General features: G+C 39.4%; 2 protein-coding genes across 5 annotated transcripts; one reads left to right on the top strand and one right to left on the bottom strand.

The window, feature by feature from the left end:
* Nucleotides 1-42,685: 42,685 nt before the first annotated feature.
* GREB1L (GREB1 like retinoic acid receptor coactivator) lies at nt 42,686-107,841 on the top strand (the record flags this gene model as incomplete). Of its 4 annotated transcripts, none has more annotated exons than XM_082014852.1 (32): nt 42,686-42,842; nt 43,056-43,253; nt 53,707-53,883; nt 56,553-56,729; nt 58,711-58,833; nt 62,281-62,415; nt 64,323-64,460; nt 64,792-64,911; nt 66,646-66,783; nt 68,549-68,734; nt 73,315-73,641; nt 74,492-74,620; nt 75,272-75,406; nt 78,505-78,702; nt 80,541-80,721; nt 82,077-82,269; nt 83,883-84,016; nt 86,171-86,510; nt 90,637-90,752; nt 91,121-91,365; nt 92,436-92,998; nt 93,461-93,563; nt 96,860-97,015; nt 97,220-97,359; nt 99,045-99,206; nt 99,540-99,744; nt 100,449-100,614; nt 101,565-101,792; nt 103,245-103,386; nt 104,513-104,713; nt 105,928-106,066; nt 107,678-107,841. In XM_082014852.1, 32 exons carry the CDS (start codon nt 42,686-42,688, stop codon nt 107,839-107,841), a joined length of 5,916 nt encoding a protein of 1,971 aa, XP_081870978.1. The 4 variants fall into 4 exon arrangements, with proteins under 4 accessions (XP_081870978.1, XP_081870977.1, XP_081870976.1 ...); XM_082014851.1 differs by having other exon boundaries at nt 42,686-42,854; XM_082014850.1 differs by having other exon boundaries at nt 42,686-42,854; nt 58,696-58,833.
* A 4,364-nt stretch (nt 107,842-112,205) lies between these two features.
* On the bottom strand, nt 112,206-143,357 carry ESCO1 (establishment of sister chromatid cohesion N-acetyltransferase 1; the record flags this gene model as incomplete). Its single annotated transcript, XM_082014660.1, has 10 exons — nt 112,206-112,353; nt 114,861-115,048; nt 115,965-116,108; nt 118,565-118,654; nt 126,494-126,625; nt 136,872-136,986; nt 139,118-139,181; nt 140,464-140,575; nt 141,215-142,583; nt 143,161-143,357. 10 exons carry the CDS (start codon nt 143,355-143,357, stop codon nt 112,206-112,208), a joined length of 2,559 nt encoding a protein of 852 aa, XP_081870786.1.
* Nucleotides 143,358-144,179: the final 822 nt, after the last annotated feature.

The following is a 144,179-nucleotide window of genomic DNA, read 5'->3' as shown; positions in this document are numbered from 1 at the left end:
AGTTTGTAATTAGTGTGGGATGGGCTCATCTGTGGGTGGCACGTAAGGTGATACCAGATATCACTGAGGGGAAAATTCATATCTAGGTATCTAGGCTGTCGTATTTTCACCGCCACTAGCACAGTCAGTGGACCAGAGTCTTGGCTGGTAGATGCAGCTGTGGCTCCAGTTTAGCCATGATGGAGCGAGTGTAGGATTTTAAATATGGATTTCCATGGGACTTTGGCTCCAACAAGTCAAGTGACTTGCACTGTCTTCTGTAAAGTGGAAACTGAGGAAGAACTGAGCTCCAAGATGTGTATAACTAAATACTGATTTACAGTTTTTGAGCTATGGTGAATTCTGTTGAAATATTCAGTGTTAATTTGTGGTGAGTGTATGGACGGGGAGGAAGTGGGAACAGAAGTGACTCAACATTCCTTTAGACTGTCCTAATGCATGTACACAGGTAGGAGGATTTTCTCAGTGGTTTGCACACTAGACCTTGGGTCACTGGAGGTGCATAATCATTTCATTTGATTTAATTTGGTTTTCCATACCTTAAACTTAATTACTGTCATTGGGTGTTTGTTTGCCCGTTTTCTTTAATGTTGAGTGTCGTGGTTTAGCCCCAGCCGGCAACTAAGCACCACGTAGCCGCTCACTCACTCCCCCTCCCGCAGTGGGACGGGGGAGAGAATTAGAAAAAAAACCTCATGGGTTGAGATAAAAACAGTTTAATAGGACAGAAAGAGAGAAAGAAACAACAATGATAACAACAATAATAATACCAACAAAGGAATGTACAAGAACAAGTGATGCCCAATACAGTGATTGCTCACCACCCGGTGATTGATAGCGCATCCCCGAGCAGTGATTTCCGCCCCCCGGCCAACTCCAGTTTATGTACTGGGCATGACGTCATATGGTATGGAATATCTCTTTGGCCAGCCTGGGTCAGCTGTCCTGGCTGTGTCCCCTGCCAGCTCCCCGTGCACCCCCAGCCTCCTTGCTGGCAGGCCAGCACGAGAAGCTGGACTGTCCTTGACTAGTTAGCAACAACCCAAAACATCAGCACGTTATCAACAGTTTCTCATCCTAAATCCAAACCATAGTCTCACACTAGCTTCTGTGAAGAAAACCAGCTCCATCCTGGCTGAAACCAGGACATTGAGACACATGAGGTGCTTTCCTACAATTTGTTTTAGAAGACAAGATTATGTTTTGGTGTATGGACTTTAAAGTCTTGTGGGTTTACATTTTTAAAGTAATCTCATCCTAATATCTTGCTGGTATGTCAAATTGAATCTGAGACTCTGTTAAATACAGTAAAATTATTTGATGGAACATTTGAAAATAAAACCTTTTCTTCTGTTTTCTCCTGCCTTTACCTGACCTCACTCCCAGCACCCTAGGAGTATTTTGGTATAAAACGTAATTCTTCTTTCAGAACTGGTATTTAGTCATATCCTTATATATGATGCTGGTAAGTTGTGAAGGGGCACATAAAAAATTCCAATTTTTATTTATCTTTGTTCTACCTAGTGCGTTCATCGTCCCCATTTTTGGTGGAGAGAGCACAGCGTTGCATAGGATGGGATGGGGAAGGGAAACAGGGTTAAGGGAAAATGCAGTGCTTGACTTCATAAAATTTGCTTTTTCATTTTAAAGCTTGGATTTTTATTTCATATTTTTTACAACACAGGAATTGGATTCTTTTTTACTTTTTTTTTTTTTTTTTGAGTGTTCCACTATTTCCTAGACTGTAGAAAAGTGCTCTTTATTAGGAACCAGTCATAGGCAATGATAGCAAATTTTTTGGGCCTATGCCCACACTGCAGTATAATAAGGTTCTATCAACTGTGAAATTTACTAAAATATTCAACGTTACGTAAGAGAACTGCCAATCCACGGATTTCTTAAGTATAAAGACATGTAGTTGGTGGGGCTGTTACTTGTTGGCTCTCCCCTTTTGTTTACTAATAACTCTGATTCTCTTGAAAATTTTCTTCCTTCCCCACCCAACAACTGCTTTATAGCTGACAAAAATAAGCCATTTCCTAACCTTATCCTCTACCTACAGAGGTCATAAAAATTGCTAATGAAAACGCTGTTGCCTTCTGTTGTGTGATTCTAATAGGAAACGGATCACTGCAATTTATGGGGTACTTACCCTTTTCGGTACATGATGAATGGCTCACTTCAAATGATGTTTCCTCATTGATTTCCTACTATTTATCACCAGAAACGACAGAGCAGGAAGAACAGCATTTAAACATGAAGTTGATTTTGAAGATGACATCTTTTCACTACAGTGTGAATTCATGGCAATATGGCGTTTGCTGTAGTAGAGGAGAAAAAGACATGAAGTCAGTTCTATAAATTGCTCTTCAGATTAGGTATCCCTAAACCTGCTTTTTGTTACACTCTATTAGCGTACTTGCCTGGTCTTTGGTAGGGAGAGTGAGAGGCTTACTCTGTCTAGAGGTTTTCATCACACGGCCTGTGTGTTGCCATGTTCTTGAAACAAGTACCTGTGGTAGTTATATGTCATTAGTCACTTTTGTCTATGTTGTCAAGCTCTTTGGGATATTTACATTTCATTCACAGAAAAATCTACGTGCAAGTAAATTCTGTATGATATTTAGCAAGTGACTCTGAAATAACTGTATTTATGTAGTGTTGTTTTATTTTGCTATGTGACAGTACATGAAGAATTAGAAGAATCCCTCTTAACCTGCTCAGTTTCACTCTGGTTGGGCTGGATTGAGTAAAAATGGAAACCGTGCCTTTAGTTTCTGCAGCATCCATACAGTCTTTTTCTCTGTGTGTTGCTATGTGAGTCACTGGGCAAGACCACATATAAGCAAGGTAGAGGAGGGGCAGATACAATCCTTCAAAATATAGTTGTTTTTAAATTGACTAGAGTAGAAAATTGAGACATTCCCTTGCCAAGTAGGATAGCTTGTTTCAATTTCAAATGATATTGCAGTTTTGCTGCTTCTAAGACTGGCTTAAATTTCATTGACTTGACAGTTTTTGAATACTTCCAAAAGTTATAACTCTACAGTAAATAAAACTTTCATCTTCTCTAAATGTTAGTGTTAAAAATTGTTTGCTTTCTTCATTTTCATGGAGTCCGATATTAGGTAACTTGCTAGCAAAAATGGTTAGAAAAAAGCATAGAGTTTTAAAAGTCACTTTGATAGCTACAACTGCAATTAGGTTTACTTTTAAATGGATATAAACTGATTTAAAAAAATGCACTCTATGAAACCATTGAGGTGAAATGTACCTATTCCAGAGAACTTGTAATAATTTTAAGTTTCGCTGTGTAGCAGTGCAGCTGTCAATCGTTTTCTTGCATTATTTATCTGCTTCTTGAGATTTGTGACTATAACTTTGCTATTTTCTCTTATTGTTATGTGCTTCCATATTTTTAGTTTCAAACCATGATGCAGACAATGCAAGTGAAGAATAGAATCTGCAGACTTTCAAGTCTGTGCAGTTTCCATTTCTTTCTCTTTTTCTGAAAACCATATTGTGTAAATCTGAACAACCTATATTGTTATATGTAACAATATATATAGGTAGCATATATTTCCAGCATATAGATACTGGAAAAAATATTTCATATTGTCTACTTCCATTGATAAGCATTGTAGAATTGGTCTTCAAATATCTCTAGTATAAATGTGCTGGATGTCGAATTAAAAAAGCAAATACTGTCATGCGTCGCTGCTCATTTGTTCTGAAATGATCTTCATATAAAGCACAAATTCTTTCTAAAGGAGAAAGCACTTTTCTGTAAAACCATCACTTCCAACTGTCCTTTACAAAATCAGTATTATCAAGTGTTCCATATTTAACTTCGCCTGCTTTCCCCCATCCCACTGCAGTTACTTTCAAAGGAAGGACTCTAACATTTGTGTGAGACACCTCACATAAAATAACAACAATAAAAATAGTTACTAGACTTGCAGAATACTAGATTATATGTTTAATTCACGTACTGGGGTAAAAGCCCTATAAAGGGTTGCCTCAATTCCCATAGTGTTCAAGTGGAGCCACCATGGTTAGTGACTAGTCTATGATCCCTTTGGAAAGGGATGTGTTAATTGGGTGGACACTGAGTAGTGGGTAATTGTGTGGACAATAGTTGCAGCTATAGATCTGTGTAATATTTGAACTCAACAGAAAACTGAAAACATATCTTTGAAACCCAAAAATATTATCTGACTTGTTAGAAGGCAGGGAATAAACTATATATTTTTACCTTGGGTATGTGTAAGGATATGGGTGGAGAACGGGAAGGAAAAAATATATTTGGTTTTCTCTGCTGTACTTAATCTCCATGAAAAACAACCATAATTCATTTCAACATATCTGCTTTTCTTTGTAACTTAGTGTTTGGTGTACATGCTTGAGCGGCAGAGAACAAAATGTACTTTTTGAAGATAAGAAATGTTCTAAATGTACATGATGAGAAGAGCATGCATTGAACAAGCACAAATCATTGACACCTCTTTAAATTTCAGATGTTGAATTCAAGTGATTAAAATTGGGCCAAAGTAATAATATAAAAATACACAGAACCTTTTTTTCTAAATTCAGCTTTTAGAATTTATGTTCTTATTGTGCATCAAAGAGCTGTTGATGGCAAGTATCTAGGTGACTGGCCCTAATTGAGTTTAATAGTATTTTGTGATGAGCTGTTCACAGCCTTTGCTCTTCTAAACCAGCTTTGTCTCTGACACTGATAGAAACATCTGTATTTACAGTCTTGGCTTTTGCTCTTGCTGGTGGCATGGCTTGCATTGAAGGTCTCAGGCCTAGAGATCCTAACATTCTGGTGCAACTAAAGAAGAGCATCTGAATCCTGATAGTCACAGAGCTGTGACGGCCACATTTGTAAGTTCAGCAGAACATCGGTTTTGAATAGTGCGTGTTGCTGGAAGATCTTCCATTGGTCAGGAATTTCAGAGCAAGTGCAATTGCAATAAAACTTTGACTGAATTTTAATAAAGTTAAAATTGCTACATAAGTGTTCAAACCTATTTCACTTATATCTTTACTTCTTTATTATCTGCCTCACATTGTTAATATGTGAATGCAAGAACTGGTTACAGAAGATCTGATGCAGGTTCATGAAGTATTTTAGCGATGCTACCCTATTCTTTCATTACCTTTGCAGTAACATTTGACAGAGCTTCATGGAACTGTAAACCTCAATGAAAAATAGCTACCTGAATTATTAAAATTATGTATGATTAATAGAGTAGTGGAAAAGTTCTTATGGGAGCTTTCCATATGATGGATCTTTATTCAAATAATTTATACTAATCACCTTAAATTATAAATCAGTGGTTTGCAGAGAACTTTAAGAAACATTTGTATTGTTTTGTTGTTTGTCCTTTAGAGGATAGATGAGAGAGACTTGTAATTGAGAGGAATCGTGTTTTCATCACCAGTAACTTTACTAGTGGGGTTTTTTGGTTGGTGTGTTTTGGGGTTTTTTAGGGAGAGAAATTAAATGGGTGATTTAACATGGCAGTGTTATTTGTAAATACCATTATACTTTACTACTGGTCATAGCTGAAAGTCTTATGTTACTGTAGTCTAAAAAGCGTTGGTTTTTTTCATTGGAGCTGAACATTTGAACAGAGGTTTCTGTTGTAATTGGGAATTGCTTATTGCTTTTGAGTTCCAAAAAGGCAAATTTCATTTAATCCATGCTGGCTGTGTACCCCAGAGAAGAGCACTCCACTCGGCTTCCTTCTGCAGTGTTCCTCACTACCTAGTTCTGTTAAATACTAAATAAAAGTATTACATGTACTGGGTTTTTATCTGTTTATCTGCCTTTTGTGTTTTCTTTCTTTGTTGTTTTCTGCTGTATCTGAACCAAGTGTTAGTTGTCTGGAAATCTAGAAGTTACTAATGTTTTTTTTGTGGAAAAATCAAAACTTCTGACATCTAAATGAGTTGTCAAAGAAAGAAAAGTTGTACAACCAGTCATGAAACTTCACTCTCAACAGTCACATTCACAACAATCACTGTCACTCATCTCCAGGACAGAAATACATGCTGTTCCCAAAAATGCAAACTAACAAGTATTTGCATGTTTAGCACTCAGAGACATGACTTATTTCTGTGCATCAGAACTGTAATCATACACTCTCTAAAATTCTCTGCTTGGATAAAGTTTGTTCATCAGTGTAGCAATGGAAAGTTACTTCCTTTGCACTAAAAATGGAAACAGTTTAGAGTCCTACAAACAGTGGAGTGGTGAAAACCCACTCGGGTCAGCGTAGAGAAGATACCAGTCAAAATACTCCTTTTCAGTACTCTAAAAGTTATGCAACTTTGGGCTGGAGCTTCTCTGCTGGAGTCAGCTTTCCCTTTAATGCTCTTCCAGAGACTGACGTACCACTACATTAAGGGCCATCTATAGCTCCTGGTGTAAATAGGACTGTGCATCCATCTGCTACTCAGACATCAGGAGGGGAAGCAGCGCTTGATCTGGTTAAAACTTGTCATGGTGCTGTAAATGATGACTTACTCAACCTTAAGCAAGCCAGAAAGTACAATGAGTTTGTTAGTAAAGAGGGAAGCAAATTTTCTGTCTGTAGGTTTTTTCCTTCACTGGAATTACTTGATTGCCTGACTGCCCTTTGGTTTCCTCTTGCGTGCTTTAATATATGAAGAATATACCTCACTGCATTATATGGAGGTACTCTGGCCCTGACCAGCTTGCTCTGCAGACAGTTGTACAGCTGTTGGGGTGCCGTTCTGCTGGAGCCCCTTACTTTGGCTGGTCTAAGAGGTAATGGGGCACTGCCGCAGTACGTTACTGCTGTTTTGCTGGGCTGTGCCTTGTAAACATCTCCAGCTGGTAGCAGCTGTCATTCATTCATGACTGTTATGGGGTATAGGCACACCTCTATGCCATACCTAAACGCTTCTGCTGATTAAAAATGGTTGTGTCGTACCTTGGATGAGCTTGTACTGAGGAAGCCTGACTGCTACTGAGCCAGTGTAGACTGGGATCACTGGCATTAGCCATCTTAGTTTCTAGCAGAAGGATCAGAGTAGCACATAATATTCTAGATACTGTGGAATACTTCTCTATCGGTCCCAGAGATGAACTATTCCACATACATCCCTAGCATGGCCCTGAAATTACTCTCATATCAAATATCATGGCATTTGTTTACAAGCCAAATGGGCCTCATCCTTCCAAAGAGATTCCCCATTTCTAGTGAAGAACACCTTGCACCCAAACTCTGCTAGCTGATGACTAAGTGCCCAAGAGGTACTTAGCATGGAGAGGAAAATGTTTTGTACTTGCTATTGTGACAGTTATTGCCAGCAAAAAAGCATCCGCAGTTCTGTGCTCCATGAATTTGCTCTAAATTAATGTGCATATACTAACAACCTTCTGCTTAATATATACAGGGGTAAACCATCAGTAACAAATGTACTGCCTTCTTTTAAGGTAGCAGTTTACTGTAAGGAATTTCATGTCCCGATCCATCCTACCATCAAACAGAAAAAGCACGAACATAGTATTTCTTAATATGTCTCTTGTGCAGTGCAAAGGTACCCAAGCTTGGCTGTTTAAAGAAAGGTTAAACTTTGAAAGACACTGACCCAAGACAGCAAGAAGCTCCATGTGAGCTACCCAGTCCGCTGCTCAGAACGCACTGCCTGTGGAGCTGCCCGCAGCTGCAGATGGGCTCTTTCTGGTTCTCAAGCTGCTTCCAGATATCTTTGCCTTGCATGTGCTGGGAAGATACAGCCTAGTTTGGGCTGTACGTCAGCTGCGTGCTATGTTAACAAAAGAAACAGTTTTAATGGCGCATCTTATCTTCACACCAGCTGCTGCAGGTCCCGATGTTCTCCCATTCTACCACTGGCAGGGAACTACTCCTTTGCTTTCAGGCACGTAATGCAAAATTCAGCAGATACTGAAATTGTCATGTTTGTTGTTAAACTTCGCCTCTGACAGACCTCTAGCTTGCTTTTGGCCTTTGCAAATAGGAAGGGGAATACAGAGCTGTCGGATGAACAGTGCTAGCGGTTCTTGCATAGTTGAAGGCTATTGAAAATAGTTCTTTGCAGTCCTCCAGTGATCTTTAGTGCACTTGTCCAGTTCCTGTGGTCCAGTAATACTCTATATTGTGACAGTAAATGCTTGATAAATTCTTCCCACTGACTTGACAGCAGAGAGAGGGAATGCTCAGCTGACGAGTAGAGAGCTTTCATGGACAGAAAGCTCTGTGACCTTCACTACTCAGCAGAACTCACTTTTGGCTGGCCTGGGCTTTTGCAGGGTTACTACTTACCATTTATTGGTCTACTTTTTTTTTTTCCTTTTCCCTAGTTTTGCCTTTGACACTCCCAGTCTTAAGAAAATGTCATGCCAACAGTGTGGGACTGCAGTCCAGAAACAAAGAGCCATTATTTCTGGTGGCAAACAAGGTGGCCTTGGGTATGAAGGAAGGCAGCTTTTTTGATATCCCATACTGGGGGAAAGGGGAAGAAAGAAGGAGGCAGTCTTGCATTTATCTTCACATCCCTTAAACCAAGATCTGCGTTAGGGATGCTTGATATTGGGATTAGAAAATAACCTCAACATTTGCACCCTGAGGTCCCCATATTCCTTCTGTTTCCCATATCCTTGTGTTCAAGAGCTCTTTGTTCATGCTTACCTTTCCTCCAGACTCTGATTGACCAGCCTTGCTGTTCTGGGTCCTGTCAACCTGATCTAGTCCCTCACAACTTAAAAAATCCCCCTTCCTCTTCAGTGCCATGCAGTAGAAATCCCCTCACTTTTCCCACCTAGATGCCCCTTTTGCCTCCCAACTGGCAGCCTCTCTGCTTTTAGCTACAGGTCTTCACGCTTGGATGATCCATTCACCTGTGCCAGTGTTCCCCATCTCTGCCCCATCCTTCCCGTTGGCCTGTTTCCCTGTTGGCTCCTGCAGCCCATCCCCTTGGCTGGCTTGGGAAACTGCATGAAGAAAAGTAGGAAACTGCAGGTGGCTGTCTTGACATCTGTAAGCATAAAATGCCAGTAAAGGGACAGGGAGATCTTTCTCCAGATTGTGGCCTACCATCTTCTTTGGAGAAAGAAAATGCGGTTTTTTTACTCTCGCTCTGACAGAAGCAATATTTAGCTTACAGACTGCTCCAACCTGGTTGATATCCCTTGAAATTTCATGCAATTTGTGGAAAGAACACTGTGTTCACTTTTTGAATGGCTAATTTTACTGAATTGATTTTATACGTCACAGAGATAAATACTGCTAGATGCTCTGGTGTAACTGAACGAAAGAAGACTGCTTGGAAAGCTCGTCCAGGCCAGATAGCATGGACAGTTATTTTTATGGAGGGGTAAGTCCTGGACAAAACAGTCAAGGTCAGAATGGTGTAGCTAAACCCAGGGGTTATTGAGCTCCTCTGACTTGGATGAGGCTGCCTTTCTTGGCAACCTCACTAAGAGAAAGCACAGACTCTTGTACGCTTTTGCTTTGGTTGTTACATTGGTGAGATACAGGTCTGTACAGATTGTGGCTTTGATTTATATTTGAAATAGGTCACCAAGAACTAAGTCAGACTTGCCCTGGCTGGGAGCAGTTCCCAGAGTGCCATGCCCTGGTCCTCTCTGACCTGGACTGGTTTCCTTCATGACCAGCAAAAGAATTAGACCTTTAAAAGGAGTGACTAGCACAATTTCCACCTTTTCTGTGAGTGCAGAAGAGATTTAAATGGACATATAATCAAAGTCAGGTTGGACAAGGCTCTGAACAACCTGATCTAGTTGAAGATGTCCCTGCTTATTGCAGGAGGGTTGGACTAGATGGCCTTTAAAGGTCCCTTCCAACCCAAACTATTCTACGATTCTATGGTAATTATGCCCAAATCTTTTTCTTACCTTTTTTTTGGCAGGTGAGGAAGATGAGTGGAGAGGAGCTACAAGATATATAAGTATATTTAATGTGTATATCATAAAAATATGTATCTATATATAAGAAAACAGCATTTTGCATATTAAGTGCCTGTTTTTGAAAAGTGTGCAGAAACATCTTCTTTACATCAGGATATCTGTGCTAGGTTACACCAAATCAGTATCCTCAAAGATATGTTACTAGGGTGGAATTCGGTTTGGTTTGTAGTACATAGTATCCTCTTTTTAGAAGGCATTTTATAATGTTTTCCCCTTAAAAACTGAAATTTCTTATAATCTTAACAAGTAAATATGTTAGAACTTGGGGAGGTAAGGGAAGAGGAGGAAATTTCAACTGCATTATAAGAAAAATGATTTTATTTTGATTAATTAGGAATGCCTAGCAGGCCCGTGATTGGGAGAAGGAAAGGAGACCTGGGTGTATGATCCAGCTCACAAGGGAGAATAAAAATGGAAGCAACCATAATTCAATTCAGAAAGCACAGTACGTGCAAAACTTCTTCCTTTAAAATTTCTACTCTTGCAGCATGCAGTAATGCTGACTCCATCTCTACAATTTGTCTGGATTTTAAATCAGATCAGTGTAATTAGCTAACTTTACTTATTAGCTTGAGCTGACTCTAGTGATACAATGGTTGAATTCGTTGCCATTATATTTGTTTAACTGCTGTAAAGTAAGTTTCTAACAATAGGTTCCTACACTTAAATAGCACTGTTGGGCAGTGGTGCCCTATCAGTCAGTCAGACCTTTCCCTCCTGCTGTCTGCTCTGATAGACAGTTCTGCTGATGTGGGGACTCTGGAAGAAGAGATCAGGAAGAAGGGATGATAGATAAAGAGCATCTCCTGTCTTGAGAGGAAATCAGAAAAAACCTTTCTTTGACTATCAACAAGCTGCTTTGTCAAGGTGTCAGAAGATTAATTAGCCTCATGCGAGAGGCGAGAGCAACTGTTTTCCCCCCTGGTTTTGGTGTAATAGGGTGGCATTCTTCTGAACTATGGCAGAGAATTGCAAAGAAAGAGGCTTAAGAGATTTCATTCCCTAACACAGCTGTCCCATAAGTGTTTGTAAAGCTCTTAGGCATACATCCATGATACTGTGAGGTTCTGCCAGTAATTGATTAATCAAAGAATTTGTTTCAAGTGCAGTATGGGCTTGATCCCACAAAACGTTTGGTGCCAACTGCTGCTGAAGTCTGTCAGCGTTGTGGGTTTCTAGAGTATATAAAGATCAAGCTTTCAATGAAAAGAAATACCTTTCCATGGAAAGGTATGGAAAACCTTTCCATAGCATAACCATGAACATGAAAACATGTAACTGTGCATTAGTTTTTGAAGTTTATAAATCAGTAAAGGGGAAAATCTCCAGCAAGTTTGTGGAGTATTTTTTTTTAATTGGAGCTGAGCAACTCTACTTAATATTTTGTTTTATCCGTTGTCCTTTTGTATGTTTTCTGAATAAACTGAGTATGAAGCATAATAAAAAATGAATGATCTTACATTTTGACTTAATCTTTTTGGGAATAAATAAAATGAGCTAACTTGAATTCTGAACAGAATAGGTTTAACTCAAAAAGAAACATGTTTAAAATCTGAGACTAAAACAAAAACACTTCTTAAGATGTGAGGCTGTTTTGACTATGTTATTTGAGATATTAAGTGAGTCTCTTCAAAAGCTCTTTACATTTTGCACAAACCATGTCAGCTAAAGGACTCCTTCCATCTGGCCTGATCTGTGACTTAGTCCTGTAAAGGAAAGGGAAAAAAGAGAACATTTTTTGTAATCTGTTGATTTGATACATTTTGGGTTTTTTTTTCTTGAAAGGGTGAAATCTTGAATTTATAAAAGGGAATTGGAGACTTAATCAGATCACTTTTTTTAGTTTGGTTTCTTTGGAGTAGTTTTTCGGGTTTTAATGTTTGCAACGCTAAACTGTGATGTAAACTATGGTGTTGGGTTGGGGGGAGGGGGTGCTTCTGGTGCCTTCCTTCAAATTAATGTCACTTTAAGATTTGTTGAACTCCAATGCACAATAGTTGAAATCATAACAAAACCAAACATTTTAAACATGGATGTGCCTGACCTTGAAATGCTGCTGATAAAAGCTAATGCTGTTAAATTGCATGCCAAATTAACCCTCATTTCCAAATGCTTTGTGTGTGTGTTTCCTGTAGGATAGGCTTTGATCCTACCAGGCAACACTTCTTTGACTATCAGTTATTTTTTAATGAAGGAAAATCAATGAACAAGTTTTGATGTCTGATTTCAGAGGTAATGAAATGTTTTCTTTTGCCACTGTGCTTTGTCTACTGTATCGAATGCTTGCCATAAGACAGTGTTTTAGCGTAGAGGTAATACTGATTTTCAGCTTGAAACTTTTTTTCACATGTGTAAACCTTGTCAAGGATGACAAGTTCATGTGAGAAAGTCACAGGAAACTTGGACTGGACAAGGAATAACTTTCTGAAGCAGTTGTTTTTTTCTGAAGTCTCAGTGAGGCTTAGCATCAGTAAAGATGGGTCTGAATCTGAATCAAGAGAAAAAAATGTTACTTGCCTCACAAATAATTTTTTCTTGAAGCATCCAATTTCATATCATTTTAGCAGTTGTCCATTTTGGAGCACACTCGGTACTGTTTCCCTTTGTTTTAAATACAGAATTTATGCTGCAGGAGCATCTGCCCGTGCAATCTATGTTGGTTTTGGTTTTTCCATTTGCATCTTTTGAAAAGTATGGATTTTGTATGGGATTCAGCAGGACATAATCGTGTGCCTTTCTGGACCGGCGGGCCCAGATAACTCATCTGGTGGCATAAACGCCCACTGAAAGCAGACAACAGGCATGTGCGGGACGTGCGCGAAGACAGATACTGGCTTTTCCTTCTTGTCTGCTGAGGACCTTGAGTGTTTTAATTTTAAACTGAAAGTGCGTCTTTTCATCCTCTGACAAATGAACCACCGTCTGCATAAATTCATTTGAAGGGAACGTTATCTTCCTGTGTGAACTTCGGTGGGAAGTGCTTGCAGGCCATAAAGGGAATCATCAGTCTCCCTGGGCTGGAGCTGAAATCTCGGCCTGTCTCCCTGACATCTCCTCTGGGATGTTTAGCTCCCAGTCCTCCCTCCCGCGTTCCGTCTCGGCCGCTGTGCCTGGGCCACCTCTGTCACCCTGACTCGTCCCTGCGCCCGCCCGGGCCAGGGCTGCGTCTCGCAGCTCCTGCCTGCGTAACGTCCCTGACCTGGCGGTTTTGCTCCTTCATTTGGAGAGGGAAAAATCACTGTCCAGGCTTCCTCCTCCCATCTTTGCTACGTCAAGACCGTGTTTGCAGGCCTGGACAAACAGCCTCGTACCTGGTCTGTGTGAAAATTGTTTTCTGAGCCTGTCACCTTGATTGTGTTACCTTTCTTCTTGCATTCCTCTGCCAGAGTTTTCTTGTCTTTATAGCATCAGACCTAAGCTCTTTATCTTCTCTTTCAAGGCCCTCAAATCCCTGGGGGTTTTTCCTCTCCATTATCTGCCCCTTGTCTCTCCTTGTTATTGAGATGTCATCCCCAGGACCCATTCAGCCCGCGGTGCCTAATGGGGCAGACGCAGCCGACCTCGATCTAGGGCCAGGCCAGTGCTGGTGAGCCCCGCTGGGTCCCAGCTCACTCACACGGTCTCACTCCTGGGGTGCTTCTCCATCTGCCCAGGCTCCAGGAGTGGGAGCACGACTGTACGGAGCTGGCCCAGCCGGCTGCTGCGCCGGGGTGGGATGAGCCTTCCCCGAGCAAGAGGTGGCTGGTGGCTCTGCAGGCACCAGCTCTGCTCTGGGTGGTCTTTTCTTCACCCTGGCTCAGGCCTGGCCTTGCCGCTTTCAGAGCGAGCTGCTTAAATGTCTGTGCTGTGTGGTCCCGCTCTCCGGAGTTGGATTTTTCTGTTGTTCAGTGTATTCCAGCGCCTGGTCCTCTGGGTATGGGGGCTGACTGTATTCCCTTGTACGCTGTGCTGTCTTGTGTGGATGCTTTGCAAAGGAGCCAGTCTGTAAGAATGGGTACCATCTTTTCTAGTGTGCATATTGCCAGCGCCAAGGTAATACGAAACATTTTTAAAAGTATATTGTGCTTTACATACATACTTTGGTACAGGTCCAACAGGCATTGGACCGTTTTGGAGCCTCAGTGGAGTGGGGAGGTGTGTAGAGTTGGGAGTGAGTGAGTTCAGAGTGACATGCCTCTGGATTTGCTAAAGGCTTGGTTTTGTTTTGTCGCGTGCTTGTAAGGTTTTTAAAGCAGCATCCTCTTTCCACTCTAAATACGAGAATTGATGTTACTTCAGCACAGTAAACTTTGACGCGCAGTCGTTTCTTTATGCAAGCCCACATCGCTCTCGGCCTTCTTTGAAGGACCCTGGGTTTGCCTCCAGGCAAATCCAGAGGCAAGGCTTCCAGCTTGTGCCTAAGGTGGGGATTGGCAGTGGCGTGAGTGGAAGCGAGGGGAGGCCTTTCCCGCTGGAGGAGCAGCAGATGTGGCTCGTGGGCAAGCAGGTTGCTCAGGGCAGCGCTGAAGGGCTGGTTGGAAGGGGCGTCTGGAGTTCTAGTCCAGCTCCTGCTCTTAACAGGACTGCTGCCAGCATTTGGTTTACAATTCGTGTTAGAGGAGGAAGAAAAAGGTGAGAGGGTATAACCAAAGACACTGTTGTATTATAACTGACAGAACCTTAGGAAATGCTAATAGCTAGAAGAAAAGATGAAAGGTTTGTCGTTGCCACTTTTTAGCTGCATTTCTCTGAGAATTTAAGAGAAAATGAATTCTACTAAAGTGACCTTTTTTCACCTTTTACTCGCTCTTGAAAAGCCTGTGCTCCCTGAGCCATCCACACAAACACCCAAATGATGAAAAATCCAAGTGCACATGCTCCAAGGGATAGCTAAGCATCACTAAAAAAAAATTCTCATCACTGTTATGTTAGAGGGCAGTAGTTCCTAAGGAAAAGTGATTTTTTTCCATTTTAATAACTTCAAAATGCTCTCAATCTATCCAGAAGGAAAATGCGCGATAACTCCTAAATAACTAGAAGCTTTTTGAAGACAGGAATATCTTTGTTGCTCTCCTTTTGCATACATTTTCCTGTGACAGTAAGGATTTTGTTGAAACGTAATATTTAGAAAGAGATGAAGTATCTGATCTTGCTAAGTACTGTACTTTTCTGTAGAAATACAGGGTAACTGGAGATGCTGGTTTTTCATTTTAAAATTGGGTGTACGACAGATAGAATGCGAGCTTCAAAAGAGGCTGTTCTGGAAAGGAAGTGAACTTGAGAAAAATGGGCAACTTAACAGGAATTTTTTTTAGCCTTCCTTTTAGCACAAAGTGTTCTTGTTACACTTGCTGACCCAGTTGTTTCACTGTTATTTCAGAGCATACTTATTTTCTCTTTGATTTTTTTTTTCTTTCTATATTCTTGGAGAAGGAATAATGTGCAACATTTGTCTGATACCTCACATTAGAACAAATAGTCACATCTCTGCCTTCCTAAATGAGACTATTTCCATGTAATACTAGTTCTTATGTTTTTTTAAAAAAGGAGAACCAGTATTTTTCTGTTTTGGTAGATTGATGGCTGTGAATGGGACCGTGCAATAAAATCAGCATTTCAGCACTGTCCCTGTTGGGGTGTTTGTATTTATGGGGGAGGAATCCCTGATTGCCAGGTTGTTTTCTGTGCAAACATTGGGAGAATGCTGGGACCAACAAGGTTGAGTTGACCTTATGTGCTGGCCTGTTCCCTGCTGCTGACTGTCATGTTTCAAAGGTTAAACTAACTGTGGATGAAATGTAATCAGTAGTGCACTGGATCCTTTCCAGATCACACTGGAGGAGTGCAATAACCAGCATTGTTAGCTTTGGGAGAGCAACAGACAGAGGTCATTACCTGTGTGCATCCGAGCATGAGGAACCAACTGCCTTTTCTGCTACCTCCCACGTATGTTTATTTAAATCTTATCTGGAATTGTTATCCTGCCGGCCCCTGCTTTTTTTTTTTTTAAAAAAAGTCTGTTTATTCTTCATACACTGTAATTTTCATCTTTCTGTTGACTCCTCAGAGTTTCCGTGAGATCTCAAATGCTGTCATTAAACAGGATCTGGATCTATACTTGGGGAAGCAGGAAAGGCTGGAAGAAAGAATTGCTGCATTTTTAGATGACAGCCAAAAATAGGCCAGAGTAAAGCAGATAGTACTCTGAAGACAGAGGCGTACTGCACCAGCAGAGGAAAGATGATCTTGGTAAAGTTTCCTTCCTTCACTAGCGGGTAGCTCGGAAAAGAGCTGGTACAGTAGGAAGCTGGCGAAGGACGGAGAGCAAGTGTTGGAGGGCGAGGTGGAACAGAAGCACCAAAGCGAAGATAGCATCTCTGAGAATTGATTCCCTGTTTCTTCCTATACTCAAACACTCATTTCCCCAACTCCATCTCTCATTTGTGCAGTCTTTTAGTCCTCTGCATTCACATCTGCAGCAGGAGTCTGTTCCCAGCATCAGATAAAAAGGCTTTCTGGAAGGCACCAGAAGCTTGTAGCATATGGTGGGGAAGTACTGCTTATTGTCATGTTAGGGATTTCAAGGGTGACAGGCGGTAAAGCCAGTATTTTTTCTGCCTATTTAGCTTTTACACAACCTGTCCTCTGAAGCTGCCTGTACAATAACAATAGATTTAAGTGGGGAAAAAAAATTGTCATCCTTATGAATTCCATGGAAAAGTTCCTACTGCATCAAAGCATGTTCTTTTCTTTATAGATCAGTGTACGGGTATGGCCTTGAAAACCAATACATTTAGCAGCAATGGAGACTCTTCCCTGGGACTTCCATTTCAGAGCAAGTCAGATTTAATAGACCTGTAGAGAGGATTAGATTATTTTAATATATGTCTTTGTATAAATTCCTAATTGTTATGTTATAATTAACAGCTGGGAATATGAATGCCTTTTCCAGGATCTCTCTGTATGGGTTTCTCAGTTTATGCATTCTGTGGTAGTTTCTAAAGAAGCCCTGACAAGAACAGAGGTCTATATCGGTTTATAGGAAGGTCAGTTCTGTCCTGAGGAGCTCAGTGTAAGTTGGTTATGATGTCGGGAGAAGACAATGCTGTTATCCTCCTTAACCCACCTTCACCAGACTCTCTCAGGATCGTTATCACAAGCAGAGAGAGCTTCTTATCAGTGTTTCCATCTGTTGCCCCCCTCCTGTACTTCAAGAGTAGAGTGATCTTTTCCTTATTCCTGAGTCTTCATGAGATCTCTCTACTTCAGTGTGTGTGAGAGAGAACAAGGTGTTCTCTTCCTCTTTACTTTTTGTATGAAATTCTTATTTTTGAAAGGCCTTTTCTTTCCTTGGCCAATTTTTTTTTCTTTGCCTCCATGCCAGAGCACTGGATATGTGTAAGAACTGAGTAAAAGCACTAGCAACTGTCTTATCATGGTGAAACCTGAGCAGTATTCTTTCCCAGTCCTGTGTCTTTCACCTGGCACTTTGTCTATGCTAGATTTCTTTTTAATTGTTCAAAGAGCACCTTGGTTTCTCCACCAGCCTTAAGGTAAAATGCTTCAATATCCACTTTCATGAATGCTCCTGGACTTCTAGCATGCCAAGCAGTGTCTGGATTAGGCATAATTTCTGTATGAATGGTTTCTACTCTACTGGGATAACTATTTTATGGGTATCTGTGGCCCGAAATTTTGCTCAAGTATATCACTTCAGCTCGGGCATTGTGGAAGTCTTTATTTGGAGGGCTTTTCAACAAAAGCAGTTTTAATGTGAGAGAGGGTGTAGACCCAAACTGCAGTCAGGATGTAGGTCAGCATGAGCAGTGAAGACGTCCTGATCTGTTTGTGGTTTTCCTATTGGGTCTATAATGAGCCCATCAATTTTGCAGTGTATGTGGGGGTCTTCATTCCCAGGACCTTCTGCCAGCTCTGCTGAGTGACTTTAGGAACAAGAAACCAGTTTCCTGAACACCTCCCAGGTGTTCAGTCAGCAGCCCAGAACTGGGTCCATGGCAATCCCAGCTGAGAGAAGACTTGTGTGTCAAGTGCTTGCCCCTATGTAAAAATAACTAGAATTCCTCAAAGAGATAAAGACTTTTAACATTAGCATTTTTAGGAAGGTCTGGACACACTGTATGTTTCTGCACAAGCAACAGCAGTTAAGCAGCAAGTCTTGACAGAGTTTCTGTTTTGCTGGAATATCTTAGTGCTGAGGGGCCCAGTGCAACACAACTTGAAATAGCATTGCATGGAAAAGACCTTTGTGACTGAAATATGGGGTCTGCTTGGATTAAGTATTTGAAAATTTTTTTAACATTCTGAACCGATCAGCTTGCCCGTTTGTTTAGAGTGCTCTGACATTTTTATTAGAAAGATGCTGTGGAAAATCGCTAATGGTAATCTACTGTCCATGACTACTAAGCAAAGATCATGTTGTTTTCTTGCTGCAGTATAAAGGCCAACTGCATTGAAGTGGATCATTTTATGTGATTACTAGCTGCATCTGTCTTCGTATTCAGACTGACTTATGGCTATAAATACAAACACTTAAGTGTTTCTCTGAATGGTGATAGACTGAATCTCTGAACTTCAATTTATTTTTCCTTCTCCTCAGTATAAGGGTTCATGGTGAGCCTGATGTACAACAGCATCTCGTGCTTCCACTCTGTGTAGATTTACGTAACACGTATGTGTACACATTATAGCCACAAGTCCTTTTTCTTTTTAGAATCTGCTTCCTTCTTGACTGTGTTATTCCTTATACCTTTCACTGCATTTTCCTTCTGTGAATTTATGAAGGCATGTTTATGCCTGAGTGCTACTTTGGATAATAAGGTATCTTTAAAGAGCAATAATAGAAGAGGGGCTTCTACTCTGTCTGTCTTCTGTTCCATCCACCTTCTTTGTCTCCCAGGTCATGTACACAGGAAAAATACTAGGAGCAGCATGGATACCATGGTGATATTCCAGAGCAGAATGGTTTGGAACCAGGGGAAAACCACACGTGCACAATATCTCCTCTATACTGTTGGACTGCTTTTACTCATGGGTTTGTTCTGATATCAGTATGTTGGTACCGATATCCTCAGGGGATGTCCATATTGTATAACCAGATGTCTGCATTATGTCTTTCCCCTTTCAGATATGTTTAATGGCTTTGTATTTTGGCAAAATCACCAGGTGGCAGAAGGTGTTTGCAGAACATTTTATGGCAAGCCTTTCACTGAGCCTTGATAGGAGGATTTCCACAGCAATGCATACCATATATTTGTATCTGGACACAGCCATAGGTTGTCCTTTTATGCTGTCCCTCCTAGGCTCTGCTGAGCTGTTTTGCTGGGTATATTTTCTCTGCACTTGTTGCTGAGAAGAATCAGTTAGCTGTGGATGCATACACTTGTAAAATCCCATCCCTACTGAAGCTAATAGGTTTAATTGCTCTATGTGTGCAAAACCCATGTAAGAAATGTTGTTGGGTTAAAGAAAAGCCTGTTTCCTCACAGTGTGTCAGGATTCTGTATCTTGCGCTAGCAATGGGAGATGCAGAGAGCACAGCTAGCAATCTGAAATGGTCTCTGTGCCACAGCATTCCTTAGAAATTTCTTCTAGCTCATGGATAGGTCATAGTAGGGCAATTTACTGTCTTGTGAAGAAAGAAAAAGACCTGTTTTGGCTTTGAGTATATAGAAGTCTTCATTGTTAAAACAAAATTGTGGCAGATTTTCCAGTTTTAGCCCGGAAAGTTTTGACTTCTCTCTCTCTAGTGTCTACATATTCTTATGGACTTCTGTGTCTCAAATTTGCAGTTGGGTCCTCATGATTAAAGTAGGCCTAGACTTGTTTCAGGATAAAAATCCTTTCTTAAGCTTCTGGTAAGGTATAGAATATGACTCTTTCCTTTCCTGTGTTGAGAATGACCGAGTGAGACAAGCATGGGAGGAGATGGAGACTGGGGAGAGAAGGCAACCTTCTCATGTAATTACATGAGAGTATTTGCGGCATGTGCGTTCTCTGCAGGAGGCTTTGAAAAACAGATAAAACTAATGAATCTTCTGTTCGTCAAGCCTAGCAATACATGTTAAGTCTTCTGACTGAAATCTGTACAACAGATTCAAAAATCATTACTAGGCCTTTAAAATGTCACAGATTCAAAGGCAAAGAGGCCACTTTGCTTCTTTAAATTATATTGTGTTCAGGGATGCATTATTTCAGGAGCTTGTCCAAGTCGCCTCACTGTCACAGCTTCATTGCTTCAAATGTCACTTCAAGTAGGAGCAGTTTTTATAACTACATAGTAAACTCAAGATGGCTTAATGGAAATGATTTCTTCATGTGTCAAAATGACCCCTTTGTTTCTCATTTTACTCTTTTGTTGCCTGCAGCTAATCTGCTTTTTGGGTTATCGGATCCAAGCATCTTACAATGCTGACTCTAGCAGTGGCATTCAGCTGGAATGCTGCCTTTTGTTTACTGGTTTCACCAGGCCTCCAGTGCTTTCTTTGGTCATCTGGTGGCTCCACTAATGTGATTTGCACTCCCAGGCTCTGCAGGTAGTCATGGGCTTTTATAAGGGAATTAGAGGAAGGCCTGCCACCCTGGTTGCTAATGAATCCACACGGTATTTCTTGTTTGTGTTTCCAGCTTTTTTTTTTTTTTTTTTAAAAAAAAGCAGACCACAGTCTGTTTGGGATTTTATGGAATTTTTCTCTGCTCTTCTTGGACTTCAGTTCTTAAAGTCGCTTTACCTAGCTCTGGTGACATTCATTTTGCTTTAAATAGAAGTACCAATTCCTATTGATCAGAACGTGCATTTGGGTTTTTCTCAGGATTTGTAAATAAACACAGAAAAATAGATGGCTACACAAATACTCAAACTTTCTTTACAATAAATAACATACAAAAGATGTTCCTGGTGCTACTGGATGTAGTAAGGAGAGACAAACATCCACCTTGCCAAAATTCTTTCTATTAAAATAGCAAATGTTGGCATAGGTAGGGAAGTCAAAGTGTTCTGCTAATGAGACTGCAGCTGGAATCGTAAAATTTTGCAAGCACACCAGAAGTAGATGCAAGTTTAGAAACACCCTCAGCACAGCCTTATAATTTTGAGCCAGTGAAGGACATAGTCAAGTAAATACTCTATTACAATTTTTGCAAAAGCACACAGATCTGTAGTTATACTGGAGATTTTTTTTTCTATATGAAAAGAGTATACTCAAAAGAGTATATATGCTCAAAACATCTTGCACTCTTTTTCTAAAATAGAGGAGAGTTTCAGACTCTGAGCAGTTGAGTAGAATGTCAGATGCTGAGTAAGATGCCATTCCTTCTTATATCCAAACCTCTTACTTAAGTATCCTTGTGGATTCGAGTGGGGATTAATAGAGTGATTAGGGGTTTTTTTCAGATTAGCCCTGCAGTTTTGTTAGGACCGGTATTTGGCTTGCACAAAAACAAGCACAACGTCAATGTTTTTAAAGCTTGCCACTAGTCTAATTAAGGCTGGACCTACCATGGCAGGATCTGTGTATTTTTATCTTTTCATAAAATATTTTTCATCCATTTCTGTTGGTTTAGAATGGAAGATACCAGATCTGTGATAAAAGCAAAATCTGAAAAGGACTTTGGAAATAAACGGGCCCTTTCTATGCAAAATAGATAATATTGCATCTATTCTTATTGTTATTTACCTTGAGAGCAAGTCTGTCTGTTTATCCAAGTCGAAGAATTTAGACTAATAAGAGTTGTGTCACTGATACATGGTTTATAGGGTTGGGTCTTAAGAATAGAAGAAAGCTTCAGAAAAACTGAAGTACATAGGCATGTTTCAGTGCCCTCGCTTTGTGCCGTTCTGTGATGTTGATGCTGTAGGATTTATCTGTAATGTTTGGAGGAGGTGTATGTTTCATCTATATATGCGTGTGTTTATATTTTTAACACATTAACTGAATATCGGAGCATTAATTTCTGTTCAAAGAATGTCAGTAAAGTTGTTGGGTTGGTGTTTCTACTTCAGAAAAAATCATGTAGAAACTCAGGTGCAGGGTTTTTAATAGTGGACATATAAAGCAAGAGTATATCAATTGAATTTTACTAGGCTGACAGCAGCACTGAAGGTCCTTGTGACCCAGAAGTTTGTGACCCATGAAATCTCCATTTTTCCTTCTATTGGTAATGTATCTTGAAGTATAGAGGACTGAAAAATGCATCCTGCAGATATTGCTAAAAATGTGTTTGATACTAGTAAATATAAGGGATAGGCTTAAATTATATTCTTAAATGAATGTTCCCTCAGCTCAAATTCCCTAAGGCAACAGCTGATACTTACAGGTATGAATAAGATCTACTATATTTTTCTTTAAAATACTGATTTCAGATGCTTGGCCATTTTGATGATTCAGCTTCATCAGCTTGGATACCAGTGAGCAGAAAACAAAACTTTGCTTTATAAATGGTACTTGTATCTGATTGAAGGAGGTAAATGATGGTAAGGAATTGGGCAGAGTTATTTATAAAACTGGTAAATATCCAAGGTTCCTGAAAACGAGCCTGTAACCCACACACCCCACAGCAGGCAGATTTTACAGCTCTGTCCAGAGCCCAGAAGGAAGATAAATCACGGCCACCCCCCTCTCATTTTTGAAATGGTTCAACCCTGGGGTTTAGCTGAAGGACTTAAGGAGTTTTTGAAGTGCAAATAGACTGGTGAAGGGTAAAGCTTTTCAGAGTTTCATTTAGATGGATTTTTTTTTTTTTTTTCTATGTGGATTTCTGGCACCAGCTGAGATCTGGAAGGCCACAGGATTTTTTTGTTTTTGATCAATCAAGCAAGCAGAACTTGCCATGGGGGTGTACATTCTCTGCATACATATTGATCCTATTGTGTTTAAAAGTAGTTAATTTAATCGGGGCTTTTTCAAACCTTCCCCGGTAAGACTTGCATTAATGGAGCTGTCATTTCAAGGTCATGTTTCAGTGTCAGTAACTTAATGGTCATGACAGAAGTTACCTGTAAGTTTAATATCAGTATTTCAGTTATTCCATGTTAAAATTGCATTGAATGAGAACTAATTTCACATGTATGCTTGTACAAACGTTTAGTTTCAATTGAAGAATGTTGCTTTCATTAAATGAGAGATTTTCAAAGCAGTCTGGTATTAGTGACACATAACACCAAGAGTTGTTTCACTACTCCCTGCTGTTTGGATCAGTACCCTTGGCCTGCTCTGTTGCATAGGGACTTTGACTCCAACAACCTATTTTACACCTTGTCTTTTCTAGCAACTCTAGCAGAGTTTTTATTCAGGACTCTTTCTGGTAGTTTTGACCTTTTACCTCACACTTTGTCTTGTTTAAAAGCAGCAACATGCAGAAGATGGATTGCATATTAACTATAAACACTTCTCTCTACTGTGATAAATATTTGGAGATACAACATTTAAGGACTGTCTGTATGATAAGATGTCCATTTGAGTGCAGAGTATAGATTTTTATAAGGCAGGATACAGTTTACTACTTTTTGGTCCGTATCTGATGCCAAGATCTTCAAGTATTTCAGATGAAAGCATTATATATTTTCAAGATTTTTCCTCTGAGTGTTAATTGCAGACTTTGTTGTTTGCGTCTTTGATTTGATTGGTTTACAAGGAGCTTCAGAAAGTTATCCTGGACATGGTGACACTCAAGGTACAATAGAATCGGTGGCGAAAATTTGATTTAGATACCATGGCAAAATGTGCCTGTAAATCTCCCAAACTCTGTTTTCTTATTGCTTTTCTTCCTCGTAGTTGTGGCATGCCTTGAGCCCTGCTGCTTGCTGAGGACTGGGGTTCCAGAGCTATCTGGACTGAGCAGGCTGGGATGTGAGGTGCAAAGCCGAGTCTTGCATACAACTCTCTCAATCATGTACCAATAATTATCTTATGTAGAGTTTCCTACATGTAAGTGTTTTGCACAACTGGATGGGGTTTTATCAGAGATTTCAGTGCCAGATCACTCGGTGTCTCAGAATAGGAGAGGAACTCTAAGAGTGGTGTGGGGTCCAGACTTGGGATCCTCTTTAGGAAGGACCGAACTTGACTGGTTGTTAGTTTAATTTCCATATATTGGATGTCCAAAATGGTACTGCATGGCATCCTATGGGAAAATAATGTATATTAAAAAATGGTGTGTTTATACTTTACTTCTGTATTTACAATCTGGTGGTTTAATGTTGGCCATGTTATGAGAGCGCAATAGAAAGATTCCTGATCAGGATAAGGACCTAAAATTGTAACTCATCACAAATTAATAATTATGGCTAAATACAATTAATAAATATGGCTAAGGAAGTGCATATTGTGAATTTTCCCTGACTTTACATTGAACAGAAGACGCTTGGTTAATAGGCCCTCTATCTTGGTCTTTGTTTTACAACTCCAGCTTTTATGTTCATTAAACTTACATGCTGTCAATCTCATGTACTGTAATGATGGTTATTTCCTGCCGTGTTTGAAAACTGAACATGAGATGCTGTTTAAAGCTTTGCTGAGAGAGAAGGGAATTCTTTGCATCTCACTGTGGAGAAGGGATTCCCAGCATTTGTGGCATCACTTTTGCGAGAATGTCACTGAGAGATGCTAATATGACCTTTCCTTTGTTAAGTAAGAGATTTCTAGCACCACCCAGGACTCCCCTTTCTTCAACAAGTCCCATTCCACCAACTGGATAGAGAATTTTGGGCATATTTCAAGTCAGCAGTTTTTGCTTCAGTCGTCTTAGTGTAGATCTTCGTTTAGAAACAGACATACTTCTGTAGATGGGTATGTGGGTGTTGGCTGGAAAATCCATCATTCTAATTTAATTTTTTTTCTAAATGGTATGTGCTCCAATGTCAAAACACTGGGGGGCTGTTAGTTGCAAATTACAGATTTATCAAGTAGCCACGACATTGAAGTAATCTTTCTTCGGTTACAGTATGCATTCATCAAGGGCACAGGCTTGCACGATGATTCTGAATTCCTGTAGAATTTCACTGAGCAACAGCTGGTCTGTAGGATGTGTAGATTTTAACAAGGTAATGTTTGTGTTTTGGCGAAGGACTTCTGTGACATGCTGCTGAAACTGTACCAAAGTGCCTTCTTCCTCCATTCAAGTCTGCAGGGATCCTGAGACAGTTTTTGTGTGAAATTTCTCCACTCTCTCTGTGCCTCTTGATTTTTATCACACATAAATTCTACAAAATTCTCCTATGGGGTGTTAGGAAAAAACCAGAAAATAAAAACGTCATTGCCACCAGTAACTACAGCTGCAACAGAAAGAATACTCTTTTTGGCCTTTAATTGTGTCAGATTCCTTTTCTCTGCAATTGTTTTTCTTTTTTTTTTTTTTCTTCACTTGAGTGAGGTTTATGGTGCTGTGTCCGTCAGGATAACCCTGTCTTAGGGTTGAAGTTGTATTTCTCCCTGAGTTCCTAGAGGTGATGTTATCTTTTGTTCACTCAGCAGTATGGTCATTCCTAAGAGCATCTGTCACTTTAGGCATTGTAAGATGGATGAGTCTCAAGTGAACTGATGGTTGAAGCAAATGGTGAAAAAAAGAAAAGACAAGGGGGCTGGGGGTCTTCAGAGGGGACAGACAACAAGGAAGCACTGTTAGAAATCAAAAGTAAGCCAGGCAGTAGTGGAAGAAAGAGCCAAGATGGATCACATGTTAGCAGATCCCACAGGTCTTGGAAACGAAGATCAGTGGTTAATGAATTCTGAAGAGATCTTCTGCGTCTTGACAAAAGTGCTGCCAATTTGTTTCCTACTTCATTTGCAAATAAGGAGGGATCAGAAGGAGATGATCTGAACATCAGATGAAGAAATTGTATTTTTGTCACATTGTGTTGTAAGGTTAGGACAAATTAATCACGGTAATGATCAGAAAAAGCATAACTGATATTTTGTGTGTCATAAATATTGTGTGAGAATCTGTCAATACAGAGAGGACACGTAACGATATAAAACAAAAACAGCACATGGGCAGTTTACCTTTTGGAAAAAAACAGTAAACGTAAAATTCGTATTTCAGAAGATACTTAATGTTTTTAAAAGAGGGAAGATTCACTACAGTGTCTCTGATTTAGGAGGACTGAGACACTTTAACAGAAACAAAATGATGTAAAAAACCCACACCCTAAACTCCAAGAAAACTCCCGCCAAGCCACTGACAAGCGAATCCATACCCGCCCCGCTCCCCCGAAGCTGAGCAAAGGCCTGTGTTTGCAAAAGCAGCCGGCTAAGGACAAAAGGCACTTACAGCCCCTGTGTGTGTCAAGGTTTGGGAAGGGTCCAGGAGGATCTCGGCTTGAAAAATTATTTTGTCACACTATTGGCATTGGTCCATAAGGGGAAGCACTGGTTGAAAGGCGAAGAAATTAAGATGATTAGAAGCTTTAAAGCTTCACAAATGGTAGAGTATCTCTCTTCTCAATGGATGTAAATAATAGATGAAAGACCGAGAGTGACAACAAAGGATCAGGGCGTTTAAGAGAATGTGTGCAGCCTGAATAGAGGTCCGTGGCCTAGGGCCAAAGGTCTTAGCTTTGAGTGTAATTAGAAGAAAATACAAAAATGTCATTACTAGCAGGTGAAATGTTCAGCACGTGTCCGAAAAATAGCAATTTCAGAGCCAGGAGCTGTTGGAATTGGATTACTGACATTCTGCAATCATTGAGGTCTCTGCAGAGCCCTTACAGTTTGTTCGTGAGCTGCGTGTTAACCTTCTTGGCCATCTGTGATGGATTCACTGTCAGCATGGCGGGGATGCACAGCACAGGGTAGCATCGGTGGTCCCTGGCAATAGAGTTGTTTAATGTCTTTCCTAAGAACACAACAATCCTACCCAAAACTTTTCCTGAGTGAGAAGTGGAGGTTATCGCTGCTGTCTTAGGCTGATTTTTTAAAATGGGAGGAGGGAGAGGAAGCTAAAAGCTGTATTTCTTTTAATTAAAAAAACTGGGTTTTGAATTCTAGGCGTACAGCTGAAAGAGTCGCGTTCTTTCTGGTTTTGACAGCAGGCCCAAGGCTGTGGTCCCAGCTTTAAGTCTAAAATCCTATTTGTGAGCAACAGGGAAAATTCCTTTAAATCTTTTGGCAAAATATTATCCATTTCTGTTGAGAAACCGAACCAGCTTGTGTGCCTAAGAAAGTCTTGTTGAAGTCCAGTCAATGATAACTTAACTTAAAACTTTTTGTGATGTTAATTACTGTTCTGTACAGCCCTAGGTATTTTAGGTGTTACTTTTCTGCCTGCTGCTTGCTACACCATTGCTGCCATTCTTTGGGGTATTTCAGGTGTATTCTCTATTATAAACTGCATTTTCTATAACAAATGTTTTCACTTAAATACCTTTATGGGATGTCAGATAGGAGAGCAACCAACTAATTCTGACTTCATTTTGAACACTGATCTCCAGTTCAGCATAGATAACCACTCAGCCATTTAGTTTGTTTCTTTTTAAACCAATAGTAAAATAATTACTTCTACACTGTCATCCTTTTTTTATGTTCCTGTGACAGTTAGTTTTCTCACATTGATGTGCTAAGTTCCTAATACTTCATACAGTGACTTCAGTGCCAAAAATGTGCAGATTCTGTGACAAACTTGTACTTCTGGTAGAATGCAGAGAAGCAGCCATGCAACTTCAACCAAGTAAACCTATAAACAAAAAGATGCTCTTGTAAGTGGTCAGCCTTCTCTTCCCCACCCAGTTCAGTTTTCACCCTAGACCAAGTTTAGATAGGCAGATTTTGTTGGCTTGTTATAACTATGTGCTGGCATGAGCCATTCTAATTTTTTTCTTCCTACTTCTTTTTCAGGTGTTCGGGAGTTTTAAACAACCTCGCAGCAAGGCTTCACAAACTGTTAGCTGCATCCTTTAATCATGACTGCATTTCAAATAGGTTAAAAGGACTCTGAGAAGGTACTGTGCTTGCCTTTCCTAACAGACAATATATGGTATGTTTGTGTTCAGCATCTGTGCTTTCATTTCCATTGACTACATTTAGCGTGGACTCTAAATAACGATTTTATTTTTGCTTCGAGCGTGTACAGCATCTAAGTTCTTAAAAAAATCTTGAAATCCAGTTCATACAGTTAAACAGCCTTCGCCAAAGAGGGTTGATTTGTGCTTCCGTTTTTTTTCTTATATATCCACAATGAGGTCAACTTCATTATTTAATGAGAGTTCTTTTGAAGCTGTAACAATTTTCTTCTGCTGTTTTACTTAGAAGCACTGCAAATACCTAAGCAACTAGCTAAATAGATGTTTTATGCACTTGGAGGGTGGATGTTTGTTTGTTTGTCCTCTCAAAGGGTTTAAAACAAATGGGAAGAAGAATGCAGATCTTTGTAATGATCGGGATAGATTTGTGCTTCCAACTGAGTTTCTCACACGTCTTTTTTTTCTGACTTCTTAAAGGGGGGAGGCTTGTCTCAGTATACAATATTGGGCTCGCATACTTTCTTGTTGCATTTAAATAGCCAGTGTACCCAGAAGGCTGAAGATCTATTCCTGCTTTATGACCTGTTGTATCCCTGGGGCAAGGGCAGCTCTGAGCAGAGCAAGGGGGTCATGGCCACAGCCCGGTTTCTGAGCGGTGCTTGTGGGTTCCCAAAACCTCTCTGCAGGAACGTTTTGCTCGGCAACATCTGGAACATGGTAGAAGTCTGGAAGAGGGGGGAACCTCTAGGATTTTGCTTCACCAGGTGCTAGGAGGAAGCAACATTAGCCTTTTTGATGGGGGGGAGGCAGATTCCGTGGCCCTGAAGTTAGGCTAAACAATTGCGGAGGTCAAAGGACAGCTGAGTGCGGTCAATGAGACACCCTGGGGTGTATTTTGTTACTTAGTAAAAGGAGCAGCATCCTAAAACCCTAAAGGATTCTCTTGAAAATCTGTGTTGTGAAAAGGTTTTATGAGTCTGATGGCAAAAAGTGCTGATTTAGCTAAGGAATGCTTGCTTTTGTCTAAATGAAAGGCTAATCCTTACCAAATGTTGGCAGCTATTATAGTGCAGTCAATAGAGGTCTGAAAGGACAGTTAGAGTAGAAGTGTACTTCGGGATCCCAAATGTTTATCATTTTAATGGTTCTGTAACTGAAAAGATTTCTGAACTTTCACCTTTGATCCTAAAATTTATACCATGAGCAAAATATTTGAAAAAGTAAAAAAGTTAAAACCTTCACTTACAAATTAAAAGACCCTGTTCCTTAGGGAGCTGTGCCTGCCTGGTTCCTCTATATCCCCTGACAAATTCACTTTAGATTATCAGGATACTCCCTAGTTTAAACTATAATTTATTTTAATCTGCTAACACATTAACTGGAAAAAAATGTGGGGGTTTTTTTCCGGTCTTGAGCAGTTTTTGCTGTTCTTGTTTCAATGCTTACAAAAAAATTTAAAGAATAGTTTTGAGTAATTAATTCCTATGACTTTAGCATTATCGTTCTTTAAAGCGGCAGCTTATTAGCACTTAACATTTGTCATAGAAACAGATAAGAAATCAATGTCAGAGCCAAGACCTTGTAAATAACCCGAAAGGAAATGTAATAATGGCTGTCTTCACCAGAGAGGTGGTGGGGGAAGGACCGGGCATGTGGCAGAAAAGGTTCAGTGCTTTTTGTTTTCTTTGGGTGGGGGGGTTGCTGCAAGACACAACCCGGGGCCTCTGACTTTTTGGCCCTACTGTCTTACACAAACACTCATTGTCGAATTAGGAAGAAAAAGATACTCAGGAGCCAGTGGTGGTGGCATTTTTATAGTGACTAACCTGGTGTTTCATCGTGATCTTTAAAAGAACACCATAAGAAGAGTGAAAAAGAATAAACTGCGTAATATTCAAGGAGAAAAAATGACCAAAGAAGTTAGGTAATTTTTTTTTTTTTTAAAGAATGCTTGCAAAATATAACTCTCCAAAGAGCTTAATGTTTAAACTCTAGAAGTACTCTACACAGATGCTTAGCATTGATTTATGTCAAGGTTAAGGCACCTTTAAACAAATAAAGTTGGGAATGGATAAACCTACTAAAATACAAATCGCCTATTAAACACAGAAGATGTTTGTATAGCATTCAGGTTGCTACAAAACTGACACGTCTTGAAATTCTCTTGATAACCCCTTCTAAACTCATCAGGAAATGATACCATGTGTGTTTGAGGGGTACACAAGGGAGAGGCCAGATAGGATAGAGATGGAAGGTCAGGCCTTAACTTTGACTTTCTAGGCTTCGGCTTCATGCTTTTGCAATAAGGCAGTAACAAATGAAGAAAGGATTGAGGTGATTTATTTATCGATGAGATTGGAGTGGCTTTTGCTGTAGGAACTCAATGAGATATCCAAGTCTGTTTTCAGCTTTACCCTATAAACACTGGATATCACATTTTACACATATATCTATATGGAATTAAAGGCTATATGAAATAAAATGCTTAATAAAACTGCTTAGAGAAATACATATTTGAGCTGTAATGCTCAATTTTGTTTATAAACCTAGAATTTAATTACTCAAAGTATGTAAAATGGAATTATATGAAGTATAAAGACTTTTTTTTCTCATCTACTGGATGAAATTGTTCTGTATCTATAAAGTATTTATCAGTTGTTTTTTTCAAGTGGATTTTAGTCCACAGTTAGAATTTTATACATAGTATTTATGTTCTTCATTGGCAACAGTCACAGAAAAATAGTATGAGCACTGGTTTCTTGAGTATTTACTGGAAGTTTTATATGCATGTCTTCAAGAATGCATAGAACCTGTGAATTTTCTGTGTTATTGACTCACTAATAGCAGCTTTGGGAATCAAGATTGCCTCTGCTAGCAAGTTTATGTTGCTGGTGAATTACGTCCAGCCTGTAAACATCATTAAGACTGTTCCTTTTGGGAGAAAAACAGGTAGAGAAGCACATCTAATGTCTTTAACAAGTAATGTATTTTATGATAGTTTTTTCTTATTCCAAGACATAAAGACCCCATATATAATTTATCATAGTGAGTGATGAGTTGCATCACAGAACAAATGTAAACATGAGAAATAGAAAATTGTTTTCTTCTATTAAGTATTAATAGTATGTCATTTTGAATTTTTGCATTTCTGTCTTAAGTAAAGATAAAGGTTTTTCATTGCCAGACCTAAATGGCATTATAAAAATGGACATTGATCTCACAAATACCTATTTGGATTCCTAAGTATCTAAAAAAGGTAGCTTGAATGTCAAAGCTTTTCTTTTTAGCTATATGCCTGGTTGTGATGTTAATGTTTTGTTCTGTTGATTGTCCGTTTGCTGTAAATTTCATCTTAACTGAAATCTGGGATGTTGCAGAAGGCCCAGTACTGATGTGCATCTTTGATCTCAAACAGGGGTTGCTTCTGGTAATTTCAGAGATTCTGGACACAGCTTTGTTTATTTTACAGAAGAATTTGTGGTATTCTGGGGAGGGGAGAAACTAGAGTCAGCTTTGACACGTGACAAACACATGTTGCGTAAAAGGAAAAGGAAGAACTCTACAACGCACTCCGCGCTTTGAAGTTCATTTCCACTAAAATTCAGTACAAGAAATTTATTGCTTTTTAAATAGAAATTCTACGAGCTATTTAGACACTGTTTCCCAGCAGTAGAGAAGTTGCAAAAAATGTCCACATGATATTAAGCTTGACATTATTTGTGGGTTTAAGCTGATTGTTACGGGTTTGACCTGTGCAGGGTTTTCTTGTCTGTTCAGTGCATTGCTTTTTGCAAAGAAATGGCCATGAAAGCCGCTGGCTTTTCTGGGGTTTTTTGTGTCTCTGCATCACAGGCTAAAAGTGACTGTAGAAGAATGACATTAGATATGTCTCTCGATCTAGAGACTGCATGGGAGCTTCAGATAAGAAAATATTTGTTTATTCCTTTCTAAAACATATTCTGAGTTCAGATGAGCAGAAATGTGATCATTTTGACCTGTCTGAGAATGATATTTTCAGAAGAGTTGCACAGGAATGTGGTCTGAGTAGACTTTATAAACATTTTGACATAACCTCTCTGCAAAAGAAGAGGGACTTGTTTCCACCTTTGGTGGCCTCTTTTTAGGGATGATGGTTTCCAAGCCTCGTAAAAACAAGGAGGAGCACTCTTTTCCAGACTTGCCTTTTTTTCAGGCAGGGCTCCAGGGAGGAAAACAGTAATTTTTTGGAGGAGTTGAGAAACCAACAACCCAGCTAACCTTCTTCTATCCAAATCTGTTACTGAAGGCAAATTTGATTACTTAAGACTTTCTACATTACTCCTTTATTTAATTTTACTTTTTAATCTAGAAATCGGTGTTAGGGATTTGTTTAATAATCTTCCTGGAGAGGGAAAGGAACAAAACTTGATGGTGCTTTTGGCAGGTTTATGTACTCTACAGATGAAGGAGATGTGGGAAACGCTGCATGTGAGGCTCTTGGTTGCAGGATGTTCTCCTTTGTATGGTGTCTCAGACATGCTCTGGCTGCAGAGATTGTCCCTTTTTCAAGGTGGTAACCCTGAAATGACTTTCAGGTTGCCTATTTGAAGAAGTGCCAAGCTACATCTCCAAGTCTGCCAGCTTCAGGGGAGGAAAAAGGATTGCTAACAGCAAAAGAAAGGTTGAAGTCCTACTCCAGTGTTTCATTTTTAGTCTGTTATGTCTGTCACAAACTAGAACATGCACCAGATAAGATGAATACTGTGGAAAAAGAAAATGCTGAGAGGATGTTCTTGAGTAATTGGGTCATCTCTGTTTCGAAAGTTTTAAGAGCCAATGTAATCTGTATTACCATTATGCCTATCACTCAGAAAGATTTTTTGTTTTAGTAGTGTCAGTTAGTATGTGGTGTTAGAATTAAGAAGCCAGGTGTCCAAGAAGGCCAACAGCATCCTGGCCTGTATCAACAATAGTGTGGCCAGCAGGAGTAGGGAAGTGTCTGTACCTCTGTACTCGGCACTGGTGAGGCCGCACCTCAAATACTGTGTTCAGTTTTGGGCCCCTCACTACAAGAAAGATGCTGAGGTGCTGGAGCGTGTCCAGAGAAGGGCAATGAAGCTGGTGAGGGATCTGGAGAACAAGTCTTACGAGGAGCAGCTGAGGGAACTGGGGTTGTTCAGTCTGGAGAAGAGGAGGCTGAGGGGAGACCTTATTGGTCTCTACAGCTACGTGAAATGGGGTTGTGGTGAGGTGGGTGTTGGTCTCTTCTCCCAAGTAACTAGCGATAGGACGAGAGGAAATGGCCTCAAGTTGCGCCAGGGGAGGTTTAGACTAGATATTAGGAAAAATTTCTTTCCTGAGAGAGTGGTCAAGCATTGGAACAGGCTGCCCAGGGAGGTGGTGGAGTCACCATCACTGGAAGTGTTCAAAAAAATAGTGGACGTGGCACCTGGGGACATGGTTTAGTGGGCATGATGGTGTTGGGTTGTTGGTTGGACTTAATGATCTTCAAGGTCTTTTCCAACCTTAATGATTCTGTGATTCTTTTGAAACACCGGCAACTGTTCCTTACACTTTCTCAGGATAGAAGCAACCCCTCAGGGAAAAAATACTTAATTCATAAAAGTAAGTAATTAGTGATAGTTGTCAGCATTAAAATTGTTGACAAATATGGACTTGTGCTTTGTATTTAGAAAGATGTAACAAGACTGTTCACTGAGCTTCCCAGTGTGGAAATTAAAGTAGTCCGCATATAATTTTTTTTAAAATGGTCTAATATCATACAGTGTTCCATTGAAATAAGCATTAAATCTCCATTAAAAACACAGGTTTAAATTAATTAACTGATGCATCTGAGAAGCTGGTTTACATTCTAGATTATTGTAAACTGCATAAATACATTTTATGTCTCCAATAGTTCTGAATACTTTGTTTTAATTAGTAATTACTAAATATAGTTTTTAGCTAATAACTTACAATAAGATCTGTGTATTAGTAGTAGAATATGTATTGTCAGTGAATGACTGTACACTTAATGTATATGAAAAGTATATAAAAATAACAAAGTTTCAATAAAAATCTGTTAGGTTTGGGAACAAGTACCAATTTTGAACACATGATTTGGGGAAGAAATTTGGGCTCAGAAAAATGTTTCAGTAAGCAGCAAAATGCTACATGCAGTTACAGTTATTTAAATAGTTATTACATTAGTTACTTAGATACTACATTAGTTTTCTCTGCTGTTTTATTAGCAATGGTAGCTGAAAGGATTCAAACATGTATCCAGCCTGATTGTGCTAACATGCTAAGTTGTTAGGAGAATAAATCATAATTCATGTCTGCAACTAGTTGCAAAATCAAAATTACACAGCAAAAATATGCATTGATCCTAGAGCTGGGATAAAGCACGATTACTGATTTGGTTGTATTGCACGGGCATTAATAATGTAGTTAATAGCCCTATTGATTTAGGGGAGAGAACATAAATGGAGAAAGCTATGTATGAGCATGCTTGTTTTAAGGAAGCAGGCTGAGATTTTTGAAAGTGCTCCTTACTGATTTATTCGTGTTGCCTCTGCAATGAGTATGTGAGCACATACTCCTTTTAAAATAATGAAGTCTTTTAACATTACTAAAACTTCAAAATTAAAAGCTAGGTTTGGTCTTTTTTCACCTGAAGGTTTTTCTGTTGAAAGAAAAGAGAAAATGTACCTCTTCTGTTGAAGGTGCATAGTAATGTTCTGTTCCCTATGTACATTGTGAAAGAGCCCAGCAGCACAAAAAGATTAGCTCCATCTTCTACAAATTAATTTAAAAACAGAAAACCTTCACAGTAACCTATCTGCTAATTACATCATTTAAAAGGGCTCTAAACACCTTGCAGTCAGAATAGGTTAAATCAACATAATTAACTCCCCAAAGCTTCTATATCATGAAGGATATAGGCTTGTTCATGTAAGGTTCATACTCTACTATATAATCGTCTCATTCTTGGTTATATGCTACTGAGCATTTCTTTTTTTATTACTGGCAACTGAATTTTTATTAACTCTTCTATTCTTTTATAGCCTTTATGGTCAAATTTGTTGTTATCTGTCTTCTTGTCATTGTTCACAACCCTGTATCAAACACTAGGGGATGCAATGGGAGAAGACTAAAAAGGAGAGAGAGATATATATTTAATATTATAAACACCAAATATGATTTATTTATGGTTTCTAGTTAAATTCTTTTCTCCACAGTAGGAAGGCAGAGGAGGAATAATAAGGAAAATAGTATAATTGCAAAAGCTTGGGGTGAGGGGAGGGTTGTGGGAACAGTTGGGGGGGGTGAATGAGAGTGTAAAAGAGACAGTAAAAATGTATGTATGCATGCAAGTGGTGTCAGAACGTATAGTGCCTATTTGTATGTGAGCATTTGCGTGCATAAGACAGTCTTCATACATGAAAGCTAGCCATGCAGTTACAACAGATGTCAAAAGATGTTCCTTGATTCCAAGTACCCTGCCAAAGGGTATCAGCTACTGTTTGCTCCATTAGTGTTCAAGTCTCTTTATAGTACTTTTTCATGTAGCTTTTCATATTCAGGTAGGCATGTATTGCCTTAAATGCTTCGAGGATAGCATCATTTAGTCACAGAAACTAGTCCTCCATAATTTTTGCATATTGTGTAGTCACTGTAGGTGAGTTCACACAAATTAAGTAGCGAGGTCAGATGTTTTCTTTCATCTGCTTGTTGCATCTGTTTACTGAGGAAATGGCATCAAATTAAATTTGGCACATGCTTAAACCTTAAATCATCTCCGTCTTCACTAGAGCGATGTGTTGAGCATCCCCAGTGCACCAACTGCACCAGTTTTCCTCTCGCTGCGCTGCAGGGGTTCAGCCTACCTGGAATGCGACATTTCTTTCCTGAATGGGACCCATAACCTGGAGAAAAGTAAAGCCAGCACAAGGGCTGTACAGTTCTCATCACAAAGCTGCACATGCAGAAATCTTGTGAAATGACTCACAGCTCCACATTAGGGATAAGAACTGATTGTTACAGGTTTATGTAGTTTGATTTTAACTACACAGACTTAACTCTGAAACAGTCAGGCTTATAAAAGATTACATTTAAAGATTCTGGGTGAGTTTTATCAGAACATTTGAAAAATGGAGAAAAATATGAGGTTAGGCAATAAACACATGTGCTGAACTTATAACTTAAAATTACTGAACTACAATTTTTTAAATCTTGACTTGAGCTTAACTCGCACTGACTTCTGTAACTTTGCACCTTGCAGTATATTCTATGTTCGATTGCAGTTGTAAACTTCCCTTTATGTGTACAGCTCAGTAAATAATACTGTTAAAAAGAACTAAAGAGACATTTCAAATTTTAAGTAAAAGAGATTACATTGAGTTTCACTTCCTATTTCTTGGTGGTTTTCCTTTTCCGGCCTCAGTGTTGCATCACTGCTGTTTCATACCGTGAAGCTGAAAACTCCCAAGTCACTGAGTTTTTAAAAAAGCAATTCAAACTTAATTTTTGCAGTATTTGGGGGTAATTTGGAGTTGACAGCTTCATGCCTTTAAGTTCAACTTACTAACACCATCCTGAATTCAAGTTTGAATTTTACCTCTAGTATGTTTATTGTTTTGTGAGATGTGCCTGAAGACTATGGGGATAGCCTTGGGGCGGAAAGGATGGAGCAGTAAGGGCACAGCAGCCTCCATATTAGCACCGCTTGTGATTTGCATTCTGTCTCATGTTGTGGGGGAACAGCTGCCCTATTCCACCTAATCCTACATGTAGCTCTGTTGCGTAACCATTCGCCTGTCTCTGTCCAAGGAATTGTCCAAATCCCAGGTAATCTGATGTACTGTTCCAAGTACAGATACTATTAATTGGGCAATAAAAGGAAGAACAAGGTGTTCTTGATCTTTCCCATTCCTCTGACGTGGTAATGGCAACATCAGACTGAAAGACTAGATTCTAAACGGTATTGGATGCTATCAGTATTTTCTTCAAAATAAAATGAAAGGAAACTCCACTGTAAACAGAGTTGATACAAACTAATCATTCATTTTTCCTGGAAGACTTTGTGAACAAATTATTTGTCTATCACTTGCTACATAAGACTGTAAACTTTTACAATTAAGTTTTAATATCCCTAACCAAGACAAAAGCAGGGTGAGAATCTCAGGATCTTGAAAGGACTGGGAAGGGGAAAAAATGGATCTTACAAAGGTTATGAGACAAGGGGTCTCTTAATGAGACTGCTCTGCCTTGCACTCTTGTACTGACTCACACCTAAGTCTTTCTCCACTGAACACTACAGTTAATGCTGGGTATATGCTTTTGACTTTGAAGTCTGCACTTTTAATTAGCGTATATATTTGTTATTGTTGTTATTAACTGTAAGCCTTTCTGCTATATGCGTGTTCATGATACATTCTAATGATGGGAAAAAAATACTACACCCAGAACATAAGTAAGAATGATGTAAATAATAGAAAATGCTAGCTGTACCTGAAATAATCAGTTCCCAAACAATCCTACAGCATAAACAGATGCCTGGTCTCTCCTTGACTAAGATAACCCTCTGAGATACAGAAGCTGTGCTGGGCCTGGCAGTGCCTTTGTGAAGGAACTTGCTTTCTTTTCCTTTGAAGGGAAACTTTCCTGCGGGGTTAGGCCAGATCAGAAACCAGATTATGTGTTTTGGAGAACACAATTACATCATTAGGTTAAACACAAAGTAAGGACTTGATAGAGTTGACTTAATGGAGGGTGTTTGCATCAGATTCATCATTCGCTATCAGGTAATTGTGAAATTGCTTTAAGCCATAACAACAACACTCACCCCCTCCCTCATCCTCCAGTTCAGTTCCTCTCCTTTAAAGTCTCTGGGGTCATGACCCACCTGGAGGCCAAATATGTGGTATCTGGTGTACTGAATGATCTGATTATATTTTTACTAGCAGAGCCTTCAACTCAATGTGCAGTTCTACTCCAAAGGACAATTGGGTAACAATCCACTTTCCAGACGTAACTTTTTTTGGTATGTGAAGGACCACAGTCACCTATTTTTCTGACTAAAAGTGGGGAGTATTTACTGTACTTACACACTGCAAGTCTTCTGGAGCTATAAGGAAGCTGGGCTGTGGTTCTTCTTGAACATCCAGTGTCATGTTTCTGTGCAGATCTTTTGAAACCTGGTTGACTGCACAGGACGAGATTATTTGATTGAATTGACAAGACTTTCTTGTGAGTTCAGCTTCTGGGGTTGAAAGAGTCATCAGAATTTCCCTGGGTCCTTCACTGCATAGTTAAGCAATACGGTGCTAAAATGAATCATCTTCGAAATTTTGCTTTATATTACTTCCATTTCTATCTGCCTTGATGGAAGCTCACAGCAGTTGTAGTTTTCTTTTCCATAATGAATGCCCATATTTAGTTTTTTATTTAAAACTATACCATTAATACTTCTTCACTTGTGGTCCAGTTAGTGGAATTTCATGATGGCCTTCTTCACGTTTGTTTGTAAGGACCCAGACTGAGATGCGAGAGCTGCCTTCCAGCTCTGTTTTTAAGGCAGCTCTCAAACTCCAGCAAATCTCACAGTTAATCCTCCAGTTCAGTGATAGGCCACTGCAGAGAAGACTTCAAGCAGGCTTAGGAAATCTGCTTTGAAGAAGCATAGCAGCAGTGGAGATGTGTTGTGTAGAAATCATGATGCCTTAGTATCTGGATCTTTGCAGAGAAGGACCCCAAGAGTGATAGAGCCTGGAGGTGCAGGTGATCTGAATGTTAGGAAATTATCTTCTTTTTTTTGCTGCAGATCTAATTTTGAAATTATTCAATATTAATTGTGTCTTTTAGTCTCTCTATAGTGAGTTTAAGGGACGTAAAATAAAAATTGCCAGAGTATAGTGGCAAAGTTGGTGAGGTAAAGAGGGGACACCTGGAGAGTGTCAAACTCATCCTTCTTCCATGGCAGGGTGGGGGTGAGGAGAACATATAGCAGCAAATCTTGCTATACATATATACTCTGCATAATGCACATATTAACATCCTGCCAAAACAGGAGCTCAAAATAGAAGTAGGCAACTTATGAATTACACAAGTACCCAGTGCTGCAGGTTGGAGTACTGTATTACAGCTATGCAAATTACTCATCGCTGGGAATCCAAGCAGTTCTGTGCTGAGCTAGCCGCAATTAGTGTGCATGTAGATGCAGAAAGAATTATTTACCCCCAAATCAAACCTCCTGCCCATTAGAAACCTGTCAGTGTACCCAGGTGGGCTCTGGCATAGTTCGGTGCAGTGTGGCTGGATACAGGACAGTGAGGGTGAACACTGATGTATCACACTGATGTGTCGGTGTTGGCAGGAGAAAAACAGGCGTGTGAGATCAGGGAAGAGCTCCTCAGTCACATCCAGCTCCGTTTTCTTTCAGACACTGTGCCAGGTAGTCTCAACAGCACTCATCCTGGGACCAGCTTCCCCACATCCCTGCGAGCCCTCTGGCGTGACATCAGATTTGCAGAATTTTAGGAAAAGCTTGTCTTAATTTCACTCTAGAAAGTGAAGGGTTTTATTTATTTTGTTTTATTTGGTTTGTTTTATTTTTACCAAATGGCCCTACATAGGAACGTAGGATAGACTTATTATTTGGATAACTTTTTTTAATAACGAGCATTAATTTAGTTACATGAAATCATTGGGTTTGGTCACATTTAAATGCAGATATACATGATACTTGTCTTAATAACAGAAATGGTTTTTTCCTCTTTTTCCTTCCCTTCAAATTTCCGCCAATTTATTTTTCCCCCAGACTCTTCGCTGCGTCCTCAAGCCCTCTCCGCACACACAGGCGCGTTTAAAGCGCGTTACGCTCCTGCCGCTGCTCTGGTGCGCTTGCTGCGAGCTGCCTCCCGTTTACACTGGGAGGAGGAAAACGAAGCGCTTCCTAATTGCACCAGGCGTAGAGGGGTGGATTCAAAAGCAGAAACACTAAGGCATTCATACCTTACATTGGTGCCCCTGACTTTTGGGTGGGCTGTATCAGGACGGCACAACACAAACCAGCCAGCGGCTTGCTGTCTGAGGGTCTTGCCAGCTCCCCTCCCCTGCGGAGGGAAAGCCTCCTGCTCCCCCCGCCCTCCCCCCCCCCCCCTTGAACTCCAAATGAGGCCCAGCTGCCCTAATGGCCTGGGGCGGTGTTAGGAAATCAGCTGCCCGGTGCTGGCGCTGGTCTCCGGGGCTCCCAGCTTCCCCTGCCGCAGCCCAGCAGGACCCCCGGCCTCTCTGCCCTCTGGTACCTCCGCCTGCCCCATCTTGCACAAACACATCCCTGACAGGCCTTCCTCCTGCTCCGCTTCCATGCTGCAGAGACCAGTGCTCACACAAGCTGCGGTTCCTAAAGCTTTCCTTTACTTGGAGTTTCCAATTACAATCTTGTTTTCCCTTGGCAAGCTAGAAATGTCCTCCAGTGGTATTAACCAACCTTCTCGGGTAAATCCACGACAATCGCCATCCACAAACAAGTGTCCTTGCATAGATTCCACGGAGGCAAATTAAGTAGGTTTGGATCGCCACCATTTTTGCTGGCCACATACAGTATTTTATTACTAGTTTCCCGTCCCAGTTGGCATAGATTGTATACAAACATATAGATTGTAGGAAGCGTGGAGGGTGAGCAGGCTTCAGGCAGGTGATGTGCTGTGGGAATTGTAAATGTTCTGATTCTTAAAGATTTATTCATTTTTATTAAGGTATTTTAACTAAAGTCTTTCCATTTGAATACATTCCTGAAAACCCACCTTAAGCACAATGTACCTGACATAAAATTCCACAGCACAGAAATAAATTTTTATGGTATGCAATTTAATGATATAATAGTTTGCCATGATTTCACTGCCATTTATGGCTTATTTCAGTAAACCCAGGATTTAAGTCACCTAGCTTTTCAAAGGCACCTGACAGGATTTAGTGTACTACAACCTTAATCATGCTTCAGTGTAACTTTTTCCCTAACTCACTTTGTAGCTGTTGTACGCTCCCTGCCATTCCAAATGTAATGAAAACTTACGGAATGAAAAAGAAAATCTGCTTGTCTTAAAACATTTTCTTGCTAAAATACCTGAATGTGTCACATTAAGAAATTGTGTTTATATTGTTTCCGGTTGAGGCAGGAAAACGTTGCCCCAAAATTTATTAAAAGCAGGTCTGAGTCAGAGATGTGGAATTCTTTGCCCAAAGCTGTATAAAGTCTCTAACTGAACAGGGAACTGAGCCTCTCTCCCAGGTTGGAGGTGAGTAATTAAATAAGCTTCATGCCTATGTATTCCAATAGTGTAATAATAATTAGCTCTTAGATATTTGTCTATACCAGCAGATCTCAAATGCTGCTGTAAGTGGCTGTCATCATTATTGCTCTTTTACAGGTGGCCCTGAGGACCTTGAGCAACCCAGTGATAAAGCAGGAGTGGAATTGTATGTTTCCTAAATGCCAACTTATCTTCTTGGCCAAGGTCTCTTCCTGGTCATAGGGCTAGGTGACATCTGGTGAAGGGAAGTACAAAGATAACATTATAAGGTTTTGTACTTTTCTATCAATTTAACTGGGGAAGAGTTATCTCTGTTGAAATAAAATTCTTTGAAAATGCAGTCTTGTATTAAGAATATTGGAAAATGTTAGATTGCTGTTTCTTTGGAACCAATGTCATATGGTATAACAATCCAGCAAAGTAGAAAATTTCACTTTCCAGTGAGTATCCCTCAGCTCATTGTAAAACTTCCATGGCCATCCTGCTACTAAATGTTTACATTTGAGAGTCTGTATCCTAATGGGGGGGCACAAATATAACAGGGTGTGGGCTGTATAATGTCACCCAAGGAGAAGTAATGGTCTGTTTGCACTTGAATATTTCATGAAGTTCATAAATTCATAGTTGTTTTGAACATAAATGTTAATTGTCAAAGCAGATATTTAAATGATTGTTATCACTATACTGGTGTAAAGCATAGTTTAAAATAAAAACATTTCACAGCATTTGCTGTGTAAGGTTTGGATGTTACTTATTTTTTTCTTTTTTTTTTTTTTACTTACATCTGTTGTAAGAGTATGATTAGACAATTTGAATTATGTGGATCAGACTACATGTAAATCATAGTGTTACATTGAAAATAAGAGGTGAAGACCCTGAAAAGATAGAGAACTGACCTTCTGCATAATTTCAGTTAATATTAATAAGAGATTAAAAAAAAAATCAAAATTGTTGGAAACAAAATTATTGGATGTCTGTATGTATTATTTCTCTGCAAATGATGGCATACAGACAAGTAAAATTATGTTAATACAGTTAGACACTGAAGCCAAACTTGACGTTTTTAATTTTCTGTGTTACATACTCTTCTGCAGTCCACTCTGAAAACCCGCAAAAATACAGTAATAATGATTTTATCCACCCTTCATTAAATTCTAGACCAGGCAGGTTCTTGAGGCTGTTGAGAGGCCATGTATGCATAATACACAAAGCAATGTGTTGGAAATGTGCTAAAAGCTGTTACTGAAACAAGAGGACACAGTCTACCAGATTGAGAGAGAAATGTGAACATGTAGTACTAGTTAGAGGTGTTATTTTCATAGCATACTTTCTTACTAACTTTATATCACGGTCATGGTGGTCGTTAGTAAGACCTCACTCTTCATTTGTAAATGGTCTGCATGTGCGTTTTCCCACCCCCTTATCAGATGTTTTCTTTGTGTTTTTTAGATCATGGGGAATTCATATGCAGGGCAACTAAAATCTGCCCGTTTTGAAGAAGCTCTTCATAACTCTATAGAAGCTTCTCTGAGATGTAGCAGCGTTGTCCCACGGCCAATCTTCTCACAGCTGTACCTGGATCCTGACCAGCCTCCTTTCTTGCCGGAAGGTAACCATGAAAGTATGGCACATTTCAATTGTTGTTTTTCTGTGTGAGAAAAGGGTGGGATATGTTTCATTAAAAAAACAAAAAGCTACACAGCAGTTCATTGTGTGACTCTTGGGCCTAATTAAGGAGAAAGAATGGCATGCTGGTTATTTTAAAAGTTGCTAAATAGAAATACTGATGAAAAGTGTATTTTATTTTTTTATTCTTGCTCAGATGTGAAGCCAAAGGTAGAAGAGTTGGATAAAGAGTTAGTACATCGCTATTCACAAAATGGAAACCTGGACTTTTCTACCAACCAAACTGTTAATGAAATGGAAGATGAAGAAGAGGATGAAGACATGTCAGATTCAAGCAGTCCACCAATCCCGTATTCACAAAAACCTGCCCCGGAAGGGTCTTGCACTACTGATGGTTGGTGTCCATTCTCTTACATGTGTGATCATTACAACTAAGTATCAGTATAATGCATAGTCTCTACAGTTAGAAACTCTTGAGCTAGGAAGTCTGGAAATGCAGTTTATAGTCAAAGCCTTAAATCTGAGAAAATATGGAATAAGAAAACTTGTTTCAGGACATAAAATGTAATGCATTATTTGAAAGCAGAGTCTAAGTCTTGCTGTGACACTTTATTAGTTTCTTAAAGCCCCGGTTATCTTTGGTCATAATTGGTTTACTGTCCTCAAAGAAGTTGCTTAAGTCAGCGTCAGTATGGCTGGTTCTCAGTGTATCCCTAAATTATTCTTAGAAACATTGGCAAAGCTGGATTTAGTTGCTTCCATGGGCAGAAGGAAGAATTCGGAGAGAGAAAATGGAGAAGAGACTTGGTGTTCCTTCTGCTGCCAAGAGGATAAGAGGGATGGTAGTGGAAGCTTGTCTATTTTTTTCTTTGCCAACTGCCTGCTGGCCATTGCTAGTTTACCCTGAGCTGTCCTGGCTGTTTCAGATAAGCAAAGTTTTTGACAGTACTGTTTTTGTTTGGTTTTTAAATGTGTTAAAGAAAGGGTCGGATCATTATGAATATAACTATTAGACCAAGCAAACTTGATGTAACTGGCTTATCTGATCTCATAATTGTGCTATTCTGAAGACTTAACTTCATTAAAGAAGGAAGATCTATTCATATTTATTAGACATGCTTCTCTTAAAAACAACTGCCACCCCCCTCAAAGCCTTGGAAACAAACAACCCTTCCTACCAGGTCCAAAACGCATTCTTGACATTTTATTCAGTATCTTCCTGAATTATGGGCTTCCTTGTGCAGAGGTCATAAAAAGTTGTAATTTGTAGAATGGTTTTGTACCTTGTTATAGTGTATAGTTATTTGCGGTGGTAGAAGTAAATACTACTGACTGGTAATCCTTTGATATTTTGGAGGGATAATTGGTGGCAAATGTTGATGTTTTTGCCTTTACCCCTTCTGAACACAGCTCATATAAGCACGTTTACTCTCCATAGCAATGTACCTCCTGTTCTTTGTAATACAAAGAATAGAAAGGCTGACTGCTATGGGAAGATGGGGAATATTCTTGGGAGAATTTGTTATTCACACAGAATTGTGGTTGCTCTCCTTTGGAGGCTTGTAAATTGGTAGGAACAGAGAAGGAGAAAGTATAAAGCAATGTATTCCTAGGAAGGTATTCTAAATTGAGGACAAGTATCAGTAAAGGCTGTAAAATCTCCTGTGGAGAGCAGGAACAGTTCTGATCACTTTTGTTAAAGAAATGTAAAATAAACTGTGTGGGATGCAGAGGAGAACCAAGAGGATAGTAAGAGGAAGGAGTTCTATCTGAGGTAGGCTCTTTGCCTACCAGGAGGAAAGCTGAGATGGCATATGCTTACACCTTGTAAATCACAGAATCATGGAATCATTAAGGTTGGAAAAGACCTTTAAGACCATCAAGTCCAACCAACAACCCAACACCATCATGCCCACTAAACCATATCCTGAAGTGCCATGTCTACACGTTTTTTGAACACTTCCAGTGATGGTGACTCCACCACCTCCCTGGGCAGCCTGTTCCAATGCTTGACCACTCTCTCAGGAAAGAAATTTTTCCTAATATCTAGTCTAAACCTCCCCTGGCGCAACTTGAGGCCATTTCCTCTCGTCCTATCACTAGTTACTTGAGAGGAGAGACCAACACCCACCTCGCCACAACCCCCTTTCAGGTAGTTGTACAGAGCCATGAGGTTTCCCCTCAGCCTGCTCTTCTCCAGACTAAACAACCCCAGTTCCCTCAGCCGCTCCTCATAAGACTTGTGCTCCAGACCCCTCACCACCTTTGTTGCCCTTCTCTGGACACGCTTGAGCACATCAACGTCTTTCTTGTAGTGAGGAGCCCAAAACTGAACACAGTATTTGAGGTGCGGCCTCACCAGTGCCGAGTACAGAGGTACAGACACTTCCCTACTCCTGCTGGCCAGACTATTGCTGATACAGGCCAGGATGCTGTTGGCCTTCTTGGCCACCTGGGCACATTGCTGGCTCATATTCAGCCGGCTGTCAACCAGCACCCCCAGGTCCTTTTCCACCGGGCAGCTCTCCAGCCACTCTTCGCCAAGCCTGTAGCGTTGCATGGGGTTGTTGTGACCAAAGTGCAGGACCCTGCACTTGGCCTTATTAAACCTCATACAGTTGTCCTCGGCCCATTGATCCAGCTTGTCCAGATCCCTCTGCAGAGCCTTTCTGCCTTCGAGCAGATCAACACTCCCACCCAACTTGGTGTCATCTGCAAACTTACTGAGGGAGCACTTGATCCCCATCGATAAAGATACTGTACAAGACCGGCCTCAGAACCGAGCCCTGGGGAGCACCGTGTGTGACCGGCTGCCAGCCGGATTTAACGCCGTTCACCACAACTCTCTGGGCTCGGCCATCCAGCCAGTTCCTCACCCAGCGAAGAGTAAACCTGTCTAAGCCACGAGCCGCCAGTTTCTCCAGGAGAATGCTGTGGGAGACGCTGTCAAAGGCTTTACTAAAGTCCAGGTAGACAACATCCGCAGTCTTTCCCTCATCCACTAGGCGGGTCACCTGGTCATAGAAGGAGATCAGGTTGGTCAAGCAGGACCTGCCTTTCATTAACCTGTGCTGGCTGGGCCTGATCCCTTGGTTGTCCTGCACATGCCGTGTGAGCACTCTCAAGCTGAACCTTTCCATAATCTTCTCCAGTACCGAGGTCATGCTGACAGGCCTGTACTTCCCAGGATCCTCCTTCTGGCCCTTCTCGTAGATGAGTGTCACATTGGCAAGCCTTCAGTCATCTGGGACCTCCTCTGTTAATCAGGACTGCTGATACATGATGGAGAGTGGCTTGGCAAGCTCCTCCGCCAGCTCTCTCAGTACTCTCGGGTGGATCCCATCAGGCCCCATAGACTTGTGGGTGTCCAGCTGACATAGCAGGTCCTTAACTGTTTCCTGCTGGATTATGAGGAGTTTATTGTGCTCTCCATCCCTGTCTTCCAGCTCAGGGGACTGAATACCCTGAGGATACCTGGTCTGGCTATTAAAGACTGAGGCAAAGAAGTCATTAAGTACCTCAGCCTTTTCCCCATCCTTGGTGACAGTGTTCCCCCCCATATCCAGTAAGGGATGGAGATTCTCCTTGGCTTTCTCTTTGTTGTTGATATATTTGTAAAAGCATTTTTTGTTATCCTTTACAACTGTGGCCAGATTGAGTTCTAGCTGGGCTTTTGCCTTTCTAATTTTGTGGAAAATATATCAAGGATAAAACACTAAGGAGGGAGAAGAGCCAGTCATGCCAACAGGGCCCTGTGGAAGTCTAATGGGTGCATAAAATGGTTGTGAATGCATTCAGGTTAAAGGTTTAGGATTCTTAAATTACTGGTGACACAGTTCTGGACCAGCCTGCCAGTAGCAGGAGTAGGGCTCAAAACCTTATCTGGCTCCGAGGCCACCATTCATTCAGTTGCGAAAGAGCTCTTTCCATGACATCGAGATCTTTCTCAGTCTCACTCACACGTTCTGGTGGTCCCTGGTTGCACTTGCACATCCAGGCAGAAATGTTAGTTGTGAGTTTCCAGTTAAATGTCCATGTCTTTGCTTGAGAGGTGACCTTTCATCCACGTGCACGCTGCTCCATGTTAGCCAGTGCCTTTGCCGCCCCTGCTCAGTATTGCTTCGTAAGGCTGCCGTGCCCGACGTGGCACTGACGGGAGGTGCTCAGCTGTCGAGCGCTCACTGCAGTACAGACCTCTGTGTGTGGCTGCATGCTGCATGTCACAGGGTTATGCCTAGTTACGCTATAGTTGAATAATACATGTAATTATATGCTCGTATATGTACATAATATTATGCTTTTTAGTATGTCCTGGAAAAAGATGACCTTCCAGGGGCAGTTCTGTGTTTTGATTTTATCTAGAAGTCTTCTATGATCAGAGGACCCTAGAAGAAAGTTTCCTATGTTGCAGCCACAGAATTTTAGGATTGTTCATTAGTTTTTGTCAAGTTTACCATTCTGAATTTACAAAATCTGTCTCACTCTTCAATGTTGTTCTCAAGGAGCTAATTTGAGAGAGCAGCGGGTTTGTATCTGGAAAAGGAAAGGAAAACACATTTTTTAAAATACTGCTAATGATCTGTTAGGACAGTTTTATGTAAGTGTTTAAAACACCCAGGTTCCCAAACATGCATGCTGCAGACCGTATCTTAGTAAGATATTAATCTGATAGCTCATCTTTCATCTCATGAATATGCCCTTCCAGACATGTAAGATAGGATTTCTGCTATTGTTTACATTCTTTATCTTAGTTATTTAATTACAAAGATAAATAACATTAGGAAAATCTTAAATAATACCGATAAACTAATTGAAGTCACTGTAAGTGTTTGGATGCTTTAAACTAAGCATGTATTTAACTGCTTGTTGAAGAGCAAAATATTGGTACTAGAACCTGCAGTTCATAGCTCCGCTTGCTGTAAAACCCATCTCCCACCTTTTGGCACAGATGGGGTGAAACCTTTTCCCCTTTTAAGGTATTTATGCTGCTTGCTTTTCCTGAATTCAGGATTTATGCTATAGCCATCATACTATTTTCTGTGGTGACTTGTTCTTTTATTCAAATGGATGAGTTGTCAGTCATGTGGGTGCAGAAAGTAGATCTTAATGCCTTTATTCATCAGTTAAAAAAATAAGTGCCTCACAAGTGACAGTTTGTTGGATGTTCCTTCTTAGCTGGCCATTATATTAGATCCCTTAACTCTTTTGCTAGCCCATTGGAAAGAGCAAATGCATTTGCCATTGACCCTTACTAGTATTCATAAAAGTAAAGACTTTGCTCCCCCAGTGGTATTTGGGGGATTCAGTTATTTTCAAGGGCTTTTTTTTCTGCTCAGCACAAACTTTTGTAACTAACTTACCCATTACACGAAAATAAGGTCTTTATGTTCATACAGGTACCTGAAATATGCAGGAAAATTATACAAGAAACTGTTCTGAACCACTTGTTTGCTGTAGCTTTAAAAGACGCTATTTCTAATTTGTGGAATAGCATTTTATGCAAGCTGTGGGAAACACAATAGTAGCACCTTTCTTTTGTTAGTAAATCCTCAATTTACCTGATGCTTAAAGAAGGGCCAAGGCAGTTTCAGAAGCAATTAGGTAAGCAGGTACTTAACACCTGATCAGTTACTGTGAAGTTACAATAGCAAGTGACAGTGACCAGTAATTCATATGTAATTCTTGGAAGCTAATTCCTTATGCAAATACCCCATTTATTGCAGTACCACAAGGGGCTGGTACCTCATGTTGAAACTGCTTCTTTTTACTGGTGGGGAAAGGGAAAATATATACAAATTTCATTTTTAAGACGATTCCGGCACTTCTAGGTGCTGACTGTTGTGGGGATACATTTTCATTTTCAGGAAGATGGGACTGGGTTAATTTAAATGAAGTGATGTTGAAGAATGCAAGTGTGCTTCTCAGAAACAAAAACAAATGACTTTTCTTTCAAAGAAATGCAGATAATGTCTGTAAAAGCTATTCATTATTCTTTTTTGTGACTACTCTTGGTATTTGCAAATCTCTAATCGGAATATAAATGCCCGTTCTTTATTTAAAACAAACCTGAGATCCTGTGGGAAGATGGCTTTTCAATGGAACAGCTTAGCTGTGTGGTTTTACTTTTTATAATTACACATTGATAAACAATTTCATAAAGAGAAACCGGTTTGTTTTAGTGGCTCATGGGTTTTCTCCTCTTCACGCGTAGATGTCCAGAAAAGGTGCGCAGGTAAATGTGACACTGAAGTGCCATTTTTTATTCTTGAGAGTTGTAAGTGTTAGTGCTGCTTGACATAGATATTTAGGTGCAAACTCAATTATAAATAAATAGCTAAGATATAAATGGATTTTGCATGTTCTAAATCTTGAACATGGACAGCCCAAGTTCTGCTTGTATAGAGACATCATGTTGTGCCTTTCCTAATGTGGAAATGGTTACCTCTCACAGATAATTAAATATTTATGCAAAATCATGCAAAACAAAGTTTGGGGTCTCTGTGTTGCTTGCTAGTTAGAAAAATGCAATTTTATATATATAAATATAGCAGAGAAAAGGGTTAATCCCTCCTTCCTCTCCCTACAGTCAGTTACTTGCTTCTAAATTAATGTTTCTTATGTGGAATTTTGTCATTTAGTTCAAAAAAGCAGCAGGAATTTAAAACTCAAAGAGTGATTTGCAGCCCCAAAAGCCAAGGGAAGGAAGGATAAGGAAGAACTCTTGAACATACCAACTGCTTGTCTGAGGGAAAATTCAAGACTTTTACTGCACAGAAGCAGATTTGCATTCTCCCCGTACGTCCTGGTGGAAGTGAGCCCCAGCTGTATCTGGATAAGCTCCACAGCCCTCCCTGGCTCTCTTGCTGCCGCTGTTGGGTAAATGAGAGGAGAGTCCGCGGGGGCTCTGAGGGTCTGTGTGCTTCCCCTCTTGCTGCTCGCCCATCGGGATCCCTCTCCCCTCTGCAGAAGGGGAGCCAGAGGAAACTACTTTTAGTGTCAGTCCTATTACTCGTCTTGCTCCCTCAGAAAACGAGGTTTTGGCAGTTGCCTGTGAGCTCTGATTCCTGTCTTGTCAGAGAGCTGGTAGCTGCTTTCAGCCACTTTTGGCAGAGAGGCAGAGATCCTAAAGGTACTGAATTTCAGGAGCTGGTTCGATGACATCGGTGTCCCAAAATGAGCATTGCCTGGGGCGGAAAAGTAATTATAGCCCTCCTCTTACACAGCCTGAACATTACAGAGGCATGTGCTGGCCAGCCAGCCTACACATACATACCTCTGATCCAGAGATGTCACCAACCAAAGCAGAGGAGGATGCTGGAGGAGATTGTGCAAGGTGGAGGACGGGGAACGTGGAAGGGATCTGAGAGCACTTTGGATGGAGTAAGAGACAATACAGGGGGTAAATCTTAGGTATTGTTTGCAGATTAGGCAGGATGCAGCATTTCTACAGTACAGTCCTACATATCCTAAATGGTGGGAAATATTAAATATATTCAGATGAACCATCTCTCAGGCAAGAGGCTGCTGTTGCCTGTGATAGCAGACTGAGATACATCAGTTTGTTTCAATGGGTACTGCTAAGATGTTACCGAGTAATGCTTATAAACTTGTTAAGATGTTGTGATGTTGTGGTAGGTTTCCTTAGGGTTTTCCTGCACCTTCCTCCCTGGGGACTCATGCAGAAGGGTGATATGCGGCTGCTCAAGGTGTAGCTGAAGTTGTTTTGCTCCTAGCCTGGATGATACCAGAGTCTTTGCTTCTGTCTCAGATGTTGTGGAGTGCTGGAACATTGCTTCATCTCCCTGGGACATCAAAACCCTCAAGCATCCAAAGAGGCTCTAAGTTTCTCCTACGATCTTCAGCACTCTCAATGTCTTGTGCTCTTTCTGAAAGTAAATCTATATTGAAACATAACTGTTAACAACATTGCCAACGAAAAAGCTGCTTGCTTTGGTGTCCTAGTATTGCTATTACTAACAATTAATTCAAAAGCCTCTTTTTAGTCACTGTTTGTGCTTCTGGGCATTTCCTGAAAATTTTTAGGTAGAGAGTAAAGGCTAAAGAGTAATTGTGTTAAAGCACAGGTTTAAATCTGTCTTGTAATCTTACCGCACTTGCTGTTTCATAATCCTTATCTACAGATTTCCTGTTTGCCCACATTGTCAGGAGTGGTTAATTTTTCTATTTTAAATCTAGATATAGAGTGGTATTTTCTAAGCATGTCAGCTATTTGGATTTCACTGAATGCCTAAATATTTAAGGCCAGTTTTGAAAATTCTGGAAATAGTACTCAAATGGCATAAACATTTGAAAAAGCAAATTCTATTTTGAATGTTAGTGAGTTTTGTTCCTATGTTTATCTGCAACTGTTTCTTTCTAAATTGCATTGAAAAGTCTAGATAATACTTACCCTGGTACCTAGCCTTCCATTTGATTAGGATCAATACGTTTCTAAGGAATACGCCTTAAAAAGACTTTAACATACTAAAATCAAATTGCATCTAATCAGAAAAGAGTAAATTTTGCTTTAAATACTCAGTTTTAATGCTTTTCCCCTGAAATATAGGTTCCTTCTTATCAGTAAGTTATTACTAAAATCTGCTGATTTGTAAATAAAAATTTTAGGCACTTCATTTTAATTCGTTGGCTGGAAGAAGGCGTGTGTGAGGGGTGACTCCAAGCTAGCTTTTCAGCTCGAGGGAGCTGCTGCTGGAACTGATCTGATTGAGTAGCTGAAGAAACTATTCAGCCAAGAACTGGTTCAGCAGGCTGTGGGTGTAAGCACAAGGCTGAACCTGTGCTGGACCCTGTTTTCAGCAAGCTGCTGCTCGCCAGGAAGTTCATGCTGGCTGACTCTGCGCGTTCCGCTTTATGCACGCTCTTTGCCTGGTACAGTTCTGAGGTAAAAACCAAAAATAGCATTAGTTTTCACTATCTTTGCTGAAGTTGTAAACTGAGGGGTTTAGCGCAGTAGGTAAGAGTGCAGAGGCAGATATTAATGATGGCTGAGGTGGCTGTTGGTTAAGCTGCGATGACATTGTGTTTCCAGATGTCAGTGTCTTTCTCCAGTAGTTTGACTTTTCTTTGCAATTTCTGTAACAGCTGTGGACTACTTGAATAATAAATTAAGTGTAAGTAAACAGATGAAGTCTTACTAGATATTACAATAATTTCAAATTCAGTTCAATATGTTTGTTTTTAACAATAATATTAAAACAGGGCACCTAATTTTTATTTTCTTTCTTTTGAAATACTGATTCATGCAGATGCATGCATGTGTTGTCTATGTTGTGATATTTCTATGGCTGTAAGTGAAAGAGAGATGGTCAGTGGATAAATGTGTGATGTCTTTGGACATCCTGAAACAGAGGCGGGTTCCACGAGCTGCTGCTGGGAGAGGTATGGGGCCAGACTGTAGCACTGATCTTGCAGCTGGAGAACTGAGAATTGGGGGGGAACACAACATAATCGTTTGGTTCTTCATAAAACTTGGTAGTGCTTTCACTGACTTCTTCCTCAGGGAAATCGGAAAGCCCGGTGCGATCGTATCCTTTCCTGTGGAGGAAGCCACACGACTGTTGCTTTCTCTCACACCTGTCATTTCCTTGCTTGAAAGTAGAAATTGCTCAAGAAAAATATTATGATGGAGCTGTACTAAAAAGTGACGGGTGATTGTGACCCCTGTAAGTCCAGTGCTGAAGCTAATGGAAGAGTCTTTGAATGTTGTTAATTTACTTACTCAAAAGGATTTAACTTTGAAGTTGATTTTGGTACAAGCAAAAGATTGGAGCAGATGGGTGCCTCCAGAGGTCCCATAATTGCTCTGTGATTTGAAGTGCCCTAAGCTGGCCTGTCCAACTTTTTGAAGATCCCCACTGTGGCTGCTAGGTGGGTGACTGCCAAGCTCACTCTGAGTCCTGAGCTCGCAAGGGCCCCGTTGCGGTGCCCGGCCACAGCTCTGGGCTACCCTGTGGTGCGTTTTTGTGTGTCCCAGCCTGCCGCCTGCTCGCTGCAGGGCATGGAAGAGCAGAAGCTCTCTCCAGTTCTAGGTTTTGCTCTCTTCTGCCACTGGCTTTAGCCTTACATTGACCAGTAGCACAAGAATCAGCATTATGTTCTTATTTTGTGTGCATATGTGTATTTGAGTGGGGAAAAAAACTAATTGGAGACTTGAAGTCACGCAGTCCATTGAGACTTCAAGAGACTCGGTTGGAGACTTACAGAAAACATGCTGTACATCTCTAACATCAGTGAATTGATCTTTTGCTTGCTGGAATTCCTAAAATGTATAGACAAGTTAAAAATTAGATTTTTAAATATTTTTTCCTTTTATAGTCAGTATTATAGTCCTCAGTTTTTATGATGCCGTTGTATTGCTTGGTGATGTTTATGTACCAATGCCAGCCTGTTACAAACAACAAAGGAAAATGGTTTCTCTTGAAAAGACTGTGAACTAAAATTTGGCAAAGAAAAAATATTCTTCGGCATGTTTTAAGAGCTGTTTTCTGTGACAACATAACAAACTTTCCTTCTTATTTTTGAATGTTTCTGAAAAATTGAGTTTCTTAGCCATTTGATGTTTAGTCTAATTTAGAGACTTACTTCTCTGCCTGCATGTGTTCAGGATCTCTTTAAAATAATGTTCATCTTTTGTCTCTGAAACCCTGAGCTAGTGGATGCGATGAGATGCTATCTCCATTTCCTCTATTTCCCTTGAAAAGGATATATGAAAACCCCCAGTTTCAGCATCAAGTTTTGAAGCCTCATTTGCTTTTGGAACTGATAAAAAGAAGAAAATTAAATTAAATCTTTTGAAGATTTGTCATTTGTTTTGGTTTGTTTTGTAGGTTTTTGTCAAGCAGGCAAGGATTTACGGTTAGTATCTCTGTGCATGGAGCAAATTGATATCCCAGCAGGCTTCCTGTTAGTAGGAGCCAAATCTCCCAACCTTCCTGAGCACATTCTGGTCTGCGCTGTTGACAAGCGGTTTTTGCCAGATGATCATGGAAAAAATGCACTTTTAGGTAAGAGATTTTTTTTTTTTTTTGTGCCATAATAATTCAGAGAAAAAGGTCAGTTTAAAATTATCTGAAGTCATTTCAGCTAATAACCTTCTATTAGAAATATGTTGAGGACAGGCTTGTTTTTATTAAATTAAATCTGTAGCTCAACCTGCCTTAAGAGCTCGTTTTAAAACAAGTCCCTGATTCCACAATTAACCACAATTGAATCTTTGTGATTTCTGTGTGGGCAGAAGTCAATTGCAGCCCTGGCATTCTAAATGTGAACTATCCACATACTCTTTATGTCTATTGATGCTTACAGCATTTTCATTTAAGAAGAAATATGCTCATGCAACTGTAGAAGATGAGCGATCTATTTTTATGTGGATTAAGGGAGAAATTCTGCCCTTGGGTCCACCAGGAACATTGTTCTCAATAGGAGCTCTGAGGGCAGTTTGCCTCTCAAAATCTAATACATAGGGGAAAAAAAACACATTTACGTCATAATTGGTTACCTTTATGAGCTTTAAAATTTTCATACAAGGATGCTTCTTGGTGATTGAAGGCAAATGTATGTGCACCTAGATTTCCTGCCTGGCTCAGAACTGGTACACGTTTTAACAGGCTAGTAAAAGTGATTTAATGTATTTTGGCTCCTTTAGCCTGTTTTGAATTTGCTGTCTAATTTCTCCCTCCAGTCATTGTGTTGCCTAGAAAATGTTCAGAAAGACCTTTCAACAGGGAAGAAATTACGATAAAGAATAAATACCCTGATTTAACTACATTGCTAGTTTGGACCAGAATTTAAACAATATTTGGCATAACTGTTGAAAACACCTCCTTTTTGTACTTCTGAGCTTTAATGTTATTTCTCCCTTAAACCCATTTAATATGCTACTACACACTGTAAACCTTTGGACCTGCAGCAGAAATCCCACTGGCCTGAGTTAGATGGGAGCTGTGGTGTGATGTGCCCTTGCTGGGTACAGTTGGGGACGTGGGATTGTGGAGTAATCTGGCATATACTGCCATCCTCAGAGGGGCTGCTCCCCCACTGAGCAGGGGAAGTGTCAAGTGTTGATCAGTAAGAAGTATCTGAGAGACAGACAGATGGTGTTTAGTCTGATTAAATGTGGTACTACTTGTTTTTGTTGGTAAGCCTTCCTCCTCCCCCAGGTTTGTATCCATCTATCATCTCTGATATCATTTGATAATGAGCCTAGTGACTCACAACTCTGCTCTGGCATTGCTGATGTTACATATTTAAATGCCTCTAGGACTGTGTAACTGGTACCTATGGAGCAAAGAATTGACTCGTTAGCTCTGTGAGACCCTGATGACTGTTTCTGACAGCTATAGAGATGCACCAATAATTCCTGTAAGTTGCACGGGAGAAGGGAAGGACTCAGAGTTCAGTCTCAGGAGAAACGGGATGAAGAAATCTGCTTCTGGCATCCTCAGCAACAGGATGGTAACAGATGATGATGAGGCACAGTAAAGCTAAAGACAGTGGCCTAATTAATAAGAGTTTTATGGAAAATGCGTTCTGTCAAAAAGGCTGAATATCTTTTTCATAAAACTACAAATTTGGTTGACAGGTAAGTGTAGGAACCAGTATTCTGTCAGGTGCTTGGTGTTGTGGAAAATAATTAACTAGTGAGGATGAGAAATTGGTTCTGTTACAGATCTTGAACTGATCAGTAAATGGAAAAAAAAAAAAAACACCAAAAAAAGCATTTCTATTAGGTACTCATCAGCCCAGCACTATTATAAATAATTATTGATGTTCCAGAAAGAATATAAAATTTTTTTCATTAAGGGTTGAAAGTGATTCATAGGTGAGTGGAGTGGCAAATAAGCCAGGGGATTTTAATTGTTCAGCATTAGATAATAGAGGGCTTATTCAAACAAGGATTTTAAGGCAGGCCCATTTCAGAATATGCCCTCTGCTTTGTTCTGGAAGATGTTAGACCGTTCCTGTCTATGTGCAACACTGCCATTAACATAGTTGTGAATGATGCTGGGGTCCTGCAGATCTCAACTCAAAATTTCACTCCCTTATGTGAAACCATGTTGAAAATGTTGCAGAAAAGCAGTCTTCTGCTGTTATTCCTAAATATGTTACTTTTATGAGAGGTTCTAGGTTTTTAAAAAACATTCTGAAGGATTCCTAACTTTTGCCATGAAAATCTTGACATTAAATGATTGCTTTTAAAACTTTTAAGCTCTAAGATCCAGCTTACCTGGGAAGTGCCTTGTATAAGGAGTCTCAAGAGAAATTCGTTTTGAGAGAGGGAAGCATGCAGCTTGGCACCCATGGTGTTTAATGTAGAAATGTGAAAGTTAAATAGGAAGCCTTATAAAAATTTTATAGCTGGCCATCATAGCCACCCTGCCTCTTCAAGTAGTTATTCCTCTCTGCACTGTGTAGAGTGAAAAATTGGTGGTAGGATTTTGGCATAAGTTAGTATGACTTAGAAAGATGAAAGAGTTTCAGAAAAGCTAAGACTAAAATCTGCCTGTTTGGCTGCTTCCTGACACATGTGTGCAGAGCAGGGCACCTACAGTAGCTATATGTCTGGAGGCCTCCAGTCGCTCTGAACTGGATGTGCAGGTAGGTTGAAGTGGCCTTATTCCTAGCAGATAGCACAAGTCATTTTGTATGTAAACCTTCTGCTTCATTCTTCCAGGATTTTCTGGGAATTGTATAGGCTGTGGAGAAAGAGGATTTCGATACTTCACAGAGTTTTCCAATCATATCAACCTGAAATTAACCACTCAGCCAAAGAAGCAGAAGCACTTAAAGTACTACCTAGTAAGAAGCTCCCAAGGTGTACTATCAAAGGGACCTCTTATTTGCTGGAAAGGTAACTAAGGTGCCCATTCGCTTAGATCTTTTTTTATTATATTAGTGTGATGTTGAATGAAAAGTTGAAAGCTGCTGTTGAAAATGTGTGCATTCAAAAGTAGCTGTAGAAGATTACTTTTTTTACTGCTTGAAGGAAAAATTCCCACTGATTTCAACAAAGTCTGGATTTTTCCAGTTTTGAACCAAATAAGAGGTTTATTTAAGTCCTAATGGTAACCTTGCAACCGTAAATTGTCTTCCTCCATCTCCCTATGCTATCAGTGGGAGCCCTAAATCTACCCTTCTTGGGATGTGCAGCCACCTTGATAGAAGGAATAAGGTTGCTCAGTGTGCTGATTCTGTTCTGTGCCTGAAGCAGGATGACTCACAGCCAGGGCTCCAACACTGGCTTTCCACTGATAGTCATCTTAGCAGGTACAATTCAATCTGTCTAATACCCGAGGACAGCTAGCACGCCATATGATTAAGAAAGCTCAGGTCACTGAACTTAGGGGAAGAGGAGAAATCTTGCATACTGTTGCCGTTTACAGTGTGTTTTACACTTGGGCTTACCCTCTACCGGAGCAGCCTGTGCAGTATTGTTATGTGTTAAAGAGATGACATTTGTGACCCCAGGGCAAGGTAGCCATGGGGTCTGTTGTTGGAGGATGCAGGTTTTTGGAGCTAGAGCCATGCAAAGACTCAAGGAGAGAATGATTTACCTATGTCTGTCTACTAAGTTGGTATATATGCAGACTGCTTGTCTTCCTCAGCTGTGGTCTCACTCAGTAAAGATAGGGTTTGATCTGGTGCGTGTTGCCAAAAAGGATGATGTGAGGAGAGGAGAAGCTCCACAGGAGGACTGACACGCATCTGAAGAGTCACATCCTCATGTGAATGGCAGCATGACTCCAGAGAGAGATGGTTATCACCGAGCTGTATGAGTGATTATAGTACTGTATTGGTTAGTGGTTCAAAGGGATCCTGGCTTCAGCTGCTTTCTCCGTTACAAGTGTAATTATCTGCTATGTTAGAGTGGATATGTTTTTCAGCAGCGTTTTTCACAGAAACTACAGAAAGATTTAATTTGGTAGTCTCTTTTTGAAGTTCTAAGTACAGAAAAAGGAAACCTTATTTTAACTTTGGAATCCTTTTTCTGAAACCCCTCCCTGATGTTCATGCAGTTGGGGTTGGTGTGTGTCCTGGTAAACACTGTCAGGTGTAATGCACTTGTGGAAGAGGCAGACACGGGGGTTGCTTTTGGTTATATGGTGATTGCAAGAGTTTTGAGCACCCATGAAAGTTTACAAAATTGACCAAGAATCAACCTCTTGGACATATACTTTGATAGGCTCTATCCCCATATTGCTACCATCCGTCTGGTAACCCTTCACCCTTTACTTACATTAAAGGTCTAATTAGAAGAAGAGAAATGCTCTTAAACACCCCCTTCTCTTCAAACAAAATCTGATTAGATTTCAATTTAAAAAATAGATTAATGTGTAATATTTAAGGTCACTTTCTCCTCGCTCAGCTCAGTTTTCATCCAGACAGACACCCACAGCACTGAGATGTCCCTGAAGGTTTTGTGGAGGCATACTAAGAACCTGGGTTTCAGCACAGTTTTTCCTTTTAAAGGGCAACATATGACGGTTTGTATAAAGGTTGTGCACAGAAGTCACCGAGTGTTTCCTGGGATATGTCCAATACCTTCAAATCTCTTGGAAACTGCGAACTGAGGGCTCCTGCCATTTTGCAGCATCTGGTCTGTATTTGCCTGGCTCTCCGAGTGGCCCCCAGGGAGGTTTTCTTAATTAGAAGACAAAGTTGACTAAACTGCAAGAGCCGTATTTTCATTGAATGCTGCCATTTGCCACTGTTTGTCGTACGTGCTGTATGTATGCTTTTAATGTTTTGTCACCTTTCGCCACCGCATTGCTGAACTGTCGCTACTGGAAGGCAGGCCTTGTTAATATGTACTGTAGCTGCTTCGTTTGCAGAATGTAGAAGCAGGCAATCATCTGCTGCTAGCCTCTCTGCTAAACCAAATTCTTCGGTGTCACCGTCCACGACCCCAGAGGGTGGATCAGCTAATGGATACAAATCAGGGTTCACTCAGACAGGTAGGAGCTGAAAGTGCTATAAAGATAACCATTGGGGGTGGTAAGTTACCTCAGATATTGTTGGTTCAGCGATGCTGTAAACAGCTGGGTATTTACCTCAAGCCATGTATAGATTACAGCGGGGAGCATGCCTTTCAAAATTTGCTTTGTGAAAGATTAAGACCCAGGTGAGGCTGAAGGTTAGCTTAGTCCTCGTAAGAACAGTCGATTAAAAAGTATTAAAAGATTTTTTGATTCATGTATTTGATTCTGTGTCTCCCTGTGTTTGCTTCATTTAATTTTTTTAAGGATCTCAAAAAACTTGAATTATACATTTATAGGGAGGTGTTTGCTTAGTATATAGATTAGGTTATTTGTCTTGAAAAGGAAAAAAATCTCCTTTAGTGGGGTTAGGGGGGCAGCTTTTATTTATTTTCTTGCTTATTTATTTATTTATATCAATTTTATTTCACACAAGGGTGTACTTAGAATAACAATTTCCCCATGCACATACAGCAGTTTTGTGTTACGTGAGCTAGCATGCATCTCATAACTGTTCTAGAAAGCTATTAATGACATACTTACACAAGGAGAAACTAAAAATGAAATGGACATTGGCTGACAAAGCAGCAGCATCTTAATTTCATTTATGTGTCTTATTGCAAATAGCCAAGGTGCTTTTCTTTGAGCTTTTTTTCTCATTGCTTTATTGCAGCTTCGTCTATGTTGTTAAAAGTTTTTGTGTCTGTGTGTGCTATTTCTTGAAAAATTAAAAACAGGAAAAACTTTCTTTTAGTTGTTGTAATTGGTTGATATGTACATACAGAATATTTATTTCTTCAGAGGAGTATGAAACGCAGATGAAAAACCAAGATTGTTAAAATACTTATTCCACTTACAAACTATATTAAAAAAAAACACACAACCAAACAAAAGCTGAGCATATGCATTCTTATGAAATTGTAATCACTGATCAGGATGTTCAGAGACACTTTCCCCAGCTGGTCACCCCTGTCTCTGTTTAGGAAGCTGTATGCTTTAGGCTTAGGTGAAAATGAAATCAGAGTGTTGTTTAAACATCTGCATTTCATTGCATGATCCCTTGGCTTCCAGATCCTGCCATGAGAACTGGGCAGATGCATGAGAACCTATTTATTTGAAACAACAAGCGATCCAATATTTACACAGCTTTGTCTTCTATTGTACCTGCCAAGTTAATAGATACACGTTTTATATACTGCTTTCTCCTTATCACCTACTGCGATTTTCAGTTTGCTTGGTGTTTCTGTGTGTCACTGTTTGTACTCTTAGGTCACGGTTGTCAAAACCTTTTCATCTCCCTCTACTGTTATCTTCCAGTGAAGATAATTCCACATGCATACGTATGAATCCCCTGTGACCGGGAGAAGGGGGGAGGGCACCTTTTTTCAGTGGCGTGAATTCTGGCATGTGTCGCCTATGATGGAGGTCTGACTCGTTCTCTCCTAGCCTCTGCATAGCTGCTCGTACTTCGAGTTGAATTCCGAGTTACTTTAAAAGAGGAGTACTTATTAGCAAGTTGCTTTCTGAAATTGTTTGCAGCTTATTGTCAGCTCATACCCTTTTTTTCCTTTTAAAGTTGTGTAAATATTTCTGTTTCCTGCCCTTGTTGAGTGAGCAGTTCAGTCTCCAAGTTCTAGAAGACACCTGTAGGTAGACAGTTATGGGCACAGAGAGAGTTCTGCACTGAAATGGTAATTTTGTGATAGAAATTAGAGCTCAAGGGAATGTTGAAATACCATAGTTAAAGTGGCCATGACGTTACAGTCAGCTGTCGAGTCCCCCTTTCAAAAGGGTGTGGGAAGATGCAGTTCTGTCGCAGAGGAGAGATGACTAGCAATGCAAAAATGTCTGAAACCTTGAACAGTACCAAAAATTCAGTTTTAGGCAGACACACGAGGGAAAACTTCAATTCAGGTGTAAAAAGGGTGTTAAGCTACTAGAAACAAGGTTTACAATAGAAAGATGAACAATTTTAGTAACTGGTAGTACTATGAGTTCTGGTTAGGTACCAGTGTGATGTTTAAACATATGCTAACCACACCTGCCTTCATAGATAACATGTCAAGAAAATAGATTAGAACTAGAGAGAAGGAAAAAAACCCCAAAGCTTCTGGAAAGTTTACTTTGCAGAAAGCTTTAACGCTACTTATTTGCTACATCATATTTAATGAGACCAGTGTTTTCCTCCAAAGCTTCTGAGCTGGTGGTCTATTTTGTTAGCCATTCAGTGTATTTCCTGTGAACATGGACAAGGTTTTCCCGAGGAGCAGCAGCAGCCAAGGCTTCTGTGCTCGTTCCCCATCTCAGTTACTCCGTCTGGCAAAGCAGACTCTTCTCTTCTCCCTCCTTCACCAAATGGTGTGTAGCCTGAGGGTGAATGCATTTGGCAGATCAAGTTGGTCTTTGCCTTCTGTTTTCTTTCCCTGGCTGTTTTACTAGGACATCTGTAGGTGAACTTAGCCTACTTGGCCTACTTGTTGCAAACTACTTTCTAGACAGAGGCTGAGTTAGTATTCTTTCACCCTGGTTGTAACAATTTGGATTTGTCAGTGTATCAGCACTTGAATGTCAAATTTCTCTTGAAGTAAATTGCAGATATTAAAGGTCTGATGTTAAAGTAGAGGCCTGCATGCTGAGAGGTTTGGAATCAGATCGAGTTTTATACTGGGCAAGTATTAGAATTTGTTTGTTCTACAGTTTATCCATCTATAAAATAGGGTTAATATTTTTCAACCTTGGTGAATTGCTCTAAGAAGTTGCTTTTGTTAATTCATGCAAAGAATTTGGCCTCAGACACCCTTCATTTCTTACTCAAACTTATAATTGGACATAGACTTTTCATAGCCTTATAGACAGTAGTGCTGTAAGGAGATTATGTATTTATACTTTTTTCTGATCTAAGTCAAGCTCAGCTGTGTCTGACAGAGGTTTGATAACTTGGTCTTGAAAATCTCAGGTGGTGGAGTTTCCACAACCTTTTTAGGTGACTTATTCCGGTGCTTACTCCCTATTCTTGCTGGGGGCAACTCACATAAGCTTTTTGCCTTAGCTTTCTCCTCTGTAACATGGGATAGCTCTGTTTACTTGCCTGTCCCACAGGGGTGTTTTGAAGAGCAATGAGATAGCCATTTCTACAGTTAAAATATGTTTTGTGTGTATGTGAATACAAAATATTGTGAAAGAGATCCATCAGATCATGAGGTTATGTAGAAATGCCGATGAAATGTTTGTTAGAACTCCTAGAAGATACAGATACATAATGATTTCTCAGGAGTGTAAAAAAATTGTTTGCCTTATATGCAGAGATGAGCTTACATAAATGTGTATGACTTTCATGTGTATATAATACAAATTATATATGCACATACTTATATATATATATAAAATTTTTAATCATGACTTAATTAAACAACTTTCTTTTCTCAGATCCTTCAGTATTCAGTCCAGCAAAATCATCTTCTGCTGTTAACTTAAGTGGAACTCAAGACCCACCCCGGAACAAGAACATTGTGAAGCCTCTGGCTTTGTCAGTACAGCTCGTAGGAAAGGCATTTGCTGCAGGTATGGCTTTGCTTTCCAGGATAGCTGAGCGCCAAGGGAATTACCAGCTTAACAGTCAAGAAATAGGGAGTCATCTTTTTGGTGGAAAAAGGAAAGAAAAACATTCACTATCATTCTCCAAAACTCTCATATTCTTGCAGTCCTCTGCACAGAAAATTTCCATGGCCATTACTGTCCCCAAACTGAGCCACACCTTGGCTTTCAGATTTGACATTCTAGTAAAAGTGCATGTCATATCCCTTTTTGCACTTCCTGCAAAAATGTCTAAGAGAGCGTAAAAGTCACCTCTTGATATGACACTGATTCTTGCCTGAGTAACTGGGAGCTGTGTGTTGTTCTGCATTTCTAGATATAGTTCCTCCACATACATTTAATGGAATTTAGTCTCATTTAAAGGAATTTTAATATCTGTGTTTTCTTATTTATTTCTGTAGCATGTGCTTAATGAATTAGAACCCTCAAATGTGGCATCTAAGTCCCTCACTGGTACTCTGTTGTGATATTCTGATTGTTTATTAATTTAGCTGGTTAGTCCTTTAGCCAATGAAAAAAAAAATTATCACACTTATTACAGGAAAGTATGCTTGAATAAGAAAAAAATATAAATTTATTTGGTTTATAGATGCCCATGAGCATTACATTTTATACATGATATATCTGCTATTTTACACAATATATTGTTATATACACATAATATTATTAAGTTGTATCTAATGAATCATTTACAGTTCTTTCTGTAAAATACCCTTTTTGCCTCCGTACTTGTGTAAGGAAAAGAATTGATCATGCGCTGAAATTACTTCTCACCATTTCAACCACTTCTGTAACTGACCCACATCCACTATATCTGTCCATATCAAATCTTTGACTCAGAGTACAAATGGGGAGCTTACAATGGGCAGGTGATGTTATTCAAATTTTGCTAACTGGCAACCTGAGAACCTTGTGCCTGAATTTATTTGAATGACTGCGGCTGGAGGGTTCCACGTTACATTGTTTTAAGCCAAATACCCACATCTCAAACTCTTTCTGTTGCAGCTGACATCAGCAAGCTGCTGTACCATCTCCTGCTGTTGCTCCTGGAATATGTTCCTGGGAGCAAAATCCTTGTGGAGCTGGCAGATATGGCAAGGAGCTGTAGTCCCCAGTGGGCTCTGTATCTGCTCTATGCAGTTTATGCCCTTCTTTTTTTTCTCTCCTGCAAAAATTAGTCTCTGAAAAAGAATAAGAAGGAGCTCAGAAGCGTGAGGATAACTTCTTGTGATCCTCTGTTGTTGTAGTTTCATTTAATGATCTGGATATAGTGGGTCTGGTCAGGGTGTCCGACCTGCTGGGACTGGAGGATTGTCTTAGGCCAAGGTAGCAAAATTAAGCATAATTTGCCTCAGTAATGCTCACAGCGTGTATACAGCAAACTGTCCTGTCTTCTCTGCCCAGTTTCGCTTGCTAAAGCTTTAGATTAGAGCCCTGTAGTGAATTACTGTGTATGGCACATGGGTGACTGTTAGAAAAATATATACATGCACCAGAGAGGCTTATAAATCTTTAGAAATTTAATTCATTATGTGCTTTTTTATACATTTTCAGTGTCTAAAAAAATGTGTCACAAACTTTCCAATATTTTTGTGTGTGTGTGTAATTTGGTATTTTATTTTAGTGGGGTTTGTTTTGGATTTTTTTCTTCCAGCTATCCTCCTCACTCTGAAATCTGGAGACCCCCTTTCAAGGTTAGGATTTTGCAGCCTGTGCCCAGATTATTCTCTGCCAAGTACACTTCATGCTTTCCTTGGAGTATGTTTCTTTGTCACGCATCTTGCCCTGCTCTTTTGTGTCTGCATGCGGCGGTATTATTTTGTTTGTTTTCAAGATTGTCTCAAGCCACACACTCTGTATTTTATTATACTCAGCTCCTCTTTCACTGCGTGCCACTGATGTTGCTAATGGAAACGCTAATGGAGGAAGAAATAGTGTATTGAGTTCTACAGTCTCTCGGCCAATGCCTCACTCGACATCTCCAAGCCCTGGCTGTGCAACTGGAGACCAAGGTAAAGAAAGCCTCTCTGTTCTTTTATTTTAAGCTGCACTGACTGTTGGGCCTGAAATTTGTGATTTTGTTTTTCTCCTCATCATAGCCGTTTCTGCAGTTCAGTCTTTACAGAGCCATTTGGTTTTTGGCATGACCATTAATGATAATGCTGTACTTTTTAACACAGGTAACAACATATTTCACATCATGGTCTGGCTTTGTGTAAATCTAGGTGTAAACCGCTGGTGCTGAGTGGCGTGATAACAGCTCAACACCAATGTGAAATGGAGATGTGGGCTGGAATCTGGTCGCTTGGGAGGTTGGGGTTTAGTTTTTACTTTCCTTCTCAGCCTCAATGTCCAGTTCTGGACCACCGAAGAAACGTCACCGGGGATGGTCTCCTGGGTCCCCAGTTCCTCCTCCTGGTTTAGCGGTACCTGTTCCTACAATTCGACCTTCGGCGAGAACAGGTAAAACTTGAATAATACAGAGATGTCATTTGTAAAAAGCTGTACTCAGCCAGACCAGTAGCCCTGTGCTGCTTCTCTTAAGTGTTGCACAGAAAACATAACAGAGCTTGTTGAAGTACTTAAGGACCCCATGGAGAGTTTTTCAGATGCCCCAGAAAAGCACACATGATTGCCTGGTCCTTGTTGCCATAATCTCAGATGGGACACAGGGAAAGTGAAACTATTGGGGGAGAGAGGGGAAAGCAAAATGCAAAGAATATTAATAAAGCTATGCAAGTCCCCCAAATGTAACTCAGTTCTTCTAAAATTGTGCAGGTGTATGGCTATATGAACATATTTGAAGGCTTTCCATTAGCCTTTGCCTTGAATGTTATATCTCAGTCTGGTGTGGCATGCTACAGAAACTGTACACTCTGCTCCTGCACAGGAAAAATGGCTTTATATAATTTTGGCCTAACAAAGGACACTGATGTCCACTAGGTCATGTTTAGTTAGAAGCATAAAGTTTGTGAGACCAGATGTCTGTTGTGCGTGGAAGAGCTGTAGGACATATATGTAACATCATGATATGAAATAGGATTGCTTACAAGTATGTGTGAATACTCATCAATATCCATGTAGGTACCTTTTTACACATAGCCATTAATAAAACTGTTCACTGTTTAAGCACTTTTCAGTTGTGGGATTCATACTTCGTAAAGGGGAATAAACAATTACTTATTCCTGTCTCCATAGACCGAGAGCATAAACATGCAAGGAAGAAAAAAAGCCACTTGTCAATATGCACAACGTATTTTTAACTCTGCTTTGGAGGGCTTGGTTTTGAGACGTTTTGGAGTTAATTTTCAGAGATACTCATCATAGGAAGAATGGTTACATGATAGTGCAGGCTTGCCTACTTGAGCACTTCAATTCAGTCACAGCTTTTGTAGGTTTCTAGCTTGAGACCTGCTGAAGATATGTGATACACAGCAGTGTCCCCCTTTTTGTCGAGTTTGTCTCCACCAATCTACTGCCTCTGCTGTCTACTCCATTTTCCATGAGTCTTTTGTAGTACTTTTTTTCTATTGGATAAACAACTTCCACTGCTAAAACATAGGCATTCGTTCATGCTGCCTTTGCTTTTGTATTGATGACGTTGTTTGAAAATCTGTTACAAACCACCAAATGAAGCCTGAGAAACTTCTGAAGCAGAAAGACACTGAAACCTGTTTACAGATTACAAAATTCTTGCACTTTGTTTCTTTGTACTTGTGAAAGCTGCTCTTGCTCTTTCATGAGTAAAGCCTCATTTTTCTCCTTGTGGCAACTGTCTAAGGACAGCTTTGAGATTTTGGTCTGTATTTGTTTTTCTTATCTATGTATATTCTAAGTCAGAAGTCAGAGCAGCCTTCTCCCTTGTATTGAGAGGCAGTATTGAGGTAGCCTCCATCTTAAAGGTAGCCTTTTGGCTTAGTACTTGGCTTTGTTTAAAGATGCATATTCAAACCTGTGTTTTCCTCTCTCATTCTCACCAACAATACAGTGGTCAGAAAAAGTTTTATTTTAGGGTTGGTGCTACAGGAGGATATAGGCTCTTAATTTAAATTACTTAAAACTGTAGCAGGAAATGCAGGGACCTTCTGAATTTTATTACAGTTAGTGATCTGCAGTAATTTTTTTCATTTGTTCATAAGGCCAAATCACAGTATGAGCCTTTTAGTAATGGAAGCTTCTCTTTTCTTTATTTTATAGACCCTCTTTTGTCAGTCCCAGTTCCTCAATCCATGTTAACTGGAATTTTACAGCCTCAACCCATCCCAGCAGGGGAGACTGTAATAGTTCCTGAAAACCTGCTGAATAACTCGGGAGTCAGACCAGTGATTCTGATAGGTAAGTCTTACTCTGGGGAATCAAATGCAGCATTTTGAACAAATACATGCTCCCCTAAGAGAAAGCGTCTTTTCGTTTCTTTTTGTTGGTTCTGGCATTAGTACAATATGAAGTCAGTTTGTCACAGATAGTTTACTTTAGTTGCTCAACATTTAAATTTGGAAGTTAGGTGATTTCTGGAGAACCTGATTTGCAAACATGTCACAACTAGGTCAAATTTATACAAAACCTCTGGCCAAATTGAAGTTTTGTACAAATAAGATTTTTGTAAAATCCAAGAATAGAAATATTTCCATGTAATGAAAATAGCTTTCCAGTGTAAACAACTTACAAAACAAGCAAATATTTCCTGCAGCATTTATAGTTCAGATCTTGAAGCCCAGGAATTCTGCATGTGAACCAGAAAACTGATTTGAACTGACTAATCAGAAGTAAATCATACTGACTTTTTGTCTTTTATAGTCCATACTTCTTGTAAGCAACTGAGATAACAGATCAGGCTTTTAAAATCCTCTAGCTGTATAAAATACATGGTTAAGCCTTAGAAAGACATTGCTTTTTATTTAAAAATATGACTCATAATGTGAATATCTCTTTCAACCTGAGCTATTTGGGCATACTATATGACAAAAGATGGGTCAGCTAATACTGCCAAAATTTTGATGGGTTATTTTTTTGACTCTAAATCTCTTCTCAGTCCAGCATAGTACAGATGGTTGTATAAAGTAGCTTCAGTGTTAATAGAACATGCCTATTAATACAATCCATGGAATAATTTATCATTCCTGAAGAAATAGAGAATTTTTCCGTGTCCTCAATTGCACAGATAATCCTAATACACCCAATTCCCAGAGCATTAACAGGGCCATCTACACTAGTAAATCCATCACGAATAGTGTTACACTTCTGGTTTGTTTTGCTTAGTATTGTTTTCTGGAAGCCTGTTCTAAAGCTCTAGCATGGTGCTCTAATGGTTTTCAGTGAAACAGTTCCTTATTAAAGATGAGGGTGCCTACAGTCATCAGCTTAAGTGCAAATTGAATGCAGCCCCTAGGCTGTTGGAGAGTTGCCAGTGAAGTCCTCGGTTAAGCTAAATGTTAGTGGCCCTGAGAAGCAGAGTCCTATTAATAGTACAGAACCAGATGTACCCAAATGGATAGGCTTGGCAAAATCTGTGTGGAAATTTTTTTAAAACAAAAACATTCTCAAGGAAAAGAGGAGTTAGCCTGTGCTCATGTGCTTTACCTTACAGAACAGCATGTTTAGTTGTTGATGTTTATTTAACCTGTTTATGAAAACAGAATGGAAACGTGGCAAAAAAGTGAAATCAATCACAGCAATACCACAGTGGTTGAATCAATGCTAATGTGACTTATGCTGCTTTTATAATGTTAAGATCAATGTACTTTTTCCTCCATTGATTTTTCTTTTTTGTACACTATATTATGGAGAATCTGTATTTAAAGGTCAGGGCAAGATCCTGATAGATAATATTCTCATTTGTATTTGGATAACAGCAATCTATTATCCTGCTGATATGCAGTTATTGTTAGTTTTTGCAAATCTATGTGATCATTTGTTGTAAAATACAGCAAAGTATCACTGGCCGATCTCATTTATTTTGTAGGCAATTACAATGCCAAGAACAGTCACTCATGCAGTGTATTTTGCAAGGGAACATTAAGGAGAAGTTTAGAAATGCAAGATTTCATATAGTGGCATATTTTGTGAATTTCTGGGTTTATTTTTGTTTCTTTTATCAAAGGTTATGGCACTTTACCTTACTTCTATGGAAATGTCGGTGATATTGTTGTAAGTCCCTTGCTGGTGAATTGCTACAAGATTCCACAGCTGGAAAACAAGGATTTGGATCTCCTGGGTCTGACCAGCAGTCAGCTGCTAAGCGTAGAGAATATGATACTTTTAACTATTCAGTATCTTGTCCAACTAGGTAAGCAGTTTGTCGTAAGCACTTGTTTTTATTTGTGATGCTCCTTTTTTTCTCCCCCCACACTTCACCTCCGTTTCAGAGCCAATTTTCTGGCTATTTTTGTGCCTGGAAGAGGTCAGTGGCTCCATCTAGTGTGTGCGACTTGGCTACTGTGTTCATCAGACTGAAGTGAAGTGAATTTAAAGGCTGATACTACTTCTGCTCTCCACATGGGGATTGACCAGGTCACCTTTGTGAAAATGGATTTGCAATGCAGATAACTCATTTGCTTAGGGTATCAAACCATCAGTTATCACAGCTCTTTCTAAGGTCACTCGGTCTGTTTTATTCAGTTTTGTGACAAATGCTGGCAGATGTGTGATGGTCATCATTGTTTTGGTGACAGCACCGTTTACATGAAAACCACATTTGTTATTCAGGCTAAGGCAAGTGATTCAATGAATATCTCATTCTTGTAAATGTTTTTGAAATGGAGTCTTTGCAAGTTTGAGAGCAAACCAGCAAACCACATTTTCTTTCTTCGATTGCAGGTCCAGACATTTTTCCCTACCTTAGAGTAAAAAGCATCAGTGTTAACAGTAACGTTTTAGAAGTTAAAGAATAATGCAGGATAGTGTTGGGAAACTTCTCACAGCAGTCTCAGTATTAACTTCTGTATTTGAAAAGATGTTGCTCATCATAGAGGAGTGTGAAAGGACTTTTGTGAAGAGCACACTGCTTTTCCCGTACTGGGTTTCCGCTAGGGCATCTGTAATACATAATGGTATGAAATGTGCAACCGTTTTGAAAGAAGCACAACTGGTGATAACCCTATAATTTGGGTGGCAAATGTGCTCTGTGCAGGTTTCAGCCACGGGTTCTTATACTTTGCTCTTCTCCCTTGATGCAGCACTGTTACAGACAGGAAGGAGGCCATCTTCTGTGTTGTAATACTCTCTAAGCAACTCGTTTGCTTTATCTGTCATTCTCTACCTCAGTAGTCCATTGGATGCCATGTTAGAACTGACAGAGGGGTTTCTTTAGTTTTTACAGGCTGCATGTTTTTCTGTTGCCCTTCTCTCAGTGGTCTTAAATTTGTTACTTGAGGTTTTCATCTTCACTGGAAAGTTTGTAGTCTGCATGTTAAAACCAGCTGCTTCACACATTTCTGGATTGATAAAGGCAGCTTGCAAATTTCCTTCAGAGAAACTTGTAGCCAGCTGCTACAATATTTTCAAATAAAAATAAACTACTTATTGAAACTTATATTGTCAGTGAACCACACTTCATGAGCAAATCCAACTTTAGATGGATGCAGCAAGTCTATATATCTGCTGCAAACTGCAGGAGGCTTCGTGCAAAGGTTCTAGAGCTGAGCAGAGCTGTGTCTAGTGAGCACTGTGCCTTCAGCATAAAGCAGTTCCCTCATTAGCAGGTGTTCATTTTGGCTTTTGTTCTTAGCTGTGCAAAGCTGAATAGCTTTGCATTTGGCCTTATGTGGAGATGGGTGCCAGCACCGTAAGATGAAAGAGCCTAATGAGGAGAAAAGTAAAAACATTCTGCAGAGCATGGGGATCAAAACATGTTGCTGGTTTGAATATTGCTACAAACGTAAAACCGTTGGAGTTGTGACAGTTGCAATGAACTGTAGCCTTTATCCCATTTTGTAAAATCAAAGCAGATTAAAGATGATTGGTGGGCAGCCAGCTTCAAAAAGTTTTGACAAGAAGAAGAGACAAATACAAACATAAATTAACAGTTTATTCATATGAGCCTCTTCTTTTCTTGAGAGAGTAGGACTAAAAAGTTATTCTTTCTTCCAGAGTACAGTGCAAAAGAGTAAGATAAAGGCAAAGATAAAAAAGCAGTCAGAACAATAAAACAGATAGAATCTTGCCTAATTTTTTCAGATCTCACTACTTGTACAAAATATGTTTGCAGATGACTGTGATGGCAGATCATAAGAACATTATTTATGAAAGTGCTCCTTTTTAAAAAAAAATATATATCTGAGAATTCCTTCCAGTTTTTCTGTAAGATTATGACAACATTATTAATTGTAGGATAATGCTGTTGTGTTTTCAGAAATAAGCTGAGCAATCTCACAAAGATATTACAAATCAAATCCAACAAAATAAGTGCATTTCTGATGCTTTTATTTTAAACCTACTGTGAAGACTATACACAGTTAAAGCTGTGATTGTGAGCCATAGCATTGCTGTAAATAAATTCCACTGACTGTAATAAAGGAATAAGTAAAAAAAGATCAAGAGGCATGTTTGATTTCAGTGTTTTTTTACAGTCTGTCTCCTGTACTTACTCATAGTTCACATTTGTTATTTTTGGCAGTGTTCATAGTGAAGTATTCTCAAGCTTTGTTTTCATACCTCACAGTACCGACATTTGCAGTATGGGTTACATTCTATCATTTGTAATTGCCTTCTTTTTACTCTTGTGCTCCCGTTTCTACAAGCACAATCTCATCCTATGCAGTGCTAAGGTCTACGTTTTGGTTTTTCAGCCGTAGGAGACTTCTGGACCCTCTGTTAACTACTCGTCTAGAATTATAAACTCATTCTCCCCTCTCTCTTGTTGTGGTACGTTTGAATTGCTCTGACTGTGTGTGTGCCGTGACACCCAGAGGTGTTTTGTAGCTTCGGTGTCTGAATGCGCATCCAGATTCGAGGCAGGAACAGGTCTCTGTCTTCGGTGGAAGGGATAGTCAGACACTCAAAGCAAGAGGTTGTTCCAGCAATTCTCCTTGTTTGAGATGGCTGGAGGAGTAGTTCTCTGTGGGATGCATCATGAAGTCTGCCTGCCCAGAAATGGATGGCATTGGAATATGTTGTCTTAAACTGTAGGTGCTTTCAGAAGCATCACTATGTTAATAAGGTCTTTTTCAGATATTAATATTTTACGGTATTTGCTTTGCAGTTTTGTTTTCTGAAGTCAAGACGATCCTTTGTGTACCCATTTCTGTAGAAAAGCTTCCAAGTATTCCCTTTTAACATTGACAGATTCCTCTATATGTATTTATGAAACTGTTCATAACCAAAATCAATATATCTATCAAGTGATGTCTTCCATATCATCTCAATGAAATTCTGTGTGTTCTCATACAGAAGTCTTTCCATTTGTACGATTATTTTCATTTTCTTGGATTCATGGTGACCCCTGTGTCTGCAGCCTGTCTCTTAAGTAACCTTTCTCAAACAGCAAAAGTTTGCTTTTATTTCTTTTAGTGTATAACATCTTTTTGTTGTGGTTGATATGTTGTAGATAAGCTTTATTTCTGCAGAAGATTTATCTCTCTGTCAATAAATGTCTGGTTTTTCTGTTTCAAGATCTTCAAAGACCTAGAACGCATGATGCTTTCTTAGAAGGGAAAAGAAAATATATTTCCAAAAAAGAGAACTATAGAGAATTACACCTACGCTGCATTAAATTAGACTCATCAGAACTTTTCGGTTTGCATCAAAAATGAAAACAGCCTTGCATTTACAAGACTATAGTTGTCCTACCATCCTATGGTAACCGGATGGTGACATTGTCCATATGTGACTTCTCAAAAAGGCAAAATGACAACAGGCAGCAGTTTTTACAGACTGTACTATAGGTTATTTACCCAATCCTTGCCCTGCTTCTCACACAACCTTTCTGTTTCCTTTTTTTCACTGCCCATTTTGCTAGTTGTCTTTGGCCCTGAAAGAAAACATAAGACCAAAAACCCAGCATTGCACATAACTCTGGTATTTAAGCCCCCCCCTTTTTGTCGTAGAAAAGCAAGCTGCTGAAGTGTGAAGCTGTCTCCTTTGGCACTGACATGAGATCTTGGCAACTTAAGCTATGGTTATTTCTTACTCTTTGTTCATGAATATTTTTATCTGTTCCCGAGTATCTTTGACAATGAGACAAATCTTGCTGAGCAAAATATTAACTGAAGCTGAGTTGGGGGACTGATGCTAAGATAGGATAGTTTATATTTCTATTTCCAGTTCAAGTTCACAGTACAGTTTACAAAGTCTGGCAAATGTAGATCTAAAGTTGCATATACCTCTTAACGTTAGAAGTTTGAAGATTTGATAAATTAATCTAATGCAACTAAAGTAAAAGAAGACATTCAACATGTTTGTTTACATCCATGCTTAGTTTACTAGTATGCATGATGAAGAAAAGCAAAACGAAGACCACTTGATGGGCTTTGTCATACTGCATGGCTGCAATTAGACTGTGAGGATAAGTATTTGAGTTTTCTGCGATAAAAACATATGGAGGCTACATGATTAATCCTTCTGTTCCAGGCAAAAGCCACATATTTTCCCACTCCCTTGTTTGTCCCACCACTTGCTGAAGGTAGAAGAGCTAGCAGTGAGATACTTCATTGTTAAAAAAAAAAAGGGGGGAGATGGTGGGAGAGAGCCTTCTAATATGCAAAACCAAGAATAAGCAATGTGGGTAGATATCCACTGAGTAGCGAGTGGGTTTTGTAAATGTAAAAAATATGGTGAAGGAGCTTGTCAGATTAAGACAGACATGTAATTATTCCTGGTTCAATAACATTTTGATATGAGATACTGTTCTTCTGTTTGTTTTCAATGTAGGTCCTGACCAGATACCCCTGAGGGAAGAATTTGAGCAGATCATGTTGAAAGCTATGCAGGAGTTCACTCTGAGAGAGCGATCCTTGCAAATGAGCACACAGTGTATCTCTGTGTCACCAGGTCAACTCCCTTGGCTTGCTAGGTTAATTGCTAGTGTATCCCGGGATCTCGTGCACGTGGTTGTTACCCAGAATTCGCTGGCAGAGGGCATCTCGGAGACCTTGAGGTCTCTCAATGAAATGAAACATCAGCAAAAGCTACCAGATTATGTAGTTGCCATTTGCGCATCAAAGATAAGAGGAAATGAATTCTGTGTAGTAGTCCTAGGTGAGTATATGTGCAGCACACTTCGAATACCAATGCAATTTTGCTGAATTAATTTTCTCAAGTTGCTGTTCCAGTTTATAAATCCTTTTTTTTCTTTTTATTCTCCATGGTATTGTTACACTGCAATGTCACAGTTTAGTATTCCTCCATCAAGACTTGGAGTACTGATGTCCATGAAGATCTAGAAAAATAGCTGTATGCTAGTCATTACTACTCCTTGAGAGGCCTGAGACTTTATTGTTTGTGTAGCTACCTTAGAAGAAGTGACCCAGTGACAAAATAGTTTTTCTCTGTTTTGTGTAACAGCTGTGCTACTTCACATGGCAATATTGGATTGACCATAGTCTCCTGCAGACCACTATAAAAGAAAACATGCTTTTTATCCTTTTAACCATGTCGATTTTCAAATTCCATATTGGTGACTGGCTGTGATGTTTGTGTGTGTGTGTCTGGATGGAAGTGAATTTTGGCTAGTCATCTTTCCTTTGTAAGCAGATAAATCACTAATGTCAATTTTTTACTTTTTCTCACACTAGGGATAATTACTTTTTCATACTTACCTAGAACCCTCCATTCCATCTAAGGTACAAATGCTTATTTTGCATATCATTTGTCACCCAAGTGTGCAAAACTATAGGCAACTGCTTGCAAAGGATGTGCTAAATGAGTATAACTAACTCTTCCATCACTAGCGAAACAAACTTGAGACTGCTCTCCCAGTCTACTGGGTAAAGGCAGTGGAGATCCCTGACTGAAGATCGGTGTGCCCCACACTTGTACGATGAAAAGGTTGTGTTGATAGTACACTTTATTAAAGATTGCTCTCGCTTTTTTCCCCCCTCTTCTCCAGGTCAGTATCAGTCCAGGGCACTTGCAGAAAGCATGCTTACCACCAGTGAATTTTTGAAAGAGATCAGTTACGAGCTTATCACTGGGAAAGTTAGTTTCCTGGCATCGCATTTCAAAAATACATCTTTAGGTGAGTGATCCTAAGAAACAGAAGTTCTGGCCAAGACAGTCATTTCTTTAGGGTTGGTGTGTCTTCTGTTCAGCAGTTAATGCACATGAACACAGCTCTGCCCACTCCACCAAGCGGCATTCTTTCCTTCCCTCCATTCACCATGTGTGTAAAGGAGTGCTCATCTCCTTCACCCGTGCAGTGTGAGTTACTCGGTGACAAAACATTTTTAACACTGTTTATACTGCTGAATGTGACTGCAGGGCACCCATAAGAGCGTTGAGTCTTTTCTTGTTTGCACCGTTTTTTTTTCTTTTCTTGTTTTTCTTTTCTTCTGTTGTTTTTCTTTTCTTTCTTTTCTTGTTTTAGCACAGGTTTTAGAAGTGGTTTTATAGTGTGTGTTTCTTTGTAATCATCAGATATCACTGCTGGCTGTAAAGGCACAGAGCTGAAATTATTCAGCTGTGGTGTCTTTTTTTGAAATTCATTCAACTGGCAAATCAGTAAATAAAAGAGAAAAATATTCTCCCTCCCTCTCTTCCCTGTATTTCCAGACCCTTGCCCCTTCACAGATTGGACATCAGCTATGTAAGAACATGTGTGTATGTAATGTTCTACATAATCTGTCTGAAATGGCTTCCAGATAATTTGGTGTTGCTACTTCTTATCTAGGTGATGATTTGGACAAGCTGCTGGAGAAAATGCTACAGCAGCGAGGGGAAAGTGTCATTATTCCTTTTAATGGAGATGTTAGTGAGTGTGTGTCATCTCAGGAGGCAATTGCCATGGTTTCTACACAAGAACCAGGTAATTTTTTTTTACATGCAAGTTGTGAAATGAGTAGTTTATTAAATGTCAAAACGCGTGTGCCTCAGAAGAGTCTGAGCGCACAGCTGCAGTCAATGTGCCAACCTTCAAATATTAGTACTGCCAGCTGAATGTAGCAATACAGCAGTCTCTTAGAAAATCTCTGTAGTAACCTTCAGCAGCATTTTTTGCCCTGTGTTTTATAATTCCCAAGCTAAAAAATGTGATCTTCTGTTCTGCACTAAGCAGAGTACAGAAGATGTTCCTTTGTAACGTTGACAGTGTGGACTCATCTCACCTTTTGCACCTAGAAAAGGAATGCAGCCTGGGGCTTAAGGCAGAGGAGAACTCTGTTCTTGTTCTGATCTCCCCAGGTGTCCTCCTGTATCTTAACTTTTGATATTCCTCACTTTTCACATGTAAAATGGTAATAATATGTACTACACACTTGTGCCCTGAGTCTTAAACTTTTAGGGAAAGTGTTTTAAGATCTTGGACTGAAAGTGCTAGGCAAGTGTAATCTATAATTTGCTTATTTGAACTGTGTCTTATTCAGCATAATGTGATGAGATACTTAATTGCAAAAGATGAGCTAGGATTGCCTGTCTAAAAATGCTAATTATCATTTTCTCATTTTGGAATTCTTTCATTATTCAGAGTTTTAACCACGCTTTCCTTTTCATACGACAGTAATGGTAAAAGATACATTGAGCTGCTGTGAACACTGAGATTCTTTTAGGTTCAGTATCAAAGAAATTCAACCTCCAATAAAGCTTTTTTCCTTGTGAAAGAAAGGTATGCTCTTGACTCTCATTAGTTAGCTTAAATCAATCAGCTCAGTGTTAGATCTGAATGAAAGCAAGGTGGTTTATAGTCTCCACATGGATCAGAAGATCCAATTAGGAACGCTGCCAGGTACTTTGTTCTGGCACCCCCAGAAGAACAAGTCTTGAGCTTCCTCAAAGGATTTATTTGAAGGGAGAACGATCTTTTGATTCGGGGGTTTTTTTTGTTCTTACTGTGTAATGGTGTGCAGCAGTGCTTTTTTAAACCTTCACGTTTTCTTAAACGATTATTCTGAGCTAGTTTTGTCTTTAAAATATGGCTGTACAGTGATTGAAGCTACTGGGAGTCTGCCTGAATTAAAAAAAAAGGAGAAGTAAGTCTCCTAGGCAGTGAGAGGGTACTGAAGTGAACACTGAGGCAGGTTTGAGCAGGAGGTAAGCATGCACACACAAATACACATGTGTCTATATAAAACTAACATATCTGGTTTTCACCCCAAACGCCTTCCAATTTTCTAGTAAATTGCAAGTTTTTATAAAGTGTCTTATTACTAAAAAAAGGAACAATAGTTCTTGTGTATTAAATTTGCACTAGTTTTGGATTTTTTTAAGAAATTTGCGCTAGGTAATTTTTATGATAAGCAGTCTGTTAATCAGCATTTAGTTTGTAGTAGACATTAACAAAAACTGTAATGGCATTATAAGATTTAATTTGATAATCTGCAAATTGAAAATATTCAGGGGCTAGTGAAACTTGGATTCTTGGGTGTAGAATTTACCTACTGGAAACACTGAAATATAGGAAAATGTTTTTATGTAGGGAAACATGAATGCTCTGGTGTGTTCCTGTAGAAAGCAAAACTCCAGCCCACTGTTCTCTCTATTAAGTTCAAATAAATCTGAGACTAAAATTTTGTTAAAAATCAAGAAACCTCCAAACAAATAAATGCCCTCCCCCCAATAATTGGGATTTATAGCCTAGGTGTATTGCCTGTCTTCCTTTTACAGCAGATCATAGAATCACAGAATGGTTTGGGTTGGAAAGGACCTTTAAGGTCATCTAGTCCAACCCCCCTGCAGTGAGCAGGGACATCTTCAATTAGACCAGCATGCTCAGAGCTCAGTCCAACCTGACCTTGAATGTTTCCAGGGACGAGGCATCCACCACCTCTCTGGGAAACCTGTGCCAGGGTTTCACCGCCCTCATTGTGAAAAATTTCTTCCTTCTATCTAGTCTAAATCTGCCCTCTTTTAGTTTGAAACCATTACCCCTTGTCCTCTCACAACAGGCCCTGCTAAAAAGTCTATCCCCATCTTTCTTACAAGCCCCCTTTGAGTACTGAAAAGCTGCAATAAGGTCTCCCTGGAGCTTTCCCTTCTCCAGGCTCAAAAACCCCAACTCTCTCAGCCTGTCCTCACAGGAGAGATGTTCCATCCCTCTGATCATTTTTGTGGCCTCCTCTGGACCCTCTCCAACAGGTCCATGTCTTCCCTGTGCTGAGGGCTCCAGAGCTGGATGCAGGACTCCAGGTGGGGTCTCACCAGAGCAGAGCAGAGGGGCAGAATCCCCTCCCTCGACCTGCTGGCCACGCTGCTTTGGATGCAGCCCAGGGTACGGTTGTCCTTCTGGGCTGCGAGCGCACATTGCTGGCTCATGTCCAGCTTTTCACCCATCAGTTCCCCCAAGTCCTTCTTGGCAGGGCTGCTCTCAATAACTACTATCAGTCACTATATAGACATACGGCTGTCTCAGTGCTGACTTAGAGTGGGGCTCAGTACTTCAGACTAGAGCTGATGTACAAACAAACTCCCAACTGACCTGCTGTCCTCTTAAAGTCTTTTTTGCAAGATCATCAATGCAGGCTCAGTTTCCTCAGATTAATACATGTGCTGGTGCTCATCCCATCATGCCTTGAGCACAGCAACCTCAGCACCCAGCAACCTCAACATCCATGGCTGGTTCTCCCAGCAGGAGTCATGGAGGGATGCTCCTGAAGACCTGTGAGTTTCAGGAGGTGATTAGAGCTATCTGTGTGTACACACACACACACACATATATTTTATATATATACATATACACTCATTATTTATATATAATTTTTATATGTAATCGTATTTTGATCCAAAAAAAGGAAGTTGACATTTGTGATCTGTACCCAGCTCTCCAGAGTTTTGGGATTTATTCTGGTGATTGATTATTTTTTCTCATAATAGAGGGTAGGCTATTTGGAGTTTCATGTTTATTGGGGGGGTGGGAAAGTAAACATGTTTCTTGTTGTGTTTTGTTTTCTTTTTCAAACAAACACACTCTAGATTTGGATGTTGATACCTTCCAAATTTACCAGCCACAGCTTACAGTTGCCAGAAAGCTCTTGTCCCAGGTTTGTGCTATAGCAGACAGTGGCAATCAGAGCCTGGATCTGGGCCACTTCAGCAAAGTAGACTTCATCGTTATAGTTCCCCGTTCAGAAGTCCTGGTGCAGCAGACACTTCAACGGATTCGACAATCAGGTAAAAGAGAGAGGAGGGAAAAGAGACTGTTAAACCAAAGTATGTGATGTTATTAAATCCTATCTGGTATAAATGGAGCAGGAAGTTGCTCCAACATGTGTTTTGCATGTCCTATATTAGCTCTGTTAGTTCGTATCGTTGGTGAATTCTAAATATCTTCCTTTCATAAACTGGGCCCAAGCTGTGCCATGTAAGTGTCAAAAGAAATTGCCATATTCATGCAGATCTGAGGAAGGTACGACCTGGAGAAGGATTCATCTGTCAAGAGAAGGAGTGGATGAGCAAATGCACTTGTTCAGATCTTTTATTCCCTAAACCTGTTCATGCCATTTGTTCTAGGTACACATTTGTGCATATGCTCTCATGTATTAGCACAGAAGTATGTGCAGAAAGCTCTCTTATTAGGTAGATAAACGCCTGAGTAATGCATGCACGTTGGCACACAATAGTTGCAAAGAGGAACAAGAAAACTTTAGTGGACAGGTATGGAATATGTCTCCTTTGAGAATGACCTCCGTTATCCACTCTGTTAGTGACTGATGTGTATCCAGAAAAGCGTAAGAGTCTCTGTGGAAAAAATTACTTTCTAACAGATCTAAGGACTACCCATAGAGATGTTTGGTCCTGTTTAACTCTTGATCTCTGATATCAGGGAGTAATGAAGTACTTAGGATAGTTGTGTATTTAGGATTTCTTTTTATCAACTGAACATTTTTTTTCCTCCCTTCAGCTTTATCTAAAAATCCCTTGTATTTGCATTCGAAAAACATGGATATGAGCTTCTGGTGTAATGCATCTATGAGTGGTTTTGAGTAGCTGTTGGCTTTTTCCCCTCTTGTTTTCTACTCTGAAGTAAACAGTCCCACACTTTTTGATTATGCAGATATGTCCTGATATTGCTCAATATTGTGGTCCATCTCTGGGTTTTTTTTTTTCTGCTTTGTACTATTTTACCAGCAAAATGAAAAGAGTAAAATTGATTACTTGAAGTACAGGGTGTTTTTCCTTTCTAATGTAACGCTATGGGGTTTTTTGTTCCATTCCTTCTTCCTTCAGACATTTTATTTCCTTAATTTGCTGCTACACTAAACCAGAGGTTTTCTGATATCTCTTAACAGGGTTTCAAATTTATTTTATTTTCTTTTTTTAAATGAATGGTTTTTACTTTACTTTTTAACATAATTTTAAAAAATCATTAAGACCCTGGCAAATACATAGTTGACCTACATTTCACAGTGTCTTATTGCCATTTCTTTAATTCAAATGGTGTTCAAAGCCATATACATTACAACATGCCTGCTTTATGAATATGATGGCAATCTATCATTTCAAAGACTGCTAGAGAGTAGTTGTATTGACAGTAACATTGAAGTAGAGCATGGAAAAAATTACATGATATGATATTAGTGAGAGGCAGTTTTATGTAAATTTATGATTTTTTTTGCAAAGGAAAGGTCAGGATAACTTTTTCTGACTCGAGTAAGATTAATATATTACCTAAATGTGGACAAGTTTGGCCTAGTATCATGGAGCATAGCCAACTGAGCACTGATCTAGACATTTTTATGGAGGTCTGAATTTGTTTTTTTTCTTTTTGGTAATGTGAGAAGTATTTGAAAGGTCTTCAAGCACTTTTGGGAGGAAATCCAGAAGCCAAGCAGCACATTTTGGTCCCCATTGTGAGAGAAAATGCATTTGGATAATCATCATCTTACTAGGGTCTGTCAGTGATTTGGCTAAGTCCTGGTATTGGCAGACAAGTGGCAATCTACCATTGACACTTCATTTTTGGATGCACTCGAAGTAAAAGATTTTTGTTGTATTCTTCTTTCTGACAGGTGTCCTTGTGGACTTGGGCCTAGAAGACAATGGAACGGCATATCAGAGAGCTGAGAAATATGTGGTTCGGCTAGACAATGAGATTCAAACAAAATTTGAAGTTTTCATGAGAAGAGTGAAGCAGAATCCCTATACACTGTTTGTACTGGTTCATGACAATGCCCATGTGGATTTAACAAGGTAGCTGCTTCAGTCTACCAAAGGAAAACCCTCCTCTCCCAGTATCTGTCAGTTAGGTTTTTGAAAAGACTTACAATCTTAGAAACCCAGTGCATTCTCCTAAGGCATTTTGTTTCACCTAAGACATTTTTTCACCTAAGGCATTTTATGCCTCAAAATCAGAAACCATCCTTTTTGCTTGCCCACAATATTTGTTAACTAATTCTGATTCGGTTGAAGATAGGTGAGACTAGTTTCAGATTTTTGGATCCCTAATAAGACTGTAGGGGTAAGTGCTATGGTACTTAAGTCCAGGAAAAAGGGAGGGATTTTGCAACTTACTTTGTTCCTATTGTCTTTTTCCTACTCCGCCCTTTTTTCTCTACTCAAACCCAAGTCTTTCCCATGTTCACAAGCCACTCATGCTTTAAGTCATGTTTTTATCCTTGATGATGGTGGTGTTTTTAATATAAGAAGGCTTAAAGACATTTAACTCTTTGCATCATCTGAAAAACACCCTAGCTCCTGTAAGAAAAGAATTTAAAAAACAGCTGTGTTGGATTTGGCCAGCGTTAGATCTGAACACAACAACACGTACAGACACATACAGAAATATTTCTTCACACTGAATCACAACTTTACTATGGAAAAAGAAATAAATAACTAAAGTTAATTGTTCTGCTCTTGTTCCATGAGTAAACTGAGAAGAAAAACCTTAATGTGATTTAGACATGGTGCGTAAGGCTGTGGGATTCGTCTGATTATCAGAGTTACAATAAGCAAAATACTTCCCTTGAAGGACAGCTGAAAATAGGTAAAACCAACGTTCTTCCTTCCTTGTTCCCACCATCACATTTTTGTTACTGTCTTTGCTGTACACTGAGTTTGGAATTCCTGAATATCCTGGAGATGAAGATAATTCCAGGAACTGAAAATCAGGACATCAGGGGACTATCAGGTTCCCCAGTCTTTTAGAAATACGTTTTTTCATGCTGGAAAATCCACTGGATTTTGTAAAATGGTCATTATATACGAACCCCACAGCTCACGCAACAGTGTTTCTCAGTGAGAGGGATTTCATCAGCTTTGGTTTATTTTTTTGTTTCTTCCGTCTGATGCTCTTTTAAATTGGCACACTGATTCACCTTCTCACTGTCAGCAGATTTTTGTCCTCTATTTACGGTTTTTCCCTCTGTTGCCTGAGTCTACCTACAGAGAACACTCAAATAGTTTTGACATCTTTCACCCTTCCAAAGATATTTTTGAGCTGTGATTCTCAATGCCATGATCATTTGGAGATTTTTCTGCAGGAAGAGAGTACTCCATTGAATCTCAAGATGTCAGTAAGGCAATTCTTTGCATTCTTATTTCTGCAGTGCCATTTCAAGTTCCCTGTCGCATGGTGAGCCCAGTCATGGTCTGGCTGATAGAGTTATTAATTGCAGGGAGGTCCTTGAAGCATTCAACCTCCTTGTTCTTCAGGTCAGCTCTTTTCCTTATGCCTTGCAAACACAGCAGTCCAGGATCAGCTCTAGCAATGAGGTACATTGGATACAATTTGACACTGTGGTAAGTGTTTAATTGTTAATTCTAACTGTGAATTTTAATGTGGACTTCACACCTAAAGGAATCTGGCAGACGTGTATTAAAGAAAATTGTTAGAAGGGAGTTCTTTCTTTGCTGAAGAGAAAGAACTCTTTCTCTCAGGCTCCAGATACGTAGCCCTGGGATGCTGATGGCAGAGGTAACATTGACATTTAGGCTCGGGTACTGCACATTTTCCTTTGTCCAGTCATGTAGTATGAGAAATTACTCTCTACGCGCTGGTCAGACAATGGCTATGTAGACATGCCATAAAGCTCTGCAGCTGGCTTTCCATTTTGAAGCAGTCTGACTTCTGACTCTTAAGTTATATGTCACAGCTTGTCAAATCCGTTCATTACTTCTCTGGTACTAATAAAAGTTGTGTGCTAGTTTAACAAGTTATGGTGTAATAGGTGCCATCATTGTGCAGAGAAGAGATGGGAAAGGTCTGTTTGACACTTTGTGCCGTTAGCTTTTTTCACCATTTCAGCCAGCTGATTCTGAGGATGTTTTGGCTAAACCTGCTTTAAAAATATCCTTTTCTCCTTTTCCTTGTTTGGTATATTTATATCAAGTTTGACTTTACTGTGTTGAGTGGGCCATTGGTGTCTGTAAAGTGTCTTGAAGTAAGTCAAACCGAATAGTCGAAGTGAGGGAATGAACCAAAAGGGTTGTCAGGCATTGAAACAGACTGCCCCGGGAAGTGATTGGGTCACCATCCCTGGAGGTATTCAAGAGACACGTAGATGTGGTGCTTAGGGACATGGTTTAGTGGCAGACTTGGCAGTGCTACGTTAATGGTTGGACTTGATCGTAAAGGTCTTTTCCAACTTAAATGATTCTATGTTTCTATGAATGAATATTCAAAGTTTGCTTTCTGTGTGATTGTTAACATAAGCCAGCATGGTGACTTTCTGTAAAATGGTCTAGACAATTTTTTGTTCCTCAAAAGTAAAAAATCAACAACTTTCAGTCTTCTGATTAAAAAAAGAAACCCATAAAAACAGGGGAGACTGTAAGTGATTAATTACATTCCTAGTGATCACTGGTGATGTAAATGCACTGGAGACCATGCTGTGCTTCCAGCAAAGGCACCGTGAAATTTGAGGCAGCAAGTATTTTGCCTTTCTGATTGCTATTTGCAGATTTACATTCCAGCAAAGACATGAGGAGTTTCTGATTGCCATTAGAAGTGGCAATCAAGAATAATTTTGGAAATTAATAATCCTTCTGTTTTCAGGTTCTGCTTTAAGTAGAACTGAGATAACAGTTGGCAGTAGATATAAGCCAGAGATAGGGAGTTGGAAAATAATTAACAGGATTTTGGAAATGCCCTGCAATCACAGGTAGGAGATATATTGAAAAACTTGCAAGGACCTACGTCTGTCTTTCCTAGCTGTAGACAGGTGATAAGTTGAGTAGAAAGCAATTTACATTTTATTGTGTTCTTTGAAACAAACAAATAGCATCACTGGGGGAGAATTAATGAAAAGAAAGGCTATTTTGCTTCGGAAAATACTTTCCACTTATTTTTTAAATGACGAAATTAAACTTGGTTCTAGTTTTCCTTATGTTTTTGCTATCTCTGTATGGAACAGGATGACGCAGCAAGTGCAGACAAGCTGTACTTTGGTTTGAATGAATACAGCAAATCCCTCCAATGGGGAGTCACAAGTCCCCTTTTGAGATGTGATGAAACCTTTGAAAAAATGGTCAACACGCTTTTAGAAAGGTAAATAGTAACATGGGAACTTGGGATTCTGCTTAATTGAGAACTCAAGGATACAGATATATTTGTGAGTCCCATCACAGGGGGATGAAGACACGATAACCTTTGATGTTGATCTTGGAGTCTGTGAAGTATGTGCAATTTTTATTTTTGTAACAAATTTAGTGCTGTTGAAGAAGGAGGGGATATCCTTCATTTGTTTATAGAAGAGATTGGGCCTATTGAGCATCAGTCCAAGCTCAGCTGTGCTGCTCTCTTCTTTTGGCTCAGCCCTCACTAAGCTAAGAAGGTACGAGAGGTTTCATACCTCACCACTGCTGGTGACTCTCTTGTTGAGACTGCCAACAGACTTGTCAGTGGTGGCCCAGGTGAGTGACGTCAATTCAAAACCATAATTTTTGTTATTTCATTAGTTGGCTATGGTTTTGGTTCCTGCAACTCAGAGCCTGAGAGTGGCTTACTAGTACCCTACAGCTGTCTGAACAAGCTACTTTCATAGCACATATCCATGATATAATTAAATGCACACGTTACAGGAATGCTGCGTATCAGCAGGACAGACCCCTTATAACAGTTCAAGCTACAGCTTTCATTGTATTTTTGTACTTACTACAACAGGATTGTTCTGTCTTCAGTACTTTTTTCCTATTTTATTTAGGTCAATATAATAATTGCAAATGTATCTATATTTATTAAGTAAAATACAATATCAAATGTGTTAAATTAGCAACATAAATTAATAATTAAGCACACCATTAATCCTTAATATTTATTATTATCTACAAATATGCAAGTAATGAATATGATAAATAATAAGGTCAGTTAATCCTAATATGTCAGTTCTTTAGACTTCTCATAGTCTTTCTGGTCAAGTCCAGTGCAAGAGATAGTGGTCACTGTTGCTCTCTTTCTGTTTTTAAAACGTGGTTGGGGAAAAGGATGAAGGAGGATTAGTGTATGTGCAAATACTACCCTGATATGAGGTTAGGATAAGACTAGAAATTGATGGGAGGTGAATGTCTGCTTTGGAGCCAGGACATGCTTTTGCATCACAGTTTATTGATTTAGCCTGTTTTCAAGAAACTGTGTTATTCTATCTGGATGGGTGAGCCATACAAGCTTACAAGTCTGAAAACACTGCAGACATTTTGGTGTTATAAGAAAGGCTCCATTTGTTCTAGTAGCAAAAGTGCAGTGGGTACTTTTATGGGAGGAGGAGTAAAAAGTGTTTTAAAAATTTATTGATTTAATGACTAGCTTGTGGTATACAGAGCAAGATACTGTACCTACTGGTTAAAGACAAACATAAAACTTTATTCAAATGGATCCCATATTGTCTATAAAATTACTCAAGAAAAAGACCAGAGAAATTTGGAGCTTTTAGTTATTTTAGTTGTTTGTACTTCTGTGACGCAAGAGTAGCACTCAAGGCATAATAGCATAGGTTTTTTCTGTGTTGTGGTGGTGAGTGAACTCATGGGGAATGTCTAGAAATGGAGTGCTTTTTTGCTTGAGTAGGTTTTAATTTTCTTTTTTTTCCTTAGCATTTTACTTTGTGAGTTCATAATCTGTTGTCACTGTATATAGCTGTAATGAGAGAGAAAGAAACATTGGCTATGTAAGTTAAAAGGCAAAATGGAAGTTCAGATTTGGCTCAGAGCTAGCAATCCCTATTGGTAAGTCTTAACTTGCTGGTGAGAAGTTGAGAGATGTGAAGTTGTGAAGTACTTCTCCCACAAACGACCTGAAGCAGCGACGATCCTCCAAGTTCATAGAAGAAAAAACTTGTGGACAGCAAAGCAATTATAGCCTGTGCTCTTAAAGTGAACCAGATCTGAGATGATATGTATCTCCATCACATTAAAGATCTTTAGCTGAAATTCTGGCCCAAATGAAGGTGACAGAAGTTTATAATTTCAGTTACTTGAGCACTGGACTTGGCTCTTTATCTGCTGCATTTAGACTGTTATATGCATTTAATTAAAACACAGTTAGATTTTGTGCAAAATTATTGTCCATGAAATCAAAGGCTTCCTCCTTTGAGTGCTACAGAAAAAAAATGCGTACTACTTTACCACATGGTCCTGGTTTTTGGCTAATTTTCAAACATTGCTGTCATTTTGCATGTGCTAACGCAGAAATGTATCTCCTTCAAAGGTACCCCCGGCTGCACAGCATGGTGATTCGCTGCTACCTTCTCATTCAGCAGTATTCCCAAGCTCTGATGGCTCTTACGACCATCGCCCCACTAAGAGATCACAGCACACCTGAAACACTCAGTATAATGGACGACCTTATCACTTCTCCAGGAAAGGATAAGAATGGCTGTGGCCACATGCTCGTCATTAGGGTGCCATCTGTGCAGCTAGCCATGCTGGCCAAGGAGAGGTTACAAGAAGTAAGAGACAAGTTAGGTCTGCAGTACCGTTTTGAGATCCTCCTTGGGAATCCTGCCTCAGAGCTTACTGTCGCGAAACATTTTGTGACACGGTTGAAGGTTAGCAGAAACTAAATATTTCTTTGTATGCCCATTGTAGTCTTCTGGCTGTCGTACACATTTTGTGTTCATTCCCACATGTTTATAGGTTAATTATTCTATAGTAAAAGGGTGCATGTTCTGTATCTGTCTCCATGGAATTTTACTGTACTTTTGATGAGCATAAATGATGTAGAAACTTGGAAGAAAATTTAATTGTTACTGGCCCATGAAGTCAAACACTGGATGTTATCTCTCTTGTTAGTTGAATAACAGCATGAGTCAGGTTTCGTCTCTGAATCTCAGAAAACAGAGCTCAGACCTCCTTAGGCAAACTAATTTTTTCCACCAACTTATCTGTCTGTCTAGCGTATCTGTTGTCTGCTCTGTCCATCCATCTTCTGATAACTGGTAAAGTATTCTGTTTGTCATAGACTTCTTTTCTTAAACCACTGCACGCTGAAAGCCTCTTCTGCACAGCAGATATGCACAAAGCTAAACTTTTGCGTGGATTTATAAGAGCATGGTTCAACTAGCCAAACACACTTCCTGAATTAACCTCACTACATTAAAAAAGGCGAATGGATTGCCTGCCTTAGGCACCACCCTATAAGTTATTTTGGTTATCTGTCCTGATCCTTGCTCTAAGCCTCACAGAGATACTAATTTTCTGTTTCTACTCTGAGTTATACAGTGTATTCAAAACCACACAGAAAAGGAATGAATTTTGTGAGCCTTTCTTAAAGAGCTCACCTACAACCAAAAGCAGAGAAAATGTGCTTTAAAGATGCTATCACCTCTGCTTCTCAAACCTTGTCTGCAGCAGGAGAGGGAAGAGAGGAAAGTAGTAGTCACGAAGGAGAAAACGGCATGTGATCTAGCAGCTCTGTGCTGCCGGGGTGTTTTGGCTAGGCATTAATTCCAACCTTAAATCATTCTGCACTGTGAGTCCTGTAAGGGCTTCTTTCTTGCCCTTTGCTGTAAAGGGTTGCCGCCCTTGCACATTGCTGGGGCAGCCTGTGAGACCTTTAGTGCAGGTCAGGATTGAGTGTGAAGCTGTTGCAGGTGAATATCCATGTAGCCATTGATGTGCAATAGATGAATCTGATCAGGCAGAGAATGAAAAAACTTGTAAATAATTCTTCTTATTCCTCTCCCGCACAACATAAGATACTTTTTTGTAGTGAGCAAAGGTGTAGGATTATGGACTTGTTTCTTTCCTTGCAGGTGACTAGAAAAAACCTACTCAATTCTGAAACATGCCTATGAAGGGAGTGAGGAGAAGAATTCAGTTGCCCAAAGATAAGCCTGTAGTGTCTTTGTAGGTGGGTTATCCCAGTAGCGCTCCAGAACGATGAAGGTCGCCTGTGAATCTTGTGCCATACGTTCTGGTCTGGTGCCTAGGATAACACGGGGTGTCTGAAATGGTGTGAGCATATGTTTGGGCAACTGATTCCCATTACAAAATTCATCAGCCATGCTACCACCGAGTCTAGTTTATTACAGACAATTTTGATTTAGTCTCCATGTTGCTTGGCTTTTCTCCTGATGTTAGATGGACTGCTAAAGCTGGAGAACTAGAGCAAGCGGGGGACTGATCACTGCCTGCTTCCACTATGAGCACCCAGGCCCTTTTTTTTGGCAGGGGAGAGCAGTATGAGGATAATGAGTGCTTTCTGATGAGGCTGAGGCTTGAAATCCTGGTCCCACCAATGACTGCTGTTGGTTGCAGGGAGGGTGAAACTTCATCCTGATCTTTTTCAGGGGCAGGGAGGGAAACTTTATAGCTGTTAGTGACCCCAGCTGAAAAGTTTGACTTAACTTAGCCTCTCCTGAAGAGGGTGTTAGCAGTGTGTGTGGTGCTGCAGCAGGGCAGGCAGGGTGGGCAGCTCTCTCTGCAGTGCTGGTAGCCAGACTGTTCCCCCCTCTTGTCAGACCAGCCCTCTGGCCAGCCAGCAGGGTCAGTCCTCTCCATCAGGGAGCCAGGCTTCAAGGGGGATGGCACACCTTAGGTACGGAATGAAAGAAGAGATGGAAAACAATTTAAATAACTGTTTTGTTGACTAGGCATGCTGTTATGGCATACCCCTTAAGTGTAACAAGAATCAAATTGTTTGGGAGGCACTCAGAATTGGGGAGCCCGGAGGGCTGCAGCTCTCTGCTCCTCCTGAGTAAGATGGTCAAGAAATACATCTGTATGCAAAGCCCCAGGCACTCAGGCTTATTTTAAGTCCTTAGGCTAGCAGAAGGAAAATCAGCTTTGTATCTGTCTTCCCCTATTTCATTTTCTAGCCATGCATTTTCACAGAAACTTGCGTCACTGGAGAGGCAGGATAGCACACAGCCAGACTAACTGTACTGAGCTAGAAGATATCTCTCTGCTGCTGAGGCTGCTGTACTGAGCCACTAGATGTTGTCACGTAGTTGGAGGAATAATTTTTTTCTGTCACCACGTTATACAGAGGATGCTGAAATCAGCAGGGGAAAGAAATCAGGACTGGGGAAAGATAATAGAGCCAAAGCAGAAAAGGGGAATATTACTCCAAATTGTGCTCTTCCTAAGCTAAGAAAAAAATAATCTTAGGGTTTTTTCAGTGGAAATTTTCAAAAGGTCAAATGGCACACCGAGTCACTGACCCACTAGTGAGTCCTCCTTTTCTTCCCTTCCCTTCATCTGCCTGAAAAGATTACTCATAAAACATGGCATTTCTGGGGAGGAGGAAGGGTAAGGCGAGAACAGGTCAAGGGTACAGGTTGAGACTGGAAGAACCAAGAAGGAATTCAAGATAGGGTGGTTCTTGCAAGTATGTTTTCCCCAAAGCTTGCATAAGTCTTGTTGCTATCTTAAAAGACCTGTATCTTGTTGTCTTGCTCATCGGTGCTGAGAAGAGTAATATATTATTTTTAATGGGCAGTTTGAGTGGTTGGGCTTGCTGTCATGACTCAGCAAAGTAGATTCTCTGCCTCAGCTAGATAAGAGTCTTCTCCAGAACTGATTTCCTCCATTATTAATGAGGAAGAAGGAAAAACTTCTTACAGCAGGGTGATATGCTGTAGCTCAAATACTTGATGATTCTGTAACCATTAGGGCTTAATTTCCTTGTCTGGAGAGACCTTAATGTCTGAACAGCATGGAAATGTGAAGTTTCTGAGTTCTATGGAAAAAGCTTCTCTTGCTGATCTGCTGTCTTGACTGGTCAGTGATCTAAGAGGCTGTGTTGTTAGTTTTCCTGGTGGTACCCATAATGTATTGACAGGAATGGCTGAGTATGAACCTGCATTTTTGCATTTCAGCTTTGTAATACAATTTCCGTGTTTGTAGAGATAGAATGGCTTGTCTCCTTTCTAAGTGAGAGTCTCTGAGTCTTTCAGCTTTACTTCCTTTTAACAGTTGCTGTAGGATGCTCATGTCTGTCTTGATCAAATACTGCCTGTATCATCTGGAAGTCTGGACACTGCAACACAGCAAGAAAGATATTGTTGCTCAAGATACAGCAATGTTTTTAGGAGACTGTATCCAACACAGAACACAAACAGGCTCAGCCAGGTTCAGTAAGCTTCGCTGAACCAAGGGGACTGAAGGGTATAAAGACATGGGACTGATGCTACCAGCCTTTCCAGTGTTAGGGGAAAATGGTATAGTTTTGTGGTCTGGGGCCTTGGTAGACAGTAGATAAGGAGTCCTTTCTTGTGGGATTACCTCCAGTGAAAAGGAAATCTTTTTCTTTCATATAATCTTTCATTATATAGAATAATTAAGCAAATATTTGAGGATCATGGAATAATTTTCATACTCCACTTGAAGGTCTTACTTTAGCTATACGTTAATTTCAAAGAACTTTTATTTGTGCCAGCTTGACATCGAAGGCATCAACTGCATTTTTCTCTGACAGACCACACTAAGGCCACACCAGGTGTATGTTTCCAGCACTGAATAACATATGCTATACATCCTTTTTTTGTGCATTTAATGCTTGGCTAACACAATACTACCAGAAAAAATGCATGCCTCTACCTAAGGTCTCCTTCTTGTTGGCTGTTGGGTAAGCAAACTTTGTATACAAAGAAAAAGCAGTAACTGAAGACAAAACAAGTGAAGGTTTAGAAGGTGTCATTTAAATGTGACTGGAAGTCTCTCTGTTCACAGGCTTGGAGGGGAAATGAGCAGGATGACTGGATCCCTCGCACCTATCAGGATTTGGAAGGTCTACCTTGCATTGTTATTCTAACTGGCAAAGACCCTCTAGGAGAAACTTTCCCCAGGTGCTGTTATTACCCTTGCAATATGGTTGTTCTTTAACATATTTAAATAAGTTGGAAGGTGGATAAGCGGTTTTATACTATCTGGCTGTTTTTTCACCAAAAAAGTGTATTTTAGGCTTTATCTGGGAACAGTTTAAAGTTTTGGAAAGCGTGGCTTGTGAAAAGTAAAGCTGCTATACTGTGTGGGTAAAAGAATGTCTGTGCACAGTACCAGGAGCATAACTTATGTGCTGAATATTGTAAAATCATTTTTTATTTACTGGCTAATAAAATTGTTCATGATTATTTAATAACCAGTTAAAGCTAGGGAGTATTCTTCAAAGAAAGAGAAAACAAAACTTTCTTTTTTCTTGGGTTGGGTTTTCTAGGTCGTTGAAATACTGTGACCTTCGACTAATTGACTCAAGCTACTTAACTCGGACTGCATTAGAGCAAGAAGTAGGCCTGGCATGCTGCTACGTCTCGAAGGAGGCAATTCGAGGGCCTATTGTAGCTCTTGACCTTAGTGAGAAGGAGCATGAGAAGGCTAATGGTAGCGAGAATGACACTGATGAGCTGTTGATAGACTTGGACCGGCCCCAGAGTAATAGCAGCGCTGTCACTGGAACCTCAGGTCAGTTACTCTGCCATTGCTTTGAAAAACAAGTCTTCGTTCCTACGTCATTGGAATTTGAATGCAAACATTGAAATGTTTAGTCAAATTTGGGTTGTTTAGCTGTATCCTGCTGCACGCTAGGCAATGAGATGTTAGTAGCAGATTCTTTCCACAGTGAGCAATTTTCTTGTTTACAGCTAAAAGGGGGTGATGTTGCAGTGGGAGGATGGTATGCCATAGCTAAGGGTCCCTTGTGAATTTTATTTTTAAACTTACATTTCACATTTGTTGCTAATTTAATTTGGTAGATCCTGAAAAGATCTTAAAAATCAGAAGAGAAATGGATAGTAGAAAATGTTAGGAATAGAAATATGGTCTGTAGCTGTGGGGTAGCTACGGGTAAGGATGGACATTAGCCTCCTTGCCCAGACTGACAGAATGGCTGGGTCTTGCCCTGCCTCTTCAGGAATCAGTGGAGCTTCATCTCCCACTAAACCTTCCCTTCTTTGCATTTCTCAGGCACTTCTGGGTCCTTCCCTTTGTTTCCCTATGAGTTTGAGGTATTAAGACAGCTGAACTGGATCTTTGCCATGCACCAGCTCTTCCCATACACTAACTAAACCTGACTGGTATGGTGGAGAGGGCATAGCGCAGTTCACATTAAGGTTGCAGGGAAATGAATGCTCTGTTCCCCATAGGAAGGAGTGTCAAATTGATCTCTGTATATTGTGGTGTCTTGTACTTGAATTTCAGAAGGTTGTACTATCAAATTCCAAATCCGAGATGGGGAATGGTAGTTAACGTACAGAGCTTAGCAGTCATTTGGGATTAGGACACTTGTGTTTGGACGCTGAATCCTAACAGAAGGGCTGTTGCCTCTTCAGCAAGAGGGACAGATGGGTGTCAATGATTTCTTTTCAAATTGTGAAACACTGGCCTGAGCCATGTGATGAGCTCACCCAGCATCATTCATTGACCAGGAACATTTGAAGGTTAGGATTGTCCCAGAGATCAAATGAGTTAACAGTTTCTTTACGTTTTCTTATGTCAGCCAGTATCTGTTCATTGCCTACTCTTCATTTCCCCAGGTTCCCTGGCAGACAACGGCGTGAGCTCCTCAAGTGCTGTGGACAAGTCTCAGAAGCAAGCACCGTCACTTAACTTTCAGACTGTGGCACACATCTCAGTAGATGAGGGAACTTACCCCAGTTTCACAGCCGGAGAGACCCTGAAACAAGAATGCGACTCCCTGGGTAACCAGATGGCGAGCAGCACCACTTCGAAACTATCATCACTGTCTTCGGTCTCCCAGACATTTCGGTGGCCTGCCCATTCGGCCAAAGACAGCAAGGCCCTCCGTGCTGCGCTGCCACGCATCGTCATCCTGTCGAAAGCTGCCTACTGTCTCCTGAGCTCGCAGAAAAGTGGGAATTTGCCTTCCTCCTCTTCCCTCCTGCCTCATGCTGATGTGTCTTGGCTGAGCTCTCTGAGGCCTCTACTTCACAAGGACATGAACAGTGAAGAGCAGTCTCTCTACTACAGGCACTGGACGACAGCCCGACAGCACCACGCGGACTTCAGCAATCAGGGTGAGGCGTCTGGCTCGAGGAGTTTTCACCCCAGGCGGCTGCTTTTGACAGGACCACCGCAAGTAAGAGAACAGTTCCTTCCTCTTGCCTATTAGCAGGATGAGAGGACGGATGATGAGGACTGGAGATCGTACTGTAACGGTCCCCTGCAAGGTTGCACGCAGTGACAGGACAAAAATCAGTCAAATTTTAAGGTTAAGTCCACGCTGGAAGTGGTAAGAAGGGTGATGCTGTGTGTCATGTTTTAGCCTAAATGAAATACGTGTGGATTGCCATGAGCATATCAGTAGAGAAGCAGCTATCACTGCCGATCTTCCTGCATACAAAAGCGATACAGGCTGTGGGCCAGGTTTTTCTCACAGATCGATTTTGTAATACTGTTCAGCATAATGGGGGATATTATATCCTGTTATGTTTTCAGGCAGAGCTAGAATGGGGTAAGCCCAAAGGCATTTATCTGAAACGTATCCTTCCTTCGTATTACTCTGAGTTGGGATTTGGACTTTTTTCCGTCTCTGGCTCAGGTGGGAAAGACTGGCTCATACTTGCAGTTCCTAAGGATTCTCTTCCGCATGCTGATCCGGTTGCTGGAAGTAGATGTGTACGATGAAGAAGACATTAATGCCAGTAAGTATTTAGTAGTCATTTTCTTAATATGCATTATAAAGAGCTTCTGTTATGTATTATTCAGCAGTGACAAATTTTTAGGCTCATGGAAAGGCTGTAAATTATACCTATCACTTGTCCTGTCCGTTAGTGTGTAGCTAGACCTACTGTAGATGTCTGCATATATTTAAATTTTATATTGGGCTTAGCTGAGAACCATTACATGTATTTTGGGCTGATACCTTTGCATAGCACTAAAATGAAAGTGAACACAAAACTGTAAATGGGCAACATCTGCCCATGTTTCTCTCTCCTTGCTAGTTTTTAAGCACTGGCTGCTTTTAAGCAGACAAGACATTTAAGAACATTTCATTTCTGGCCAAAACATCACTATTATTTATGTTTAATTATAAATTAGATAACAATTTTCAGTAAGGACTGTCTTTTGTCTGCAGTTTACGGATCTTATGCTGAGGAAAAAGGGGAGGGGGAGCCTCTTTGGATTTGTGCTCATTTGTCAGATCTCACAGATCCATTAACTACTGTGGCAGGACTTCGCCTTGAGATGCACAAACCCTTTTAAAAATGAGTCCTCTTCAGGGTGTTCTTTACATAACTGTGGTTTTGTAGTGAAGATAACTCCCTGGTGCATAAATCTCATGACCATTTGACTGGCATCCTGAAAATGTAGTTGTCGTCACACCTTTGAAAAGACTAATTTGTATTTCTGCTCAGAAAGTGCTATTAAATTTAAAAATTAAATTTATTAGATTTAAAGTATTTTCCTTTGATTTGGAGCTTTGGAGGCTGTTATTCTCTCAAACTAAAGTACCCCAGAAACTTAGGATGAAATATCAAAATGTAAGAGAAGTTCTGCATCATGCTGTCTAGCCTGTTGTGATCACAGTAACGTGTCACACCCCTGCCAGGAATGCATGGAACTCCATCAGAAGAGCAGTTTGGGTTTTTGGTTGTGGCTTTTTTGCTCCCACTACTTCTATTGGAATGCTTTTCCAGAGCCCTTGTGTTCTGATGATTGAAAATATTATTTTATTCTCCAACACGAAAATGTTCCTGTCCCAATTACAAGCATTCTCTTTGGGACCAAAAGAAAAATTTTTTAAAAAATTTAAATTAAAATACTTTTTCTCTTCTTTGATTTTTGCTTCAGTGGTGTAGTCAGGCAGCAATCTTACCCCCTCTCAGCGTTCATCTAGGTAGCCTGATCTTCTCACAGGATCCTCACAAACGACAGGCTCTTTATTCTCTTTAACGGTTTAGTAGCTCTTCCCTGCACATGTATTTTCAATTTATCCTTCTAGTACATGGGTGACCAGAACTGACTGTGGTACAGCGTACAACAGCTTGTGTATTCCCCTCCCCTGCACTGAAAGCCCCGTGACTGATGAAACCTATGATTGCACTTGTCTTTTTCTGGATGATCGTTGATTCCTTCTCCATATTGACAGCGATTCTCAGAGTGTGCCACCAGCGAACTTAAGCCAATGCTTTTTTCTGAGTTGGTGACATTAATGAAAATATTAAACAGTATGCCCCTCTGCCGCTCTTTTAACTTCACTGGTAATGTGCCTCTGCCTTAATGCTTACAATGTTACATGCTGCCATCTTCTGTTTAATCAACTTAAAGATTTCACTTTAAAGACCATTCACTTGTCTCCATTTTCTTCAGCTGTATTAATAATTTGTCTTATAGTATCGTATCAAATACTTAAGCTCAGAAGTATCAGATGCATTGCATTTCATCCTCCCCAAATTTGGAATATTATCAAGGTCAAAGTAATTGGCCCAGAGCTCCGTAGATTACTGTATCTCCTTTTAAATGGTGATAATATATGCACCATGATCACATTGAAATGGGGCTCCTGCCTGATTTCACATACCTGTTCTTTCAGAAACTGGCATGGAGATTATTCTTTCTCTCTGTTTTGAATGTGCCGTCAAGCTTTTAGAGTTTTGTTTCCATCCTAGCTTATAGTAAGCCTTTTATTCCCTTGAAAACATAATCATCAAAGTAAAAAGAAAATTAAAAAAATTACATAGTTGAGCAAAGAAAATTATTTGTTTTCATGCACTTTTCTGAGGTCTACCTCAGCTTGACATTTGGCAAAGCTTATTTTATTTCACACTTGTTGACATTTAAGACAAAACGTCATTTGCTGTTGAACTTTTTCCATTCCTCATGGACTTTGTTCATTCTTAGTGTCCTTTTTTGATGTAGTCCCTCTGAAGCCCCTTCCTCCTGGCGTTTTTATTTTGCTTGGTATGCTGGTTACTGGTTGTTTGGCAACTGTGATTCCAAGAAGGCCAAGTCTCATTCATAAGCAATTCTCTGGCTTTCTCAGGCCAGCTGACTTACAGAGCCGTCTCTCTCGGGATTTGCCTGTGGGGACAAACTAATATACCTCATCTGACCGGCAGCATCTGTTAATTTGAGCATGACATGGTGCCAGTGAGATTAACGGCCTCTAAACTGCTGCTGGCTCACATCTTACTGAGTCAGTCTGGGTAGGGTGAGCATGTGCTTGTCTGTAGACCCAGCCTTCATTTCATCTGAGTTTCCTTTTATGAAATCAGTGACTTCAGTTACACACCTACTTTTGTGCGTTTTTCCATCTCATTTTGAACCGAATCAACTCATGTTCAAGCTGCAGTCCAAGGCTGTTGTCTTTGGCCAGAGCCTTCCAATGTTCCCGTTACTGACACTTGATTTTCTGCCTTAGACTTTCCTCTGTGGGATCAAAGAAAGGAAGTTCCAGTTGATCCTTGCTGGCCATATCCCATTTTCTAACAGGAGAGCGTCTTTTATTGCCTTTATCATGTACCATCAGCTACTAGTTCATAAATGTATACAGCCTCTTTCTCCTTGCTTTCATGCTTCTGCCTTTGGATACTTTTGCTTCTTGTTTACCCAATACTCCTCATTTTGTGTACTAAAGACAGAACCACAGAGAGGCTTGAGACTCCACCTGTATCTTCTGAACAGATAGGACTGTTCATCTGAGCATTTTCTGCATAAACCAGAGCGAATTATACCTCAGTAGCTTGAGGAGGAGCAGAGCAGAAAGACACGTGAGGCTCCTTTGCTTGTATACATTTTCCAAAGAATTGCCTTTTTTTTTTAAATAGCTTTGTGTGGATAATAATTTCAGTTTTGGTAATATTTATGACATCAAAAGAGGTCTTTTTTGTGTGTGTGTGTGCACCTGTATGAGTTTCTGTGCAACTGTAAATCAACAAACATCAAGTAAACATTCAGTGGGTATCTGATACTGCTTACCTGAAGTGTGTTGTTGCAGATCATACAGAAAATAGTGAAATTACTCAGTCTAGCAATGACCACTGGCCGGATATTGAGATCTTCAGCAAAATGTCTTTTGACCTGAGTGTACATGACCCCAAATACAGAACTATAAGTCCCGTATACACAGAACAACTGTCAAGAGTGAAACAAGGTAAGTAAAATGTAGAGGTTTTTTAGGAATACTTTCCTACAAAAAATCAGTTTTTATTAGTTTGGTTGAACACATGAGTTCACAAGAGCCTTTAATCTCCACGATGATGTGGAACAAAACAATTTGTGTCTTCTTTACAAATGTTACTGGGATCACAGTCTCTGTTTTTAACACTTGTAAAATTCCTGTTTCCTTTGTGCACAGAAACAAGCAAAGAAACAAAATCGGAGGAACCCAAGAAAAGGGAGACTGTGTCCATGATGTTGACTAAATATGCAGCTTACAATACGTTCCATCACTGTGAGCAGTGCCATCAGTATATGGACATTAATCCTGCAGCTCAGGTTGGTGTCAAGATCCAAGGGTAAACTGCATCCTCGATTTTTCTGTGGTCTCTCCAGGCATTCCGCTCTGGTCTCAGGACTCATGCTTTCACCTTCCCTGAGATGGAATTGTTTAATTCTTCCATTCTCAGGGGAGATATTGAGCTACAGACCCTGGAGCATCAACTGTGTCTGCTGCGTTCTGCATGAGCAGTTCTCTCCAGCTGCCTCTGACAAAGGGTGAATATTGTGACTAGTTGTCTCAAGCCAAAGCATTATTCAGCCTGCCCAGAGGGTTCACAGTATCTTATGGGAGAGGACTTAAAATTGAGAGAGATGCTTGTCTTACCTAAATGCCAGCCATCCACACCTGTGATGGGAGACTGGAAGGCCTGCTTCTTCCCCCCCTTTGTATGTAACTGTGCATGCTTCTCAGCAGTAGCTTATGAGTCACTGGACAAAAATGCTTATTTTTAACTGTTTAGTAATCCTTTTGATCTCCAAAACAGTTATGCTCAGAGGAGACAAGCAGGTAAGATTATTCCTGGTTAATAGCTCAGACATTATTTCTAAACCACCACCAGTAGTTTACATGGAGGCTTCTTATCTCAAATTGTTCTTTCCTTGCTTGCTGATCTTTTCCAACAGCTTGCTATTAATCTAACACAGTGTAGGCACACTGACCTGGAAATGTACAATGTCAGTTACTACGGAGCAGCACCAGCAGGTCTGATTTAGACCTCATGCTTCATTAAGTATATTGACACAAGCAAATCCACCCAAAGGACATCCGTGGCTCCCTCTGCTCATCTTTGTGCATGTGGTCAAACACAACGGCTAGTAATAAATACAAACATCTACTTGTATGTGCAAATGTGAGTTGTGAATATAGAATTATGATAATTAAACTCAGAGAAATTACACATCCAAAGGGGAGTCATTGGATAACAAGCATTCTGAAGGGAGAGAGATTCTTAAATGCTTTAACAGAACCTAAATAAAGCCCCTTTCATTTTTTATCTTTACTTAGACTAATTATTTCAGTTCTTTAGTCAAGATTATAGAAAGCTGACTGCTAAGAGTAAGTGATTTGACCTTGTAGTAAGACAGATGCTTCTGTAGAATGAGATCTTATCAGATATGTAGACACTTTGTGTACACTTAGACGGTTCAGTGAAGCGCTGTGCAAACTCACATTCTTCATAGCCTTGTTAATGGCGTGGTCTGCCTTGGTTACCTGGCTGCTTAGAAGAGTATTGCCACAGGAAAAATAACCATACTAAATGCAGCCATGCTGCTGCTGAGGTCTCCAAATGGCGATGCATTCTGCTGTGGAGGCATGCCCACATGCTACACTGCTCTTTGAATCTTCTGGGGAAATTTGGACAGTTTGTATGTATTTGTCACTTGTAAATAATCGATAAATAATTTCCAGCTCGAATGGACTTCAGAAGAGTCCAGTTGGGCCAAAGATCATTACTGGTGCAGAAAGCCAATTGTTTTAATAGCAAGGCAAGTTACGTGGCTAAGTCATGTGGCGTATGGTAGAGGAAAATGAGAATATCATAGCGTTAACTTCAGTTACTGACGGAGAACGTTTTGGATGTTCCCCTCTGGTGCTTTCCAGTATTGTGACTGCAAGAGCAGTCACTCCTTATGGGTTACCTGCTTGCAAATCTTTCTTCCACTTTTTTCATTGCATACAGATATCTGACTCTACTCTGCATGCATTCACGTTTTCATCCTCGATGTTAGGAGAAGAGGTTCAACTGCATTTTATAATCCCCAAGTCCAAAGAGAATCATTTTGTCTTCAGCAAGCAGGGAAAACATCTAGAAAGCATGCGTCTCCCACTCGTTTCTGACAAGGTGCGTGCACTGCTCTTACCCATCTGTTGACTACATATGATGAATGCAGTCAACTTGACATACATTTGCAAATTAATGGTGGTTGGCCAGCAGGGTTTTTTTTTTCTGTTTTCTTTTTGCTTTAAAGTCCTTTGCATAATTCTTGCCTGACTGTCGTTAGAACTGGAGTTTTTGAGGACAATCATCCCTTTTTGCATTCTTAGTTTCCAGTCCATATGTGTTGCAATGATCAATAATCTTAAAACCCAGTATAAACAATAACTAAATAAAAATCCATGTCAGGAATAACCTGCTTTTTATCTAATGTTGCCAAACTATCTCCTGTTCCAGCAGAATTTGAATGCAGTCAAGAGTCCTATCTTCACTCCATCGAGTGGACGTCATGAACATGGCCTCTTGAACCTCTACCATGCCATGGAAGGCATCAGCCACCTTCACCTCCTTGTAGTCAAGGAGTATGAAATGCCGCTTTACCGTAAATACTGGCCCAACCACATCATGCTTGTCCTGCCAGGCATGTTCAACAATGCTGGCGTTGGTAAGAAACACCATCAATGCATTGCTGCGGAGATATCAAAATCCATATTGGACAATGTGGATCATGTTGTTGAAGGAAACATTGCAGCAGCTTCTCACATTCGTGCTGTGATAATAGCAACAATATCTGTGCAAAATACAGTGGTGTGTAAGAACTGCTGTTAGGGACATGGAATATATGTTTGTATTGATCACTGCCTTCTCAATTTAAAATCTGAAGTTTTATAGGCCATATTCACTCATTTTACTCAGCCCTGCTGTGTAAATGTTCATTCTAGGCATTTTACACATGATTTTTCACAGTGCAACTTTTTTAGTTAGCTGAAGCTAAATATTAACTGCAGTGGAACACTGGGGGCTTGAACTTTGGAACTCATTTTCATGGATGCTGAGTACTTCCTGCAAGAAGTTTTAAGTAGATTCAGTTTTAGAATCTCAGCACCCTCTTGGTTCAAGTTACTTTATTAATGCCCACAAAATCATGTTCTGCAGTCTTTTAAAATGTCCAGTCTTCTTGGTATCTGCCTTTCAGATTTACTCACACTGAAAAAGGGACATACTGATTTCTTTTAAAACTAAGATATTATGAGCGCTAAGTTCATAAAGGGTAATGGCTGCAGATGTTCATGTAGCCTTTATCTGGGAAGAGAGAATGGTAAAGTCTAATAAAGATCTCTTTATGTCGTCTTTATGGTATTTTCTCAGGTGCTGCCAGGTTTCTTATTAAGGAGCTTTCCTACCACAATCTAGAACTGGAACGAAACCGCTTGGAGGAACTGGGAGTCAAGCGCCAGTGCGTGTGGCCGTTCATTGTGGTCATGGACGACTCCTGCGTCTTGTGGAACATGCACAGCGTCCATGAACAGTCGAGGTAAGTAACCACCCAGTGCTGGGGTCCCTGCACTGATCCAGCACAGACAGCAGCACACCCGTGACTTAGGCTCATCTCTAGCATGTGACACGGTATGGAAGACCAGACAACTGGGAAAGTTGGGCAGCTGGGGCTGCTGGTAACGTACTCGAAATATTGCTGAGCAAAAGCAGGTTTTGGCAGTGGCTTTGAGTATAATAACACCAGCTGCCTGTCCAAAGGGCCTCAAAGAGATCATTATTCACTTGATTATTAGATAGCCCAGGAACCGCACACTTGGACTTAGATGTTTGTCTAAAATGCAAAAACACAGCGCGCTCACTCAGAGCAGTAGGAAGGCTGTAGATTTGTCTTGTTGACCACCAATATCCAACCTCCTGCTGTTAAACACTTCCACCTGGCTCTACCCCTACATTCCTGTCCCACAGTCAGTGCCATCAACAAACCTCAGCTTGTGCTTGTTCTTTGCCCAAAGCCACTCTTGCTCTTTGTGACTATTTGAGTGATTTCTCAGCATGCTACTTCCTTGATTTGTTTTGATTCAATTTATGTTTCTCAATGAAAAGAGTTTATTTTGAGAACTTTAACTTTTTAGAAGGTATTAAGCTTTTGCTCTTCTCGGCGCTTATACTGTCCATTATGGAGAAAATAGCCTTCCAGAAATGGTGCATAAGGTGATTCTGTTTCCCTTTCTAAATTGCTGTGTAAGACCTTATTGTGCCACAAGGCCCATTTTCTTGTAATGACTAGATTGATGGGGTAAGATTACTTGGCTGTTGTTTAAAAAGTCTGCATTTATCTATCTATTTTTATAGCATCTAAACACTCTCAATTGTTAATGGAATTTCTTGGTCCTTTGTATACGCATATAAGTATATATGTATATGCAGTGTAAGTTATATAAAAATAATAAGCCATGTTTGTATGTCATGTGTGATCACATTTTGCAGCCAGTCCCTGGAGCCTGGAGGTTCCAGCAAGAATGTGTCTCTGAAGAGTGTCCTCCAACACATTGAAGCCACCCCCAAAATTGTTCATTATGCAATACTGGGTGTTCAGAAATGGAACAGCAAGCTGAATGCCAGGAAAGCAAAGGCTCCGTTCTCCAGGTGCCACGTGCGTGACTTTATACTGCTGAACATAGACCTGACCCAGAATGTGCAATATGATCTAAACAGGTAGGCAATATATGTATGTGGTAAAATAATATGCTGGCACAGTAAGAATCTTGTCACCATATTTCTAAATGCCTTTGAGATAAATAGAAAGAGCCCGTCTAAGGTAACGAGCACACAATCAATCACAGAAATAAAACAGAGTGGTGGATGTTGCATCTGAATGAATAAGGCATCAAAATAAACTTACCATCAGCAAAAAGAACTGGGAGAGACAGACTGCAAGGCAAGGGCAAGAGAGGGCTACAGAGGACTGAAAAGGCAGGGGAGAAAGGAGAAACTGCAGGAGAAATAGGTAATCGCGAGACCAAAAATAGAAGCAGCCAAAATTACATTAGTCACAGGAAGAGTGTGGAGCTTCCAGAGTGCCTCTGTAAGAGGCAGGAGCCTCTTGCATGACTAAGAACAAGAGTCTAGATAATGGCCGAGCCATTGCTCTGTCAAATGCTATGAGGAGGGATTCCTTGTATTTCCTTCAGAGTCGGCTATCCTCCCTATTGCCGTTTGGGTTTGCACTAAAAACAGATGAATAAATAACTTTCCACTGTTTCCCTCCTTTTTTCCACACTCCTCCTCACCTAACTCCATCCTAAAGCATTTGCAATAAAGTAATGTTATCATGGGGCTTTACCTCTAGTTTTCATCACAGACTGAAGCAATATCCAATTCCTCCTCTCCCTGGCCAAGTGAGTTTAGAATAAACCCTGTCTCTGCTAACCACAGACCTGCCCCGGGGCATCTCACCCTGGTCTGCTGCTGCTGTTTTCAGGAATCCCGTGTATCTGAGTGAGGAGTTGTAGCCTGTCAGTGCAAGCTGGGGTCTGGTGTGGCTTCCAGAGCTCTTGATTTCACATTCTCTGGCTGGTTGAATCACGAGATGGGAATCATCCCGCAGAAGTGAGCAATTACATCATAAATAGTGCAGGATACACCTTACTTCTCAGCTGGTTTGTCTCCCCTAGCCAGATATTTGTCAAATCCACATTTATCCCTTGATTCCGGTTCATCAAAAATATGTCACATAGAACTGGCTTGTTCAGAAATGGAGGTTGGTCACTGCAGAGCTTCTCTCAGTTCTAAAATACTTATTAAAAAAGAAATAAAAAGAAGGGGAAAAAAAAAAAGGAAGGGCGGGGGGAAGAAATGACTGATGCCAGTACATGCCGAGGATGAGAGGGCTAACCAAACTTGAGATAGGGAAGAAACACAGACACACTGAAAAGTGAAGACGTGTTTGATTTTAAGATGACCAGAAGTTGCGTTCCTACACCAGGAGCACATTTAAGGATTGAGTCTTCAGAGCTATGTAGAGAATTTGTATAGGCACCGTTATCAGACGGTCTCCGAAGATCTCTGCTGAGCCCGTTCTGGTGCATTTCAGCAGCAGGTGCATGAATGCTTGCTCATGCACAGCAGCCACACAGTTGGTTTAGTGATCTTGTGTTTAACGTCCAGGTATTTCTGTGAAGATGTAGATTTTAATCTGCGGACAAACAGCAGTGGCCTGCTTATCTGCCGCTTCAACAACTTCAGTGTCATGAAGAAACATATTCAGGTTGGAGGACAAAAGGACTTTGTCGTTAAGCCAAAAATCATGGTGAGTGTGAATGTGTGCCCCATCATATGTGAAGGGTAAAATCAGGACCTGTTTCCCCTAGAAATAATGCATTCTCTAGCTCTTTAGATTTATTTAGTGCTTATTTGACATTCGTGGCCTACTCTGTGGTAGGGCTGCCACATCAGAAATAGAAAATAATGAATATTTTGCCAATTATAAATTATTAACAATAATCCTCCTAATCTATTAGAAGATGGGCTGGGATTGGAAAGTTTGGTCTAGATGTTCACTGGTATCTCTGACAGAAGAAGAATTTGCAGACATACGCTCTGATCAAAAGCAGGCAAGTTGTGCTGGACCTGGTTTTAATAGTTTTAACACAGCCACTAGCTTCCAGTGGTTGCTGGTTTGTGATGACTTTCAGTTCTTGCACTTGCTGACAAAAAGAAACCTGAGGAAAAGCACTGAAAATTGGAACCTTCTGAAATCCACCATCAGAACCACGGGAAATCCAAATATTTACAAAAATGGTGTGGGGATACCAAATATTTTATACAGAGTATGTTACACCTGTGCTGGCTTTAAAAGGAGGTATGTTTCAAAGGGTTGGTTTTAATCTAAGAATCTCAGTTAGCGTTCCTGGTGGTTTTAAACACATCCGACACGATCCCTCTTTTAAAACTCACCCCCGTATTTCAGATTGAACTGACTAAACCCCAGATTTTAGTATTTTGGGAGGTCATTTTCTGAATTATCCTTTTCTTGTGGTTGAAGTGGAATCTGTAGTGATGGGCTGGCCTATGGGAAGACTCCACAGAGAACAGTTTCTGTGGATGACTCCACACAAGGAGGATGTAATTTCCTATACTGTCCAGGAGTCAAGCAGGATGAAGGGTGTTGTTACGATCTGAACTCCCTATTTTATGTCCCTTCTTTGGGCAAGCAGATACCCACAGAAGTACCTAGCAACCACAGAACAAGTAATTCCTGTCTTTCTGTGCTGTGGTGCTATGTCAAAATTGAGTGGGGATTTTGGATTCTTTCCCCCAGCTTTCTCTCTCCTCCTGCCCTGTCATCATGATCCCTCCCCTAGTTAGAGGAGCTCCTGCAGAGAAGATACACCGAGTAGGTGGGTTAAAAGGGGCTCCCCTTGGTTTCGTTGCAGGTTTCGGACAGCCTGGCACCAATAATGCCTCTTCAGTACGTCTGTGCCCCTGACAGTGAGCATACGTTGCTGGCAGCTCCGTCTCAGTTCCTCCTGGAGAAATTCCTTCAACATGCGACGTACAAACTCTTCCCAAAGGCCATTCATAACTTCAAGAACCCGGTATTGGCCATTGACTGCTACCTAAACATCGGGCTCGAGGTACAAAACCTTTGCAGGGATAATGGGGAGCATTAAATGCAAACCTTCGCTTCAACATCTTTCTTGTGTTGAAAACCCCTTCTTTCATGAACCCCCAGCATCATGGGTAGAGTTTGAAGACTGGTCTCAAACAGCGAGACTCTGCTGTTGGAGCTAAAGGACCAACTCCACTGGTAGAGCTGGCAGCAAGGTCTCCTAGCTGGCTGGTGTGGGTGGGGACCAGAGGTTTGTGATGGATTGATGTCATTTGCAAAGGAATAGGGCATGTCTGTCTGAAATAATATTTCATATGAAGCAAAAACCCAAAAGTGATGCCATTCTTGACAGAACTTGGCGTACTGCTTAGCTGTCTCTACAAAAACTATCCACCAGATTTTTTAGATCACTGTCATACCCATATAGCCTTTGATCATCTGTGTGTGATTTGTCCTTGCAACAAACTTGTGTTGGCTGAGAGAGTTTCTGATACGACCCTTTTCTGGTGGCTTGCTTCGCTGATGGACAAAGCTCATCCTTGTAACGCGGCTCTCCTTTTAGATGCTTTTCTCTCCATGAACATGGGTTTCTAGGGAAACTAGGTTCTTGCAGGTATGTCTTAGATGTCTGTAGGTAGGGAGATCAGAATTTTTGAACCCATTGGTCAGTTTGAACTGGGCCTGAAGTGGGGTGAAAGTCTAACAAGGGTTTTGTTCTGACAAAATGGAAGACAGTGGCAAGATAGAGAAGAAACCTTTTGATACAGAACACCCAGCATGGCACTGAAAACACAGGAGAGCCCCAGTGCTGGAACTTGGTTGATGCTTGCAGGCAGCAAGAGGAGACATGAGCCAGTGCAGAGGAGCTCAAGCATCAGCAGTTTCAGTACTCACGGAATTGCTTACTGTGTTTGACAAATGTATCCTTATTAGAACAGCCTAGATCATCTTAGCAGTCATTATAAGCAGGTAATTCACAGAGAAGCAGAAAATCAAACTGAATTATGGAGAGCCCTGAAATAATGTATTGCAGACTTGGTGACCAAATCTGAATCGCGAAGTCTGTCCCCTGTGTTATTTCCAAGGGGAAGTTTACTCAATTCTGCATTCTTGTTGGATTGTATTTTTACCAGCACCAGCTGGCTCACCTGTTATCACTACATTATATTCCATTCCACTTAAAGCCTTAGGCATTTTCTAACACAGAAGTGCTTCCATTCTTTTCCCCTTCTCTTTCAGGTGGCTATATGCTATATTAGCTCCCGCCCGCACTCGGTCAACGTCAACTGCGAAGGGGTGTTCTTCAGCGGACTTCTGCTCTATCTCTGTGACTCCTTTGTTGGGGCAGACCTCCTCAAGCGGTTCAGGTTTCTGAAAGGTAATCTCGTGGCTCTGCTGGGTGTCTCGTGTGCTTTCCTGCCAAGGAACAGCAGGGAGGAAAAGGGAAAGGTAGAAGAATAACCAGCTTCATTAAACAGCTCCATTATTTTCACAGTTAGTGCTGCCGTTGTTTTCAAAAGAAATAGATGGTGCGTTCCTTTTGGGAGCGTATAAAACTTCTGTTCCTGTTGGTAGCAAGTACAGGTAATTGAACCTTATGTCAGCTTTGATAAATTATATTAATTAGGTTATTTTAAAGTGACATCAAATGGAAGTAGGTGCAGAAAAACAAGGATACATGGAAATAGGTCAGTGAATTGTGCAGTCAGCAATTTGAGAATTTCGAGTATAGGTGTTAGGGCTGAAGATGAGACATTCTGCTCTAGTAATCTGTCTCTAATGGCAATAAATATTCACTACTGTAGATCAGGGCAGCTCTTAGCTGAAGGATGATGGGGTCTACCCCCACCAGAATTTTATAAACCTCGCCAAAATCTTTCTTGAATCTTTTTGTCTTAATACTAACAAATAGCAAATTGCCATAGGTATTCAGTAACGCTAAGATGTGTTGCAGAGCTCCAGTGCTTTTGTGGTGGCACAAAATGTCCGAGCCAGTTCCCTCCCACGCTGAGTGAGGATGGTGACCATGCAGGGGTGCCGTGGGGGTGACCCTGAGCCAGTCCCAAGAACTGCCTTTTGGATTTTGCTCCTGTTTGGGCCCCTGGCAGTGCAGGAAGGCACAGCTGTAGCAGGGATGGTGCTGCCATCGCCAAGGCCCCAGCCCTGATGTGGGCTGAATGCGGCCAGAGGGGCCGCACCGTTTGTTGTTTCTTGGGCAAGGGGCGGTTTCTGCACAAAAACAGGCAGTGGATGCCTGGTGGGAAGGGCCTTCCCCTGGTAAGAACAGGCAGAGGAGGGATCTGAAGCTGAACTTTCCATGTACCAGGTGTGTAGGCTGCGGCACAGAACAGAGAAAGCCCTGAAGGCGTCCAGCTCTCCTGGTCATTAACTGACTACGCAGTCTGGTAACGCCAGGCAGCAGGTAGCTTGCAAGTTTGTTAATCCCCAGAGGAACTGGGGATTTGGTTTGTTATTCCTCTTACAGGGCTTTACCAAGGGGAGCTCTCATACTTAAGGAAGTCGTAGCAGATTTTCTCAAGAGTCAGTTGTGGGACTGGTTTGACTTAGTAGAATTACATCATTGACCTTGTACAAACCCAAACGTCCTATGAAATTAAAAAAAAAAAGTAGGCTTTATTCATTTGGCACAACTATCAGTAGCGATCTAAGGATCTTGGATTCAAGTTAACGTTCTCTCTCTGCTATAGCTGATGATACTAACACACCACTCAGGCAGTGATGTCCTGCGATCCAGAGCTGACCCCACACCGTGCGTGCTTCTCCCTGTCCACGCCTTCCTGCAAACGGATGCTTCTGCCTCTGTCCCCAGGGCTTGCGGGACTGATCTGAGCCTAGGCTGGCCGCTTGGCGGTAGAGCCTTCTAATGCTTCTTTTTTCCTACCTAGCAGCAGAGATTTCTTAGGAAAATTAATGAAGAAAATACAGTTGTTACTGTACCCTGAGAATCTAACGTGCTTTTCCATTGAAGGTGCCACCCTGTGTGTAATATGTCAAGACAGAAGCTCGTTGCGGCAGACGATAGTCCGGTTGGAGTTGGAGGATGAGTGGCAGTTCCGACTTCGGGATGAGTTTCAAACTGCTAACAGTAGTAATGACAAACCACTCTATTTTCTTACTGGACGCCATATATAAGCTTCGCTAAGACACCACTAACAAAGGAAAAAAAGAACTTTTTAAAAAAAAGTACAATCACTGTGGAGCAAAGTGCAACCAATATTTATCTAGACAGCTCTGAAGGATTCCCCACAATTCCAAAGTAGGCTTTATTCCTAGGGATAAAATTACCACATCAGTTATGGTTTAAAGGACCCTGGATTCGAGTTATTTTCACATCAGTGACACCCGCCAACACTAATCACATAGCCAACCAAGTTGCAGGATCTAGGAAGAGGACTCATTTGGTTGAAGAAGACTTCTTTTTGTTTTCGGCTGAACTAGGGGAAGAAGCTGCCCTCCGCAGCCACTAGCTCGAATGTGTTACATGGAACACAACCCAGCACGTGGAATTTATTGAAGCTATGTAGGGGAGAGCCCACTGCGTCTCTTCTACTCTGTACGGTGGTACAGGAATACTCAGGGGTTTGGAACTACAATGTAACGTAGATATTTGTATTAAAAGGAATAGTCTTGTTCTCTGTGCAGTGTTAGTTTAAAATTTGTAATTGTGTATTGAAACTGTCTTTGGCAAAATTTCCACAGGTGTTCAAAGTTTACTTCTTAAACCTGAACAAATCAGCAAACGCAGGGCAGGCACTGGGCCCCTCGGCTCTCCTGGCGACGTTACTTCACCCCACGAGGTGCCTCCTCCTGGGACAACGCGGAAGGCTTTTGGTAGGTGTGCTCTCCTCAGAGGCCAGAATGACCTGCCAGCAAGTCACCTGCGATTTCTCGCCCTTCGTCAGAGTTTTGCAAACCTGTGGTCCATCCTCCTTTGCGTATGGAAATGAGTTGTACGGCACGTCCCACGCCTTTGTGGTGGTGATTTCACTCCCGGTGTCCTTTTCTCTCGACCTGCTGGCTGCAGAGCTGAGGTTGGGTCTGTCAAGTCCCACCTGTATGTGAATCAACATACCAAAAAACGGGCAGGAGGGCAACACTACCTGAGCTGGATCTGGGAGAAACAGAAGGTATTTTACAGGGGGGAGAAGTCCCAGGGAACTAGGACTGCTCGGGAGGGACTCTGTCTAGCAGAAAAGACCTTTGAGTGCATCACCTGATGCTGTCAGCCCTTTATTTTGATTAACCTCTGTAAATACTGGTTGTAGCTGTAGCGGCACATTGCGCTACTCACAAGCCTATTGCTGATCCTTGTTAAGTTGTTCGGGCATGAACGCGGAGCAGTAGCTTTTGGTTGTCAGGGTGACACCACAGCAGCACTCTGTTCTACTCCTGCGGTTAGCATGGCTTACCCCACTGCAGTTTCCATACAAAAAAAAAAAAAATTAATAAATCTTCCTGCGCACTGTGACCCCTTTATTGAAAAGACAAATGCAGCGTGTTCTTAAAACCGATTGAGGAATATCAATTTAGTCTCCAAAAGCAATGAAACGAACACTTCTTCATACCTGACCTGTGACGCATTGGAAGAGGACCTGCCAAAGCTGCATTTTTTTTTTTCCACATAGTGTTAATTAAGCAACTTTTTTTAATCTTGTGGAAAGAGATGTTTACAGATGAAAAAAACACAATATATTTGACCAAGGCTAAACAAAAATGGTTTCCATATGTCTGTGTTAATGTAGCTTAACTCCAATGCTGTAAATTTAGCAAATTTCAAATGAACGACCCGTTTCTGCAAATGTATTTTTTCTTTTCCTTCAGACACAACCTGCCTTATCTATTTTAACACTTGGAAGAAGCAGGGATGTAACAGCTGCTTCTTGAAGCTCTTGATGCACAGCTGAATGTATTCCAGTAGTTCTGGTTTTACCAGAAGGGCTTACGGCCAATCCTGAGTCCGTGTGGTGTAGAAGTTTCAGGTATTACATGTTCAAAAATGGTATCCTTTTTGTTCGTGTATTTGATGTTTGCACTACGTTCTTAAAAGTCCAGGTGCTGAGACTACTACAAGGAGTTAGCCCTCTGGTGAAGCAGTGCGAAATTGTCGTGAAGGTTGAGAATGCAGTCAGAAAGTCTGCGTAGTTGCCTGCCTTTACCAAATAATAGTAAACCCATTTCTTAGCTTTCTCCTGTGCAGAAGCAAGGAGTTTCGGTACACTCAGGCCAGAACACCCTAAAACCAGCTCAGAAGGCACAGGCCTGTCCCACCAAACACTAAGCGGCTGCCTCTGCCTTCTGGGGAAGGAGACCATTATTTGATTATTGCTATTCCCTTTTGGTTTCAAGCCTCACCATCAAGGCCATTCTTATGAATGTATTCAATTGGCCAGCGTTGTATCTTACCTGTAGATGTTCTTGTCTATTCGCAGGTTAAATTTGAATGTAAACTAAGATTTAAAGAATCATATGCAGATGCTTTTTGCTTAACTTATGTAATTGCTTTTTGTGACTTTTGGAAGAGGGTTAAAAATGTTGCTTTCTTAGTGTAAAGTTTTCTTAACCAAAAACTTGGTGAATTTAGCTTCACTAGTCAGTCTACCTCATGTTATTGTTTATGAACTGAAACTGTCTGAAGTTGTGGCTATGGTATGTTTATAATGTGCTTTCATTAAATTTGAATATATTAACTAAGTTACCATTTAAGACTGCCTCTCTCTCAACCTGCAGTTTGCACAGGGCACTGTTTCTTTCAGTGCTTGCCCCCGCGAAACCCAACTCATACTGCTAACAAATACAAATACCACTCGTTGATTTTTACGGAGTTCACCCAGTGCGCTGCCAGTATGAGAGATCTTTCAAACTGGGCGCTTGTGCTCTGGGGGAGCAGCCTCCTGTCAAAGTGCCTGGAGGTAGGCAGGCTCTAAAATACCAACTTTTAGCCCCCTTAAAGTAAGTCTAAGCACAGTTGAGAAATGGATTTGGTCTGGCCACAGGCAGGAACTTCAGAGAAGCAGAAGTAGTACCTTGGCACTTGCTTTCTGAACCCACCATTTTCTGTGAACCCGCACCACTGTTTTGGCAGAGCCCTTTATGGTCTGCTCACAATCCCTTGAAAATGTAAAGTCACAGCTTGGCAACAGCAGCCTCTACAGCCCAGAAGTCACCACAGTTCAGATACTTCAGCTGTAAGCACTCTGGATAACATTTCAGAGGCAGCATGAGTTCTTTGCTTTAGCTCTACACCAAAGTTAAGGACTGCACCAAAGGAACAAGTGTATCTCAACTGTACATAGGTTCCAAAATTAAAACAAACCATAAGTTTAAATTTAATTAGATCTTTCCCATCTTAGATTAGGGTTTGAAGCTATTACTCAAGGCTGAAGGCGCCTCTCACCTTACTGCAAAGGCCATGTCAGGATGGGATTGATGCAGAGCTACTAGGGAACCGATCCTCAGGGTGTGATGCAAATGCATTGTTGCAAAGGGAGTTCTGACCCCAAGCAGCTACGAATGCAGCAACTGTGTGTGTGATCTCCAGAGACTGCTTCAAAACACACGCAGCCAGCAGCCACCTACTATAATATTTCACACGTAAAAAGTATGAAACGTAGTAAAGATTCATTCAGGCTTAGTATAAGAGTAACTTTAAAAAAGCTATCAAGTATTTTATTTTTAATCTATCTACATTATGTACAGGTCAAGAAAGGCCACAGCAGTTTTTCAACATACAAACCCTTTAAAAGAGGAAAGATTTATGAAGGAGTGACAAGTATCAAAGTGAAGTCCACTAACAAAGGTATATACTCAGTACAGTACTTGAAGCAAAATGACAAGTACACCACTCCTCAGGGTTCTTATTCCACCTTTCACTCCACCTGATCTGGGGCAGGAGGGGACGGGGTAGAACACGCCTCCGACGCTGCCAACACCTAGTAGGCTCCCTTACGCCTAGCAGCGCACAGAACGCACCCCGGAAGCCACCATGCAGTCCATGAGGGTTGTTACCCATGACGACTGCACCATAATGCTTCTTGCCTGGATGCAATTGAGCATAGCCTTGATTGCATGCTTGACAGAGTTCAACAGCCTCACCCAGCTGCTGGAACTGGTGGCAGGAGATCAGGGTTACAGTACCGAGCAGCACTGGTATATCACCACATTAGGAACTTCAGCACGTACTCGTCAGTGAGACTAGAGTCTTTGCATTAGTTTACAGTCCACTATGAACAATTTTCTGCTGCATGTAAACATGACTAGCTAGATAAAATACAATCAAACTTTTGTAAAAGTTAATAAAATATCTTTCTTTTAAAAAAAACAAAGTTAGCCTATTACTGCATTGTTTACAATTTTAATAAAATAGTACAACCTTTCGGTTGTTACCAGTCCTGAGTTCACTGTAATAAAAATGGCCCTGGCTTCTGCTGAAGGTCTGCACCCAGTCAGTGCAGTCTGGCAGAAGTCTCCCAATGAAAACAGAATTCCTTCGGGAGCAGTTAAGTCTGGTGCTGTCCATTGAGGAAGTTGTACACCAGGAACTGGCCGGTGCCACAGTACTGCGTCGCAAAGAGTTTTCCATCAGGAGTGGGATCAGAGAAAGCGATTTCTTCTTTACTCAAGTATGAGCCATATATGAAGTTGCTCCTGTTTAAAAGGAAAAAGAAAAGAGAGAGAATTACCCTCGAGGAATAATGCAAGAATATTTATGTTATTAGGTCACAAACCATTAATTAAGTGGCACGGACATTCAAAAGCAAGCAGCTCTGTTAGGAGGAGTGGGCTGTATTTACATGAGCTATCTCTTTCCAAATGCCAAGGAGAATCACTTGTTCTGGAAGGTTTTTGTAAAGTTTTGGTATTTTAGAAGAAATGTTCGTACAGAGCAAGTGCTTGCGAGCTGCACCAAGTTCAATTTCAGAGTTTCAAAAAAGTTTGAATTCAGTCCAACTACTTCTTCATAGAAAATAGACTGCTAGGACTATGACTACAATCACTAAGAATGAAAACAAGCTACAAACAAGTGAGGGTGCTTATGGAGGGGGCTGAAAAGACCTAATGAAACTTACATTCCTGGTTTGAAAAAAAACATTTGATATTTGGATGAGAGCACGCCTTGGATTAATTTCGAACACCTAAGAACATAACCGTAAAGTATAATTCGTAAGTGATATGCTTTCAGTAATAACTATATGAAAAGGAAGTTTCAATTTGCTTAACTTCTTCATGAAAATATTTTGTTTTATTCTTATTTGAAGGAAGAAGAGAGATTCAAGGGATACCATTGTACTTTTCTGGATGGCTATGTGAGCAAATTTAGAAAACTGAACTCAGGCTTTAAGACCTGAGGAGGAGTTAAGAAACTCCCATTAAAGTTAACTTTTCAGTTCTTACTAAATAAACTTACATGTACTTGGAGAGCAAGTATGAACTTAAATCATATGGACATCTCCATTAAATCTTGAGGAAAAGACAACAGGAACAAAATCCTTTTTAATTGTTACCAGCTTTATTCCCTTCTCTTTAGTGTATTTAGGAAGATGATTTTGCAAGATAAGAATAAGATAAGACTGTCTGACCAGGTTTTTGTGACTCCAGGTCAGCTGTGAAAGCTCGAGTGAAACGGGGCAGACATTCTCAAAATGGACTTAAAAGTCTGCTAGGAAGCCTTCAACATTTTGAAGTCAGGATTTAGCTGTCTACCAGAATCGTCCTGTTCAAACTACCTTTTGCTACAAAAGACATTTAGGTTGAAGTTTCACTGGCAGCTGTGCAGATCTAACTGCTTACTGCCATGAAAAAGCAAGTCTCACTCCTTTCCTTTGCCTTCTGCAACTTTCTGGGCTCCCTTGTTTGCACCAACTCTGGAGCTCATCAGACCTTTCTAGAAACCAACTGTACACCAGTATAACACAAAGCTCTGTTTGGTGAACCTGTTTTCTACTAATGGAGCAATGAGCTAATGGAAGGCCAAACAAGCACGAGAGGACACCAAAAGGTGAGACACAGTGCACAGCTAAGAGCAAGACTGAGACCCCTTCTTGCTAGCCGCAGCAAACCATTAAAATTGATTGTAAAGATCCTTTAGAGCTGTAACTGAAAGAAAAACTCCAGCATCGCTTTGGGGAAGAAATTTTTCCTTTAGAAATAGTTTAGAGGAAGCTACTGAATACACAATTAAAAATCAGCCAAAAACATAACCAAGTCATCAAGTTAATATGCTTATCTGAATACAGCTTCACAGTCAATAGTTCTGACAGAATGTGATCTGATAAGAACTTCCTAGTTGCTCCACCAGCCAGGCTAGATGCATTCTGCAGAGCTTTGCCAGGCTCCCCAAATACCCAACAGGGCAAGCACTGGCAGACACAGCAGTACCTGTGCCACAAACTCCAACAAGATGGGGCTAGCCAGGCACCTGGCACAAACCTGGCAGCCCAGCAGCCTAAGATTTGGGTAGTTCTTGGCATTACTCAGAACAGGCACTTAAACTTCTAGGAAATGTCACTGGAAGAAACCTAAGGTTTGAAGATTCAACACTGTTAATATTCATCTAAACAGCAGCACTAATGTTTGAGTCCTTTTATGGGTCAAGCACTTAGCATTCAGCTGACTACACTCATCACTAGCTACTAAAGCTCTACAGAAATTGAAAATATCTCATAAGGCTCAATGAACCCAAGTAAACTGAAAAAAAAAAAAAGGTACAGTTGGAAGCCACCAGACTACACCAAATAGTTCAGCGCACTCATTTCTGTTCTCTCCCCCTTTCTACACCTATGGAATGGACATTTAGCCAATGGTTAGGTCCCAATCCTTAACACTTGGGTAATCTCACACTTTGACCAAAGAGAGTCTCATTTCCTTCACTCATAATTACTTCAGAGGAATTTACCCAAGCTCACCGGCAATCTGCTACGGTGACTCATCACAACTGCACTTCGCATATAGACTTCTGTGAAAGAAGCTATTGCAGAACACTGACGTTAGTTACTGAACTCCTCATAACGCTGGAACTGTCAACTGTGTTCAAACCTACATCCCAAATATCACCAGCAGCTTAAAAATAAAAGCTTGAGATACACAAAGCAATAAATGTCTTGGATCGAGTTCCATCTAAAACACATGTAACCAACAAACTTCTTTTATATTACCTAAGACACTCTATCATCCGAGAAGCAATCTTCTTTCGACGCATCATGCTGAATACCCATATTCGACTAATCCCACAAATAGCAGGTTCTGGAGAAGTTGAACAGCACCATGCTTTCTGTCTTTCAAATATGACTTTCTCATTTTCTGAACTGACTTCTGGAACCTTCTCTTCTATAACTCTGTAGCCCTGCAGGTGATGTAAAAAATATGTGTCACTTTATAAAAGCATCACTAATGACTGAACAAAATAATTCTTGTGTAATTTATCTCAGTTAAACACACTTACTTGCCAAAATGCCTTACCAAAAGACTGCATATTTGCGTCTCATTTAATTTCTCTTAACAGTTTCAAAATTGGAACAGATGATAAAAGATTGAACCAAAAAACCCTCTAATGCTTATCTGATTTAAAATAACAGCAACAAATATTCCAATTCTTATTACTACCTGTATTAAAGTGTTTGCATCAATTTCTCTGACTTTGACTAAGATTGGTTTGCTTCTTGTCTGCTACTCCCAAGGGATGATAGAAAACACCACAGTTTACAAAGGAACAGACAGAATACGCAACAAAGTTCTGACATCAGTTTTTAGTACTGTAACTGGCAGTGCGACTTCTTGTCCTGCTCTCCACTGCACAGCTCTGCCCTCTCCTTCTGTTCGCTGTGGAGTTGTTTGACCCCTTGGTGTTTCAATGCAATCTTACAGACTACCCACTTTTCACCCATGTTGGATTTCTGCCGAGCAGGGAGCTGAATCTGCTTGTCAACAAGCAAGAGGAGAGCCAGAGCTAGCATAAGAGTGGCAGAGGAAGAAAAATTCCACCCTTCGGCCGTAGCAAGCTCTTAGATGAGCAGGTCTGAGCCAAGTATGATACCATGCGTGTGTCACAGCTCATTGTCAACTATACAAAAACGAGTAACTATGTTTCAGAATGGTCTACCACCAAAAGTGTCTTCCTCTGACAAAAAAGCATACAGGGAATACTTACTTGCTAAATAACTAGACTTAAACTCTGAGGTAATTCTATAGCTCCAGAATGTATGAGGAAGACAGTCAGTAACCACTGACACAGATTGCCTTTCTCCGATTCAATCACTTACCCACTGGATATGTTCTGCAATTAAACAGCCAATAACTTTTTTGTCGTTAGAAATAAAAAGAAGAGTTTTAGTTCTAGAATAACACATGAGCGGAGCTTGCTGAAATCCCAAGTCATTGTCTACCATTTCTCTAATTTCTTCAACCTGTCAAAATAAGTTTAAATGCTGTTTAAGAAACACATGTAAATATATATTTGTATAAATATATATATTTGCAAAAATGCACTAAGGTATCTAGAACACTGAAAGCTATTTCAGAAGTTAAGGATTACCCTAAGTATCCTGCAATACATCAGTCCACATAAGTGTTCCTTAAATAATACTCGGCTGGAAATAGGAAGAGTAGAGACCTCTAAGTCAGCTTCCATTAAGTCCAAACTTCAATTAGTCAAAGACTAATAGAGAGAATACAGCTAATCAAAGTGTGGTCTCTGACATTCTAGAAGTAAATAAAATCTATGCCAAAAGTTAAACTAGCTTATTTGAAGCTTTTCTTCTGTTATTTTTGAAGTCTTGAAAGAACTAATCCTTTAAGGGTTTTGAGCAGATAATAACAAGCACGGTGCCAAAGCAGCTAGAAAATGTATGCATTTGTTGTAAAGGAATGAATAACTGTTGTCTCTTTCCTCAAGCTTTCTGCTCTTCCATCAGCTTTACAAAGAGTAAGTGAAACCAAAAATAAAGTCTTGTTTAGTGTTAGCAAGTTTAGAAGAAATATATAAACTCCAGCATGAATGTAAACAAAAGCTTATGTATGAGGGGAGATTTTACTGGGGGATTCTTGTAGCTGCAACTGGGCATTGCAACAGCCTCTATCATCCCTCTACCATCTCATATGAGACAGAAATAAGGTGGCTTTTCCTATGTGGTGCATTAAACGGCATAAGCTTCTTTAATGTATGTGGTAGTTACATTAGTAAAGCAAAAATAGAATTACTGATACTATGAATATAGGAAGTTAGTACTGATAAATGAAAATTGTGTTAAAAAATGCTTTGAGAATAACTTTCAAAAGTAACGGCATCAGTTACTCTCTACTTTGTGATCTAACCTTCAGGTACCTGTCTTTCAATGACAGGTCCAATTAGCCAATTTGAAACACTAAGTAACCATTCTTGAAGTCAGTCATCCACAGTGGTGACAGCTGCAGATCCTCTCAACTTTAACCACACAGAACTACAGTGAAATATATCCTAAATTACTTCATTTGCTACAGTCTTCCTTTCATCTGCCCCACTTAGGTATTTTAAGTAATTTTTTCTTCAGTCATCTTAGTAAAAAATGAATGTGCAATGAGTGTACTAAAATTAAGGTAATACCACCAGAAAAACAAAACTTAATAAACTTAGCTGCATTAAATATTGTAAAAAGAAACTTGGTAGTTTCTTTTCAATTCAGTAACTTAAAAAAATTTATGTTAGGCTAAAGAAAAGACACTTGAGTCATGCCATCAGAAAGAGCTGTCTTGGGCATCAATTCAGCCTCCAGAGTCCCTTCCAACCTCAACCATTTCGTGATCCTGTGATAGTAGTACTGTAAAGAAGTACCTACTGGTCACAGCAAATCCCCAGTTAAACAGAATCAATGCCATGCTACTGAAAAAACAAATGTAATGACATATTAAGATGTATGAGCACAGGCTAGCCAGCAAGACACTGAAGTACCCTGCTGCCCTAAGTTGCCACTACTGTACTTCACCCAGTTTTAGATGAAGAGTTTCAAAAGACACATGAGACATGGCACAAATGGAAATAATCTAGAGGAGAGTATGACAATGATCAGAGCTCTATAAAACATTATTTAGAAGTTAGTATAAACTAAAAAACAGCACATCCCGTCAATCTCCTTAAGGTGAAAGAATCAAGAGTTTGTTCAGGAACAAAAAAGCTGTTGCAAAGAGGAGAAGAAGGATGTTTTCTACAGCTACAGCAGTATGATTTGCACTAATGAGCTTAGACTCTAGTACAGGGATTCTGCTGGACATTTAGGGAAAATTTCCTAATGTTATGGATAGGGAAGCGCTGTAACAAAGTCTGAAGAAATCAGAAAAACCTCCAGCAGTAGAAGTTTTCGGAAGTTGTGAGATGCATCATAACCAGAGCTGATCCTGCTTCGGACATAGGAACAGACTACATGACTTTGAGGCCACTTTCCGCATAAATCTGTTGTTATCTAAAAATCATTTAGAAAATGGTGCCATATTCATGCTGCGTAATAATGTCAATACATTTCAGCTTGTTTAAATATAGCAGGAAGTTTATAATACATAAAATATCTGGCAGATATTCAACATGTATTTTAAAAAAATGTAAAATCAACCACTTATTAAAAAAAAAACCAACACAAACTCAACAGGTTGATGTTCGTCCCACCCCTGCCTTCCACTCCTGCTCAGAACCATCCTCTCTATGAAGACAGCAGTGTGCTTAAGAGTGAGATGTCTGACCTGTCTGTGGAAAAAGCTACAGAACCACTGCAGTTTTGAGCGCAACCTCAACTGCTCACACATAAATTATACAAACTTTCTATGAACATGCTAATTACTTATCTTAAAGTATCAAACCAGGCAAGATATACAAGTCCAGTCCTATTCACCATACCTTTTTAAGTGCATACTTTGGGTCATCAGGAAGAACCATTATTATCTTTCCATCAGGATATTCAGCCAAAATTCTCTCCTTTTTCCAACCCTAAATAAAAAAAAACACTTATCTAAACCATACACAAGAGGTACTTTTACAAACAGAAATGGCATATTATTGTTCTAGACACTGAACTTATCCAGAGACTTCACACTATTTAGCAGTTGCTTTGCTAGAGAAGGAAACTTCCGCTAGCTTTTTAAAATGAGCACAACAGATATAATATGATCTTATTTATACAACAATTTATCCAACAGCTTAACTAAATGTAGAAACAATTTGTGAAAGTGCCTTACAATTTCCCAACTAAATTTTTTCCCCCAGGACTGCAGTGCAAACTGAATTTCAAAACAGAAGTACCAAACTCGGCTCACATAACTGATTTCCAAACCTATGTAATACTTCTTTTTTCGAAGTCCAGTGAATGGGAAATCCCCTAAGTTTTAATAAAATATTTCTTTTTAACATAGTTACCTCCACAAATACACACTCAGTTTTAAAGTTTGGCATGCGAAAGACCTCCAGGAGGTTCTAAGTGAACTGATTGGCATGCAGTTGCCCAAAATGTAAGGAATAGTTTATTTTGTTACTGATCATAACTGTTAAAGCCACAAGAAGGATACTAGAAAAAATTTTATAACTACCTTCTAAGTATCTAATGGGGAAGGAGGCTACGTTGTGTGTATCTGAAGTATAAACATACTCAAAAAAATAGAGGTAATTAACTCGTCTTCAGATCCACACTCGTGGTGAATAATGAGCAGTACCTGCATGGAAAAAAACAAAACAAAAAAGCCACTTAAATCTAGTAAGATGGGACTGGTAGATATTAGAACTCAAGTTGCTTTGATGGGACCTAAAAATACTGAATGCAGCAGTAACTTCAGCCACTAAAAAGGCTGATCCACAAGTCTTACTCAAAGCAACTTTAAATAAAAAAAGCCTTTGAAGAAACAATATTGATGGAATAATTCTCATTCAAATATGTACCTTCCCATAAAATAACGATCAACTAAAGACCAAACAATGGTATTTGGCACTGAATGAATGCCATATATACTACCACAAAAAAATGACACACTTAAGTGTTATAATACTTGATCTATATCTCGTTTTAGTCATGCTGATTTTATGCCCTTACCCCAAACAAGACATGAAGAGAATAATTTTAGAAATGTATCTACTTGCGGGTAGCCCTGGAACTACTTAAGTGTGAGTTTAGCACCCAGCAAGGCAATGGTTGCAACACAGACACCATTTCAGTCCTGCGTGCTTTTCTTCCCAGTAGTAGTTGCAGTAAATACCAACACAAATGAAGACCCTATTTGAATATACATATATATATACACATATACATACATACATACATACATATATATATATATATATAGTGATCTGAACACAAAAGGCAGTAAACAGCAGTGTCACAATACTCAGGTAAGCAGAGAAGTGCAATCTGTGGGATTGGTGACATGCCTTTTCAGATTGTTAGAAATGGAGTCAAAAAATTCAGGCAAGGATTACTACTCTCCAACCTCAAACACCATCCTTTTTTTTTTTTTTTTTTTTTGCTGCTTTTGGATACCTGTTTGACCTGCAAAAGCTTTCTATAGCCTATTTTAAACCAATCGTGACCACCACTGGGCAGATAAATGCAATATGTTTGATAATCCTACCATTACAGCACCCAGAATGTTGCAGGCCTAATGCAGAAAATTCAACACTAAATTTTAGGTTAAGGTATTCTGTTAATGTAATAGCCAGGTATTTCCAACAAAATGAAATCTGATGGAAGAAAACGTTTCCGAACAACTTACTGCTGTTTTACTTCTAAGCAACAGCAGAAGTCTAAAAATAATTCCATAAAAACGCAATAATTGACTCTCTAATACTTAGAGCTCATTATTTTCATTTTTGTCCCACCTCTTAATTTTCCTAAGCGATTAGTATAATATGGGGACCGATCATATTCACAGACAAGGTAGTTTCAACTGAAGTATTTTGGAATTTATTGAGAAATATATCTTTTAGTTGAAGCTTTCAAAAAAGTTTCTGCAAATGCTAAGCTCATCCAAGATTTTTAGTTCATCTGGTTTACATCAGAGGAGACATTTTAAAGACATATTCCTTTGTTATTGAAGCAGCTCTTAGAGTTTCAAAAAGAAATACTAACATTTCACATAAGCATCTGCATCTTCAGTATCCTTATTGTTCAGTCTTAGTAACAAATGAACTGTGCTTCCTTTAAACCAGACAAATGGAAGTAATGCACAAGATGGGTCACAGCTCTTTCATATTCTAATATTAAAGCTGTTAAGAAAAATTTGCTATAGTTTCAACTGGGGCTGATCCTATTAGAGATCTACAATACACAAAGTATGCTTTAGTACCAGTATCTTGCATGTGGTCTGAAGATGATTTCCTTTAACACACCTATTAACGTGTGGGATTCTTTTTTAAACAAACCCCACTATTTTAACACTATTAAAACACCCTGCAGACTGTTGTATTTTGTTTCATTCAACTGAGAACTAAAGTAGCACTCCTTAACTCGGGCAGATTGCAAGAACACCTTACTATAGTAAGAAAAAAAAGCGTTATGTCTGCAATATGCTTTATAACAAACCTTCTTCAATGTCAGAAAATTTGCTTTTCTTTTCCTTTTAACTGACATCAATTTAGGTCATTGAGACTTATTTACTGTTGAACGAGATGCCCAAGCATTGATATACATTGCTTGTGATGACCAAAGCAATTAAAAGGAAAGCTACTGTTCCCACTAGGATACATGTTCTGCAAGGCCCGGAGTGAAAAAACATGATTATATCACTCATCCCTAATACTGGAAGTCTGTGCTCAACAGATTACCTATAGCCAGCAGCAGCAAGGCACATATAGCCTAATCACTGCAGTTGGGCGGACCAGTGCTGTGGAGAGCCCCAGTGGTGTGCAGTAACTGTTGCAATACACTCCTCCCTTCCATGTTACCGTTATTTTTCCTATAGGTACTTTCAATAGTTTGAGAACATAATTCAACTCTGCAATGAACGGTTAACTCATTTTTAATCTACCTCTAACTTTTCCTCCCAATACAAACAAGTTAAAGATTGCTTCTGCTTGCTTATTAAGGTACAATGGCAACAGAATTACAAAAGAAAAAAATAATTCAAAAAAGTGCAATACTGACAAGCAGTTGCTACTACGTCATGAAATAGTACGGACAGTAATTACAACTACACTGTGTAGTACATTGCTTTCACTGGATATTATACATGTATATAATGAATGATGTAGAATACAGTTGGAAAGATGGCTCCAACATTAATAGCACTGTAGCTGAAATATTCAGCACTTAATTTCCCTGAACTATGTTCTGCTTATATTTTAAAATAATATCTGATGTAGATTTGTCTTTAAAAGAGTAAGTTAGAAGACACAATAGACTGCTTCCCATCCATTTCCTCATGTTTTAAAAGTTCTTACGTAAGAGTACAAAATGGGACAGCAAACCTGACATTTTTCTATATATACCAGTTCTGGCTTGTCTGTATTCCCTATTTCCCAAATGAATACAAATACATGAAAATCTGTTGGCTTTTTCTTATACTGTTTTGTCCTCAAAAATATTGAGGCAGTGAGGAAAATGTGGTTAATACTGTATAGTTATTGATCTTTCACATTTGTGAAATTTTCCCCTAATAATCAAGTCTAGTATGAAATTTTGTGCTGTTTTACCCTCGATAATTTGCAGCAAAGAAATGGTCTACTGCATTCTTCTTCCCAACTCCTCCATCAAGTTACAGATATCCTGCCTCTCTTTCCCATGAGTGTAATATGAAGAATGAGGTTTTGACTGTAGAACACATTAAGCTCCCTGGATGCAACCATTAAATACTACCCTCTGTTAAAACTAAGATTCTTACAGAAGATAGCTAATGGTAAGAACTTTATTTGAAATATTAAGTTTTATATTGTACAGGTGTATTACTTTTGGAATTAATGCAAATCAAGACAACCATTAAATCTTTCTAAAATGACATGAAGTTCATCATCATCTTCAATCCCAATATTCAATTAACCTTAGGTTCCAAGAAGTCAAATGTTATGGGGTTTTTTTGTTGTTTTAATCTGAAAATTGTAAGAACCTCACAGATAGGCTCGGATGCAATTACGGCAGAATAGCTATTTAAAACTTATCACATTAGACATTAGCCCAAACAACAGTTTCTTCCACTTTCTTCAGCTCAAGATATTCTTAAATAAGAGGATGAGCTTGAAATAACATATTAACTGCATTCACATCAGGCACCTGAATCCACAGGCATTTCCTAACTTAAGTTGGCTTTGCAACTTAAAAACATAATTAAAAATAATGTCTTGCTCTTAGAAAAATTTTGCAGAAATACTAAGCTGATACTATGTGGTATCACAGAAAGGATATACAATTGATATTGTGTGGTATCATAGCTAGAGGATTTTATAAAACTGAGCTATGTATCCATCCCACAAAGTTATCCATCTCACTGGAGTTAACACTTGATGTGTATGTCATCACTCAATGCACACACATACTAGAATGGCGTATTTTTTCTGGAGACTTTCAGATGTCTGAAACCAGAAGGATAGTGAGACAGATGCCTACATTCGTCTGCAGTACGGGACATCTCTCACACTCATCTATTCCTGCTCCAGTACTATCTTTGACCACCTTACCTTCTTGCTTATTCAGTTTGCATGCTCCTGTTAACAGCAAATGGCACCCTTCAGAAAACCTGTATCAGTCCTTGCCAATCTTCTGTTCCTAAATCCAGAAAATGTCATTAAACTTGCCAAATCTTCTCTCTCCACACAAGGCCTGCAATTTCCTTACTGTCTCTATCAGCCATTCATGACAAAAAGTGTGTCCCAATACCATCTCCTTGTTAGCCTGTCCTACTTCTGGGGCATCATGGAATTTCTAGAGATCTAAAAAGAAATTTTTACTAGAAGGAACAAGATAGGGCTTAAAAAAACCCCAAACAACATTACATTTTGTTGAAGATGGAAAATAGTTTATTATTTACATGCAAGCTATCTTCTGCTACTCAGTACTTTTAAAAAACCCAGAAAGCAGCTGCATGCAGGTGAGCAAGACACGAAAGTCCATTTTCACAGTTCACAGCAAGAAGCTCTAGCATGGTAACATACATAGGCTTTCTTTTTGTGATTCTGTGAAATGAATCATCAATAGAACTACTAGGCATATAATGAGACACTCAAAAGGGAGCAAAACTGAGAGAAGTCTCAAGTCAGACTGGGACTGCATCATATGGCATAAAGAATGTGAATGATGAGAGAATGAAAAATGCTTCTCAGATACCTTAGAATGGCCTCCAAATCAACAATAATACCAAATATATTGACTACATAAAAAGAATATCTAGAAAACTAATAAAGTAACATACCAAGGTCACCAAGACCACATGTTCCCGGGCCAGAAAAATCTAACCAAGAAGTTACGAAGACTTTCTCTAGTACAATTTTTTTTAATCCCATGATGCTACTGTCCAGTCCACACTTTCTTTCAGGGAAAGGAAGGTAGTTATAGTTTCAACACAGTAACTACATACAAATATCAAGAAACCGAGCGTTTCACACCTCCAAGCCAACCTCCCAACAATCCCCACTAGAAACCTCCTAGCAAAACTAGGATAACTAGCAATCGTTCTTCTGGTATTTCTGGACAACTAAGAATTAACAAGTAGAGATCTGGTGTACTAATTCACTGGCAAGAAGGCTTATCTAAAATTCAAATTATTTTCTAGTAGGAGGTGAGGATGAAAAAAAGACGTTTTTCATAAAATGTGAAACACTGGCACAGGTTGCCCAGAGAGGTGGTAGATGCCCCATCCCTGGAAACATTCAAGGTAAGGTTGGACAGGGCTCTGAGCAACCTGCTCTAGTTGAAGATGTCCCTACTCACTGCAGGGGCATTGGACTAGATGGCCTTTAAAGGTCCCTTCCAACCCAAAGATTCTATGATTCTATGTTTCTCTCATGGACATTACCACAATACAATCAACCAAGAACCACTGACTATGGGTCAAATGACTAGTGTTAAAGACTTACCTATTTAGCATGGCAAAAGTTACTTACCCATGCAGAAAACAGAGTGTCAATCAAATTGTTACGAGAGGTGGAAAAAAAAAGAATCAAAGGGGAATTTAAAGACTCATAAGACTCCTTCCTTCACCTCTTACTCTTCACCTCTGTACCAATTTCTGTTCCAGAATAACCGTCTAAATAATAGCTCTATAGCCATCTACGATGTCACAAAACACAACTAGAGTCTTAAAAAGATTTCAGAGATAGAACTGTTTACTCACTGAACTGACAATACAACACAATGTGTACTCAAGCAAATTATTTAAGTTTTAAAAAGATGCTTAGCAACTGAGAAAACAACAGAGAAAGTTTTTCTCAAATTAAAAACATACCTAACTTTATACATAGTTATTTACAACTGGTTTAAAGCAATCTGCTCTTTCACTTTTTTGTTAATCATGTTGTCACACTAGCCATACAAGTGAGAAATTTCAGCTCTTTCAACTTTCAAAATATTCAAATTTCAGTTCAGCTTCCTGCCTATGTGAACATAGCAGCTTTAAGTAACTACTGAACTCATCTGCCAGCTTCTGTCCAAAAGAACCAACACCATCTTCTGTAAATTATGTTTACATCTTTGGTAACATTCAAGATCTGAAAGTATGGGGGGAGGGGGGCAGGCAGGAAAAGGACAAACAGGAATAAAATGGTGAAACATATTATGTCTGCCAATATAGTGTACTGCGTTCCATCACACTTTCTGCCTAGTCTCACTCTACAATGTAACTAATGTATATCAGAAAAGATCTTTCAAAATGTCTGGATTATTCAGCAAAAACTAACCAAGAACAGAACAAATACCAGAATTATTTACCAGATGGTTTCAAACACTTTAGCTGGGAAGATATAGCTTTGTATTTGTAAACAGTGGGATAAAACTGAGCTTGAGATTTAATGGCCCAACAGCCATTTTGTACCTACATGAAATGAATTGGTGGCCTCAGTTCAGTTATCCTGGAGGTCTTATCTACTCGAGTGTAGAGTACTGAAGGTAACATGTGTGATAAAGAAAATAGACTTTGTGGATTCTATTCTGGATTTCAGACATGTGAACAGGTATTTCCTGTAGGTCTTGTAATATCAGCTAGTGTGAAGTAGCTGATTTTACAATATACTTTAAATTGTACAAAACTTTTCAAATCTGAGCTTTAATATGAGAGATATACTCAGATACAGCATGTATAATGAAGTTATTATGGAACAATACTTTGCACTTTAAATATAAAGATTACAATCACACTATAAATTCAGTAAAGTTTCAATATACTATGATGTTGTATCAGCTAGATTACTAGGCAACCTCTCTTCAAATGACATAATTAAGAAAACATAATTTAGAAGTCATCTAAGATTACAAAAACAGTACAATCAGCTCTTTATCTGACTATTAAGCCAACCATTGCAAACACCAGTTGTACTGAAATCTGTGTTTAGCACTTTCAGAACAGTGACATTCCTTTGTTTTCCTATCACCATCCCCACCCCCCACCCCCCAAGATTAAGGAATTGTAACAAAAAGAATACAACGGCAATGAATCACCACTATCCTACTAAATATTTTTATACATTACGTGTGATGCGTCTACCACAGCTCTTAAAAACATTTATTTCCCAAAGCGGATTATTTATGGCCTACTGTGATACTAAGCTATTAAAACACAACTTAATGTAATATGAATTGTAACCAGTGCACAGCAAATAAAAGATAATGCTTATGTCTTTAAAAAGATATGATTTTCTTACCACATATTTTACAGCACTTATAAACTGGTTATGAAATAGCAGATGTTGGGTTTCATCCTCTGGATTTGACGCAGTATAAAGCATTCCACAAATATTACAGGAAATAGCACCAAATCTCTTCTGCCCTGCATCCTATTTAAAAACAAAAAAAGAAAAAGAAAGAGGAAAAAAAAAGAAAGGTATTTGCCAATTGCAAGCACAGTAAATACAGTTCAACAGAACTTTCATCTCATCAGACATGCCTTTTATAACTTGTCTTCTGGAAACTCAACACAGAGGCTAAAATGGAGTGAAACAGAAGAAAAGAAGTACAGAACTTAGAATTCCATCTTTCAAAAACCCTTAAAAGGCACAGGCAATAATCACAGAACAAACTTTATCCAACGTTAAAATTAGCTCCCCTCTGACTAGTTTTAACAAATGACTTCTCTCTTATTTTATGAAATACAAAGAACAGAGAATTCTTCCTTCATTACCCTATTTGCAGTAAATATACTCATCTTCCACAAAGAAAATTCCCACATCTAGCCCACACTATTTGGTTTTCCCTACAGTTCTGCTGCTGCCTGTTTTTTGGTTGTGGGTTCCTTAGAGGGGGGTCCAAAGGTGAGCCATTTTCCTGAATGTTTGGAAGGATATTATAAAAAACAAAAGTTACGGAAATAATCGTTACGATCAGCAATACAGCTGCGATAGCTGATGACTACCTTTTAGGTTTTTATGAAAACCAAATATTCCCAGGCAATCAAATAGCATCATGGTTTTTTTAACCCTCTCTTCACTGACTAAAAGCCTCATTTAATATATTCTCAGGACTTAAGTCTTAATTGGGAACAGCTAACTATGATGTTTGACATGCTATCTTAATTGCAGAGTTCGTAATTTTTGTTTTTCAGACGCTGGATAGCAGCTACAACACAAAGGGAAGATTGTATCATTTTACTCATAACCCTTCAGGTTATCCTCCTACTCTATAACCAACCATTACCAATTTAAGGGCAGTACTCAGTACCTACTGCTTTGCTATTTATTCATTTAAAAGTGTTATTAATTTGGAAGCATGTTCAGGTTGAGACGTCAGTGCCTAATAAAGAGTGAGGTGTCAGGTGCATGGGGTGCCTGTTGCAAACAGCAGAATACCAGTTAGATTGAAGTCTCTAGCCAAAAAGGCATGTTTTAAGTTACGGCTTAATGCTCAAATACTTCTTTTTTCTTAACCTCAATTTCCAAATGTAGTTAATGTAAGCAGCAATAAATGTCACTTTTAATCTATTTTAACATATATCACAAGTAATAGAGAAACAAAAAGTTATTTTATTCTCTAAAATAGCATACTATATAAGCAAAAGACGACTTCAGGGTGTTTAAAGGAAATTGATCTGTGTGCACAAATTGAAAGTGCACAATTTGCAAGAAAACAGATCAGCTGAATTAAATTTTGTTTTCTAAGAGCTGAAAACATTCATAGCAAAAAAGCCTACTTTACAGAAGAAAGCATTTTGCAACATAGCAAAAGTGTTTACAAATCACTTCTTAGTCCTTCCATCTTCAAAGATATGTTTAAGTACATCTAAGAGCCAGATGACAGCTCAGTTCTCCACACAACAGCAACTTCTTTCAGGCAGTCAGTAGTGAAATCTAAAATGTAGGTACCAGTTTCTTGCCAAGAAGAGACTGAAGGTACAACTGGCCAGGCAAACTCAAGAGTTGAACTTCTCTTTAAAAGCATATATATGGAACTCAGCCAAAAGAAAGAAGCTGAATCTGAGAAGTCATTGCTTTAATGGTATGTCAATTTATACATTCCTACTTGTATACAGAAGGAGAAACAGGAGTACATTATATTTTCTGAAGGAAAAAGGAAATATGAACCCTTAGGTTAGATTTACAAGTGTCAGAATAAGATGAGGATTCTAAATGTGTAAAAATTGACTCCAACACATTTTACCTGCAGACTTCTTTAAAGCAGCAATATAGTTCAAAACAAAGTACCCATCTGGCCACCAAAATATTAATTTCAAGGGTTTATACATGAAAGATGAAAAACAGGCAGTTCAGCAGGAAGGATGATGCATGGCAATTATCTTAAGATGAACCAATTGAACTGAACTTAGTTAATTCCTATCTCAAAGATGAAGAACATAGCCCCTATTTCTAGGGTAGGATAAGAGGAAGTCTACTTTGATGCTTGGAATACAATTAAAAAAAAAATAAGACATATAAATTAGAAAATCAGCTACATAAAGCAACTCTTAAAATACTTAGCACATTATCAGTACTGCAGTAACTCTCATGAAACAATTTCTGTTCAAATGATCAAGAAGCTAAAGATAATTTAGCTTAAATACCTACTAGTTTACTACCAAAAATCTCAAGCCAAAAAAACCTAGCTATGTAGGAAGTCATCAAAAAATTTGGGGCAAGGATATCCTCAAAGTTGTCAGGCTCCTTAGCTCATCCCATCTTACCTTGCAAATACATTGCTGTTTTGCAAGTCTCCAGGAACAGATTATTTGCCTGGAATAGTACTGCCATATTGTATTTTACAGTCTATCTTTCTTGGATGTTGCTGGTATCAGTGGGTTTGGGTTTTTGGAGGGATTTTTTGTTTGGTTTTTGTTTTTTAAGGATTTCACTGATATAATTATTTTACATGCATTCAGCTGTATCAGTGGGCTACACACAGAGGTTAAAGACCTGTTATGTGAATTATTAGGAAAAACACATTCTAGTATCTAAAGCAATCTTTTCAACTCTGTAGTCCTAACAAATGCTGACTATACTTTTTAGCAAATCCTTTACAGCATCCTGAGGGCAGTAAAGACGATAGTACTTCAGTTACACAGAAAAGGCTATTTCAAAGCAGCACCACAGGACATAATGCTTTAGCCAAAAAAAAAAAAAAAAAAAAAAAAAAAAGAGAAAGAAAAAGAGGCAGCTGTATAAATCCAATGCAGACTACAACTAAAAAAAAAAGGACATGAAAAATAAAGTCAGGAATTATGAAGAATGCATTTTTGAACTTTAACAAAACATCTACAGAATCTGACTATTTTTAACCCGATGTCATTGCATAAGGAGAAGTGGAAAGGACATGTATCAAGAGGGAAAAAGTGTTCCCAGACAATAATACTGCATTAAGCCCTTCCTAATGGGGAGAGAGGAACAAAAAATAACCAAACAAACAAAACCAATACTCCCTCCCACCCCTAAACCCAAACAATCCACACCCCAAGGACACCTTATGCACCATATATGAGAGTAAATAAAAAACTTAAAACTGGGATTTGGGCCAAGGAGGAACAGCATCTTCTCAGCAAACATCGGATACTGGCTACTGGAGAAAAAACTGTTGACTTGTCACAACTAGAAAAAGATGCAAGAGGTTTGACTCTCAGAACTCAGAGAAATGTTTTTCAGAGCAATATTTAGGAAAATGTGGGGTTGCAGGCAGAAAAATGTGTACTCAATTTTCTAAACAGTAACAATAAAGAGCAGTGATACTTTTATTTCTAAGCAAATTCTGCACATGTAGATGGAAATTAAGCATTCCTGACATCTCAGGCAATCCTCATTAATATAATCACAGGATATATGACATCCACTGTTTCAAGTCTAACTGTAATTGAACACTGTGACAATGTTGCCTTAACATCCAGAAGGGTTTCTTAATTCTGTGTTAGACAGAAAGAAAAGTCTTACCAATATCTTCTTTGAGAAGGTGCATGTCTGCTGATCCTCCATATGTGGAATAAGGAGCCCTGCAAGCAAAAAAGGCATTTGGTGCCTCTGTAGGAGATGAAAAGGGGCCCCTTTTTTTTTTTTTCCTCTTTTTTTTTTTTTTTTTCTTTCTCTTTTCTCTCTCTTCAGGCACAGATTAGGTCACCTCCTTCTTGATTACCTAGTGTTAGTTAGAGGAAGATTATTTTTTCCTCTAGTCTTTTCACAGAGCAAAGAATAAAACCCAGCCATAGAAACAGTCAGGCTGGAAAGGAAATACAAGAAGAGCAGGAAGGAACAACAAAAAGATTTTTGGGCTCTCCACATAAAATGAAAGGTCAAAGAATGCTGTTTCAATGAAAGATGCATTCAAGACTGAAGCTGATGGGTAAATCACCTTGCTGACCAGCAGGATCAGAAGACATGACCCAACTCAGAAACAAGTTTCACTTCAAAATGAAGACTATGGAATTTAACAAAAAAATCAACCAACCAATAAAAACCCCCAACATCAGTATCCATCTTTCTGAAAAGCTTTTTCAGCCAAAGGCTATAAATCAACATAAAACTTTCAGAAGTTGCATATATCTAATTTTATTTAACGTATTTGAAAAATGAAAATGGAGGGTCATTATCCATCACGAAATGTTATCCTCACTGGTCATTAGCTAAAGCAGTATGAAAAAAAATACAAGGTTAAAAAACAAATCTGTACAATATTTACAATGGACAATTAATCCGTTCTCAACCCATATAAAAGCATTGCTCAAGAATATTAGAGAATGTTCCAATGTGTACTGGTTTTGGCTGGGATAAGGTTAATTTCCTTCACAGCAGCTGTTATGGTGCTATCTTTTAGATTTGTGACCAAAACAGTGTTGATAACACAGGGATGTTTTAGCTATTGCTGTACAGTTCTTACTGTGGCCTTACATCACGGCCTTTTGTTGTTTCTCACTCTGCTATGCCAGCGAGAAGCCTGGGAGGTGCTCAAGAAGTTGTAAGGGGATGCAACAGGGATAGCTGACTCCCACTGACTAGAGGGGTATCCCATACCCCCCCCATGCTGAGGGGGAAAAACTGGGGGAAAGAGGGAGGAAGGGGGGGATGTTTGGAGTTACGGCATTTGTCTTCCCAACTGTTACACATGATGAAGTCCTGCTTTCCCAGAGATGGCTAAACACCTGCAAGCCGAGAGGAAGTAGTGAATGAATTCCTTATTTTGCTTTGCTTGAGCAGAAGGCTTTTGCGTTTTTTATTAAACTGTCCTTATCTCAACCCATGAGTTTTCTCCCCCATCCTGTTTGGGAGGGAGTGAGCAGCCAGGGTTAACCCACAACACAATGTTAGTAGCCTTGGTGCCCGAACTCCTGTATCAGGTCCCCAGCTAACCTTACAAAACATTCTCACCTTCAGGACAAAGGACACCAAACACAACCCACCTGAATTTGCTAGAGAAAGCTGGGTTGCTGCAGTGAAGTAGAAAGGGGAAGGAGTGATAATAAGAAAGGATGGCCATTACTGCCCCTCTGAGAGCAGAGCTGTCCCAAAGCGTAAGATTTGGGTGGGAAGAAAACAAGAGTGAATGCTCTCAACTACCACATTCCCTCCCCAGTCACTTATGCAGTAACTACTGCCTTGTTTTTACTGGGGTTACAGGAAAGAAAAGAGGCAGTACTTAACTAATGCGAACAACAAAACATTGCCCAAAAGCCATTCTCAGATTCTTCAGAGAAATTGCCAACTAGACTATACCAGTTTAAGGAAGAAAACAGCAACTTTAGATGATCATCATGCAACTTTCTTCAGGCTCATAAGAAATCGCTCTTAAACATATTATTTCCACTGAGGATTGTGTTTTTAGCTTAAATTTAAATATTTCCTTCATATATTACCTACTTCAGTCGAACAGGAAACTATGTTCAAGTTTAACCGAAATACATGTAAGGAAAAATTCAAGTGTGACATCCAAATGTGTAAACTGAATTAGCCTGCACATCACTTCCACATACCAATTCAAATATCGGAATCAAAAGCACCTTCCATTAAGCAACCCTAATTCATGCATTTGCTGATACTTACAAAGATCATCTACATTTAATGCATCCAGGTGTTAACTCAGATCTCTAGAAAGGCAGAAAATTCTCTGCAATACTTGTCTTGGCTTCAGCCAGGATAGAGTTAATTTTCTTCATAGAAGATAGTGTGAGGCTGTGTTTTGGATTTGGGATGAGCAAATGCTGATAACGTGCTGATGTTTTGAGCTGTTGCTAAGTAGTCAAGGACAGTCCGGCTTCTCGTGCTGGCCTGCGAGCAAGAAGACTGGGGTACACGGGAAGCTGGGAGGGGACACAGCCAGGACAGCTGACCCAGACTGGCCAAAGAGATACTCCATACCATATGACATAATGCTCAGTATACAAAGCTGGGAAAATGAAGGAGGAAGGTGTGGAGGGACGTTCAGAGTTATGGTGCCTGTCTTCCCAAGAAACCAACCTGTGTGACACAGCCCTGCTTCCCTGGAGATGGCTGAACACCTGCCTGCCCATGGTGAGTAGTGAATGAATTCCTTGCTTTGCTTTGCTTGCATGCACAGCTTCTGCTTTACTTATTAAACTGTCTTTATATCAAACCATGAGTTTCCTCAATGTTACTCTTCCGATTCTCTCCCCCTTCCCACTGTGGGGGAGTGAGGGAGCGGCTGTGTGGTGCTTAGTTGCCAGCTGGGGCTAAGCCACAACAATGCTATATTACCTTTTAATCACTCCAGTGACTTGTTTTCACTGTTCGTTCTTTTTATACGTTCTTCCCTGAAATTGGTTAGTATAATTTTCAAAAGACTAGCTTAATTTTCCAAGGAACAAGTCTTCCTACTGGCATAAAATGGAAGAAGTATCCCTGTACCTCATAGGTCATTATTTAGAACATTTCTTTGTAGCATTAATGCTTTTATAAATGCCTGTTCTTATGGTCAAAATTTTGTACTAGATGCAGCAGGCAAGCAGAATTTTTACAAGAAGCAAACAACTGATTTTCCTTGTCTTGGATGTAAAGCATATCTCATTTTATGAAAATTGAAAACATACGCTTTGCACATTTGTATTTCTATTTCAGAAGTTAAAGGAACAGATGATTTCATACTCAAGTTCTCGTATTTGCACATCTGATTCAAGTACTTGGAAAGTAAAGAAAAATTTTAGTGCATTACTCTATAAATATGGAGCTTCACGTAACCTGCCAACCTACCAACTGAACATTTAAATGATGTGTAAGAGGGTACAGCTCACAAATATTCAGAACAGACTAATTCGCTAAACACCAAGTCATGGATTTGGAACATAACATATTTTTAGCCTCAATCTTTATTTCTTTACTCCAGAAAAATAGATCATACTCTCCTCAGTCTGAACCTAAATCTTTGCACATCACTTCGAACACAATTTTTTTGCTGTCACTATTTGTTTTATGAAGTTTATTCTAGCATTAGATTCCTGTTTTCAGCTGAAGTTTCTAGGCTCTGAAGAGACTTGCTTTTTAAGATGTGTGACAGCAAGAAAATCTGAAGAAAACAGAAACAACTCATCTTTTGTCTTAGCGGTACCTCTACAAATTTGTTTGAAAGCTGCTCAGATAAACAGATGATGCGTAGGAAGAAAGAGAATGGTGCAAGTACAGCTACTAAATATTTCTTCTACAAACAGAAGTTGTATTATTTTACTGCTGTTACAGTCAAATAGCCTTAAAGCTTGTTAAAGATTATATTACTTAAGAAAAATAGAAAATTAATCTATTCATTATAGCAATCATATGGGAGAAGAAGGAAGGTAAGATACATCTTAGGATTAAATATAAAAAATATAAAGCATATTGTGGAAAACAAAGACATGTTTTACCACAACATCTCTCTAAATATAGCTCAGGAGATTAAAAGGTCAGAATACACAGGCAATATTGTAACATCTCAGTCTCTGAGCCTCAAATACTGTAAAGGCAATTAAAAGGACATATGTCAAACTTAAATACTAGGAAAGACTTAAAGATTAGGAAAATTCAATAGCAAAAAACAGGAAAACAAAGGAAGTGTATCATGCGGTGAGTCAAACTATGCCCAACTAGTTTTTCTGCTTCAGTTACAAAAAGAAAAAAAGGATTCTGTACATACACTAAGATGGACTGTCTTGATGGATCTCCAAAAGGCTCAGATCTCACACTAGAGAGCCCAAAATCGCACCTTTCAGGCATTTAATTTTTTTTAAAAGTGTAACGAAGTGCAAGTTCAATGTTCCTTGCTAAGAATAAAAGCATGACTTCCCAACTTTTCTCATGTTAAAGACTAATGAAACGCCTCTTAATACAACACACAAGAAATTTGAAGTAAAAATTATTTCTAGCAATTACCTATGCTTTTTTTTTTTTTTTACAGACACTATAAATGAGCTAATTTAAGTGATTTGACTGTGTGTACTAAGACTGCTCTCTGTATAGGAGAAATTTCAACCTGAACAGCTTTTAAACCAAAATGAATCTTTTCTCTGTTCTCAGAAGATTGTTACAGAAGTACATAAACACCTTTGAAAATATTTCCTAAATAAAAAAAAAAAAAAAAAAAAAAAAGAAGCCCAGCCATTCAGAATCCACATTTAAGAAATTCAGCATGGCTTTGCAAACAAAATCATTAATTACAAAATATACAAATATACCTTATTTTATTACATTAATTTAATCCCTAATCTTCTGAGTATTTGTACCAGCAAAGTCTGGTACTTTAGAAGTCCGTTTACTGATATTTGCCCTCCAGATGCTAGCACAAACTATTCTAGACATAACTATGTCTCGTCTCCACAGTAACTATAAGTCAAAGATAGTATTTTACAAAATGGCTTAACAAATATCTGGGTTCCTCTATATATTTTGACAATGCTAAAAGTAGTTTCCCCACAGGTAAGAGAATAACAGAGAATAACAGAGAAAAGAATAACAAATAATCCCTTACTTAATGTTTTCTTGGTAAAGTGAGCTACAGGCATTACCAAAAAACCTACTCTAAACTCAATGAAATCAAAGTCAATTAGATTTGTATGAAGTGCTGGAATATATTAGATATTATGAAGCTGTTACTTTCACATTTAAAAATTAAATACAGTGCTTACTTGCATTTTCCAGAAATACACACGGAAAACAAGAAACTAGTTCTCTCCCATTTTCCCTAGTGTTCTTCACTGATGACCCATTCTTTATATTCTAAAATTTTGCTAAGTAAATAAAACTTTTATTGTTGAATACCTAGGGAAAAAATTTACTCTCCTAATTTGGGCTGAAAACAAGAATACTACCTGCATAGTCAATATGTTGCAAAAAATCTCTTTATATGACTGTAGAGGAGAGCTACACAACCTCTCTTCAATAGCTAAGCAGAAAGTTAGGTATTTCTTCTTGTCAAAGATCCTAGCAACTCATCAATCAAGTTCTATTACTGTATGACAAAAAAATTAAGTTAGCTTTACTTAAATGAAAAGGAATAGTCTTATAGTCCTTTTAATATAGTTCAGATACTTAATCATGCATTTAACTCTGTTGGTAAAGTGGATTTCAATGAGGCAACAGCTGAAATAATTCTTAAGTGTTAGATACAGTCCACTTATCATCCTGTGACTGGGCATTCCAATGCCTAGATTTGTATCATTTTAGGCAAATCAAGGATATGTTTATCAATTTAGTTCTCAGAAGCTCTGATTTTAAAATATTTCAGTATGGATATAAAAGAGTACTCAGAATTCACCTGGTTCTATTTTAGTTAATATTTTCATGTGTATAATCCATGTATTACATGAAAAAATTGCAATTTAGCAAGACCACCAGTTATACATGTGAGAGGTAATTTCATAAGAAGCTTACTACAGAGTCCTCCTTCCTAACGGCCTGGATTCCTCTCACTCTGTAGCTTCCCAGCTCCAGCCTTTCATTTCTCAAGGATTCTCTGATGTGTGGATTATTAAAAACACAAAACAAAACACAATCAAAACCTCCAATTGTTTTGCTATCAGGTTGTGTGATTCTACAAGATAGAAAAATGACTGTGTGTCACTCTCTCCCTTCCCATTTTGCGTTTTCCTGTTTTAAGAGAGATACCTGCATTTGATAGCTAAAAGCAAAAAGGGTAAGAACAAATAGTCAAATGAGTATTGCCGCTTAAATATTCTGGTGAAAATGAGTGCATCTGTAAGTTTGTCTTAAAACAGTGGACATTTGAATGATGCAGGAATAAATCTGTTGATATTAATTTTGCACACAATCTGCCAGATGCACCTCCCCCTATAATTCTGAAATTTTAAGAAACTGAGATTTTGCACATAAGTAAAAGCAAATTCATTCTCCCTAAAACAACTGTATTTTTACTGAATAGCCAACCATTCTATTTAAAAAATGCAGAAATTTGTCTAACAAGAATCAGCTTTAAATGTTAAGTCCATCTGCCATGATTTTTCCATCAACATTGAATGACAATCTAGCACAGGTTCTACTTTCACAAATCATTTACAATGGTAATAGTAGTATGTACCAGTAATGATTTCTAGACAAGTTCACAAAAATACAGCACTGCAAATTCAAAGTACTTTCTTCAAGAAGCTATAAGCCTTACTAAAAGGGTATTACTTACTATGATCAGCTGCTTATCACCATCTTTTCCTGCTTCTTTTATCTTCTGAATATGTTCCTCAGATGGTAGGACGGTACTGCATTTTGATGCTAATGAAGGATTTGACAATGGAACCCTTGAAATATAAATACATTTCACGTTAAAAAAGGGACTGCTTATACATGTCATCCAAGATACTCAAAGCCGTTGTGATGAGTATAATTAAACTTTAACAAAATGCAAATCCAAGTTAATTACCCAAAACACAGTCCTATGTATTTTAGTTTGTAATTCAAATGGAAAAATAAGGAAATAAAAGGATTAAGCAAAAAATACAGTTTGTGATTAGCCTAATTACAAGATTTTGTTAAAATGAAAAAACATTGAAATATTAAATTTATAATCAAGTAGGGTAGGTTAGTCACAAGCATTTAACCGAGGCATTTTCAGATGATGACTGACAGTGCCTAATGCTACATATGTCCTACGTAAGGTTTAGGTTTCTAGTTTTAGGTATCGTACATCAGGCTGCTAAAGCAGACCATGTAAATATTCCCACAAATATAACTGGGCAATATAAAACAGATATCATAAATCTCTTAAATTCAGTTCACACTTATTCTCTTCTAATGGCTGGCACTGAAGGGAGGGCGAGGAGGACCTGAGGAATAAATAGTTATCACTGGAATATGTCTCACTCAGTTTACATTTCCCCTTGTCACGACTGAAAAGAAACACTGGGAAGTAATAAAATATATCAACAACAAAGCTATTCTATGAACTTGCTACTATATTCAGGTGAAAAATAACATTAATTCCAGGTTTGGATAAAACTCGTGGAGATCACTAAAGCAAAACACACACAAAACCACTCATACTTCAACTAGGTATTTACATATTTTCTGTTTCTGAGCAAACTAAGGATATAGGGCCAAACACTTAATTGTAGCAGCTGCTGTAGTACATGTAGCAGGTTAACTCTGTGAGCTTTCAAAAAAAAAAAAAAACCCAAAACCTCTTTCCACACATTTTTAAAACAGCATTTATTGTGCTAAATCAGAGCTATTTTTTTATTCCCGTCATGTGCTCCAACACTTGCATTAAGTAGCTACTTTAAGGTTTGCCTTTTCCTGCTGCAACCTTTTCTTACAAAGCCCTAAAGAGAGCTACGCTGGAGATATGCACATTACTGTGTTATGGGAGGAGTACCAGAGAAAGAATAATGGCTTAAATCCTGGATAGCATATGGAAAGCAGGGTAAGAAAGCTCTCAAAAGGAAAAAAAAAAATATCCAAATAATAGTAAAGCAATATGGGCTTGATCAGCTAATAAAGTTAATAAATTTGAGTCGATACCATGAACCTGTCTGGCAGTTGAGAATAAAACATATGAGAAAGTTAATGTAATATTTATTGAAAAATCTAAAAATATTCATTTAACTAGTTTTACATCTACCTTATCATGCATCTTCTATGAAATTCCATAGTAGTAGAGTTTTTCAACATGTACAAAAGGGCTGGTTAGTCAGAAGTGCTAATCTGGCCTCAGACAGATGTACTGAAAATGAACTGCATCTTTTCTTCTTGTCTCCATTATGAATATAGAAAACAGTGTCAATATACTAACCACTGTGCCAACTATGTCACTGTTGAAGGTATCAGGTATGAAGAAATCATTGTCTTTATTTTGTAACTGGCTACAAACCAGAGACTATGTCAAAATTGTTCAAAAACTACAACAGTCAACGTGATCAAGGATAAAACATAAATTTTAACTGTTAGTAGTAAGAACAGGAATCATTCTTTTATATGGCAGCTGTCTCCATTTGACAGCAATGACAAAACAATCCCAAATCAAATCCCTTCTTCACCATCTAATATTATTTCATATATACAAGATTCCCATAATTTAAGGATTAGAAAATTCTTCCAGAAGTAAGTGAAATAATTCAGTAAGTGAAAATCATGAGGTAAACCCTTCCCATATGCTCTGGTTATCATCTGATTTGAGGAAGAGACCATTAGAAATGTTCTCCCAACTCTCTTAAATAAGTGTGCAGTTACAAATAACTTGCTTAAATTTTCTTAAGAAAACAAAAACATCCCTTAATAACTGGGTAAAATTAAAGTCTATTTTTATAAAGGACAAGTCACCTATTTGAAACTGAAAGTTGAGGCTGAGAGACAATATAACAGAAGTCCTATAATAAAACCTCTCATAACCCTACGGAAGGTTACTGTAATTTCATAATGTATGAAATACTATACCTGTTCTCAATTTCAGAGTTTTGATTTGTAAGTGAAGTTTCCATCAACTGCTTGGGAGCCAAACCTAGAATTAATCAAAGATTATAACTTCATTATAAAGTTTTTAGTTGCAAAGGAAATTTGAGCTACACAAATAGTGATTTGCAAAAACATATTCAAGATAATGTTGCAATTTGTTCATGGCCAATAAAAAAAGACCTTGAGGCAGCATTCAGATGTTTCTCCCCATGTACTTAAAAAAATATGACATTTTCTTCAACATCTTCTACACAGCAGCTCTGCAGAGCTGTTCGACAGCAGCTAAATGAGGCCAGCAGTGAAGCTACATATGAGTTTAAATCTGTTTATACCAACACCCATATAAATAGCTCTCTGTATAGTATTAGGATCATAAATGTATAGTATGCCCCCACCCAAGGCATGTTCTATAACACTTAAGGAAAAGAAACAATCAAGAATAGCAAAAGAAAGAAAAAACCTTTTTTACGTTCTCTAACTGTACAATTAGGAGTACTTGCCCTTCAAAAATATCCTACAATGGCGAGGAAAAAAATTATTTAGTAAAGCTAAATAGTTAAACAGTGCACTCAAAATCAGCTTCAGATTGGGGAAAAAAAACAACCAACAAAAACCGAACAGAACAAAGCTAAAAATACCAACAAACCAAAAACCCAAAAGCAAAAGTATGAAATATTAAGAGGGCAGCTAATTAAGATGTATGTTAGTGATCCATTGATAATGTTTCTTAGTCAAATGTACTTGAGTCAAAATATTCATATCATAAGGTTTGACAAACTGCATTCATAGGCTGATAAATGACGACTATGTAATACAAACAGGAGTGTGATTACTCAATAATTTGGTCAAGATCAAATATAACAATTTAGGAGAAAGAAATGCAGAGACTTATTCAAAGGAAGTGGTAACTAACAGAGAATCCTTAACAGAAACCAATCCAAGAGATGAACCCAACTGAAATAGGGAAGTTTTACTGTGTGGAAAAAGAAAGGATTTGGGTGGGTTTAAAGTTGTCACTTCCCTTTTACTCAAATGGAGCGTATTTAAGCATTAAAATATTCATGCATAAAGCACAAAGACACACTAAAAACAGAGCTAGGTAGAAAAACAGACACCTCTCCCACTACACAGCCCAGAGGTAAAAGGACACCTGCTGCTACTAAAGTGGCCATGGGTGTGACACACAAAGAAATATGAAAACCCTGGTGAACAGTTCCAATCCCAGAAATTTAGTTCTGCACAAACTGCACCTTGTGCTGTGAAAGAAAGACTTATGCTTCCCATACAACTGGTCAGAAGAAGAGGAAAAATTAGAAGTCAACAGTTACCTTGAGGTTCATTTTCTTCGGGCTCTTTTTTAAATTGTTTTGGTGGTTTAGGAGCTGTAACATACTTTACTGGAGAATTTTCTGGACTTGATTCCAAATGTAACTGAAAGTTCTAAACAAAACAGAAAACACTAAATAAAAAAACTGAACTATTTAATGCCTCTAACCTATTAACAAAATCACTGAGTTAACTAAGTATTAACATCTTGAATACAGCATCAGTTTTCCAATTCCTACATTATTTTAAATAAATAAAATGCAACTGATTAGCTTGTCCATACTGAAGTTTGTGGTATTAATTTTGAAAAAAATCTTTTTCACTTTATATATAAGATTGTAAAATACTTCCTATAGCAAACCTTTGTCCTTAAAATCTTAAATTTTAATAGAAGCTCATTCAGATAGAGAACACTTTTTTCCTCTCATTTCTTTCAATACACCTTTTCAGAACAGAACAGCTATGAAACCCTAAGTCATCAAAAAGCATCCATACGAATCTGTACAACTTCCAGCTCCAGTAGGAATTTTAGTCAACTACAGAACTTAGGAGGGTAGAACAGATTCATTTTCCAGCTTACTGTCATCCTGTCTATAACAACACACCAGTTAAGGGTCTTTAATACATTTGAAAATTTTAAGTGACTGTAAAATAAAGTCATTGTTAAAACAAACTTTCTGAGCATGGCATTCTCAGAAAACAGAACACATTTAGAACACACTCCCACCATACACCAGAATTAAAATGACTTACCTCATCTGGTCTTGGCTCACAGAAATGTTTTGTCAACTTATGCAACAAACCATTTTCTGCATCTCTCTTTGTGGGCTGTTTTATTTCTAATGTCACTTCTTTAGCTCCAGCTTTTTCAGACGAAGGATCTGATTTCTCCTGCATGCAAGTTGCACTTTCACTCTCAGAGCTTGTTTTTGACAGCTTGCCTCGTGCCTTTGAAAGCTCTGCTTCTGTACCTATTTGACTTGCCTCTGAAACTTCAGGGTAATCTTTTAACAAAGAAAGCTTGGGGAGGTGTGCAGAATTTAAGTTACTTTGCTTCATGTTACTAGCTTTCAGTAATTTAATTTTGGTCCATTTAGAGTTTTTGTTTGAGGAGTTATTTCTACCATTCAGAGTGCATTTGACAGGCATTCCTTTTTTGCTAGGGAAAAAACGTTTGCATTGAGTACTTTGACTTGGTTCTTTCTGAGTAAGCATTTCACTTTGTTGAAGCTGTACGTCGGCATGCTTTTCTTCTGTTTTGCTATACTCGGCATTAGGGGAATCTTTTTTCACCTCTACTGTATCTGACTCAATCTCACCTGCGATTTCCTCACAAAGTTCAAGGATGCTTACCCTTTTGGATTTCGTATCATTCTCTGGTTGATCAGCCACGTTCGTTTCACTTACAGATGGCTGTGAAATCTTTTTTGGTTTTGTACTGGTTTTTATGTTCTGATGCATTTGTTGCTTTTCCTTAGTTACTGTCTTAGAATTTGACTTAAGAGAATCTGTTTCCACTTTCTTTGTGTTGCTAGGAATAGGAGATACAGGGCCCGTTTGGTCTTTCTTAACTTCCTCAAGACTCTCATCAGGACATAATGATGACACTTGAAGGTTGTGTTGAAAGCTGTTGGAACTATCATTTTTATTGTCTGCTTTACATTTTTTCTCTTTCAGAAAGCTGGTCACTTCTACATGTATTTTTTTACCCTCATTCGTGTTGTTTGGCTTTATTTTTGTGTTCTTCTGTTCCATTTTCTCTCCAGCAGATTTAAGTACTTTTGCTGCAACACTGTGAGAGTGTCTTTTTGCCTGGCTACTTTGTTTAACTTCCAAAGGTTTTTCTTCTTTAACTTCTCTGTTGCGCAGGGATCTTGCCGGTACATGTACATGTGTTAACTGCTGCAGTCTCTGTGATCTCCTCATTACTGGCTCATTTGGTGCAATTATGCATTTTGACTTAGGAATTTCTTGCACAGATTTTTTCTGGCATGCCTCCTTATTTTTTGTACACTTAGGCTGCTGTTGGACCTTTTTGTCAGGTATCATTTTGTTATTCGAGTTGAATCCTGAGGATCTTGTAGTCATGCGCATTCCTAGTTCAGGATCATTGGTGTTGTCACTGGAAGATTCAAATAATTTTTTTTTTCAACATCCAGAAAACAGAATTTGTCATAAGACTCTTCTCATTGCTACTAACCTCTGCCTCTTTTTTTTTTTCCTTTTCTTTTTTAAAACACTATTTTAAAGCACTTTTAATGCCCTTAATACTTTTAGAAAAATTTTCTCTAGAATCATTCTAAAAACACTTCCACCTGGTTACTCTTAAGTATAGCACTTAATGTTTTTTATGCATGGCAAGACTGAACTATGAACCCCAGATGAATGCTTTTTAACATCTCTAGCAGTTTTTAGTTGTTGACACTTCTGGCTTTCAAATGAAGTATGTGCTTATATAGTATTGGAATCTTTTCCCTTTCAGAAACTTTTCTGGAGGAAGTCTTTCTGGATTTTAAGACACTAACATGGTTCCAGAAAAAGATCATGTAGCATATATCATACTTAATGATTTAAGGCTGATCTTCCCACTAGTACTATTTAATTATTTAGACATATCTTTAACTCAAATTCATTCTGCTTAGATTGTTTCTACACTAATTCAGTCTACAAAGATAACCTAGAGCTTATTTGTCACTGACCTGTTTGATTTGACAGAGGTTTTGAGTATAGTTTTCTCCTGCACTGCACACTGATTAGGCTTTGATTTATTTGAGACATGTTTTGTATCTGACACCTCTTTTTCCTTCTTCACTGATGATGGTTTGCTGTTCTTTTCCAGCTTTGGACGTTTAGCAGAAGGTTCTACTAACATGGACTTCCTCTTCTGAGCTGCCATTTCTGTAAAACATAATAATTGATTGAGATTTTAGAGTCTTTGTCAACTGTTGTTACAGCGTCAAGTTAATATAATGAAAGGTTTGCCCATTTTAAAAAACAAGGTAACCGATATTTGCTTTTTCTTTTAGAGGTAGATCATGCTAACTGTGATCAGAAGGCAAATCAAAGCAATCTTGATTCAAATTACAATTATTTTACTTACAGGTTTTTATAAGATGAAATCGATGTTTAGGCCAAAGTAACTTATCAAGGTGTGCCAAGAGCATTCCTTATGCATATGATTACAAAGAGGATGTTTCATGCCACCTATAAAGAATACAAAATGTTCATGCAGTAAGCACTTTATTAACTTCCTTCTCAGACCCTGAATTTGTCATTCCCACCCTCTTCCATCCCTTCAAACGATGCTTAGATTTAAAGTTTCTTCAATAATCAATTAAAAAAACACCCTACAAATTTTATTTTTGGCATTTTGCTGTCTTAAGCATTACCCTTTTACCTTTTGAAAGGTGGCAGATAATAGTACCATTTGAAAGGAAGTTTCTCAGCTTTTCACATTTTTCCAGAAAATAGCATGCTGCTCTCTCTCACAGCCCACAGAGGAGTGGGCCTGCTGTCAATCCTGTGCCTCACAGCAACAGTGAATAAACCCAGGAGACTCTACTGAGTTACATGGCTGCTACTACAAAACTTCATAGACCTCAGAAACTGCCTGTAACTGTTCCTTCTAACATCACTAAAGCTACCAGTCAGAGACAGACGCCTAGGAAGTAGCATTATTTGAGACATTTGCCTTGGGCAGTTGAAGATGATGTTTTCA

This window comes from Phaethon aethereus (assembly GCF_964289735.1).
Source record: "Phaethon aethereus genome assembly, chromosome: 2".
In the NCBI taxonomy this organism is placed as follows: domain Eukaryota; kingdom Metazoa; phylum Chordata; class Aves; order Phaethontiformes; family Phaethontidae; genus Phaethon; species Phaethon aethereus.
Note: the sequence above shows the minus strand (reverse complement) of the source record. Positions and strands in the feature narration are given on the sequence as shown.